This window comes from Canis aureus, chromosome 1 (assembly GCF_053574225.1).
Source record: "Canis aureus isolate CA01 chromosome 1, VMU_Caureus_v.1.0, whole genome shotgun sequence".
In the NCBI taxonomy this organism is placed as follows: Eukaryota; Metazoa; Chordata; class Mammalia; order Carnivora; family Canidae; genus Canis; species Canis aureus.
Window position 1 is genome coordinate 96,635,831 of NC_135611.1, and position 143,875 is coordinate 96,779,705.

At 48.3% G+C, this 143,875-nt stretch overlaps 1 protein-coding gene and 1 long non-coding RNA gene across 5 annotated transcripts; one reads left to right on the forward strand and one right to left on the reverse strand.

Annotated features, from left to right (window-relative positions):
* Positions 1-6,205: 6,205 nt before the first annotated feature.
* On the reverse strand, positions 6,206-89,824 carry SYK (spleen associated tyrosine kinase). 4 transcript variants are annotated; one of them, XM_077910134.1, is made up of 14 exons: positions 89,691-89,824; positions 57,779-58,238; positions 55,664-55,824; positions 42,760-42,898; positions 39,082-39,163; positions 38,705-38,754; positions 36,916-36,984; positions 31,055-31,136; positions 29,542-29,719; positions 26,697-26,906; positions 25,526-25,715; positions 14,725-14,865; positions 13,949-14,061; positions 6,206-8,412 (listed from the first exon to the last, which is right to left on the reverse strand). In XM_077910134.1, the coding sequence occupies exons 2-14, from the start codon at positions 58,190-58,192 to the stop codon at positions 8,340-8,342; spliced, it is 1,902 nt and encodes a 633-aa protein (XP_077766260.1). In that variant the 5' UTR covers positions 58,193-58,238; positions 89,691-89,824; the 3' UTR covers positions 6,206-8,339. The 4 variants fall into 4 exon arrangements, with proteins under 4 accessions (XP_077766260.1, XP_077766278.1, XP_077766270.1 ...); XM_077910152.1 differs by lacking the exon at positions 89,691-89,824 and adding an exon at positions 89,491-89,655 and having other exon boundaries at positions 57,779-58,234; XM_077910144.1 differs by lacking the exon at positions 89,691-89,824 and adding an exon at positions 89,491-89,655.
* On the forward strand, positions 56,369-57,108 carry LOC144320965 (uncharacterized). The gene is made up of 2 exons (XR_013386578.1): positions 56,369-56,594; positions 56,684-57,108. It is a non-coding gene; the product is annotated as an uncharacterized LOC144320965 (long non-coding RNA).
* Positions 89,825-143,875: the final 54,051 nt, after the last annotated feature.

A 143,875-nucleotide genomic window follows, 5' to 3' on the forward strand; every position in this document is an offset into this window, starting at 1 on the left:
AGATGGCTGTCTCCTTCCCCTCCATGGTTCCCGGGGCAGCACTGCTAAGATTCTGAAAAGGAAAGATGTGCTGGGGGTGTGGACCCCTAGGCCCTGGGGTACAGACTGCCCGGCCCTGGATGCAGAGCACCTGATCCCTGAGGTGCAGAGCACCTGAGCTCTAAGGTGCAGACCACCCGGCCCTGGGGTGCAGAGTGCCTGAGCCCTGAGGTGCAGAGTGCCTGGCCCTGGGGTGCGGATCACCTGGCCATGGGGTGCAGACCGTCCGGCCCTGGGGTGCAGGCTGCCTGAGCTCTAGGGTGCAGACTGCCCAGCCCTGGGGTGCTGAGTGCCTGAGTCCTGGGGTGCAGAGCACCTGGCCCTGGGGTACAGACCACTGGGACTTGGGGAGGAGACTGCCTGAGCCCTGGGGCCGCGTCTACCTGGCCTCCTGCATCTCCAGCTTCTGCCAGCTGCAGGGTGCAGCCAGACCACCGCCCACTTTCCTGAGCACCTGGCTCAGGATGGGCAGGTGGCACGCGTCCTTGTGGACGTGCAGGAGGAATGCGGTGGCCACGTGCAGAGCCGCCCTCGTGACTGTGGACATTCCCTCAGGGTGTGAGCAGGGACGTTCTCACCTGGCATCGAGAGCCCCCTGGAGGCCACACACCTGGCCCGACACAAGTTACACAATCATAGGTGCACCGTGTTCCTGCTTTTCTTTTCCCGTGGAAATTGCAAAGAATGGAATCTACCAGAATTCCCATTCTCATGAGCCAAACCTGCAGCCGTGCCACACTCAGGGCCGTCTGTCGGGGAGGCGCACACTGTCTGTCTCCGCAGGGGCCGGGCCCTGCCTTAGCTCCGCGCGTACCTGCAGCCGGCTCTGGTGGCTCCTGTGGAAGGGGCTTTCTCAGAGCTGGCTCTGCCATCCTGTGCGCGCTTCAGACTCCGCGGCCTGCCCCTGCCCCGGCCTCTGGGGAAGCCGTCGGAGATCCTCAGTCCCTGCTCAGGGGAGTCTTTCACATGAGGCTCCCAGGACTGGTGGAGGGCTCCGGGAGATGTTTGTGAGAGCATGGCTTCAGGTACAAATTACCGTGGCCTTTGTTCCCTGCCGGGCATCCCCACACCATCCAGGGGCACGGGTGCTGGTTGTGGCATTCGAGGCTGGTGTCTCCTGGATTCTTCTCCCGAGCAAGGCCCAGGTCCCAGAGGTTCCTTGATGTCATTTTGGGCTGAGCATAGTTATGATGCCTTCTCCCCTGAGGGTTTACCCCTCTTTGTCAGACTTTGAGCTTTCCATGCTATACCTTTCCCTGTTCTTCCACAAAATGTTGGAACCTAAGTCACCGACAGTGATGAGGTTTAACAGTGAAAACTAGCGATTTCTAGTCCAATTTCTATCAGTCAAGAGAACCCAAGACCCTTATTCATTGCTGACCTGTGGTGGAACTGCTGCGGGCCTCACTCGAGGACCCAGCATAAAAATGCTGGGTCAGCACCACTTGGCTTCCAACAGAGAAGCCAACCTGCTGGAACTCAGGTCTGGCTGTGACCCTCACCATCCTGCCCCATATCCCTGGTGGCTCTGTGTGCCCCAGGTCAGAGCCCCAAGAAGCAGGGTGGGGAGTCACCTACCTCTTGGTGCCTCTGTGTAGACCGTCAAGTCCTATGGCCTGGGCCCCACCTGGACCAGCAAGGCCATGCTCTAGGAATAGAGCCTGGGTGCCTGCACTCTTAAGATTCCATTTAAGATTCTACGGGGCAGTCAGGCCTAAGAGCCAGGGCTGTGAGATAAAAGATCTGGGTCAGCCTCTTTTCTGAATCATGGCCTCTTATTTGTAAAATGAGGAATTAATAATGACAGCTGTCTCAAAACTTGGTTGTTTTCAGACCTCAAATAAACCTGAAAACACTCTGCCAGCTGTGGAATGTACAAAGGAAAGATCTGTGACAGAGTCCACCACACGGCATCCATGGGTCCAGGGTCTCAAACCAGCTCACGGTCGGCATGTGTGGGCAATGCTCGGGCCTTCACACCCTGTGTGCTGTTTTGAGCACAAAGCCCCCTGCTTGCAGGTGTGCCGGTGGTCAGAACCTGGCCCACCTGCTGAAGGGCATCAGGTAGGCATCCCTGCTTCTGACCCCCGAGCGCTCCGCTGGGTGCTTTCCGGAAGCTGAGAGTGGAGAGAGTGTAGACTGTGGCATCCACAGATTCTAAGGCCACTCTCAAGTGCCGTGGACGAGGAGGGGGTGGCTGCTTTCTCTCCTGGTGAAGCTTCCAGGATCCACTGGAGGCCTAGGGCTCAGGTCCAGCCCTGGGAGGCATCCCTGCCTGTCAGCCAGCAGTGCAGGGAGTGCCTCTGGGACCCGGTGGCCTCAGGGGAGCATGTGGGGGATGCAGTATTTGTCGTAAAGCCTGCTCTTCCAGTTAAGCTGGTTTCTCTGGGCCAGGAGGGCTGGTCCTTGTAGGGAAAGTCCAATTCCTGCAGGTGTGCAGAGAACGGCCCCCTGTCTGGGCCTCTGCGTCCCACACCCACACCGTCCCTGGAGCCAGAGAGGGCGGTCAGCATCTGAGCGGCACAGGGGAGGCAGCCCTTTCATAGGAAGACCTGCCTGGGGGAGGGTTACCTCTGCAGGGTGGGGTGCATGCCCCGTTCTGCATGTGCTGGACTGACCTGGGGGCACAGGGACAAAGGGGGTTCACAGCAGAAAGTGATGGTCACGTTGAAAGGGGTCCTAATATGGACCACCATAGGCTTAGGAAGAGAAAGACAGTGCTTAACACAGTCTCATACACGCACGCACACACACACTCGTTTGTGTGCATGTACTCGCCCACGCACATGAGCACACACATGCTCGTACACACACGTCCACATACACACAGTCCTGAGGGAGCAGTGCAGAAGGACGGGGGCCCCACTGGCCAACTGGGGTTTGCAGACAGCGACCAGCAGAAGCAGGGAGTCTGAAGGGAAGGAGGCGGGATGCGGGTGCCCATCACAACAGCCACCTCCAGGGAGGACCTCACTGCAGAATGTGAAGGGATGGGTTGTGTTACCCCTTTTAATGGGAGACCGTCCCCGAGTGGACAAATGTGTAAATGCTTAGGAGGCAGACATAAGTCCATCGAAATGGCTACATGTTCACTGCTGCTGTTACCAGCAAGGCTTCCCTTTGGGGGAATCTTCCTAGTCTGAGTCGGTGTGGATGCTGTGTGTGTGTGTGTGTGTGTGTGTGAGTGTGTGTGTGAGTGTGTGTGCGTGTGTGGCTTTCTGCCTGGACTCTCCTGCCCTGTGTGTGCTCCACATGGTACCAACTTGAAGAGCGAGCATCTGGCTTCTTCTTTCTGCAGGGAGAAAGGTGGGGAGCCTGCTTATGGGGCGGTGCGGGTCCCGTGGCTGTGACGGCGGCCCGGATGACAGCGTGCGGCTTGGAGGCCTGCGCAGGTGGCAGCTGTGGGAGCACGGCCAGCGTCCAGAAGTCTGCCCCACCAGACCCTCCCGTACGTGGGCGCTGTCTGTGGATTTCCAGGGGTGCCATGTGATGGGAAATCAGGGCCTGGGTGCAGGTGGCTCGCCTCCTCTATGAAAATCACTGTCTTTCTGGCACAGCCACGTGGTAAAGGCCCCAACTTAGCCAAACGGTCCCCCACCCTGTCCCCTGTGTGCGAGGCTGCGGCCTCCTCCCCTCTGCCCTGTGTCCGGGAGGGAAGGTCCCCCTCCCCTGCAGCCAGGCCCGAGCGGGGAAGGTTTGCAGCCCCGGGTCGCCGGGTCCCAGCGTGCTCAGCGGCATCCTCAGTGGCTTACAGAAATATGTGATGTCGCCTGGAACCAGTACCACACACTAGCTCTTTATTTTTATGAACGAGGAAGAGCTGCTTATGAACAATATGCATTTTCCATTCATTGTTCCACAGTTTAATGACATGGAAAACTGAGTCATCTCGAGACCTCAAAGACTGCCAGGCATAGCATCTTGTGACTCATGGCTTTGGTCAAATAACGCCTAGCTAAACAAATAGCTCCTGGAACCGTCCCCGGCCGAGCGGCATGTGGGCAGAGAGCGTCACCTGGTCATCCGACGCCCTGCAAGGGGGCAGGGACCAGCAGCCTTCCCCACCCCCACCTGCCAGAGAGACAGACGGTCGTCAGACAAGCACAGACCTGTGGAATCCGCTCGGGGTGTGCAGGGCATCCGGGCGGATGTTACTGGATTGGGAGGCGGCTGTTCCAGAAAAGTGGTTTTTATTTTTTCCTCCTTTAGGCTAATTCTGCAAAACTCTAAAATCATAAGTGGCCCACGAAAGAGCTCTTAAGCAGTGAAACACCAAGTTATGTGCCCTGGGCAGCCCAGGTGTCTCGACATGCTACCATTTCTTCTTCTTCCTTTTTTTATTTGAAGACATGATTGATTGTTATGTGTCCTGGGGGGTGTGCATGTGTGTAGATGTGAGAGAGAGAGAGAGAGAGAGAGAGTGAATACGGTGTGTAAACAACCAACATTTGAGATCAGGACCGGGCTGGTTCTTCAGCAGCTAGGACAGCTAACTGCCTCCCCCACTGACACCCGGGACAGAATTACCTCCGTACCCACGGCCTGTGTCCCCCGATCTGTGCGGGGCTGTGGTCAGAGAAGCCGGGGAAACATTGAGCTGGCGAGAATGCATGAGGTGGTGTCTATTAGGTTACTCCTCCAGTCCGAGTGGGCTACGGGCTCCCGGGGCCCTTCCCGGGGCAGGAGTGACCCTGGCTGCCCAAACTGCTCCGTTGGGGCAAGTGCCGGCTGCACCACACAGACTCACAGGTGCGGGTCGGCCCCTCGGGGGCCACGCCAGGGGGAAGGGGCTGAAGTAGGGCTGGGGCGCCGCCTCTGTCTGGCTCACATCACCGGGGAAAATGCAGAGACTCCGGAGGGCCCGCTGTCCCTGGCCGCCCATGGCCACAAGCAGTGCCCAGGAGAAGCACGACGCAGGAGCCGCCAGCACCGTCCATCCCTACTAGGACAGCACACGCACAGCAGGACCCATTCCTACTTTTGAAAAGGCGTCTGCCTTCCCTGAACCGAGGGTGCGTTTACGGACCTGGGCATGACAGGTGCGAGCCCCAAGGCCCCCCTGGCCCGAGCTCACTCAGCCACACAGCTGCCTCGCATCCCGGCTGTGGCTCCTGCCCCTTCCCTGGTGTCGAAGGCTCAAGGTCAAGGTCCCTGGCTTCCTGAGCTCCCACCCCGCTGGCCTGCGGGTCCCCACGCGGTGAGGCCTCCCCCGACATTTTCAGAGCTGGGCCCCTGGTCTCTGCGTCTGCACTCACGAGTGTCGGCACAAGGTGGTGGGTGAGCCTCCCCCGCGTGCAGGGGACCCACCCCTGGCTGGTGCTGGGGATCAGCCGACTGTATTGCTCTGCAGCTTCCAGAGCAACAGGTGCGTTCTGTGTTGACCCCATCTCATGCTGTCCTGGTGTCAGCGTTGCTGAGGGAGTATGAGGTCAGCCCACTCCAAACCTCTGCCTGTGTTGGCAGGAGGCCCATCAGTGGGACCCCAAGGGAGGCTGGGGGCCTAGAGAGGCACCGACCCTTGACCTGTGGTCCCAGGCCTCAGGCGACGGCAGAGAAGTGAGAACAGCCAGCAGTGCATCCCCTGTCCCCCCCACCCCAGCAGGACTCCTGCCTCACACTGGCACTTAGGAGGTCCCTGGGGGTGAGGCCCAGCACATGTGGTGTGTGGGCTCCTGTGCTATGCGTGTCTGTGGCATGTGTGTGTGCACCTGTGACATGCAGGAACGTGTGTCGTGTGTATATTTCCATGCTGTGTGTCCGTGGTATGTGAGTGAGACTGGGTGACCCCCTTAAAACAGCTGGAGAGGGGGGTGTGATCTAGAACTCCTCCACTCCCCACAGAGCCCCGTAAGCTGTCCTCACAGAGAACAGGAAAGCCCACAACCCCCAGCCGGGCTTTGGCACTTGCCAGGATCTGTGGGATCATCATGCCCCCCCTTCCCTGGGGGTATGAGGCAGGTTGTGAGGTCCTCCTCGGGCAGACCCTCCCACCCCGCCCAGGAACAGGGGTGACGGCCAGCCAGGGCCCTCCTCGGCACGACTTTGCACAACAGAAGCTCACGGACCTGCTCCCAGGGATCTGTGTGCATCCAGCTTTTTAGGACTCACCTGGGCACCCAACACTAAAAATAAACAAAAAAAAAAAACCACACCTCGCATTTAATGATGCTGTTTAACACTGTTTATTTGACGGTGAGACCTACAGCATTCTAGTAACACCCATGAAAATCATCACAAAGCTACTTTAAAAACTTTTATTTAAAAAAAATCATAGTTAAAAAAAATGTGGTTCTTCGAAACGGTGGTGCGTGCTCTGTGGGAGGGAGTGGGGGAGCCCCAAGGACGCAGCGGTCACCCCCGTGCACGGACACCGAGGCAGAGCCGCGGTCGCTGGGCTGGGGTCAGTGGGAAGCCGCCGTCCAACAGGAAAGCCAAGGCCCGTGACAGCCCCTGAAACAGTCCCTGTGACTGTCACCACAGCAGGGATCACCGCTGTGTTCCGGGAGCCTCCAGGCCCACGGTGGGGACATGGTGTCTGTGGCATCGGCACTGATTGGTTCTGGCCTGAGTGGCGCATCCGTTGGCTGAACGAGGAGTGGGCAGTGGCCCGGGCGCCGGGGGGCGTGGGGGGCAGAGAACCGTCGGGTGGGCGGTGAGCGTGGGAGGTCCAGCCCTGGCCAGCGCCCCGTGAGGATCCTGACCTCGCAGACGTCGCCCGTTCACACCGCGGAGCCTCCCGTGGGCGGCCTCAGCCAGAGACACGGCCCGGCGGCAGCAGGAAGCCATTCAGAACACGGCCTCTTGCTCGGCTGTCACCGGTGCTTTGTCCCAACCCTTCCGCGGGGCACGACTCCAGCAAATCTACATACAGCCTGGCCGCAGAGATCCGGTCACTCACCTTTTTAGCTTCAGGGACTCCGAGTGTATGTTGCCACTGTTTTGAGTACGTGCTCGGCAGCCAGGGCTTCCTATTCAGCAAAACGATTAAACTGCCAGGGAGCATGACCCCGAAAGGTCTGGGTGGGTTCTAAACGCTTCTTCCCACCAGTTTGATGAGTGGCTCAGGTCCCCTTCTGGCTCAGCAAGGGTGCCAGCTTCTGCCTCTCCCCCCGCCGGCCCCCGGGGTGCGAGGAGGGACCAGGTGTCTCCCCACAGCATGGACGTGCACATTACGATGTCCAAGGACCGCCCAAGTTTGTGGGGTCAGGGACCTCAGGACGACGGCTGATTCTTTCAAACTGGCGTTCGTGGGCCAAGGGCACGTATGAGCTCACTCGCTACTCGAGGGCTCACGCCCCCTAGAAGACCAGCACAGGACTCCCAGGCATGTGGCTTTGCCCCAAAGTCCACTCGGGCATGCTCGTGGTGAGGCGCCGGGTCTGTGGCTCTATGATGGATAGAAACAAGCTTAGGAAACTCATCCATGGTGGCCGTGGCCACTGGGCTGTCCCCTTCACCCCCACACCATGAACACAGAGAGTCGGGGGGTTGGCGGCACTGTCTCTCCAGGACACGGAGCCGGGGCCTCCCCAAGGAGAGGACAGCCCGCTGCACGGTGCCATCTGTCCTTGCTCAGGCCTGAGGGGACAGACGGCCCCTCTCCACCACCTCCATGCAAGCCCTGACCGGGGAGGGTGGGCTGGGCGGAGGCCCTCAGCGGGGAGGCACACCAGGTCAGCTCACGCCGACGGCCCCATCTTCCACGTGGAGGGGCGTCTTGAGTCTCTGGAGGCACAGAGCGAAGGCGCGACCCGCACCTGTACTCCCCGTGAACTGGCCCCACGCTTAGAAATCCTGCTGGTCCAGCCTGAATTTTTTTTTTTCTTTTTCTTTTTCTTTTTTAAAACCTCAAAGCACTTTCATCGCCAGGAAAGCTGTCCTGTGGCAGGACTCCATCTTCAGACCTGCTGGAGCCACGTTCTGGAGGCAGCCGAGCCCCCGTCTGCTCCCCTCCCGTCCACTGCAGGCGGCGTGGGTGCCCGGGACACCTCCAGGCAGCGGGACGTCGGGAGGCAGACACACAGCCCGAAGGGAATCAACCTGCCAGGGCAACCGCACACACAGGGGACACAGAGCCGTCCACGGGTCCCTGGGGCCTGGGGTCTGTCTGTCTGCCCAGGCTGTCGGGGGAGGGCGAGTTCCAGGACAGGCTCTGGGGGCAACAGTCAAGGGGCATGCTGTGCGCAAGGCTGGCTCTCCTGTCGGCACAGAGAGGGGGCCGCTCTCAAAATCTGTATGCTGGGCGGGCTGTGCTGTGACGGCTCCCCTCACCCCTGGCAGCCACGGAGGGTGTGGGGCCGTTAGTTCACCACGTCGTAGTAATAATTGCGCAGCCGCAGCTCCACGGCTTCGAACCCCGGCCTGCGATCCACCCTGCAAAGGGAAGAGGTGCATTAGCGCTGGTGTTTGCGCTGCTCTGGGATCCAGCCCCCCAGCCCCTAAGAGGGCAGCGGGTGCCAACTGCCATGCCCCCTGCAGGCACCTGCTGGCCCTGCTCCCCACACCGGGCGACCAGAAGCCCCCGCAGAACAGAGTCAGGCCCACCCGACCTGCAGGGCCCAACCTGCACACAACGGGATCACCACGTGATGCACTTCGGTCTTCACCTTGGGAGATGTTTTGCTCTCAAAGCTAGGAGCTCTGACCCGCCCAGTTTGGAGACTCTCTCCTGCTGATCCAGCAAAATAGAAAGCACCTAAACATACCTACTGGGTCAGTGGGCCCCAGGCCCGTATTTCAAGTTGGACTCCGACTCTTGTTAAAAATGGATGGGCACAATTTGAACTCCCCCCTCACCTTGACAGGATAGCTCCGTATCTTCTGAAAACGTGCTGTTGATATGGGATTGTATTAAACTCAAAACCTGGGATGCCTAGGGGCTCAGTGGGTGAGCATCTGCCTTTGGCTCAGGTCATCATCCCGGGGTCCTGGGATCGAGTCCCACTTCGAGCTCCCCACAGGGAGCCTGCTTCTCCCTCTGCCTGTGTCTCTGCCTCTCTTTGTGAGTCTCTCATGAATAAATAAATAAAATCTTAAAAAAAAACCCCACAAATCTCAAAACTTGCCACGGCAGATGCAGAGGTGGGCCCCCTATTACAACACTCAGCACAGCAAGGCGGTACTTTATGTCACTGTTGGGGGCAGGTCACGACCTAAGCAATGATGTGCAAACATTTCTAACAATTCGTAACTTCTGAATGAGCTTGTATGGACTTCTCCGCTTGCTCCCCCATGACGGGACCGGCTGGAAGCAAGTATGTCTTAAAATTGTGAGAACCTACTCAGGCGTGGAAGCTATTTTGCTGACATTATGGGATTTGGGGCTTTCCTGCTAGTGGGTAGAGTTGCCCAGTAAGTGAAACAGAACTTGGGGTTCCACGAGGTGCCGCATGCACATTCAGACTGTGATTTCCAGAGGTGGAAGGCCCAGCACGGGTCTGGTAGGGCAGCCCAGGGGGCCAGGCTCACCGGGACCCAGAATCACTTACCACTGGGAGGAAGCTCTGTTTCTACAGAACCAAACTGGGTTTTGTCAAATGGCATCAAAATAAATGGTTTCACCTACAGCTTTCAGGAGCTCCCGAAATCCAGGATGAACTGCAGGACTTTGTCAGGGGTCTGTGGTCATGGCAGGGGACGCGGGCCACCCCAGGCTTCAGGGTGGGGGCTGTGACTCTGGCCACCAAGCTGTGATCAAGGAGGGTGGGGTGGTGGCCATGCCCTGTGCAGGAGCCTGGGTGGGACCCATGTCGACCCAGACGGACAGCCTCCCTCCTTTTACACAGAACACACCCCATCATCTTTGCAAAACCCAGGGTCCCTCTCCCACTCTGGGGACCAGATGTACAGAGCTCCCAAGTCTCTGGCCACTCAGCAACCAGGCACTGAGCACACAAACCAATATAGGGATACAGGCCAGCCCTCAGCAGAGACACCCTGTGAGGCTTCCTGAGGGTGGGGAGGACCCTCCTCGATGCCCCTGGGATGATACTGAGCATCAGTCAGTGTGGCCAAGTGCCCTGTATGTGTGCCCGCTTCCTGCCAGTCCCCACTTGTCTGTGTCACCTCCCCAGGCCTTGGGGGGCTTTCTTTGCTCGGGCCCTCGTGCCAGTGGCCCCTCTTTCCTCATTGCCTGCACCCCCGCCCCCAATCCTGGGGTCCTCAGGTGGAACACTGCTCCCTAACACAGGCCCATGTGGACCTCTAACGACAGTCCCCGTGATTCCTGACAGTGGCTCTATGGCCATCAAATATGTAATCATGGGCTTAAGTGGGGCTGAAGTGGGGTAATGTGTGGTATGTTTGCCCCACACACCCAATCCTCCAGCACAGCCAGCCTAGGGCTGTAACCTTCACCCAGAAAGTGTCAACGGGTGGGCTGGGTGGGTACGTGGAGGGTGGTCAATGGGACGTGTCAGTGATAAATCTCAAAGTGTGCACGTATATGTCTGTCTAAACAGCTCCCAATCTGCCCATCCATCATCTGTCTATGCAGCTATCATATGTTAACCAACTCATCTATCTAGTTGAATGTTTAGAACAAAAAAAAGCCTCAAAAAGCATGAAGAATACATAGGGTTTGTTTGTATTCATGTTGGTGACCCACCAGGTTCTGGAAGCTCACTGTGCTTCTGTGAGCCAGGCGGGTGCTGCATCTCTTTGTGTGAGAAAGTGCTTCCCCGCAGGAGGTGTCCTGGGACACCCCCACCCCCAGCCCATGTGAACCACACCCTCCAGGGCCCTGTCCTCAGCGCTGATATGCCATTGGACCCATCACCTTCTTAGAGCGCATGGATTCTTTAGCTCACTTATTGCCTGGCCGTCCCCCCCCCCCCCAACTGCAGGCTCTAGCGGGGCAGTTCCGTGAGGCTTGCTGACCCCCGCCCCAGGTGCAGGGATGGTGGCTTGCATGCATGAATGCTGGGCGCTCAGGGGAGGGGCTCTCAGGGATAGTGAATTCAAGACTGGGGCTCTTAGGGGAGGGGGCACTCGGGATGGGGCATTCAGGGATGGGGTGCTCAGAGGACAGGGTGCTCAGAGGACAGGATGCTCAGGGATGGGGTGCTCAGGGATGGGGATGCTCAGAGGATGGGGATGCTCAGGGATGGGGTGCTCAGGGATGAGGTACTCCGAGGATGAGGTGCTCAGAGGGAATGGACTTGGCACTGAGCAGAGCAGGGACGCAGGAGCAGGCCTCATGATGGTCCAGGCAATGTCACCCCGTTGCTCATGTTTACTGATCTTGAAGCAGCATGTTGGGCCCCATCTAGATCATTCCTGACCTCAGAGACACTCAGTGTCCATGCTTTTCTCCATTGGGCAGAAGTCCATTTTTCAGGGTAAAGAGACCCAACTTCTCCTGATTCACAGGGGCTTTCCCCCCCGGCATCCCTAATTACAGGGCAGGCGCTGACTCTGTAGAACATGACTGAAGCCCCCAGCCCTGCCACTCCCTGTTTTCGTGGGGGCCCCTCTTCCCTGCCTGGCTCTGTCCGTGCACCTTGCCCTCCGTGTGACCTCTGCAGGTGCTGCCTCGAGTGCCTTATTCTCCTCTGGAAGGGAGACGCCCGGAGGTGGGTTCTGTCCCCCACCCCGTCGCTCCAGGACACACCATAGAACCAAAGGGCAGGCTGGCTGGAACAGAGCTGCAGGCTGCCCGGGACGGGATGGGCATCCCCCCGAGATCCCCAGGGAGGGCCCTGCTGCCAGGCCATCTCCTGGGGTCTGAGGCTCCCTGGGGGCCGTGCCCAAGGAAGTGGAGCTTTGTCATCCAGGAGCACATCTAACTACGTACACTTAGACCCAGGCTCTGAGCACCCCATCCCCCCGCCATGTCGGGTCACGACCAGAAGAACCCGAACCTTCACAAGTACAGAGGTGCTGGAAACCAGTCAAACCCTGCCAAGGAGCCGTGGTGTCTAGTCCTGGGCACGGGCTGTCCTCATGCCCTCCACCTGCCCACACTCGAATCCCACGGCTGGTTCAGTGAGCAGGCCTGGGTGGAAGCCACCGGAAAGGCACCCCGGCCTGCAGCCTCGCTGATGTGACTGAGACCTCTTGGTGGGCACCTACCCCGGGAAAGAAAGACCTCTGAGGGCTCAGAGGCCTGCTGAGGACCCAGGAGACCTGTGTCGCTGGTGTGTCCACTCTCTGTGGACCACGCTGGGGTGACAGCTCAAGGGGCCGCATGTGTCCAGCAGGGATGGGCGGGCAGAGCGGGGCCTGGTCCCGATGCCCCAAGTCATAGCAGAGCGTGCAGAGCACTGAGGGTCTGGGGCAGGTCAGGGCCCCCCACCCCGGAGCCGAGCAGAGGTGCCCCCACTCCTGGCCGCCCCACCCCGTGGGGCCCGTCCCCTCCTCACTGGCAGACACAAAGGACGCCAGACAAACCGTGTCGGTATTAGCATTAAATGCCGAAGTGCTGATTTTAACCATCTCCCTGACAGTCCACTTTAATTTCGGGTTTTAAAAAATGTGTTTCAGGATGATTTCAAGCATCTTCTTCCCCAGGAAGTGAAACTTTCCATGGGAAGGCCCCAGGCAGGCAGGAGAACACATCCGTGAACGCTCACTTCTAGCAAGCGCCCTCCCTGGCTTACACCTGCCCCGCGGCCTTGCGCTGCTGTCGGGGGTCACTTGACCCCATGTCCTTGGGAAAGAGGGGTCGCTGAGGTCAGAGGCCGGCCCGCGCCCATGGAGGGAAGGCTCGTGAGCGTGTTCCCGACCTGGGGCTCGGCCCCCAGGGAATCCTCACAGCCCTGGGAGCATGTAGGGGGGTCTTTCCAAAGCCAAGCAGGGCACAAGGTGCCTGCTGGAGGCCTGGGTGAGCCTGCGCTGTCTCCGGTGGCTCTGACGGGGACCCCTTTCCCTGGACAGTGTCTGCAGCAGATGGAGGGACATGTGCCCTCTCCCTCTGGGGCTGACCTGGGGTCATCTCTAGATCATGATGGCATTCATGACCTCCACTCCCAACTGCGGAGGGGGGTGCTCCTTGGGGAGTCACAGAATCAATCCCAGGCCGCATCTGAAAGCACTTGGAACATTCTGGAACCTTCAGATGCTCCTGCTGCACTGGCCTGTGTATCTGACAGCACAGCTGACCCCGCGGCACTGAAGCCAGGACACAGCATGCACACAGGCTCCTCTAGATCACACTCCTGCCACATTTCAGAGTTATGGGTGGGCGGGGGGGGGGCTCACCGGCATACACCGGGGTCAGACGCACAAGGACCGGGGCCCAGGATTCCCTACGGTCTACTTGCAGGCTGCCCGTTAGGCAAGGTCAAGGCCACTTCCCTGATTGGCAGCCGGGACGAATCCCCGACTCTCGTGTGTGACGTGTTTCTCTGGCCTGCTGAGGTGCCCTGCACGACACCTGCCCACCCCAGGCCATGGGCGCCCCCCCCCGACCCCCCTGGCAGGATGTGTGACAGCACCCGGCAGACTGTGAGGACCACTTCCAAGGGCTGAGTCACCGCTGGGGCAGCGCTCCCTGGGCCGATCCCCCGTGACTTGGAAGACACCCAGGGTCTCACCTCGACAGCTGGTCAGGAATAGGGCAAGTATGACATCCCCTTGCTGAGGACCCCTGCCGTTCACGACCACCACAAGTGGGTCATGGACTGGCCCAGACTCCCATGGACACCTTTTGAGCTGACCACCCTCACCCCCCGGTGATAAAAATCCACATTTAAATGTTGATACACTGGATTAGAGTTAATTGTCTAAACATATTTTTTGGACCAAAGAATACGAGTGCATGGTCCAGGGAGCAGGCCCCCCCACCCCTCTTTGGTTAGAAGAGAGCACATCCCTGGTTCATGAAAAGGCAGAGGCGGAGCTGCTTTTCCATGCCTTCCCATCTGCCCCAGGGCCTTGGCGTGAACTGCAGGGCATGCTGGGTACTCACTCATATGTCCAGCACAGCTTCATCAGCTCGTACATCTCCCTTGGACACCCCGCGGGGCACCCCATCCTCTCTCCTTTCTCCAGCATAGCTGAAACTTCACTTCCTTTCATGCCCTAAAATGCAGAACACACCCGAGCTTGTTAAAGGCAGCGTTCAGCAACACAACATAACAACCACAACACAACACAACAGAGCAAAAGAACAGAGGGCATGATTTCACGTATAAAAAATACAAAAGCGGGAGCACCTAACCCATGACCTAGAGGTCAGATGGGGTTACCCTTGGGGGACAGGCCATAGGTGCCTGGGGTGCTGTTGTGTTTCATCACCTGGAGGCAGGTTTCATGGGGACACCTCGTTTGTGAAAATTCATCAAGCTGTATTCTAGCACATGTGCACTTTTTGGCATGCATGTTTTGATTTTTAAAAATCTAAAATATTTAACTAAACTATAAATTTAATCCTGGAACTAGCCAGGATGAAATATCTCTATTTCTACCCTAATGAATGTTGAGTTAGATCTATTTTATGCATATTTACAGGTGTAATGGACAATGAAAAGAAATACACTGTGCAATTAATATCAAATATATACATTTTTCCAGTCTATATTAAACTGAGGTCATATTAACCGCTCAGGGTCACCAGACAGAGAAAGGCTCCGACAGGGAGCCCAGATTTGACAATTTTATGATTTTTCAGCACCTCGTAACAACAATCGGGTGCTTCTCTGTCCCGATGGCCACACGGCTGGAAGTGAAAGAGCAGGGGCTCACCCGATAGGGCTTCTGCCCATAGGAGAACGCCTCCCACATCAACACCCCGAAGCTCCAGACGTCACTCTTGCTGGAGAACTTGTAGTAGTTGATGCACTCCGGGGCGTACCACTTCACGGGCCACTTCCCGTGGGTCTGGGCCTGAAAGCAAAGCAGACAGAGGCTCTCCATGACACCAGAATTGCGGACACCCATGCTCAAAGCAGCAACAGGTGTGTGCCACCGAGTGTCCATCGCCCGAGGAACCGATGAACAAAGTGTCAATATCCATGCGATAGGGTATCGTTGGGCCTTAAACAGGAAGGGGATGCTGTGCCTGACCCTGGAGGTCGCTCTGGGAGGACAGACACCAAGGCAGGTCTCTAAACGACACACACATTGTGCCGTGGATGGAGCTTGAGGACATCACGCTCAGTGAAACAAGCTGGTCAAGTCCCTACAGCACAAATAGTGCACGAAAGCAGGCACCTGAGGCCCCGACATGGGTCTGGTTCACAGAGACGACTGCCAAGGACCGGGATGAGGGGGCTCACAGGGGGAACGGGGAGTAGCTGTCTAATGAGGACACAGTGTCAGAGAATTCTGGAGACTGGTCGTACACACAGGGAATAACACTTAATCCAACTTAACTTACCACGAAGTTAACATTAGCCAACTGCACCCTTAAAAATAGTTAAGACGGTGTAATTGAGGTTAGCAAATGAAATTAATGTATATTAACCACAATTAAAAAAAAAACAGGAATAAAATGACTCACAGAATGCCCTGTGCACGTGTGCATGTATGTATTTGTTCTGAAGCTTAAAAATATGTATTTAAATCTTAAAAAAATTAAATTTTAAGTTTCAATTGTATTTTTAAAGATTCAGACTGTATTTCTTGTACTTTTTTGTCTTTTTCTCTTACCTCTTCTTTTGGCTACTCATAGCTTCATGGAGCCTGTTGTAACTACTGAAGAGTCAAGCCCGAATATTACCTTCATGGTTGTGCTCCGAGAAATACTAGACTATTCCTAAGTATATTTAACTATTACTATGTATTTGTCTATGATTTTAAGCTAATGTTAATTATTTTGTCACAGGCTGTTAGTATCGCTGGAAAAAATGTTTTAAACTTTTCTTTTTCTAAAAAGATTTTTAGAGATTTTATTTTTAAGTCATCTCTACACCCAATGTGGGGCTCAAACTCACCACCCTGAGATCAAGAGTGACAGGCTCCACCAATTGAGATAGCCAAGCACTCCAAGAATGTTTTAAACTTTCTACTTTAAAAAAGTAAGTGGTAGTAAAGACATTGAGGCTATGCCCAGCAAAAACCCTTTCCTCCGGGGTTTGGAGTTCGGTGCACGAAAGTCCTGCTCCGTCCTATGGACGACATTCTAACCAGCACCCTTTGGGCGGAGGAGAGATGGCCTGCCCTATGGTAAGTAAGTCAGTGGGGTGCAGCCCTGGGACGTTGCTCTGGGAGGACAGGCACCAAGGCAAGTCTCTAAATGACACACTGATTACACTTCTATCTCAATGATGTAATGCATCATTTTTAGATTCTGATTTTTCAAAAGTTATGAACAATATAGTCATGCGTGCTATTTCCATTTTAATTTGAATTTTGAGGTGATACACATCTTCAGCCATTGGGATGGCCGCATTTGATCATCTTTTCTGAATCCCTCCAGAAAAATCTATATCCAAGTATGGGGGGTAATATGTACCTTTTGGGACGTAGAAAAGCTAGGGATATACGTTGCCAACTTTTAGAAGCATTGATTGCATGCTTCCTATAAATCTACTACAACTTAACCAGCCTCCTACTGAGAGCACATTACGTAGTTTCCTGATTTTTGCTGGGATGAGTGTGACTGACAGTGTGTGTCTGTGCCGCATGCAGGGCAAAGACCTGTGGGATCAGAGGGCCTTTGTGTTTACGGTCATGGTGTGGTGCAAGGTCATGGGGCCACATACAGATCTGCTTCGATCAGTATCAGTATCCTTTCTCTTTAACACTCTTTACTCTGGATTCTGTGCCACTTCATGTTGTTTTCTTCAAGAAATCCCCCAAGTCCCCATCTTTTCAGTGATGTGCATTCTCTCTGCTCCTAACATATACGGTATGATGACTGAGACACATACCTATAGCAAAATGTTAGGATTACACACAATAAGGTTAGGTAGCACATCCTTCATCTGACAAAATGACCGTTGTTTGTCGTCATTCTGGTGAGAACATTTAAGATGTATTCTCTTAGCAGCTTCCACGTATATAACACAGTCAGTAGACTATGGTCACCATAGGACACAGAGACCCCCAGAATTTATTCCTCTGATAACTAGACGTTTATGTTCTGAGACCAACATCTTCTCATGTCTGTACCCCTTGGACCCCGACAACATAAATCTACTGTTTATAAGAGTTTGGCTTTTTAGTTTGCACATATAAGTGAGGTCATGCAGAAGTGATCCTTCTGTCTGACTTTTCACGGAGCCTAATGCCCTTGAGGTCCATCCATGTTGTCGCAAATGGCAGCATCTCCTTCCTTTTTTATGATTGGTATCCCATATATTTGCCTACATTTAAAAAAATTCTTTATTTAAATTCTATTCAGTTAACATATAATGTATTATTAGTTTCAGAGGTAGAGTTAGTGATTCATCAGTTGCGTATAACACCCCATGCTCATCACATCACACGTACTCCTTAATGCCCATCACCCATTACCCCATCCCCCCCAACCATCTCCCTGCCAGCAACCCTCAGTTTGTTTCCTAGAGCTCAGTCTCTTATGGTTTGTCTCCCTCTGTTTTCATCTGACTTTATTTTTCCCTTCCCTCCCCCTATGATTCTCTGTTTTGTTTCTTAAATTCCACATATGAGTGAGATAATATGGTATTTGTCTTTCTCTGACTTATTTCACTTAACATAATACCCTCTAGTTCCATCCATGTTGTTGTAAAAGAAAAGATCTCATCCTTTTTGATGGCTGTATATGTGTACACACACATCTTCCTTATCCATTCATCTCTCGATGAAACATCTGGGCTCTTTCCATATGTGCACTATTGTGGACATTGCAGCTATAAACATTGGGGTGCAGGTGCCCCTTCAGATCACTGTGTATGTATCCTTTGGGTAAATACCTACAAGTGCCATTGCTGGGTCACAGGGTAGCCGTATTTTTAACTTCTTGAGGACCCTCCATACTATTTTCCAGAGAGGCTGCACCAGCTTGCATTCCCCTCAACATGTAAGAGGCTCCCCTTTCTCTACATCCTCACCAACACCTGTTGTTTCCTGAGTTGTTTATTTTAGCCATTCTGACCAGTGTGAGGTGGTATCTAATTGTGGTTTTTGATTTGTATTTCCCTGGTGTCGGTGATATTGAGCATTTTTCCATGCCTACATTTTAAGCCAATATACATACACATACACTACCCCCCCATCCCATCTTTATCCATTCATCTGTTGCTTGGTATTTAGGTTGTTTCTATATCTTGGCTACTGTGCATAATGTTGCAATAAACATGAGAATGCAGATAGCTCTACCAGATAGCGATTTCATTTCCTTCAGATAAATATGCAGAAGTGACACTGCTGGATCATATGGTAGTTCTATTCTTAATTTTTTGAGGAACCTCCATACTGTTTTTCCACAGTGGCTGCACCAGTTTACATTCCCACCAACAGTTCATGAGGATTTTCTTTCCTCCACATCCTCATCAACACTTGTTATTTCTGGTCTTTTTGATACTAGCCATTCTGACAGGTGTGGTTCTGATTTGCATTTCCTGATGATTGGTGATGATTGCATTTCCTTTATATTGGCCTTTGGATATCCTGTTTGGTTACAGAAATATAGAAAGAGAATAGAAAATGTCTAGTCAAGTCCTTTATGACTTTTAAAATATGATGTTTTCTTTTTTGCCATTGTTTTACAAAATATATTTTGGATATTTATCCCTTATTTGCTGGTTTGCAATTTTTTTTCTCATTTCATAGCTTGCCTTTCCACTTCTGTTTCTTTTGCTGTACAAAAGCTCTTTAGTGTGACATAATCCCACTTACTGATTTTTGTTTTTGCTGCTTTTGCTTTTGGTGTCAAATTAAAAAAAAAATCATTGCCAAGACCAATGTCGAGGAGGCTTTTTTGTATGTTTTCTTCTCAGAGTTTCATGGCTTCAGGTCCTATGTTTAAGTCCTTAATCCATTTTGAGTTGATTTTTATGAGTGGAACAATATAGAGGTCCAATTTTATTCTTTTGCATGTAGACATCCAGTTTTACCAGCACCGTTTATTACTGAAGTGAGTGTCTTTTCTTCACTGAATATTCTTGGCTCTCCTATCAAATATTAGTTGGCCATGTATGCATAGGGTTATTTCTGGGCTCTTGGTTCTGTTCCATCAGCCCACGTTTCTTTCTTTCTTTTTTTCTTATTTTTAATTTTTTATTATTATTTTTCATTTCTTTCTTTACATTGGTACCATATTGCTTCGATCCCTATAGCTTTGTGGTGTAGTTTGAAGTTAGAAGGCATGATGCCTCCAGCTTTGTTCTTTCTCAAGAATGCTTTGGTTACTTGGTTACTTTGCATTAAAGTCTTTTATGGTTTCATATGCATTTCAGAATTTTTTTTCTATTTATGAGAAAAATGCCATTGGAATTCTGATAGGAATTTGCATTGAATGTACAGGTGGCTTTGAGTAGTATGGACACTTTAACAATATTAACTCTTTTGCTCTATGAACACAGGATATCTTTCCATTTTATTTGTCTTCTTCAATTTCTTTCACCAATGTCTTAAAGTTTTTGGTGTGTAGATCTTTCACTTCCTCATTTAAATTTATTCCTGAGTATTTTGTTGTTTTGATGCAATCATAAATGAGTTTTTCTTTATTTCTTTTCAGACAGTTCATTGTGGATACAAAGAAATATGGCAAATTTTTGCAAGTTGGTTTTGTATCTTGCTACTATACCGAATTTCTTGATGAGTTGTAATATTTTTTGGGTAGCGTCTTTAGTATTTTCTATACGTAAGATTATATCAACTACAAATAGAGACAATGTTATTTTATTTAAGCCATGGATGCCTTTTATTTATTTTTCTTGCCTAAATGCTCTGGCTAGAACTTCCAGTGAATACCATGTTGAATAGGAGTAGTAGGAGTGGACATCCTTGTCTTGCTCCTGATCTTAGAGCATGTTCCTTCTATACCCACTTTATTGAAAGTATTCATCATGAAAAGATACTGAATTTTGTCTAATGCTTTCCCTGCGTCTATTGAGATGATCATATGATTTTCATCTTTCATTCTTTTAATGCAGAGTACCATATTTGTTGTTTTGCAGATGTTGAACCATCCTCCTTTTTCCATTTTTTGGAAGAGTTTGTGAAGGACTGGCATTGATTCTCCTTTAAATGTTAGATAGAATTCACCTGTGAATTTTGTTAAGGTCCATTTGACCTAAAGTATAGTTCAAGTCTAATGTTTCCTTATTGATTTTCTGTCTGGATGACTTTTCTATAGTTAAAAAGTGGGGTCCTGAAAATCCCTACTATTCTTACATTATTGTCTATTTCTCTCTCATATATGTTAGTATTTGTTTATTCAGGTTATACTAAGAAAGTTCTCCAACGTTGGGCGCATATATATTTAAAATTGTTATATCCTCTTAATGAATTGACTCCATCATTATTATATAGTGAGTTTCTTTGTTTCTTGTTACAGTTTTTTACTTAAGTCTGTTTTGTCTATAAATACATCTACTTCTGTTACTTTTTGGTTTTCATTTTCATGGACTATCTTTCTTTATCCCTTTACCTAGAGTTTATGTGTGTCCTTAAAACTGAAGTGAGTCTCTTACAGGCAGCATGTAGTTTAGGTCTTTTTTTTTTTTGTAATTTATTCTGACACTCACTATTTTTGGTTGGAGAATTTAATCCATGTACAATTAAAGTAACTATTAATAGATAAAAACTTATAAATGTGTTTTCCAGCTGTTTTGTAGCTCCTTAGCTCTTCTATTCCTCTCTTGCGGTCTTCCTTTGTGGTCTGATGGTTTTCCATAGCAGTGTGCTTAGATTCTCTTCTATCTTGTGTGTATCTACTGCAGGTTTTTTGCTTTGTGATTACCCTAAGGCTTACATAAAACATCTTACGTATGTAACAGTCTGTTTCCAGGTGATAACAACTTCACTTTGATTGTATAAAAAACTCTACCTTTTCATTCCTTCCCACCATATTTTATATTTTTGATGTCACAATTTTTATCTTTTTATACTATGTATCAGTTACAAATTATTGTAGCTATAGTGATTTTTAATACTTCTGTCCTTTAATCTTTACACTAGTTAAGTGATTAACACAAAACTATATTACAGTATTGGGGTATTTTGAATTTGATTATATACTTACTTTTACCAGTGTGTTGTATATTTTCATATGTTTTCATGTTACTAATTAGCATTCTTTTATTTCAGCTTGAAATACTTCCAGCATTTCTTCTAAGGCAGGTCTAGTGGTGATGAACTCCTTCTGCTTTTGTCTAGGAAAGTCTTTATTTGGGTATCTCTGGGTGGCTCAGTGGTTTAGCGCCTGCCTTTGGCCCAGGGTGTGATCCTGGAGTCCCGGGATCGAGTCCCGCATCAGGCTCCTTGCATGGAGCCTGCTTTTCCCTCTGCCACCCTCCCCCATCTCTCCCTCCGTGTCTCTCATGAATAAATAAATAAAATCCTAAAAAAATATATATATCCTTTAAAAAAGAAGTCTTTATTTTACTCATTGCTAAAGGAGAGCTTTGGTGCATAAAAGTATTCTTGGTTGGCAATTCTTTTTTCAGCACTTGGAATACATCATCCCAATCCCTCTTGGCCTGTAAGGTTTCTGCATAATATTTGGAGAAGATCTATTTGAACTGAGTTTATTTGAGGACCAATGAACTTCATGAACTTGGATGTCCAAATTTCTCTCCAGATTTGGGAATTCTCAGCCACAGTTTTTTTCAAAATAAGCTTTTGGCCCCCTTCTCCCTCTCCTCTCCTCCAAGGACTCTAATAATATGTGACTTTATTCTCTTAATGGTGTCCTGTAAGTCCTGTAGACTTTCTTTCTCCCTTTCATTTTTTCTTGCTTTGTGTTCCTCTGACTGGATGATTTCAAATGACCTGTCTGTGAATTCACTGATGCTTTCTTTTGTTTGGTCCAGTCTGAAGTTGAAACTCTGCATTGAATTCTTCAGTTCAATCACTGTATTTTCTAGCTCCAAATTTTCATTTGGTTCTTTTTTATGCTATCTCTTTATTGAACTTCTCATTTTGTTCTTGTATCATTTTCCCAATTTTTGCTTTAAATTTTTAAACCTATGTTCTTTGCAGCACTCTGAATATTTTTAGGACTATTATGAATAATTTTTCAGACAATTTAGGCATCTCAATTTCTTTGGAGTCAGTTGGGGGTCAGTTACTGGAAGTTTACTGTGTTGCTTTCATGGTGTTGTGTTTCCCTGATTCTTCATGATTCTTGTAGTCTTGAGTAGGTATCTGCACATTTGAAGAAGCAGTCACCTCTTCCAGACTTTATGGGCTGACTTTAATAAAGACTTTCACCTAAAGGTGGGAACATACTAAAGTATGCTCTGACTCTGGGTCTCGTGGCGCAGGGGTGGCAAGTGCAGGTTGAGTGATAGGTCCAGTTGTGGTCCGTGTGAGATCTTATTGACTTAGGTCTCTGAGGTCCACAAAAATAATAATTGCATGATCCTTAATGATAGCTGTGGTTCTGCAGTGCCTGCACTGGTTGTTGGGGTCCCCAGCACCACCTTGAGACCCAGCAGGTAGGGACCAGGCTAGGTGGTGATGGTGGCCAGAGTCAGTTCTATGCACAAACTCACCTGTGGAGGCCACCTGCAGGTGCCCATGAAGTGATGGCAGCCAGCTGTGGACACATATGTAGTGGGGCTGGGCCAGCAGTATGGGCTGGGGCCAAATGTAGATGTACTAGCAGCTATGGGGTCTCTGGCTATTGGAAAGCTCTTACACAGCTGCAGGGGCTTGCCATTAGTACATGCATGGCTGTAGAGGTTGGTGATGGGAGCTGGGCTGCAGCATGCAGGTGCTAACTGCAGGTGAGCCCAGCACTGCAGCCCAGTGACAGGGAACAAGGCCAGATCTGAGCCCACAAAAGCCTTAAGGGTGTTGGCTGTCCATGTGCACTCCTGCAGCTGCACGGGTTCATTCCAAACACAAGCACAGCAGGGAGGCCAGTGAGTGGACGTGGGCTTGCAGCATGCATGTGCACAGATGCAGGTGATAGCAATGAATGTGTGCATGGAGGTGGAGGTCAGCTGTGGGGGTCTGGGTTGGTGTTTTGCACTCATGCAGCTGCAGCAGACAGAGCTGGCTGCTGATGTGGATTCCTTGATGGGCTGGGGAGCAGGGAGGGAATCAGGCATCTGCTCTCTGTGAATGTGAAAATATGTGGGGTAAAACTCTAAAAAAAGAAAAAGAAAAAAGAAATCTGCCAGGAGTCTGCAAATGCTGTGCTTGCTGTTAGTTTCTTTAGCACGGAAAGCATCTGGGGTCCTCTGTGGAACAGTCTGTTGGGGCCCATAACGGGATCCTCAGTGACAAAAGCTGGGGACATCCATGACAGCCACAAGTCCTCAGCAGTGAAGGCTGCCGGGGGCCTCTGCAGAGTAGGTTGCCAGGAATCATGGTTGTTCCCACTGTGTGGCCGACAGGGGTAGCCCGGGCATTCCTCTTGGCTCCCAGCTATCTCCAAAAGGCCTCAGCCTTGTTGGTGTCTGGGTGGGATGACAGGAAGCAAGTCCTTCAGGCCATGCCCCCAAAGGCTGGGGAGGCTGGTAGCTCACCCCACTCTCCCTTTCCCCATGGGAGGAATTCCTTCTAGCTGGCTGTTCTCACATGATACTGAGCGATGCCAGCCTGGAGGTGGTGTCGTGCAGGTAAAATGACACTCTTCTCCTTTCTCTTTGTGCAGCTATTCTGAGGTCTGTTGTTGCCCCGTGTTGCTGAAGCTTCTGAAGTGGATTCCCACACTCTCCTAGAGCTGTCTCCTTCAAGAAAGGCTGTCTAATTGTTGATCTTTCGGTGGGATGGAGGCCAAGGTCTCCTACCTCACTATCTTGATCCAGATCTTTTGGCTTGTTATTTTTTAGTGTCTTCAATATTCTCTTCCTCTTCTTCATTAGTTTTCAGAGATTTACTGGTTTAGTTTTCAACAGTGTGCTGCTGAATATCTATGGCAGTTCGAAATACTGGCCCTCATGTTAACCTTTGTCCTTACCAGGGGTGGGCCTGTCCTTTCCCCTCCCTTGCATCTTGGCTGGGCTGTGGATGCTCTGACCTGTGTAGCATGAGGTGGGTGTGACTCTGAACCAATTCATGGGTCCAGCCTTAGGAGCCTGGTGGCCTCACTTCCTGCCTCTTGAGTAACTGACTCTCAGGACCACCCACGGTCGCCGCCATGCTGGGAGGAAGCCAAGGCGGCATGGACAGGCCATGTGCTGGTGAGCTAGTAATGGATGGGTCCACCCCAGCGGAGGTCCCAGGCCTCAGCCCAGGTGAGATCAGGCTCTAGCTGTGTGAGTGAGCAGAGTGGCTATGAATCTTTCCACCCTCCTGGGACGGCCCCTGAGACACTGTGTGCAGCAGAGATGCGCCCTCCCACCAAGCCACGCCCAAACTGCAGAACTATGGATAAATTAACACTTGGTATTGTGTTCAGGCACTAAGTTTGGGGATGATTTGTTATCTCCACTTCTCTATGTCCTCTGTGAGTCTTTGTTTCAGTGCCTAGATTTTCTTCTCTCTTTAATTATCATGATGAAAGTTTCCAAAGTGCCCCCTGATGGAAAACCTACTTCTCTCTGGCATGTGCTTGTGGCTGTCACTCTGCTGGTTCCTTTGTTCCAGTTCCCAGCCGTCTCTGCAAATGGCTCACTCGGTGCTTTTTCTAACCCTGGCTCATCACTGAAGGGGCTGTGCTCTGGGACCAGCTTCTTTATGGACAATGGAGTACTTCCAGACAGCTCTGCTCCTGTCTGACCTTCATGCTGACCCCAAGCTGAGGTCTGCTGTCCTCATCTGCCGTATGCATGGTGGCCTCTCAGAGAGAAGCCAGTGGTTGGGGAGTGGGGGTACCAGGAACTCCACAATATGGAGCTCAGGTCAATCTCACCCCCCATCCTGCCATTCACAAGTGAGACTTCAAGGTGTGCCATCAATTCCTGAGGATGCTGGACATTCCCAGGGACCTAGAGAGCTGGAAATCTGTCCTTGGCTCCCTCTTCCACTTTCTAGGTTCCATTCCCATTACATTTTCCAGTTGATCCACATAGACTCACATACACTATAACTGAGTTCATATGGGGCTTTCTTAAGTTTTTGCCTTCCTTTAGTTACTATCAGTTCATTTATGGGGTCAGGGAGGAGCTCTGAGATATTCTACAAGAATCAACTTGTTCAACCCATTTTTCCAAAGTAATTTAAGGAAGGAATTCTATTCTTGTTTTTTTTTTAATGAATTATCAATTAATACCTTGATTTTTTTTGTTCCCAGAAATATAGTTTGAAAGCTAATATTCTGAGTGAACTCAGTTCATGATATTTTAGAGTATTACCATTTTTAAAAACAATATAATCAAAGCTTAACAAGAATATTTTTTACATATTTTTCATAGATAAATTGCTTCTTGAGACCCTTTCCATAATCAAATAAAGAACACAAACACTTGCATTTCAGATTCTCACCACCTGCTGCTTGGCATACTGGCTAAGTTATTCCTACCTTGTAGTAGTTTTCATCAGCACGGAGTGCTTTGGAAAGTCCGAAATCACTAATCTTGGCATAATGTTGAGTAACCAGCAATACATTTCTTGCAGCCAGATCTCTGTGCACAAAATTGCTCTCCTCCAGATATTTCATTCCCATAGAAACCTGATGAACCAGCTCTATAATGTTCTTATCCTTGACGTGCCTGAAAGTTACAGATGTGTCATTAGTGGTGGTGAACAGTACTCCATTTGGGACCAACCAATCATGCTCCTTGTGTAGGCAGAGGGATCCACTCATTTCCTATTCTTCTTAAGAGTAACAAGTGGTGACAAACAACCTCGTTGACTTACAGCTGCTCAAAACCAAGCACCATTAACCTGGTATTCAACTGGTACGATTTTCGAGGTGTGCTTTGAGTTACATGAAAAGTAGTGTAATGGAACGGACAGACCTGACTCACAGACAGCTAGGCTTTGGCTGGAATCCTCGTTTCAATATCGGACTGATAACAAAACCAGCTCTGAGTCTCAGTTTCTTATGTGTGAAGTGGGACTAATGGCACCTCTCTTCTGTGCAGATTAGATACACAATCTAAGTAGAGTACACACGTGATGTATCAAATTGGACAAAGTAACCAGTGGTTATTATTGTGACTTATTCCATGTGAGTTCCTTCATCTCAACAGTGGCCATAGATGAGCACAGCGTGAATATCCTACCAATGGTTGTAATCCATTAATAGCATCAGATTATTTTTGGAATTACTCATGGGAATGTAGAGGTAGAGGTCAGCCAGATGAGTAAGACGTCACTAGTTACCCCTTTCAAAATGTTTATTTTAATATTTCTCTCACTAAGGTGGGCATGATCTGCCTAGTGAGGGGAGACTGATTACCGAGATATTCTAAGGCTGATTCTATCACCAGGCAATACAGAGTGAGCAAGGGAGAATGAAGACTAAATTGTGGGATTAGAGTCTTCCTTAGCACAATAAGGGTTAAAAGAGTATCTGATCCAAAGACTACGACTCTCTTCCATCCACCCTTAAGGTCACTGAGTTTGGGCCAACAGAAGGAAGGCAAGGGGGGAGAGAGAGCCTCCCACAGAAATTAAAGCTATTACGTACACTGGGCAGGAGGGCTCTGCCCTATCACAGTATCAGCTTCTGGGGGACTTAAAGATACCTGTTCTGCTGTAAATATTTATTGAGTGGACCCAGTTCTGCCATTTCCATGACCAGCATCCAGGACTCGGCTTCACAGATCCCAATCATGCGCACGATGTAAGGGTTGTCAAGCTGCTGCATAACGTTCGCTTCTGCTAACAACTCATCTTTAAGAGCAGGGTCATTAGCCTCATTCTTCAGAATCTTCACAGCCACTGTTTTCACGACTCTGCATAAGAAATCATAACCCTCATAAGAAACTTTTCAAAGCAGCTAAGTTCCAGGTAATTACAAAGCATAAATGCTGTGGTAGAAATGATGTAATGGAGATACCTGCAACTGTGTTCTCTCTTCTTATAGACAAAGAGAGAATCCTGCATTGATTTACAAATAATGAGGGGGTGCTGAAGAATGTCCCAACCAAGCAGAGCCTCAATATTGCAAGATATGTAAATGACTTTCAAATAAACCTCACAAACTGTGACATGCATGGATTCCTGCAGCATCTTCAGATGTACCATCTCAGATTAACTGTAATGTAAGTGAATATAACATTCCTTTGATATATGTTAAAAATTAATTTCCAGATGCAGAGTTTAAAAAGCATATGTTGTTAGAGCTCAAAATTTACAAAACACTTTTTAAAACTGAGCATTGATAGATTTAAGGAAGCTTCAACAAGCGTGCAAAAAATTATCACTTTCTCATAAAAACATCACATAGGTCATGATGACCTCCTAAAAATATTCTGATATAGTGGGACTTAAATAAATGAATGGAACTTAACTGTGTATCATTTGAAAAAAAAAATGCATTTCTCTATGATAGAATTCCCACACATGCAGGAAGTACATCTCCTTTGTTGAACTCTGAAATGGGAGAATAAAAACAGAACTGTCAAAAAAAGAAAAACAGGTAAAATAAGAGAACAATGGAGTAAGTCTAACATACATTCACAAAAACACAGACCACTTTAGTGTAGAGTTTAACCAGTGTTTCCACACTGAGTGCAAGCTGTAACTCCTACATGAGCACCTCCGTCACCCTCCTTCAGTCATGGAACCACCTCCCTATGCTCCCTCTAGGCAGTGTTTCATTTTACCTTTCCATATTTCTGTCTATCATTCCACCTGGAACTGGTTCTGTATACCATGTGAGGTAGGAGTCAAAATGAATGAGAGAAACCTTTCAATTCTTCCCAATAGTTAAGGAAGAAGAAAACACCCATAATCTCTTCCAGAAAAGGAAAGAGGAAGGAAACCTCCCAAATCATTTTGAGGCCAGCATTATTACCCTGACACCAAGACCAAACAAAGAAACTTCCAAGAGAATAATTTACTGATGTCTCTTGTGAATATAAATGTAAATATTTAAAGAGAAATATTAGTAAATTCAATTCAGTAATTTATGAAAAAGAAAGAGTATCTAATTCACAAACTAGATGAGTTTATTCCAGGAATGCAAGGTGGCTTGAACATCTAAAAATCATTGACTTCACATAAACACAATAAAGGAGAAAAACCATAAGGTCATCTCAGCAGAGGAAAACGAGTACTCAATAAACTATAATACATATTCATGATTAAAAACATCTCCTTGGGGCACCTGGGTGGCTCAGTTGGTGAAACATCTGCCTTTGGCTCAGGTCATGATCCCAGGGTCCTGGGATCAAGCCCCGCATTGGGCTCCCTGCTCAATGGAGGGTCCGCTTCTCCTCTCTCTGTCCTTTCCCACAGCCCATTCTCTCTCTCTCAAATAAATAAATAAAATCTTTTTTAAAATAAAATTAAAAACATCTCCTCTCCTTTCCCCAAACACATAGTTGAAATTACATATCCATAGTTCTGTCTGTGTTAATATATGTATTTAATTAAGCAAGGAACTTAAGTGTCACAAGCTAATTGAAGAAATTTATGCCTTAATACAGAGTAATTTATATTCATTTCACAAATGACTGTGGGATGCATGCATAGATTTTCAAATGAGCATATCAGTCAATTACACGCACCCAGAAAAAATGGGATTGAAAGCAAGAGTTTCTGTGCATATTTTGCCTGCATTCTTGACACTTGAGTAATGTATATTTACCTAATCAAGAAAAAAAAACTGTATGTCTTAAATTCAAAATAGTATCAAACAACTAAACCCAATTGTATTCATATCAATAACATATTAACTCAAACATACATATTCAGGGTTAGTGTCTATTTCAGAGGACTGTATAGACCAGAACTTTTACTGAACGCTCTGTGCAGGACATCTTCTAAAGAGCAAATGAGGCACAGAGATTTCAGTGACACAGCAATTTTAATTATTGTGTGCTGTGTGTTATTTTCTGAAACCATAAGGAAAATCAAATAAATAATTACACTAATGATATCTGTGATCAGCAACTTTCTGGGTAAGAGAAATGAGACACAATTTAAAAAATAAAATAAAATAACCAAAAATGCCATGTGGTCGTCACCGAGTAATTGCATTTTACTTAAATAATACATGTGTGTCTGTGTGTTGGTGAAAAGACCTAAATAATATATATACGCTACTCGTAGTTAATGGTAGCAATATCTGGGTGGGATGAATACGATGTTCTCATTTTATTTTGCTTGTTTACACTTTCTAATGCTCAAAAAGGTACACTTACTAGACACAAACTAATATATATCATTGATTTACACAAAGTTGATACACACAATGGATGCTTTCATGGCAGTTGTACTGGACACGTCGACACAGAAGGACTCAGGCATATTGGGTTGATCCTGTGTCTCGGACTAAATGCATGGGAGGGGCACGTCATGTGCTGGTTTCTAGAACTGCAGCTGCAGGAGAATGTGCGGTGTGACAGCGCAGCCACGACTTACTTTTTCATCTGGTAGTAGCCCTTCTTCACGGTCCCGAAGTTCCCAGAGCCCAGTTCGTTGTCCTCCAGGGTCAGCAGTTTGCGGTCCAGGTAGACCTCCTTGGGCCTGATCTCCTCAGGGTCGGCATACGGGCTTTCATACACTTCTGTGTCCATGGGCAAGGCCTCTCTCTGGGCGTCTGCAGTGCGGTCAAGAAACACACGACCCTAGGGCTGGGTCCCTACTGAAAATCCCACCGTCTCCTGCTCCTGCCTCCTGCAGGCTACACCTCACCTTTGCAGACCTTGGTCGGCCCGGACGGTTCTGTGGTCAGTGAGCACTCAGGCACGGTCCCTCCCAGTTGTTAGGGGGGCAGCAAGAATCCCCGTCCCCACTGGATAGGACCCTGTTCTTGCACGAATGTGCATAGAGAAAGGGTCTTTCATGCCAGGGGCAAGAGGGAGGAAGCCTCCCTAATGGATGGCTTTCAACGGTCTGAACATTCCGACATTCTTTCTATTGGGGATGAAGCCTACGTCTCCATCCCCACCCACCCCCAGGGGCTTTTGTAACTGCATCAACCAATAGAATACATCGGAAGTGACACTCTTGACATACTCAGGCCAGGTTATAAAGGATCACGCCCCTCCCCACTGTCAGCTGGAAAGCTGGCTCTTGAGCTTCAGACACCATGCAAGGTGTCCAGCTGCCCCAACACTTCCTGTGCTGTGAGAAAGCCCACACCAGCCCTCCAGGGGAGACTGATGGAGACACCCCATCGAAGTGGAGTCGGGAATGTGGCTGGCCCTGTGCTCCGGCCTCACCATAGCCTCCTCTACCGCCCAGCCTGGCCCAAAGTCCTGACCTACAGAGACCACTGAATGGCTGCTGTCATTTTAAGCTACTGCATTTGGAGGTCATTTTTGTATCAATAGACAGACCAAGATCACCAAAAAAATGTAACCCGGAGTCACCCAGAGTCACTCAGAGAACCCAAGGAGGTCCTGCAGAGGCAAGTCGGCCTCTTCTAATGGCAAGCTCTATAGAGGGCGACAGGGTTCATGGAGGGTGGCTCTCCCTGAAATGCACCATCCCTGGCCCTAGAGTTGCTGAAATTCCCCCAGCCACCCAGACACTGCTCCAGTTCTGACCAGCCATGCACACCTGCCCATTTTGCTGGCATGTAGTGAACACACTCCCCCTCTGCAAGGACACAATCTTAGCGCTGTGCCTCCGGACACCATCGGCGGGATGAGATGAGCTACTGTGAAGCAGCAGCATGAAGCTCCCTTCCAGGGAGGCCGGTTCTCCAAGAGTGAGGCTCTGGAGAGCATGTTGGGCACCAGCAGGCCGCTGTGCACAGACGGGGGGCCTCCACTCCCTGCTGCCACACAGCAGCATCACCTTGGGGCTGCATCACCCCAGTGCAGCACCGATAAGTCATGGGGCCAGGGTGAGGTGGCCACCCACGTTGTGGCTCCTGGGACCGCTGGGGAGCTAGTGGCCAGGGACTCACTGACCGTGCATTTCTCACCTCTGTCCGTGGCCCAGGGCCCCCGGTCCGGCTCGTAAGGATTGAAGGAGCTCTCCGGCCGGCTCCCTGTAGACGAGGCAGCCTGCAGCACACAACGACACATCACAGTAATTCATCTGCACGATTACTCTCATTTTCAAATAACCACATTTCAACTTAGGTGCAGAAGACAAAGGAAAGAATCAGGAAAAAAGACAGAAAATAATGACCATGGCTTATCTCATTCTTCAGGCCACTGCCTGGACTCCATGGGGGTTATACGAGCCCCTGTTGTTCGAGGGGCTACAAGGTCTCAGAGTGTCCGTGCTCAGAGGTCCCTACCTACGAATGATTCCCTGGGATTCGTTTTCTTCCATCAACTCTTTGTGTTCAATTTTTTGTCCTATGAAGTTACATAAGGAGAAAACACTGAATATCTACCGGCTGCTTCCCCCGTCCACTTGCTGCCTCCAAAGCATCTATACAGTCCTGGTTTCAGCCTGAACTTTACGTCCCACAGAGACCCAGCTATGTGGGGAGGATGCCGGAGGGTGGCACCTGCTGTGAGCTAGGGGACCCCCACGGAAGTGGCTGCCACCAGCCCAAGCCCAGCGCTGCTCCTGCTGCTGCTGCTCATGATCCTAATCACAGACCCCGTGAAGGGGGAGAAAGTTTGTTTTGCTTCCCTGTGCCTGTATCTTCCCGTTATGCTCGCCCTGCCCCCGTTAGTCTACTCCTTACATCCCTATAAACGTTGCCCTTTGAAAGTCTCTATCTTGAGTCTTCTTGGGTGACCTTTTACCACCTCAACATAAAACAAGGGTAGTGCTGCTAAATTTGATTTGTGGAAAAAAAAAATCATAACTCAAAAAAGAAGGTGTTTTTTTTTTTTTTTTTTGGTATAATTGAGTAGAAGTTCCACAAACCCGATTACCTTATCTGGGCCCAAACACTGGCCATGAAGAAATGAGATACCACCAGGTTTTGGAGAAATTTAAAGAAACAGAGACATCAAGCTTGATCTCACACTTCCACTCATCTCGAGGCACACTTGGAGTCCTCGTCTGCCTTCCTGACATCACAGGCCCAGGAACCAGAAGTACAGTGACGGAGTCATGGGGCGCCACTGCCACCACCTGTCTCCGAAACCCTGGCCCCCCTTCTTCAGGCCATCGGCCGAGCGCCGCAGAGCCGCTGTGTATGGAACTAAGGCCCAGGGGCCCGGCCTACAGGCATCTGCTCTCCTGAGTTAAGGGACGTTGGCGCTTCCCCATTTTCTGCCTCTCTCGGTGTTCCCACCTTGCTCCTTCCACCCTCTTAGGAGCGAAAACAGTGTAAATCCCAGGGGCACGGTCACGCACTTGAGCTTTGCCTTGTCTGCCGTTGGAGCTCCATAAAAATGTTCCAAACACCCACCTCCATTCAATGAATGAATGAATGTGAATGAATGAATGGGTATAATGTCTTAAAACTGGGAGATGTGGATTATACGTCAGCATGATTTTAAAAAATGAGTCATCCCTCCAGTCTCCATCCTCCCAGAGGGAAACAGGCGTGAATGATCCCAAATGATGATCCGCCTCTTTTAAAAAACTGGCCTGTGATTATAGGGCAACTGTATGTCCTGTGAGTCTACTTTACATTTATAAGATCATTACCCCGTCTCGACAGGACCGTCCTCGGGGAGAATGGAGATCCCAAGGCTTCCCATCAACCCTCTGCTCAGCTGCAATCAAACTCCAAGAAGGTGGAAACAGTATTCATTTTTTTTTAAATAGCCTCTGTTAGGTTCACATATACAATCATTTCAAGGTCTCTGATCTCTGTAGGGAGGAAACTCTGAGATCCAAAGACGAGACTTCAGGACCCCAGGACCGGCTGTCATAGACAAGGAGAGGCCACCAGCACCCCTCCTCCTGGCCTTGAGGTCTGCCCCCTGCCCACCCAGGACAGGGTATCTGGGGGCTGCTGCTGCCCTGCCCTGCGTGAGTGTTCTCCAGAGCAGCAGGACTGCACAGATCAAGCCAGAATGCAATGACCTGACATGGGAAACCTGTGGGGAAGAACCTCAGCACAGAGGTGGGAGTGTGCAAAAGAGTGACAAGGATACCAGGGCATTAAGAGTGTGTGAGAACTGGTAGCAGTAGACACACTGAACCTGGAGCCCTAGACAGGGTCAAGCACACGCCAATGGGCAGCGTGGCGCTCACCCCTCTTCACCCTTGGCTCTGGATCAGGAAACTGGGTGAGGTCTCCCTTGGAAGGTCAGGCAAGCCCGTTGCCAGCCAAGGTGCCCACGCAGACCCTGTGCCATTACGAGCCCCCGCAGCCTGGCTGAGTCCTACAAGTCCCTCACTAACCACATCCACTCTCTGCCTCGGGCCCCCTGGATCCCCTCCCTGGGCAGCACTCTCAGGAGAATGTTCTTTGCAAGACATGGAAGATTTTCTGTTGTGCCTAATTACAGGGTGGCGGTGACGTTAAGATGAAGGTAAAGGTGCAAAACACAAGTTCCGTCTGCCATAACGTGTTGGATGGATGTGCCGCGTGGTCGGACGACACCAAACAGCCTCTGGGATCGAGTGCCCCGTTGAAAAGAATTCAAAGACTTGCAAAGAATGATGCTGAATTATAAGCGTACTGATGAGCGTTAACATTTAATGAAATTCTCGTTTAATGAAAAACACGTTGCTGGTCTATTATATCCTTTGTCGTTATTCTTTCTGCTTTATAGTTGATGATTTATTATGCCCCGGTCGATACCATGACCTTTTCCGTGGAGAGAATAAGGTGTGAATGTGATGGGAGCAGGTGCATTTTCCCATGTTCGCTGATGGTCAAACCCACAGGCCACCACTAGATGGCACTGGCTACCTTCGTGTTCTCCCTCCCAAAGAACAATTTATGATTTTTCTCAAGTTTTATAAATTGGGGTAAAATAAGTTATTACAGAGTAATAATAATAATAAAAGGACCAAGTTAGGTCCACAATTATGATCTCTGACCTCTTCCTGGCCAGGCTTAACTGCAAATGGAAATGTGTTCAACAAATATCCTTTGGGTGGCTATGTTTTGTTTTGTTTTTTTCTCCACCCTTCCCAGGTGCCTATGTTTTAAGTCGGGCTTCAGAAGTGAACCAGATGTTCCCCTGGAGCCAACAGGTAACTCAGCTTCCAGATCTTGGAGCATCGTGGTGTGTCCTAATATCCATCTCTAGACCTTCGCTCTTGGGCTTTTTGACAGACCTTTTGCAATCAGAGTAGCAGCAAAGATGACACATCCGACTCATAGCTGTAGCGACGGAGAGCCCGTGGGCTCAGAACACGGGTTGTCGTGCCATACACCACTCTGGTCTCTGCTGGAGTGGCCGTGGTCCCAAGGCAGGGGATAGGGGATGGGGACGAGGCCCCACAGTCCAGTGCAGACCCTCCTCGGCCAAGGGCACGGAATGATACCGAGTTTGCTTCAGGACCACAAAAACCACCACCCGACCTCCACCATCAATCTCCTAACCGGAGGAGCAGAGGGCAGCAGGTTATATATTCGCAAATTAATTAAGCGAATGATAATGACCTGGCGACACATTTTTCTCCAGGGTCTTCCCTACTGCTTGGGTGTTGACTTCACAACTCGGTTTTCCTCCTTTTGCTCTTCCAACTCGAACCCAGTGAACTGTGCATTTAAATACAAGCCTTAAAACAACCCAATCATCCATGTAGGTGTTGGACTAGAGCATGAAAATGGGCTTTAATTTGAAATTCTGGAACACATTTCCACCACTGAGCTATAGGTGAGTGCTGTGTTGCATCACAGGGAGCTCGCCTTCGAAATAGGAGGTTGATGTGTGGTCCATAAAGATGCTGTTATTCACACTCGGCCAATTTCCTTCACGAAGCAAGAAAGGACGCTCCCATCCTAGTATCGGGAAGGCCTTCACGCAGCTAAGGACGTCCAGTCTTTAGTGAGTGTTTGCAGGGAAGGGGAGCGGGTGAATCATACTTACATTCCTTAGTTAACTGCATTTATATTTTTTTAAGGACCAAAGTGTTCCTAATATCTAAGGAAAACTTTAAAATAGACCTGCCCTTAAGTTTTTATCATGAAGTCTCTAATATCTAATTAACAATCCTCTTCAAGTCAAAACATACTTTTCAGTAGCTACCCACACACTAGAATTAATTCAAGTCCTGGTGGGTCCTTTTTGGGCCTGAATTATTAAAAACAACTATGTATAGTGATCAAATTAACACACTCAAGAGAGTCATTTGCACCTTATCTGAACAGATGGGCTCTCGGACACAATTCCTGCAAGTCCTTTCTCGCGACTGCTTAATTAATTTGCGAAAACATAAACACCAGCTCCCCTAAAATATTTCTGATTGACAATTAAAATACATTAAATCCATCATGCAATCCTTCTTCGACCGATATTCTCAGCATCTATGAAAATTCAATGTATATTTCAAAGTTGTTATAAATTTAAAAATAGGCAACAACCTTTTTTTTGGCCAGAAAAGTATTTTTGTGGTATTTACCAGATTATTACTCTGTAATATTTCATTTTTTTTAAAAAAATTGATTAAATTCTAGAGGTACAAATTTAGAAAGGCACAGTGGGGTTTACAGGAATGTGAGTCTCCCTGACACCCCCGTTTTGTGCTCTCACAGCAACTACCGTTACCGTGTGTTTCTGTATTTCTTGCAGAATATTTCACGTTATATCAGCACATATCTGTTGTAATTAGCACTGGATTTTGGAAATAATTCCCCCAAAGCCCTGCCACATCCTAGCTGATGCTCCCTGAAAGCTGTCCACATCACCAGGCCACGTGATATTCAACTAGACAACTGTTCCGCTCTGGCTTATCAGAGACCTTGCCCTCCACTGTCAGGGTAAACCCTCTTGTCTGCTCTGTGGTCAAACTGGGAGGACCTTGAGTTTCGCCACGTGGAAAACTCTTCCTAAATAAAATCTCAGGGATGTTATTCTCAGCAAGTACTTTAGGCAACTGAGTTGATGCCAATTGTGCAATGGATATGTTTGGAAAAAATGCCAATTGGTATGAACATGCAAAGAATTATTAATAAGAGAATCGACTTTCTACCACCAATGATAAAAGCACAACAGGAAAGAAAGGCAATCCATGCATATTATCTATATATACACTCATATATGTGGAGATAATTCATTATAAATAAAAATAATTGAAAAAAAAAAGCCTTCATTTTCCCCTTACTGTTCAATCACCTGGCCAAACACAAAAATGCATCACAGATTAACCTAACTGCCTCGTTAAGAAACGAGGTGCTTCCAATCCTCGAATTCCACATTTGTCTTTATACATGTTCTACAGAAAGCTCCATGTTCTAAATCTACAGGCACAACGCAGGTGTCGTGGCCCCTGGTACCCACAAAATAAAATAAACAGCCTGCAGTGCCCCCCTGTGCAGCATCCACAAAACCCCAGCACCCCTCCCATTGTATGTAGTTTATGTAACCAGCTATATTGTGCACCGCAACTTGCGATGCTGGCAGCGAAAGTCACTTGGCCTGCTCTGGGGAGGATCTCCCACATGAAGCTCCCACCTCCCATGCAAACCCAAGTGACTTGCACGTGCACAGTTAGCAGAGAGAGCACACAGGCGGCGGCGGCGGATGGGCGGCAGGGACAAGGACCCACATGGAAAGCACAGCGAGTGCCTGGGCCAGGCTGCCTGGAGGGGCCACACATGGCAGATGCGGGAGCGTAGCAGCAGGACACACGGTCAGCGCAGCGCACATGGAGGGCAGCCGGGAGGGCAGCCAGGTTGGGGCGCAGGCGCCGTGCATGGGTCAGTCCTACCACTCAATCAGGGACAGCAAACAGGGGATGCTTTAGCACCTTTCTGTGGCCAGGCTTTGGGAAGGTGTAGGATTTGATCCTTGAGATTATTCCACCCGCCGACCATGTCTAGAAACCATAACGGCAAAGAGGAAGAGTAAGTGTTTCAGAAAAGCAAACAGGTGATACGCTACTTCATCTCGCTTTATGATCACATGGCCAACCCCCCTCTACACTCTGTTGGGGAGATTCACTGCCGGCCACACTTGATCCTTAGGGAAGCTTCAGGCAGGAGAAGCCTACCACCTGAGGAGAAGGATCTGGACACATAATTTGGTTTATGTTTTCCATAGAAAGCTATAAAATTAGGGCTGTCACATTGGACAGCCTGTTTCGTATAGATTACTAAGTCACAAACTCAAGCCTGAACATCATTTTGTGTCTGATGTTGTGACTCCTTATGGGTCCTGGTTCAATGGCATCTGGGGAAATTCATTGATTTGGACACACAGCGCATGCGCCTTTTTTTCCATATGTATTGATATATAGTCAATAACAAGATTTTCCAAAACATCTAACTTCTTGAAGCTACTGGGTGATGCATGGCTGCATATTGGGCTTGATACTCTGGTAAGAGTTCTCGACCCTGAGACGCCTGGGTGGCTCAGTGATTGAGCGTCTGCCTTTGGCTTAAGGTGTGATTCTGGAGTTCCAGGATCGAGTCTCACATAGGGCTCCTTGTATGGAGCCTGCTTCTCCTCCCTATGCCTCTCTCTCTGCCTTTCTCTGTATCTCTCATGAATAAATAAATAAAATCTTAAAAAAAAAAAAAGAGGTCCCGGCCCTAGGCCTTCAACCACCTTGGAGGAAAATAAATCTGTCTCATGGAGCTTATATGTGCCAGTAGACTTGCCCAGCCCAGAAGCCCCATAAAGGGTAAAATAAAATGATGACTCCACACAGGTGCTATAGTTTAGATGCTGGTGCCAAAGTTCACTGGTATTTTAGCAAATTCCAATTCCCCCCATCTGGGCATGGGTGCTGTCCCCCGGAGATCCTCTCTGCTTCCATGTGGGTGCAGCTTGTGCGCTGTCAATCGTCCTTCCTGAGGGCAGAATATATATCCCGCTTCTGCAGATTTTGTTTTTTAAGGGTTAGTTGGCAATTAGGGAGATGTGGAGCACACAGCTCACGACGGGGATTTTCATGCTTTATAGATGGCATTCAGGGACACCAACCGTCTACACTGAGGTCCCCAGGAAGGAGCAGGACCCAATTCCTCCTCCGAGTATAAATCTGTGTGTCAGCTTGTGGAAGCATAATTCTCTCCCTGGGGGCCTGTGTTGGGATAGGTCACATTCTGGCCTCCTACTGACACGGAGGGAGAGGTGAGTTTCAGCCTTCTTCAGAGGCTTCTCTCATCTGATGCTGCTCAGCATCCCAACCCCACCCCACACTTCTTACCCTAAACTACCATCAAACCCGTGCCACCCAAAAGATCAAGTCTCCTGCTGACAATGATTTAGCCAAGAGAGCCGGGCGGACAAGCTCAGTGGGACATCTGGCACAGCAGACTCACTCCAGCAACCAGGCGCACGGTCTCTTGGATCGTGCACATCATTTCCCAGACCCGCCAGGAGGCATAATACTGGGTAGTTGGGTCTAACCTACGAAGAAATGAACTTGGCTAGACTGGAACTGAGAGTAAGTTGATTCTAGCTGACGCTCCTCAGTCCCAGTTTATCAAGTGTGGCAGAAATAACGGTCACAGCTACCCTGTGCCCTAAACCGTGCTTTTCCTTGAGCTAGCATACAGCTGCACTGCGGGGCCAGCTCTAGTGACACTCACCGCAGGATGGGCACCAGGGAGGGGCGCACGGGCTCCGAAGTTGATGTTTCCTGGGTGGAAAGAACGTGGACAGTTATGGCTGAAGCCCCAAAACCCAGCAGCTCCCTCCCCGGCTGCAGATCACCTAGCCTGACCATCAGCTAGCCTCGCCCAAGAAGCCATTGCTCCTCATCCTCCTTCACTCCACGTCCTCACCTGCACCATGGAACTAAGTGCGATCAGCTCCAGCTTGATTAACTGGAGTGATCCAACATCATCTTTTATCAACCAATAAAAACCAGGTCTCATCCCACCTGGATCTGGGACAGGCTGAATGTAAAGCTAGGCTGGTTACTGTCAAGACCCCAGCGATTGAGGCACCAAGGTCAGGGACTCACCTGGCTGCCCGCCAATTTTCTGGCATGGAACTGTGAGAACTCTTAGAAGCCCATCTGGTTTATAAGAGTAATGCTCCACTAGCTGAAACAGAAGAGAGAAGAGCCATGAGCAGCAGAGGCAGAAGTGGGGAAATCCTACTTGGAGTAGCCAACTCTCCTTGAAGATCTTAAATGTGACTCAAGGACACCCTGAACAATACAACATGCTTCCTTGGGAGGTGGTCCTGGTCCCTCCTCATGCTTCTCCCTCCCTGGACTCACATCCTGGACCGGAGTCCTCATACCACCTCCCCTTTGGACTTTGCCCCACTCTCCCTACATCCCTCTTTCATCCACTCATCTCTCCATCCATCCCTCCATCCATCCATTCATCTCTCCATCCATCCCTCCATCCATCCATTCATCTCTCCATCTATGTCTCCATCCATCCCTGAATCCATGTCTCCATCCATCCTTCCATTCATTCCTCCATTCATCCATCCATCCATCTCTCTATCCATCCCTCCACCCATCCCTCCACCCATGTCTCCATCCGTCTCTCCATACATCTCTCCATCCATCTCTCCATCTATCTCTCCATCCCTCCATCCATGTCTTCATCCCTCCCTCTTTTCTTTTTTGGTAGCAAGTTCCATTTATTTGTTTATTTCTCTTATATCTGTGCGATGTTATCAAAACAAATTCTGCATGCTAACACTTACTCCTTTACATAGACATTCAACAAACATTCTAAGCCTCCAGACAGGACCGAAGGCAAAGGAAGGTGAATGAGACACATTGCCCACTCCTGAGGCACTCTGAGGGAGAAGACAGCAGAGCTGGGACCCAGGGGCAGAACGTGGCTGTTCTTGGCTGAAGGCTCCCAGAAAATTGACACATGATGTCCAACTGGTTCATTAAAAAATGAATGACTGGCAAGTAGGTATTTATACCTCCTCAAACTTACACAATAAAAACACAGTCTGGGTATTTCCCATTTTCTTAGACATTTCCTCTTCAGACAACCTGGAAGCTTCATATCTGGTATCTCTTCCTTATCTGCTTATTGGTTCCTTTTTCAGTTAAGGATCCTGCCCCTGAATCTTTTCTCCTCTTAAAACTTATGTGCTTGGGTGAATCTTTGTTGAATGAAAAAAAAAGTATGTATCTTTTTTTTTAAGGAGGTCCCATGCCCAAGGTGGGCTTGAACTCATGACCCCAAGACCAAGAGTCAGATGCTCTGTCGACTGAGCCAGCCAGGTTCCCCTGAGTGAATCTATCTCATCCTTCCAGGAAGCATTGTCTTTTTTTAAAGTTGTCTTTTAATGTGGTAGGATCTACTGTCTAAACAGCCACTGCAGTGTGACTGGCCCTAACACGCTTCTGAAGAAGACATGGAAGCCTTGCCTGCTCTGATGAGTGTAATCGCGTGTTCTCAGGCTGGAGGTATCAAGGTCCCTAGAGCCGTGAGGTGCCCCACCTGGCTCTCCAGTGTCATTCTAATATCTTCTGTTTTTGGGCACCTGGGTGGCTCCACGGTTGAGCGTTTGCCTGTGGCTCAGGTCATGATCCTGGGGTCCTGGGATTAAGTCCCACATCGGACTCCCCACAGGGAGCCTGCTTCTCCCTCTGCCTGTGTCTCTGCCTCTCTGTGTGTCTCTCAGGAATAAAGAAATAAAATATTTAAAAAGTATCTTCTGTTTTCTGACAATGTGCTGAATGGGGGTGCCTGGGAGGTGGGCATACATGTGAGGATTCCCTACTCGGGCAGACACCAGTGGAAGGGGCCGAATGCCGCTATTTTGGGTTTCTCCAGGCCTCATACCTGGTCGCACAGTCCTTTACTTATTTATTTTTAAAAAACCCATGGTTTGAAATTAAAAAAACAAAAACAAAACAAAAAAAAAAACACTTCTTCAGGAATTACACCAAAACAGGCCAGGCAGCCAGACTGAGTTCCTGGTTTGCTGACTCCTTCTCCAAAGTAAGGAATTCCACCAAGGGCAGCCAGGAGCCACTCGCAGGGGAATAGCCCCGGGCCCCTGGGGCAGGGCCGGGGACAAGCTGCCTCATGGTGCTCTCTAGAAAAAACAAAACAAGGAAGTCACGCTTATAAAAACAGAAGGTAGTGCTGGCATCTGGAAGCTCTTCCTTAAACCCTGGGGCTGGAACATGTACAACAGGAAGGATTTAGTTTTATGGCTGGACAATCATGACAGGCCAGAGGAATCAGTAAGTCTGGGAGAGGCTTGGGCAGGAAGTTTCCAACAATGAGAGACAGGTAACGCCGCAGGGAGCGTGCAGACGTTGGCACCGCGTGTGAATTCACACCAAGACAGGGTCATTCAGGAGACGCCCAGTGGCTGTCCTGGTTGCTGCGCCGGAGCTTGTAAGCACACGTGTGGCAGGTGGACCAGGGCCCGTGCGCGCACACCATCCATGACTCTTGGACCTGACAGACTTCGGGAGGACATTCATACCATGCAACGTCCCCTCCTCGTCTCTGACCTGCACGGAGCACTCGTACCGACAGGTCGCATACTCGCTCAAATTGATGCCACTATGGTAAAGCATGGCCTGCGGTCAGTAACGAGCCACACGCTAACGGGCCACACAGCACAAGTCAATGCCAGGGTTATGACTAACATGAACAAATGTTATAATACCCAGTGTGCAGAAAAGAGGTATTTTTTTTTTTCTGACTATAGCATCAAGAACCAAAATGCAGCAGGTGGTGGTCACTGTGTTTCAAGCGAATGAGAATCCCTGCTCTCGATGCTTAAACAGATGGATTTTGAGTGGGGCCCTTTTCTACCATGAGCACATGTGAGGTGCTGGGTGTGAACCTATGTACACAAGCCCGATCACGTTCCTCACCTGCAGAAGCTCTGTGTAGCTGTCGCTCAGGCCAGCTATTTATAGGGAGTGTGGCTGAGATGGTGCACACAGCACAGCCACGGCCAGCCACCACCATGGCCATGGCCACGGCCACCGTCAATAATGGCTGTGATGTAAGTGAAGATGAGCTGCATGTGCTCGCCTTGGCCCACGGGAAAGCGGGACAGTGTCAGTCTTCCACTCCTCTGTCCCTCTGTGCCTCCCCCTATTAGGAGCTGTTTTGGAGTTTGTTAATAGTTGGTTCAAGAACAAACCCTTTTCAGACCGGAGCTGAAAAATCTCTTAACAAGAGCAGAAAGTGGGGACGCCTGGGCGGCTTAACAGTTAAGCATCTGCCTGCAGCCCAGGGGTGATCCTGGAGACCCGGGATTGAGTCCCACATGGGGCTCCCTCCATGGAGCCTGCTTCTCCCTCTGCCGGTGTCTCTGCCTCTCTCTCTGTGTTTCTCATGAATAAATAAAATTAAAAAAAAAAAAAAGAGCAGAAAGTGCTGAGCCACTTTCTAAGTTGCGTTAATTTCGCAGAGGTTCCCTCTGCAGGTGGGTGAGGCTCCTGGACAGAGAGAGATGCTCCCAGCCCCCGAGCCAGGGCCCCTGGCTCACCTGGGAGCATGGCCCTCCATGGGCTCCTCCGGGGCTCAGTGGCCCTGGACCTCCCATAGCCTCGTCCCCCTGACACCCCCGCCCCCTGGCCCAAGGCCTCTAGTCACCTGCAGGTTGAGAGGATCTCAGCCTGGCTGGGTCCCTGCCTGGGACCCCCACCTCCCCGGTGGGCTTTCTCCTTTGTGAGGGTGGCTCCTACCTGCCAGAGTGTGTCGAACTTCTTCCCATCAGGGATGGACAGCTTCCCCGTTTTGTCCTTATCGATGCGGTAGTGCAACACCTTTCCCTCGTGCAGCAGGCACAGGGCGTAAGACCCGTTGTCATTTCTGTCCCTGATCCTGGAAGACAGGAGACCGTGCGTCACAGCTGGACCTGCCCCGCCAGCCGCAGCCCCCCTTCCCACCTGTGCTCAGGGGCTCTCCCGACGGGTGGGTCATCGCTTGTCTGGGCGGCTCTCAACCAAAAGGTGCTGTGGAGGTGGATGGCCTTCACCCATGGGTGGGCAGCAGGGGAGCCTGGGCTTGGCAGGTGAATCTCAGTTCCCCTGGAGCCACCGCACAGGAGACCCATAGGACACCGACTGTCTGTGCATTCACCTCCCTTCCCTGACGGCCACGTTCCCAGAAGCCGCAGCTCCCCACTGCTGGCCCAGGGGTGGCGTGTGGGTGCTTGGTCAGCCCTGCACCGTGAAGCTTCCAGACCATGGATGGAGGGGGTGTGGGCCCCCCACCCCAAGGCCCTTCATTCCCTCCCATTGTCCCACTGCACGCAGGGTGGGGTGGGGTTGGAATTAGAACATTGTCCCACAGGATGCTGCCACATGATGTCACAGGGAGAAGGTGCCATACACCGTGGGTGGGGACGAGCGAGCCGAGTCAGGGCTTTGGTGACCCCGAGGCTCTGCTCTCAGGTCCCCACAGGCTCTCTGGGGTGCCACCCCCTTGCCTGGGAACAGACCCGCCAGCCCGACCAGGAGCCCATGCTCGCCCGCTGCGGTGCATGGAGGGGACCTCCACGACCACAGGGAGGAGATGGCCCAGGAGGAGGCCTGAGAGTTTGGGGGGCCAGATCCAGGTGGGGGCTACAAAGGCAGGACTTGGCCATCAGCCCCTCCCCCAGTTCAGCTTCTTGGTCTCCTCTCCTCCCGCTCCCTGCAGCATCTCGAGCCCCCCAAGAATCATCAGCTCTGAGAGAGTGTGAGTCAGGACGCTTCCAGAAAGCCTTTCTGGCCCTGAGAACATGGAGACCCCAAAATGTGTAGCAGATGCTCCAATGCACTGCATTTTTAGGAAGGGTTCAACTCATCTGGGCTGCAAGAGGTCACAGCCCCGAGGCGGGCTTTGGAAACAGACGTGTTTGCACCGTCCTCGCCCATGGATTCATCTCCAAAGGTCACCTGAGCCAGAGGGCTGAGCCAGGCACTGTGGGGCTGGAGCTGTTTTAAGAATAACGGTCTCATAGAGTCATGCGTGGCTGTGCACCAGGGGACAGTTCCGTCCCCAGCTCACTGCTCGGGCAGCTGGAGCGGGTGGAGGGATGCTGCCCAGACTCTCCGTGTCCTCCGTGAGGCCACCTCTGAAACCTTCTGCACCTTGAGAAATGCTCCTTTCCTCCCAACCCAACCAGGCCACCAGCACCCCAGGTGTGAACCTGTCTTCACGAGTCCCACAGCTGGTGAGGCTGCTTGCTGTCAAAATAAAAAGCCACCACATAGAAAACGTAAGACCTGTTTTCATATGGGAGGAGAGCTAAGGCTATTCTGTAGGAAGCTATTTTATACTGGGAAGGGGGGATGACGGTTCATAGTTTGTGCATTTCATAAGCGTTAGTGCCCAATGCAGAGGACAGTTTGGAGGAACTACACAAAACAAACACTAAGCATTAAGAATTTCAGCCAACGTGTACGTCAGGTGACGGCGGGAAGATGATGCTCACGAAGATAACATTCTCCTTGATTTACAGACTTTCCCATCTTTGACCTCAGGGTCCTGGAAACAAGAAAAGGAAAGGAATCCAAACTCTGGTTTTCTGAATTCGTGCCCAATTTCCACCATTACACCTTGCCTTATGCCTTGATTGATCTTTTCAATCAAGAACTGAGACAGAGGATGGCAGGTTGTCAGGTGAGATCGTGCAATGACCTCATCAGAAATCTGGAAAAAAAAAAAAAGGCCAAGGAAGACCACAATGGAAAATACCTGGGCACACCCTTCACCCTGGCAATAATTAAAAAGGATGCTAATACTGAGTGTTGCCGGAGAGCAGGGCAATGAGTGCCCTCTGTGCTGCCGTGGGAGTGTGAATCTGACCATTTCGGGAGACAGTTTGGGATTCTCCATGAACATCATGCCTGTCGATCCTCGTGAGGCAGAAATCCCCTCTATATCTACACCCTTTTCCATATCTGTTAAATATATAAAAATTTATGCCCCCCATGCCCAGAAAGTAGGCTGGTGTGTTTACCAGCAGCTCTAACTGTGATTGCCAAAAACAAAACAAAAAACTGCACACATCCTAAATGTCCACCGACTGCAGAATGAGTGTGTCAATCCTGGGGTGTTCATGTGATGGAATGTCACAGAACAGTAAGAACAAATAGCTGTGACACAAAACCCAGGTGACTCCCATGCACACAAAACACAGGCCACGATTCTATATGCACAAGTTCCCAAACAGGCAAGAGCAAATGGTCTGTCTAGAGATGTACACCTAAGTCCTAGGTGATAAAACCAAAAAAGAAGCATTGAAAAAGGAAGGGTACGCCGGGCACGAGAATCCAGGAAGTGGTGGTGCCCTGGAGGTGTGAGTGGGGAGGGTGTCCTGTGATATTTGGTGCTTTATATCTCTTCTCTGCGGGTATTTGCTTTGTAAGTATTCATGAGCCTGCACCAAGGACTGATGCACTCCTTCGTGGTTTTTTTTTTTTTATTTTTTAGAAGATTTTATTTATTTATTTGGGAGAGAAATAGAACAAGCAGAGGGAGCGGCAGAGGGAGAAGGAGAAGCAGGCTCCCCACTGAGCAGAGAGCCAATGCGGGACTCAATCCTAGGACCCTGGGATCAGGGACCTGAGCCGAAAGCAGACTCCCAACCAACTGAGCTTCCCAAGTGCTCCCTTCGTGTGTTTTAGATTTCACGATAAAAACGGTATAAAAACAGATCTGCAGCAAGGCAGAAAGACAGCGTGTCCTGCTTCTGGACAAGTGGTGTTGGCAAAGGCCTCTTTCACGGCCCCCCAGGGCAGAGGTCCTGGAGGGGAGTCCGTCTCTCCGGGAGCTCCAGCCAGGCAGCCGTGTCAGCTCCCGTGTTGCCAGCAGCGACAGCTACCCGGTGAGCGCACTCCAGGGACAGCAGACCTGCTGCCTGGCAGCCCCGAGGCAGCTGACAGGAAACAGTCGCAGAGAAGGGAAACCCATAGGCCCTACCTCTGTAGGCGGCAAGGACCAGAGTCCTGGTGACAGTAACTGCCAGGAACTGTAAAGAGGCTGCTGGCTTCGGGCAGCTCCTGGGCTGGGCTATTTTCATCTAACACACTTGGAATACTCTGCTTTGGAAGCTGAAGTGGCCCCTCCTGCTGGCCGCCTCCTGCTCCTTGGAAAGCTCCCTCTGCCCCAGCATGCCCACCAGGTTTGTCACACAGACCCCCACAGAGGGAAGGGCAAAGGCTAATAATTTTCCAGCTCCTCTCTTCTTCCTCCTGCCCTTGGGGTCAGCTAACTTCAGGAAGGTTCACGGAGGCCCTAGTGTGTTTCCTCCCAGGGAGTCTCTTGGAAGAAGCAAGATCACAATGCATTTATGTTTTGCTATCACAGAATGTGGGGTTTCAGTGCTTTGAACCATAGCTATGCTTCGAAGTTGTCCTAACTGGTCTTAAGGCTGTCTCGATGTTGCATGGCTTGGTGACTGTCCTCAGTCAGGTGGGGCGGACACCCTGCTTTCTAGGGTGGATGTCTTAGGCTCTGTGATGAACCACCGTGCACCTCACAGATGGCAAAGCACAGGTGTGGTGTGGGGAGCAGCGTTAGTCGTGCTATCCACAGCCTGGAGGAGCAGAACCCCTTGTCCACCCTCCTATGGTCTCCTAGTTCAGAGAACGTGTACTGGTGATGCCCAGGCCCTGGCAGGGAGGTGAGGACTCTCAAGTCCCTCCCCCACTTCCAGGTCCTGGGTGCTGTGTCTGCTGCGGAGAGAACCCAACAGCAGGGCACAGCCCAGCCAACCCATCAGTCTCAATCTCCTGTGTGTTGTTAGCATGTGGCACAGAGCATGGCTGGCTGGAGGGGAAGGAGGGCTGGGATGACTCATGACAACCACTGTGGCTGGTGTGGGCTGTATGGATAGACCAGGAGGGTTCCCACAAGGCCTGTGCTCCTGTCCAGGGTGGACGCTGTCCTGGGTGGGGCCTCGGGCCAGTTCTCAGCCAACCATCCAGGGAACAGTGGCTTCTAGAGAGCAGAGCAGGAGAGCAGGGAGGGAGTTCTATGAGTGGCCTTCTGAGCCCAACACAGGAGCCCTACTGATGCACAAAAGACCAAAGAATACACACCTTCTGGGTACCGCAGCCTTGCACCATAGCAAGAGGAGGCACGTGTATGTTCCATGCAGAGCAGGATTGGCACAGAACATGGGTCCCCACCTGAGGCCCTTGTCTCTCTTTCTACTCTAGTTCATGAGGCACAACTAGGTCACACTCCCCTCGTTCAGCTACACGGGGACCTCGGTCAGATCAACGAGCTGCTACTGCCGTCAATGCACAACCCCCCTGAACTTTTACTGCAGACAGGCATTGTCTCGACGCTGACCTAGACCCACGGAACCACACATGCCAAACAGCCCGCTGCCTTCTGACCAGTGATGGGGGCACTGGAGAGTGTAGACAGTCCTGGGTGTTCATTGTGGCACGTGGGGCTTGGGCCAGCCACACACAGCCTCACTCATCAACGAATGAAGGTTAGGGCTTTTCTCAACCCACACTTTGCTTTTGGAATTTAAGTATATCACAAAAAGGAAGGTGAGACTTGAGCAGGAGAAAGTGAGTGGTAAATAAGAACAACAATAAAAATGTGAGTTTGGCATAAGGGCAAACAGCAGCATCTGTGCTGTGGTGGGTGGGGCCAGCAGGTGGGCCCTAGAACTTCAGTCCCTGAGGAGAAGGAGAAGGAGAAGGGGGAGGAGGAGGAGGAGGAGGAGGAGGAGGAGGAGGAGGAGAGGGAGGGGAAGGGGAAGGAGAAGGGGAAGAAGAAGAAGAGGAAGAAGAAGAAGAAAAGGAGAAGGAGAAGGAGAAGAAGAAGAAGAAGAAGAAGAAGAAGAAGAAGAAGAAGAAGAAGAAGAAGAAGAAAAAGAAAGAAGAAGAAGAAGAAAAAGAAAGAAGAAGAAGAAGAAGGAGGAGGAGGAGGAGGGGAGGAGGAGGGGAGGAGGAGGAAGGGGAGGAAGAAGGGGAGGAAGAAGGGGAGAGGGAGGGAGAGAAGAACAGGAAGAAGAAGAGGAAGAAGAAGAAGGAGGAGGAGGAGGAGGAGAAGCAGCCACTGCTGCCACTGCTGCAGCCCTCTTCGACTCTGGAAGACTCCTTCCCAACACAGGACACTCAGGATTCCCACAGGTGCATATCAATCAAACATGAGCTCACAAAGATCATGAAGACCTAAAGAAGCATGAGTTATGAAAACGAGGGGAGGGAGGGAAGAGCGGAGGAGACAGGTTTATGCCCCCAAGGACTTTTTGTAGGGTAATCATCAATCGCTGGAATATCAGCTGATGATGTAGGAAATGTTCAAGGAAACAGAAGATGGCATCAAGCAGGCATGAAGATACTCTAATGTGCCCAGGAATATCTGAGAAACCACCACCACCACAGACTGAATGGCTAGAAATTAAAAAGAAAATGCCATTGGTGGGGGAAAAATGGTGGTTGAGTTGAAAAGCAGATGAGATACAGATGGAGTGACATTTAGTGAACTAGAAGACAAATCCAAGCTATCACACAGTCCAGCACGCGGAGAAAAGACGGCAGAGAATAAGGGACTATATATGGGTTGAATATATATAGGATGAATTAAGGTCTACTACGTGTTTAATAGGAGCCTCTAAAGGAATGAATGGAAGAAAGAGATTAATGTTTGAGGAAAAATGGCTGAATATTTTCCAGAACTGACAAAAGAAAATAATCACAGTCGAAGGGAGCACAGACACGAGTGCCACTGGCTTAGCTTGACGCATGTTATCTGCTCTGTCTCCATAACAACTCAGGTAAAACGTCAACTTCCTTCTCCATCCTATTATTGAGTGATCTCAGCTCAGGGAGGTAAATTGAATAGTCTGAGTCACATTTGTTCCTTGTTCTCAGGACACACGAACGTGTACCCTTACACGCTATCCCGGTGTCTGACAAATGTACCATACTGTGAATACATGTTTCTCAAGTGGCAAAAAGTTGTCCTTGCGTTGAAAAACATTATTAATACCTACTTGCAAGGTGAGGTCTCCACCACCTGCCATGCAGGGTGGAGGCAGGGGAGGTGGGAGGGGGGCAGAGCACTGGTGAAAGGTACTAATATTCAAGGGTGACAGGTGCGCCGTCTGGTATCCCCAAGCTGGGTCTGGACGAGACAAAGGCCACAGGGCTCTGATCTGCACACCCTGCGTTCTGGCTGGATGCAGCTCTTTGCTCTAGACAGCCGCAGTCACTGAAACTTCTAGTCCCCAGAATGCTGTGCACCTTCACAGGGCCCTCCATGCATGTTGTTCACTGCTTCACTTGCAGCACCTCCCATGGAGCCACGAATGGGAGAGACATGAATGTGCATGTGTGCACATATGTGTAAGGGAGAGGGAGGCTGGGAAGGGTGTAGTATGATGGAGAAGGGCATGGGAGGGGAGGGAAGGGATAAGAGAAAGGGAGACATAATGGAAGCATCACGCTCTACCTGGAAATGGCTAAAGAGGTGGGGATGATTCTGATTAAAGTGTTTCTCCTTGGAAGGGACAGGGGAGGAACATCAGGGGGCACCTGGAATTCAGATGCAAGGCACGTAAAAGCATGCCACGTGGGGGGAAGCTGCTGTTCCAGGAGGGCTGGAAACGAGGTCTGGAGAGCAAGCTGCACTCCTACTTGGCACTTGCTCAGAGGCCGCCCTTCAGATGAGGAGGGGCTTCCTGTCCCGTGTGGCTGCCACACTCGGGTCATGCTGTTGGGCCCTGACTCTGCACGGACACCTCCTGCTGCCCCCCTCTGCACTTTTTTCCCTCCTGCACCAGCTCTCTTCTCCTCACTGCTCAGGGCACACGTAAATGTCCCTTTCCTCAGAACGAGGGCTTCCGGGGAGGCCCTGCAGTGAGCACTCGGGTTCCACCCGTGGAAATAGCAGCCACCATCCCTGCACTAGTGGCATTCAGAGGAAGTGGGGGCTGAAGAACAATGGACACGTGCACAGAAACACAAGAACGTACTGAGTGTCAACAGTGTGCGTAGGTTACACGGGGTGACCGTGGTGGATGGAGCACCACACACTCAGCAGTCTGTGTATCTTTCCGAGTCGGACATCAGCCCCCCGCCTGCAAGCGTGGTGAGCTGGGGGCCGGCGTCCGTCCTGTCTCTCGCGGTCTCCACTGCCCCTCTACAGAGCCTGGCACCTATCTGGCGGAATGCACGATCATTTTGTTGAATGAATGAATGACAACCTTCACAGCTTCTCTCTTTCAATAGCGCACATCTAAAATCAGGAAAGAGATGCCATGGTGAACGTGGTGTTGGAGACTGACTGGTGTGACAAGTCCTTTGACAAATCTGAAATACTATCTTTTCTTTGTAACATTAATTCAGGGAGCCACCTTCTGCGTACCGTAAAGGTCATCTGAAGTGGCTCTTGACTCTGTTAAGAACCGCAAGGACTCTAAGCCACAAACAATCAAATACTTACCTGGGGACCAAACCTGAGGAAGTGATGGTTCTACCTTTTTTTCTTTTCCAGAATATGGAACTTTGGGATTGTTTGCATCCTCAGACACTTTACATGATGAAGGAAGGGCACATGCACGTGGGCTGACACTGCCCAGCCTGCACCACGTGCTGAGAAGCACCTCTGCACGCCCGTCCCACCCAGGAGGGGCTCAGCACTGTGACCACGCAGCCTTGGGTTCCTTATGATTTGTAAAAGACACTTAATCACAACCAGAGAAGACCACTCTTTCCTCCATTTCGACTTCCTACCCTGAGGTTGACAATGATCTTGCAGATGTGCCTGCATTGCTACTAATGAGTTGTCCACTCAGAGGAAGGACTATGTTTTCTGCATATGTAGGAAATAACATTATTGCATTTTTGTCCATGGAAGAGGCAGTCAAATGTTACGCTGTCGAAAAATGTAGAAAATAAAAGGTACTACGGAGATGTGTTGGGTGGTTAGATCAAAAATTACATTAGTGTTTTCTAAATTCTGTATGTTTGCTATATTTCCCAGCTTAAAAAGATTGTCATTTATTGCATTTTTTCTAATTCTAAAAAATATACTTTGTACCTAATTTTCTTTCTTATTTTTTTTTTAAAGCAGGTCTCCAAACTGTGTATGCTTTGGACCCCACCAATCCTGGGTCCTTCCTTTGGGAGTGGGGGATACGTCATTTTTGGAAAGTAAGTTGTTTACATTTTTTCACAAATTCATTTTTCAGTCATACTCTAGCTGTGACTAATTTCTCAAAGCGGCAAACCATGTTGTTGTGGGGGGTTTCAGAGAGCCGAGGGCCTGCAGCCTCCTGGTCCCTGGTGTCACCAGGAAGGCAGAGCCCTGACCCCTATCTGCAGGCCCATGATGGGGAATGTGGGGCATCTCTGTCCGCACGTCTGGCCAGGCAGACCCCAGACACGCACAGGTGTCTTAGTCAGAACACCAGCTTAAGCACTGGCATCTCACAGCTCTGGAGGCCAGAAGTCTAAGGTCAAGGTGTGGTCGATTCAGTGTCTGGTGAGAGCGTGCTCCCTGGCTGGTTGGTGCTACTGTCTGGCTGTGCACTCATAGGGCCATGCCCTGGCATGTGTACACATCAGGCCCTCTATCCTCCTCTTCCTAAGAGGACACTAACCCTTCATGAGCCACCTCATGACCTCCTCTAACCCCACCCACCTTCAAAAGCCCACCTCCAAGCGCTGCTACACTGGCTCAGGTTTACCATTTGAATTTGGGGAGAATGTTCAGCCTATAGCAGCAGGTGATGCATAATCATCTCTAGAAACACCACAGATGACTTCACGAGAGGGTCAGTAGACCCACATGGCCCATCTCTACAGTAAAGAGCCTTCAAGCCTACACCTTTTATTCTTCGAGTATGGTGCAAAGACCCCAACACCTATTTTCCCAAAGTAACCCCTGAGTGGTCCCAGCAGGCTGTGTGGACAGGAGACAGGACACAGGAAAGTTGACATTTCCTGTAGACATGCCCTGGTGCCATGCTTTTCATGGGGACTGGGGGTGGGGAGGGAGCTGCTGGTAGTTTGGGCATTTGTCTCAGTCCAGACCCATCTGTCAGAGCCCTTGGTTGGGCTCTCATCTCCTACTTCCCTGACAACCCTAGGCAAACTCCCTTGTGTCTAAGCTCCTCTTCAGAAAATCAAGGACTTATACCCATGAGCAGTAAGGTGCCTTCCGACTCAAGTCTTCTGCCATTGCACCAATTCATGAGGAGAAAAGACTGGTCCTGAGGTGGCCAGCATCCCCCAGATATGCCCCAGCCTGGAGGTGAGGAGTTTCTGGGATTTATATCCTGTGTCTTGAGCTGTTCCCATGAAGATTCACTGCCTCATGCAGGCCTCACACTTTTTTTAAAACATGCTAACTTTTCATCCGTGTCTTCTATGGGTCACAGGTATGTGTGTTTTCCCAAGAGAGGGGTCTTGTCACATTGAACCATAATGTAAAATAGAAGTTCTAGGACGAACTCTTGCACTCCCTCATTTGACTGTCCATGTTGTTATCTAAGTGGAAACTGCAAACATTCAGTGTTGCCCAAGGGTGTCCTTTGGCCTCAACAGTCTGTGTTCGTTCAAGACCCCAAACCAGCCTGTAAACACAGTCCCCAAATCAAGACGGTTCGATTTGTGATTCTTCAGCTTTATGGCGATGGAGAGAAAGTGATAGGAATTCAGGAGAAACCATACTTCGGATTTTGAACGTGGATCTTTTCCTGGGCTGGTGGTATGCGGTACGGTCCTCTGTGTGACCTTGGGATGGATAGCCATAGCTGCCAGGCAACAACCAACACACTGATAACCATTCTGTGCATCATTTTCCACACAGCATTTCATAAATTGCATGAGACAGTCCACACTTGACTATCAGATTTGCTTTGTATGATGATTTAGCCCAACTCCATGCTCCTGTGAAGGGTTCTGAGCACATTTACGGCAGGCTCGGCTCAGCTGTGGTGTTTGTTCAGTAGGGTAGGAGTATTAAATGCATTTTGGACTTATGATATTTTCCACCTACAAAGGGTTTATCGGGACATAACCCCAACATATGTTGAGGAAGATCTGCATTTATTAGCATTCTGCAAAGAGCTAGACATGATACACCACACGCTGACATGCATTAAATCAAGTTTGTGGATGTCCAGTATTAAGAGTCACAAAAATTAGATTTTGTTTCTGGATCTGAGAGCCTCCTTGGTTCTTCTCATTTTGCCAGGTGCTCTGGGAGGCCCCAGGGAGGGCAGGCTGGCTGTGGCAAGTCTCAGACAGGGTCATGCTGGAAACAAGTGCCCTGAGCGAGGCAGTGGGGAGCATGCAGCAGGCCTCCAACTGCAGCCAGACTATGCCCTAGAAGGGCTGGGAATAGACCAGTGTAGGAAACCAACAATGCAGAGTGAGGTCAGCCTCATGTGGGGAAAATCAAGCCACAAGACGAGGTCAAAAAAGGAACCGTAAACATGGGGAAACAGGGTAGACGCGAGGCCCGTTCATCAAGTACAGCATCCCACATGGCCATCCCCACCTGAAATCTTGCCTTCCTTCTCATTGAAACTCATGCCAGGAACACCAGAGGACACAGGGGAGCCGTGCTCACACCAAGGGCACGTCTACAGGGAAGAGCTCTGGCTCTGACCACAGCCAGGTGCACAGAGCACTGTGCAGAGCCATGAAGCAGGGCCTCGCAGCCACAGCACCACTGTCTTCCAACAAGCCCTACACACAGTGCCTGTGCTCAGATATGAGGAGGCAGAGAGGCCCTGAAATCTGCAGAAAAACTCACATCGCACTTGGGTTCAAGCATGAACATGCACCATGTGGCCTCTAGGCGTGCTTACTCCTGCACGTCTGCACTGGCCAGCCAGACAGGTCCCACTGGCCAGCCAGACGGGTTCAGCTGACTGCCCTAACTCTTTCCCAAAGATGCACCGACTGATGCTTCTAGTGCCCACCGGCCCTCTGAGGCCCGGCCCCGCCCAGGGCACATGCTGCTTCCTTGACGGCAGCTCCCCACTGCCTTCAGGTCTCTGCTCGAAGCAAGGCCCCTTGTCTCAGCATAAAACAGAACCCTATATGCCCATCCCAGAGTGCTCTATCCCTCTACTTCTGTGCTCTAACCTACTATACGGTTTCTGTTCAATTGTTCAGTGTCCATTTCTCCCAAGATGCTGGGCTCAGGAGGTGGACGGTTGTGTGGCTCCATCTCTAACATGCAGAATGGTGCTGGCAGTCACCGCAATGTGGATTCTAGAGGATGCTGGGTCACAGACGGGGAAGCCAGCTCCAATGACTGGAAAGTAGGCAGGAAAGACCTTCTGCAGGGAAGCATGGATGAGGCGTGAGAACACTGCCGGGGAAGGAACCAGCAGCTGGCTGAGCCCTCGGCTGTCCTAGGGCCCCCCATGTGAGTGGGGAGCGGGCAGGCTTCTCTGAGCACAGCAGTTCCCCAGCAAGCCTGGGAGCAGGTGTCTGAACCAGCTCACTTTTTGGATTACACCGCTTGGGGCTGACATCACACATCGGGATGCTAAGTGGACAGTTTCATGACATTTGTGCTGGAAATTATTCCTTAGAAGATGATAAAAGTCCGAACCTCAGGGGAAAATAAGCGAACAGGTGCCACACAAGGAAAAAAGCCTCCCCTGCAGGATTTCTGCTGGAGCCTGCCACTGCACCCACTAAATCGCCATCCCCGCTCCCACTGTGTGCCAACCCAGGCCACTCTGTTCTTGTTTTACTCTTAAGAGTATTGTGTTTAAGATAATTTTTTTCGAATAAAAGATATTACAGTAGAGCCTGATAGACATTCTTTTCGTGGATGGTACTCAGCAAAAAACACTCCTGTTTTTAGAAGAGTTTACAGTCTACTTGGTGTGACTCCACATGCCTGACCATGGAGCTAAGTGTTGTTTATAAGTGTCCAAGACAAGAATGTGATGACCATCCCCTGGGGCACCCAGCTAGCACCTGTGGAATTCACCAGGTGAATGTGCCCCTGCCAGCCGTACCCCCGTGCTGGCTTACCACCGCACCTGCCTAAGACAGTCGCAAACCGTCCTCCACTGCTGGCCCCGCCCCGAGGTGGCCTGTGTCCCCAGGACCTCGAGCACCGAGGTCCATCAGTCACTAGGGTAATAACGAACACAGCTAGGGATGCACACCTCATTTCTGAATTTGTAAGGCCGAAGTCCACAAACCTGCCTGTGATCAAAGCCATCACAGGAAACCACTCAAACCCTCAGCAAATTTTCTTTGGTATCCACCTGACTGGCATTTAGTTCAAGTGACACCAGAGAAGTCAGGTCTGAGATCTCGGGGTGGGGGTCTGTGAGTGAACGAGCCACCACAGTGCTTTTACTTCAGAGGGACAGCCACAGATATCATTACACATCCTCTATTTGCCACGAAAAGCAAAATATGTGGCGGAGTAACATTTCTTTCCATGTTTTGTCCCTCAGGACCCAAGAAGAGTGTTTCCTTTAGGGTAGGATTGGGCAAAACGGATGCCAAGTTATAAGGGATGGCTTTGGGAATGTCTTTTCAGTGGGCCCGCGTCTTCCCCAGGCTCCAGCAATGGGGAAGCTGAGATGCCCCAGCTGTCCGAGCGGGCCCGGCCACAGGAGCTGAATGGAAAACACACCATACTTACAAAAATTTTCCATTTGTCTTGGAGCCTATCATGACAATTTGCTCAGATTCAACTCGTGAGATCTTCCCGTGGAACCAGGGCATTTTTTCGTGGGCCGTGGTGGCGATCAGCTTCTCCAGCTGAGGTTTCTGGCTGATAATGGCCTGCTCCAGAGCCTGACCCTGCCACGAGAAGGAAGCAGAGTGGTACTAGGTAAAAATGAAAAAAAGAAAGACACAGAAATCATTTCAAATCTGTCCCAAATCCTGACAGTGGTAATTCATTCATTTTCTGAATAAAACCAGTAAGATTCTTAGATGTGATTTAAGTACCTTCGAGTGTATAAGTCACAATGTAGATTTTGGGAGGTTGGCCTTGTTTTTTTTTTTTTTTTAAGATTTTATTATTCATTCATGAGACACACACACACACACAGAGGCAGAGACACAGGCAGAGGGACAAGCAGGCTCCATGCAGGGAGCCCGACGCGGGACTCAATCCCGGGACTCCAGGATCACGCCCTGGGCCAAAGGCAGGCGCTAAACCGCTGAGCCACCCAGGCATCCCTGGAGGTTGGCCTTTTTAAGCCAAACAGGGTTTTAGAAACCATCTGACACCATCCCCGAGGTCCAGAGGGATGTCAGTCCTGCATGAATTGATGGCTCTGCATCAGAGCCCCACCCCTCTGACCACTCAGAAGCCCCAGGACATGTGCCACAAAGGACACATGGCTTTCCTGGCTGCCCGCCAAGGCCTCCTCCAAGCCCTCACACTGCAGGAGATGTCGCCACAGGACATGGATGATGTGGAAAACACATGGGGAGGGGGCTGACAGCTGGGTGACCTCCCTTCCCAACCGTGCTTAGGGAGTGGAGAGAGTGAGGTACCCCCCGCAGCTGTGAATGAAGACCTCACGTTGGATCATTGGAAGTTACGATGAGGACAAGAGGAGGTAAACATTATAATGAACCCAATCTAGGGGCGGGAAGGGAGGAGGGAGGACAGGAAGGAGCTGGAGATGGAAAATCTGTCCTGCTACAGGTGGCTCGAGACACAGAAATCGTGACAGGTGCGACCCAGAGCAGCAGCCAGAACAAAGCCAGTCAAAGGGAAAGGAGCAGGATGCTACTTGGCTCTGAGTCGCAAATGCATCATCGTTCGGAGGGGAAGAAGGCAGCCCAAAATGCTACAGGCCTGTGAGTCCCTTCCTATAGAACGTTCTGGAAAAGACAATCACTGTGGGATCAAAGGGAGGCTGCTGGGAGCTGGGCTGGGAGCAGCTCATCTTGATTGCGGTGGGACCTACATGGGGCTCTGTGTTGGTCAAAAATCATAGAACTGTACCCCTAAAAGCTTAACATCACTGTGCATAGGTTACAACTCCATAAATCAGATCTGTCTGACTTCGAAAAACGTAAAAAAGATGGTCTCAGGCATATCTAATAAATGCTAATGACAACTCCTGACCAGAGTCCTGCTAACCTGCCTGCAAGCATGAATTCGTGTCGACCCCACTCACGGAGGGAAAGCAGTCACTGTGTAGAACCCTCCAAGCACCTATCTCATCTCACACCCGCGTGCATTAGCACCACCAACACAGGGAAGCACGAGAGAAATATGTGCACACACAGGTCCAAGCGGTGAGCCGAGCTGCCTCACCATCCGGGGCCCTTCCAGGGGACGACTTGTCAGTCTGTGCTAATTCAATACCTGTGCCTTCCCTGAGGCTGGCCGCCGTGCTGAGGGTCATCGTGCCCGGGGGCTGCAAATGACGGGCTGAGGGAAGTTCCTGGAGGCACTAAGTGCCAGTCACTGGGTGCCAGGGAGGTGCGCTCCAGGGCGTGGGAGGGAACACCAGGCGGTCAGCCAGCCACAGGCTGCTGCAGCCACGTGCACGCTCACCCAGAATGTTCTAACGGAGATGTGGTAGGAAGAAGCTACAGAATCAGGAGCCCATCAGCACGTACTGTGCGCCCCCCTTCAGGTACATAAAAGCAGCCGACACCTGGGATGCCTGTCAGGAGGTCCCCCCGTGTGAGCTGGGTGACTGGGTGACCCGCATCACCACCGGCCAGGCTGCCCTCTCTGAAGTGACCCCCCCGGAGGGGGGACCGTCTCTCGCAGCCCCAGGCGCACCTGCAGGTTCCAGGTCTGCTTCACGTACTCCCTGATGAGGCTCTCCTTCAGATCCTCGAACGGGCCGGTCTTGGGCTGCACCCCGGGCGGCCGGTGGAAGGGCTGCTTGAGGAGGCAGACGAGGCCGTCGGACTCCTGGGAGTGGTAGTGGCACAGCTCGGCCGGGCTGCCGTGCGTCCTGCCGCCCGCGATGGCGTAGGTGCCGTTCATCTCGCGCTCGATGGTGTAGTGGTGCGCCTTCCTCCCGTGCGCCACCGACAGCGCGAAGCCGCCCAGGTAGTTGCGGCTCTGGCGCAGCAGGTACAGCCCGTCGCTCATGCCGCCCTGGACCAGGTAGTCCTCCGCTTCCTCCCGGGTGATGTTGCCGAAGAAGAACGGCAGGTGGTTGGCGCTGTCGGCCGTGCTTCCCGCCATGCCTTCACCTCCCCGTCAGGGGCCGAGGGCACACGTGGAGGTCTTCCTGGCAAAAAAAAAAAAAAAGAGAGAAAAGAAAAGAAAAGAAAAGAAAAGAAAGGAAGAGGAAGAGGAAGAGGAAGAGGAAGAGGAAGAGGAAGAGAAGAGAAGATGGGACATTGGTCAGGACCTGAGCAGCAAGGTCAGGTTGCTCAACTGCTGACCCAGGCCAGGTCCTCCCGACAGGAAGCTCTTCTCTCTTGGGACCTGGCGGTGGAACCAGGTCCTTCCCATCCTTCCATCTTTTGCACAGAATCAATTTCCAAACACGCCCTCTTAGTATCAAGCCCCAATACAGAGCAGTAGACAAATGTGACCAGGTTAACCTCTTTTTTTTTCTTGGTAGGGACAGAGAATTCTAAGAGACACATCACAAAGGGAAGTCCCATGGGAAGACGGCCTGTGCGCTGGCCCGCTGGCCGGCAGGTGCGTAGCGCAGACCCCAGGAGAGCCTGGCCCAGCGGCCTTGGGAGATGGAGACAGCCGTCACAGACACGCATGGCTGGTCATGGGCAGCGAAGATGTTCCCCAACTGTTGTACCTGGACGCTGGCCTTCGAGTGGGTCTCGTCTGGTAGGCCCTCGCCAGACAGCCCAGGCACTAGCCGTGTTCACATACTGTGTAAGACTGGGATGGCTGGCAGCGCAGCCCATGCATGTCCGTCTGGGCGGGTTGGGGGGTGGGGGGTTTCAGGGGCAGGACTGCAAGGCCCACACCCCGAGGATGAAGAGGCACAGCCTCTCCGCAGGTGCCTCTGGCCTTGGGCGACCGGCTGTCCCTTCCCTGTCCTTCTGCAGACCACTTCCTGGCACCCACCATGCACCATGTGTGTAGCTGATATTATAGAACCAGCGCGGGTTCTGCATCTCATGAGGACACCTGTCCCAGAGAAGCTGCTCCTCGCACGACAAGGACGTGTGCTCTTCAGAAGAGTGGCATGGAGGAAGCGGCTGCATCTGTAACCGGGAGGGCATGTTCCCTCAGTTGTGCTTGTAGATGAGAACGGAATATGCCATTATCCAAAAAATATCCAAAGAAGCCTACATTTTAACCGAAAGGGGCTGGTCACCAATGGAATATTACCTGGGTAACCCCGTCTGTACACCTAGGGAGGAAAGCGCACACCCCTCTGTGTTACACTTGGACGTGCACAGAACACACACCACAGACATGCACACAGCCATGTGGAAACAGCGTCTCCACAACACAGATTTCCCGACAAGCAGTGATCAAACACGAGAATACCTGCCAGACACAGGTAATGACTTTCTCCAGCCAATACTGCAAATCCGTTCTCCTGAGTGAGCCCCACCCAAAAAAAATCAGGTTTATTATAATGTAATGATATAAACAATTTTCTGGTTTTCTTTCTTTCTTTCTTTCTTTCTTTCTTTCTTTCTTTCTTTCTTTCTTTCTTTCTTTTCTTTCTTTCTTTCCATTTGACTAAAATCATAAGTTTTTTCTCGTCAGGGTTCTAGTAGTTCCTGTCTCAGCCAGGTTTGCTTTGCTATATCCTGTCTACACAGTCTACACTCGCATGTACGTCCGAGGGTGCCATTAACAACAAGACCTCTCTGGGAAGGAGCAGTATTTCTCTTCCAGTGTTTTTTCGCTCGAGGCACCCCCATCTATGGCACTGGTCTCCCCTCTTGGGCCACTGCCCCCTGTCAGAGAGGCCCCTGGGCACACCATCCCTGCACTTGGCTCCGCCCATGCCGTGGAGCTCTCAGGGCCCCACTCCCCGCATGCACATCCAGCTTATCTGCCTGCAGACCCGACCCGTGCTGCACGTCATGTGGGCTCGGTCAAAACGCAGAATGCATTGTGCTATCAGAATGTGGCCCCCAACAAGGGATCAACAAGGTGGCTGCCATGCCCCTTGCTGGACCTGCATCCAAGACCCCCCGCGCTGCCTGTTGACTCGCCTCACCTGGCTCGACCTCCGGAAGCTCTGGAAGGAGCCCAGCCCCTGCGCTTCCCTGGTACTGTCTCTCTCCTTTGCAGACCCCCCCTTCCGTGGCTCCTTCCTTCACTTACTCTGCACCCATTGGGTACTGGGGCTGGGTCTCCGGCCTCATCTTCCCCCTGCACATGCCCCCCCACCACCACCCCTGCTACTGGCAGGCCCAGCACTTGCACACTCACCTGCGCCCACTGAGCTCCTGACCTGAACACCACGCCCCTGATATTTCCACCTGCACGTCCAACACACAACTCAGCTTTCAAGGGCCCCTGAGGGGGCTTTGGTTGCTCAGGCCCATCTGTCCCTCGGCCGGCCCTAACCGGGGAAATGACAACCGACCTTAAATAGTAGCTGAGAACAAGACCCTGGAGTCTCCAGAGCCCTCCCTGTAACAGCGCACAGCTCCACGGAGGCGGGGGCCAGCCTGCTCACTCCCCGGGGTGTCCATTCCTTTAGGAAGCAGTGAGCTCTGTGCTGGAGGCTGGACCAGGGACCTCCGGGGATCTCTCCTCAGTTCTCCTCTAAATACGTCCCACAGCCACGGCTTCTCAGCATCTCCCATCATCACCCTGGTAGCACATGTTGCAGGATCTTACCAGTTCCTCCTGCCACCTGCCCTCCAAATGGTCTGCTCCCTACACAGCAGGTGGGGGAATGTGGGCAGGTCACCTCCCTGTGCCATCCCAAACCCTATTTGGTTCGGCCCGAGCTGCTTCTCACCTTGCCCGTGTTGGCCATCCACCCTTCCTTCCTGTCCTCACGGGGAGAGACCTTCCCTGTTGCCGGCCACTGCTCATCCCTCCTCAGGCCTGTGGTCTCCGCTCAGGCCACCTCCCAGAGAGGTGTAAGCTGACGACATGCCCCCATTCATCTTTATCTCATAAAACAGTTTATTTCCATCATCGCCCTCCCCAGGAGCCAGCTCTTCCCACTCTAAGACGGGAGGTCCCCAGGTCCCCCAGCACTCCGGGGCTTCCTAGGTGCTCTCAGAATGCCTGTTAGAGGGAAGCATGCCCATCTCTCTTTCTTTTAGAGTTTCTGCAGTGAACGCATGACCCCCACCATGCAGCCACTTAACCAGGCAGACAGCACCGAGCCAGGGCCAGAGAACCCAGAGGACAGGCCAGCCTCCTCCTGGATCACTGCTCCCGCGTGGGGGGGACCTGTGTGCCCGACCTCCGGCCTCTCTTCCTCCTGCCCAGCCCCCCATCTGCTGACAGGACATGCAGGTCCTTCTGCCTCCCCAGATGATCTTCCCTCTGCTGGCACTCCAGTGTCCTCCCCCTGCCCCCCGATGTTGCTTCCAGAGCGTTCACCATTCTGGGCACTTCGCCCACACAGTTCCATGTCACTCTTCTGAGACCCTCTTCAAAGTGCAGCCAGAGTTGATGCCACCACCGCGGAGACCTCAACAAGCAGGGGCGCAGGCCACCCCTGGGTCTGCTCCTGGCGTCCACAGTCGTGACCGTGGGTGGCCTCGGCACCCCAGAATTCCCGCTGGGCTTCTAGCTAATGCATGATGCCCTTGCACAGCAGCCAAAGCATGTCCCCACACTCCTTCTGTTGGTTCCTTGCATCCGTCACCCGACATGACCTTGGCCCAGGGTTTCCCGATGTTCCGTCTAGGTCATTCTGATGTGGGAGCTGTCTTGTCCTGACAGCCTGGCCTCCACTGATTAATGCCAGTAGCACTCCCCCGAGTCCCCCACAGTGACAACCTCAAACTGTCTCCAGATGTCTCCAAATGTTCCCTGGGGCAATGCCCTCCTCCACCATGCGCCCTGATTGGAAACCACTGTGCTCTCGGTTTTGGCCTGACACGTCCCTTCCACTGCATTAGCATCCTCAGCGGTGAATTGGAGGTTCCAATGTCCCCTGGTGTAATTCACTGCCATCATCACTGTGAACGAAGGACAGGGAAGGACCGGGAAGAGCAGAGTCCCATGGCGGTCAAGGTGCCAGAAGAGAAATCTGGAGTAATCCTTCAGTAATCCTCTTCCTCCTCCTCCTCCTCACAGTAGTAACATTTTTGAGAATTTATTATGTAGCAGGTCCTGGTCCCCATCTGAAACCTGAAGATGCAGGTGGTATCATGTCCATTTAATTAACAGAAAACAAAGCACTGGTTTCTTAACTGCATCAGGTCTCCAGGCCAGGTGGCAAAAGCAGGGTTTGAATTTTGAATCCAGACACTCTGGTTCCATTATCTTTACTCTTGACCACTTGACTGCTCAATGTCATGGCTTACTTGACTCACCCAGAATGAAACTGACCCTTGGGTCACTTAGGAACACGGCATGGCGCACAGCATGAAGCCTGGGGCCATCCTCAACAAAATCACCAACCAAAAGCGCCAAGAAGTGCAAAAAAAAAAAAAAAAGAAAGAAAGAAAGAAAAATCAATCCATCAATCAATCAACCAATCATGGTAGTAAATCGACCACGAGGAGGACACTTGTGTACAGCCTGAGCCCGAACAAGGAGGCAGGGGCTTGCCTCGCCGGACCTCAGCTGGGAGCCGGTGTGTCAGGAGGCTTGCATTCCGCTGCTCGGCTCGTGTCCACAAACCACGCAGACGAGGGGAGTACTGGCTGGAAGTTGTGAAAACAGCTCAGCGAGAAGGCGAAGTCCTAACTGTGGAATCTGTGAATAATGAAGGGTAGTGGAAGGGGAGGTGGGCGGGGGGGTTGGGGTGACTGGGTGACGGGCACTGAGGGGGGCACTTGACGGGATGAGCACTGGGTGTTACACTATATGTTGGCAAATCAAACTCCAATTAAAAAATAATTAAAAAGAAAATAATGAGGCCTGACTGCCCGAGTTTGCTCGCTTGCCCCTGCAAGGACCCATCGCTGCGGAGGGAGATGCGCTCGCTGCCTGGGCCGAGACCACGGTCCTACACCCGTTCCCCGAATCCGTGTTTGTTTCAGGCCGTGAACCTTCGCACGGGTCTCCGTGCTTTCATTCCTCTTCAGCCCTATCCGTCCGGGTTTTCAGGGGGCCCAGACCAGGGCTTCTTAAGACCCACTGAAGCGTGGCTCCTGCCCAAGCTGTGCTCTCTACCACACAGGCGCGGCTCCTTTTACTTCCTGCAGAGAACGTTTCCCACGGCGCTCAGCATGCTAACGAGGCCGATCCACATCCCCCAGCCCCACAGCCTCCTATAATGCGCAGAGGTGACCGTGGCAGAAGCGAATGGCAGTCTGGGGAAATATCTGGAGACAATTTCTGCCAGAGTCCTGCCGGGCAGGCGGGGGAACAGAATCAGGAAGGGGCGACGAGGTACCTCGGCTTAGGACACTCAGAGCCACACAGCCTGCCCTCCTCAATGCAAAGCAACCCCGATAAAAATTTGCCTGGGAATTCCCTCCACTGCTTGCAGCTGAGAAAATTAAGTGTGGGACGCATATAAAAATACCCTCATCTGAGGGTTTGATTCATTTACATAAAAAAGAGGAAAGAGCCCAGCCTGCAGGGGCAATAGGGCTGCCGAGCGGGCGGGGCAGGGGCTGGCTGATTACTGGACGCGTGAGCAGGCCCGAGCAGGCCCAGCAGGTGCAGTGTGCCCCCCCCCCCCCCCCCGCCCCAGGAGGCCCCAGAGGAGGACCACCCTGGGCCGGTCCGCAGAGGGCGGGCGGTGGGAGCTGCCTCCTGCAGCAGGATCTCCGGGGGGCGGGGTGCGGGGGAGATAACACGTGGACACAGACGCTGTGGCCACACATGGAGAAACAGAACCCACGGCGCCCCGCCTGAGTCAGTCCCGTGTCCACCGGCTTCCTGAGCGATAGGGGCTCGCCCTCCCTCCGGGGGGCCGCGCCCCAGCGTCCCGAGGCCTGCCCGCTGGCCGCTGCTGCAGACGCCGCCTCCCAGGCCGAGCCCTGCAATGCCGTCTCCGCCCCGCGCCCCACTTCTGCATTGGTGGGAAAGCACGGCTTCCCAGAGTACAAAGACACACATTTCAGAAACAAAAGGTAAATCTAAGGCTGGAGAAAGTGCTTTTTTTGTTTTTGTTTGTGTGTGTGTGTGTATGTGTGTTTTACTAAATTTAAAAAGAGAGGGAGAAGTTTCAACACCTGAAAATACCGCCCAAACCTTCCAACCTGCGTTCTTTTTTGATGCTTCCAAACTTCAGTTCCTAATGACGCATGGAGGAAAGATTGACGCATCTTAGCCAACACCTAGATTTTCAGGCTCCACAGAGAACCTTGCTTCCAAGCCGAAGCGATGCTTCCTCCTCGACCCAGTAGCACAAATCACAGATACTATGTGCTGACGTCAACATAAATGTTAACTCTCAACATGTTTGGTTGCATGCAAGAGACCAGCCCACCCTAAGTGAATTTAACGTTAAAATATAAATCATTTATTCACTCTTTATGTTTGTTGAGCATCTACTATGTGCAAGTGATTTTTTTTCTAGGTGCCATGTGGGAAAGAGAGACTCTTTGCACCCCAGAAGTGGCTCCGGGGAGCAGGAGTCTGCTCCAGGGGCCCAGCGTTAACCCCAAGACTGTGAGAACCTCTATACCTCTCCTGCCTTCTGGTGTTACTGGAAGTCGTTGCAGGTTCAGCTTCTCAGTGGGAGCTCCTACTCACCTACACCCTGAACTGGCCATATGTGGTCCTGAGGCCTGGCCCAGACTCAACCCTGGAAGTGGGGGTCTCGCCCCAGCTCAGGCCCAGCAGGCTTAGCACGGAGAGGGTGGGGTTGCAGCCAGCAGGTCTCCGGACACCCAGCCACTGTGTCCCGAAAGCAGGAAAAATAAAAACAATGAAATAATAGGCAGGAGAGCACACTGATCACGACTGACAGCTGTCAGCGGCCTCTTCACGTGGCAAACCACACAGGGAAGCCAGACAGACAGTGAAACAGCCACACTCTCCTTGGTTCTGCTCCATGTGACCCTCCTGGTGACCCTCTGGGGAAGCCCCGGTCATCCCACAGAGACTTAGCTTCTCCTGTCCCATCCAGAGGTCCCTGGCTGAGGTTTTCAGCTTCTGGACACTACTTTTGGGGTTCCCATCCCTGCACCTCGTTCACATAAACACAGGGACCCTGAGGCAGCGGGAGAAACCCAATCACCCGATGTAAACACGCAAGGATGCACTAAACTGGGTTAACACCTCCACAGAAAGAGTCACTTGATATATATTAGAAGTCACTATCACCTTTTTCTAGTCTGTGGAAGGATATTTGTGGGGGACTCATGCTTGCCCCACATCACAGCAGCCTTGGCCGGTGCTCTTGGATGTCATAAACCCGTGACACCTTAAGTATACCCTGTGCTTGAGTAGGTGGCAAAGGTTATGTGATGGGAAGAAGCATGGTTTGGCCACCTGACAACTGCGGGAAAGGACTGGAATGGCACAGGCATGCACTCGGTGGGAGAGCTCAGGCTGCCTCGGGGAGCAACTCAGGTGCAGCTGTGGACCTGCTGAAACCTGCGAGTGGCCCCCTTCCTGCAGACACCCCAGGAGGGTGGGAGGCTGGGGCTCTGGGTGTGCTTGACTCCCACATGTGCAACCTACATTCCTTTGCTGGATTCAAACGCAGGTCTGGAATCAGATGTCCAGGCCAGCGGGGAGTGTATGTGTGTGGGAGGGTGTGTGGCAGGGGGAACCCACGAAAATGGAGAGGAGCATTCAAAGGGAAAAGAGCGGAAACGAGACAGAGCAGAAGACACGGCCTCTTACAAGCCAGAGGCCTTCACACCACTGCTGCACAGTGTCTGTAATTAGGGAAGTGGGCCTCCACCTCCAGCCTCGACACAAAACCAACCGGAAAACAGAAGTGCAGATCCCCCATGCCACAGGCTTCCTTTAACAGTGCATTCAGATGCAGCCAACCCCCAGGACCCGGGTCCCACTGGAACAGACTCACCTCTGAGGGTGCCAGTGGACACTGCTGGGCCTGTTGCACTGCGTGCCTGGGGACAAGCAGCGCCCCGGGAGTTCTTACTCAACGACCCCTGTGTTACTATAGGAACCTAAGTGCCAAGCAGGGTACACCAAAATTTTCGTGGGTACTTTAAATGTTTTTGAAAAAGCCCAAAGACATTATAAGTATCCAATTCCCCTGTAAGGCCGGATCAAATAGAAGAAGAATTCTAGAGAAATCTCATCAGGATGCCCATTCCCGGCAGGGGGCCGGCGAGGCTGAGCAGATGTGGTCTTCGAGTCAGGAGAGCCCATGTGTGGAGTCAGAGCTCTCTCAGGCCCCGTCGCAGATCCCCTGGGGGCAGCCGCTCACAGTACCAGTGGGAGACACAACTTTACAAGGGTCGCCGTTTGAGATGGGAGGTACTTTCCAAACATCTGTACACACATGCTCCGTGCAAAGAGCATGGCTTTAAATGTCACACTCCAGGCTGTGCCATCTCCCACACTTGGAACGAGAGCTGGGGGAGGCCGGACTCCACTCCGAAGCATCACCAGAGGTGCAACACTGAGAGACCCCCCCTGGTGGGGGTTTACTTTGGTGCGGCCAGGAGACGCACAAGGATGTGCTTGGAAAAGTAACAGAAGCCAACCTGCACCCCAGGCCTACGGAAGCCACAGCTCTACACAAGAAGCATTGCCATCTTACAGACGACAAACTCGAGCCACCGAAAGGCCAGGTATGCACCTTTAGTGCTGGCCTGGCCGGTGAGAGCCGTGAGAGTGACAGTGGATGATGACCCAGATGGCAGGATGGCAACAGGAAGCTCACCAGCACTGGGTCACAGGGCACCAGCTGGCTTGGCTGCATCCCTAAAGGCGGTGGTGCCCGGGTTCATCGGGCCTGGCATCAGGCTCAGGAGGCCTGTTACCTCACAGGTAACAGGACCATAGGAGTCGTGGTGGAGCCAGCGCTTGAGGCCAGCCCTTCCTTAGCCTCAGCCTTCCGAGGCCCTCAGGGGAGTGCGAGCAGGACCTCCGCGAGGCCTTCTGGCCAAACAGAGTCCCTTTTCTGTCACCTCACAGCAGAGGTTCTCCACATGCAGGGAAGGTATGTTCCACCTTCTTGAGTATCTACATAAATTGTTCAGGATTCTTCTGCAGAGTAGATGTATCTATTCTTCCCTTCCTGTTTTATTTATTCAATCATTTATTTATGTAGGTGTGGACTCAAGGGTATTTATTTTATACTTTAGGTTTTAAGCCAATACTACTTTATTCTGTTGCGCTGACTGTCCCAGTACGCCCACTAGGAACCCTCCTAGCTGGTTCCTGGGCCCTTTTTTAAAATGGCTCTATCACTGTGGTTTTTGTTTTGGTTTGGTTTTGGGGGGCACTTCATTATTTCTGGCACTAAAGATACAGCAAGTGTCTCAAGTATGTTTCTTACTCCACTTCTACACTCTCTCATTTCTCTGTCCCTTGTGATTGACAGTGGTATCAGAGACCAAGATCTGGGCACAAGGTGTGCTCACTGCTCTGGGATGTCATTGCCTCCAGACGTTCTCAGATGACAGAGAAAGAAAGTCAACATACAAATACACTTAAGCCGTCCATGTGCACTATCTGAAGAATTTCTCTCTCTCTTTCTCCATCTGGATCTGTATCAACCTAAACATCAAGTCATATCGAGGTCTCTGTCCCTCTGCTTCTATTTTCTGGAAGAGAAAATTGTTGAAAATTGGTATAATTTCCTCCTTCAATGTATGGTATAATTCATCAAGGAAATCATATGAACACAGTTTTTTTTTTTTTTTTCAGGCAGGGAGGAGGTTATTAAATTATTGACTTAAACTGAAAAGTCAGGACTCTTCAGGCTATTTTCCCTTCTATGAGTCCTGGTAGTTTCTGTCATTCAGGAATTAGTCACGTGTGTCATTACATTGATGAGGACAGACTCTTCCACACTAGTGGGTCATTATTTCTTTTTGATGTCCATGTAATCAATCTGTAGTGATATCTCCTATTTCTGATACTAGTGAATCTGTCTCTTCTCTTTTGTTTACCATCTTTAATTTTAAGGATTTCTGCTCTCATTTTAATTATTGCTTTTTTTTCCTTACTTTTAGTCTTTATTTGCACTTTTGTTTCACAGTTTTCTAAGATAGAAGTATAGGTTGTGGGTTATATATATTCCTCTTTATCTAATTTTTGCACTTCGTAAATTTCCTTCTAAGCACTATTTTTGCTAAATTTCACAAATTTTAGGTTGAATTTTTATTTTTATTCTGTTCAAAAATGCTTCCACATTTCTCATCACACTTCTTCTTTGACCCACAAAGTAATTAAAAGTCTGTTGTATAATTTAAAAATATTTGGAGATTTTACAGCTATCTTTCTATTACTGATTTCTAGGCTAATTCCACCATATTCTGAGAACATAATTTATATTATTTTTTATTCATTTAAGAATGTTTACATATGTTTTCCAAGCACATGCTCTGTGTTGATAAATGTTCCATGTCAGTTTGAGAAGAATGTGTATTTTTCTGCTGTTGGATTGAATACTTTGTGAGTGTCAAGTCAATGTCAATGGGATTAAAGGTGCTACTCAGGTCATCTGTACCCTGTTGATTATCTACTTAGTCTATCAATTATTGATAGAAGGGGATGGAGATCTTCAATTACAATAGTAGATTGGCCCATTTTCCTTTGAGTTTTTTCAGTGTTTGCCTTCTGCATTTTGATATTCTTTGTTATGTGCATACATGTTGAAGATTGCTACATCTTCTTGGATAACTGATCCCTTTATGGTTATGTAACACTCCTCTTTATCCCTGATAGCCCTCCATTTTCTTAAGTCTGTTTTAGCTAAAATTAATACAGCTATTCTATCTTTATTTTGACTGGTGTTAGCAGGGACTATCTTTCTTTAGCACTAATCCATATGTGTCTTCACATTTAAGATAGGTTTTTTTTTGCAGACAACATATGGTTGGGTCATGTTTTTTTTTTTTAAGTTTTTATTTATTAATTCATGAGAGACAGAGAGAGAGAGCGAGAGAGAGAGAGAGAGAGGCAGAGACACAGGCAGAAGGAGAAGCAGCCTCCATGCAGGGAGCCCAACGTGGGACTTGATCCTGGGACCCCAGGATCACAGTGAGCTGAAGATGGTGCTAAACCACTGAGCCACCCAGGCTGCCCTGGGTCATGTTTTTGGTTCGCTCCTATAAACTCTGTACTTTAAACTGGCGTAGTTAGACCATCTGTGTTGAAAGTGATTGTTGATTTAGTTGGATTGATATCTAACACATTTGTAACTTTTTTATCCATTGCATTTGTTGTCTCTTTGTTCTCCTCTTTTTCTCTTTTCTCTTATGTTAATCATTTTAGGAGATTCCACTGCAGATCTTCCCAGCATAAATTTTAAAAATTTTTAGTGGTTGCCCTGGAGTTAAAAGTTTACATTTAAAATCTGACTTTTAAACCTAACTTTCAAATAACACTATCCACTTCATATATGGTACAGTTACCTCCCATTCAGGATGCCTGGGTGGCTCAGTGGTTGAACATGTGCCTTCAGCTCAGGTCGTGATCCCGTGGTCCTGGGATTGAGTCCCATATTGGGCTCCCCACAGGGAGCCTGCTTCTCCCTCTGCCTGTGTCTCTGCCTGTCTCTCATGAATAAATAGATAAAAACTTTAAAAAAATGAAAATAAAAGCATTCCCATTCTTCCCTCCCAACAACTGTGACAATGCTTCCACTCCTTCCACTTATTCACCTGTGTGAATCACTAGTATACTGTTGGTTTTATTGCTTTAAATGAATGGTCTGACTTTTAGGTCAGTTTCAAATAAGAAAAGTAAAATATTTTAATTGACTTTTTCCTCCTTTGATGCTCCTCCTGTCTTCAGGCAGACCTAAATTTTGGATCTATATCCTCTCCCTTCTATCTGAAAAACTTCTTGTAATATTTTTCGTAGGACCAGTCAACTAGTGGGGAATCTTCTAAGTGTGTGTTTGTTCAAGAAAGTCTTGATTTCTCTTTCACATTTGAAGGATACTTGAGCTAGATATAAGATTCTAGGTTGGTGCTTGTGTTTTCTTCTCCCTCAACACTTAAAATATTTCACAGCACCAGTTCTGGTTTCCACAGTTTAAAATGAGAAGTCTTCCATAAATAACTCTGATCCTTGTTCCACTGTGCATAGGGTCTCCATCCCTCTCTGGATTTTTTCAAGATTTTCTCTTCTTTCTGTGAGTTTTCTGGATCCTTGTGATGACTGTATTTTCACTTCCCTTTTAGCATGCCTTGTAATGTTTTTTGAAACCTGGACGTGTTTGGCTTTTTGTTGTTGTTGTTGCTGTTGAAGCCCTGGCAGTGTTGAATCAGATAATAGGAAGTGGTGAACAGGCCCTTCATGTGAGGATTTACCTTACGATCCACTAGGATTTCATGTTTTCTCACGTTGCATTTGTGAGACTTCACATTCTTCGGTCTTATTTTTGTGTCTTCACTTGTCTTTGGGTTTCCCCAACTACTCCTTCTCAGAGGAGTGTATGCTCTATCCAGTGTTATGCCATGCCCTACTGGTGGGGAGGTGAGGCCTGCAGGACCCTGCCATTAACTCTCAGGCTCTCAGTGAGCCAGGCCAGGAGGCTGTGACCTGTCCAAGTGTTTCTCCGGTGGTGTAGCTGCTCCTCCTCCAAACCCCCTACTCCCTTTCCTGCCCGCTATGTTCCAATCAATTTACCTAAAGCCTTACCCTCATTAATTATAGGTGTGTGGGGTTTTGTCCTTCAGGTGACACAAGGTGGAGTACAAGGAATCCCTTTGCTTCAGCTGAACACAGTGGTGACAAGATCTTCTCCTTGGAGAGGAGCCTCTTGTGGAGAAGGCTCTGGGTGCATTTCACAATGATTCTTCTCCTCCCCCTACCAGTCACGAGGGGTGCTTTCTCCGTTGTCACCATGACAACCTCATGACCTCATGAGGCGTGTATATATCATTTTCTTCTCGTTTTCTTATTCTTTTTGTTATTTTCTGTATTTCTGATGTTTTGATGCCTGGGTCTTGCTGATCTCAGAGAGAGACTGCCCTTGCATGGTTGGACAATTTCTGCACACAGTGTGGCCTCTCCTACAAATGAGGAGCCAACCCATCCCCCATCCCCTGCTTGACTGGGCCCACACACCCTAGGGCCAGGTGCCAGGCCACAGTGGACAGCCCTCACACTTGAGAACCCAATGAAATTGTTCAGAGGAGCCTGTTTCAAGCCTGCTTGCCTCACCTCACCTTTCCTGCAGAAACCACAACAAGGGCTCTTGCCCACCTTCTCCCTTTCCCTCTGCCTCCCTACAACCCTGATATTTCCCCATGTGGCCATGCACACGGTACCTCCTGTTTCTACGGATCTGTGAGCATAAAAACGTCCTCCTCCAATCGTGTCGGTGTGTCTTACCATACCCGTGTAAAACATTTTCCAGGTATCTTTAAAATAAGACTTTTAGAGATAAAAACCAAGCAAGCGGAGGCCTTCCTAAGGCTGCAACCCGGAGGAGTTTCTCTCTCTCAAATTAGTCCACGTTCAGCCTCCAGAAAGTCACCAAAATGGCCATTTACGAGCTCCTGTCCTATCCCCTAGTTTATAAATTGCGCGTGCACTGGAGGAACTCAAAAGGAGCTCTGGGTCGCGGGTGGTGGGGACCTGGGCACGCTCTAGGTATGGACGTGTTTCCTCGCACCTGAGCTGTATGAGGCAGGACAGAGGCACTGAAGGAAAAAGCCCATTGCTGTCCTTATGTGCCCCCAAGATTTCTGCCTCGCACCTGAGTTAGCCTGGGACAAACATAACCTCCGATGACCTGCAGGTCTGAACAATATGAGCCACAGCCCCTCCCCACCCCCAGCCCCACCACAGGTGCAATTTACTATATCATCGCCAGTTGCCAGCTTGTGGAGTTGGAAGTAAACCAGCATAAAATCACTCCCCGGTTATTAGAAAAATATTTACTTGGAAATACTGGCTATGAGGGCGCCTGGGTGGCTCAGTCTGTTAAGCATTTGCCTTCTGCTCAGGCCATGATCTCAGGGTCCTTGAATCGTCAGGGGCTCCTCTGCTCAGTGGGGAGCCTGCTTCTCGTTCTCCCTTCACTCCTCCCTATCCTGTTTGTACTCTGTCTCTCAAATAAATAAGTAAAATCCTTTTAAAAAATCCTGGCTATGAAAAACTATTCTTTCATAAGAAAAACATTTGTGTGAGAATTTGAATATTCTTGTTTGGGGAACTCATTGGGCTTGTTACAAATTTAAACAGAAATACCAAGTTGTCTACACTGCTTTTAATCCTGATGTTTGTGATCTGACCTCTGCACCTGTTCACTGATATCCCAGGTACGAGCCTGGTGCCAGGCATGTTGTGGGAGCTCAGGAGAAATCTGTCAATTAATGAACAAGAAATGCATGACTAAGGGATTTTCACTGTATTTGTAAAACAGTTCATTTGTTTCAAAATCATGTCTCTTATAAAACCCATCTAATCCAGCTTGGTTTTGAAAATTATTTCCCAGGGCACCTGGGTAGCTCAGTGGTTGAATATCTGCCTTTGGCTCAGGGCGTGATCCCAGGGTCCAGGGGTCTAGTCCCACATTGGGGGGCGCTGCAGGGAGCCTACTTCTCCCTCTGCCTGTGTCTCTGCCTCTCCCTGTGTGTCTCATGAATAAATTAATAAAATCTTTAAAAAATATATAAAAATTAAAATCATTTCCCTGCTGTATATAAAAAATAAAATAAAATACAGTCAATTCTCATTACGTGTGCTAATTATGTCCTAAAACGTTTCCCTGAACACTGAGTTAGTGAATAAGGAACCACTGATTCTAGGGGAAACACAGGCTTGTTCCTGGGAGTCTGTGGTCACATATTGCCATCAGCCAATCAATGCACGGGTTTGTTCTAAGTGTGTTTCTGTTCAAAGACACGTGATTTAACATCTATCGTTGCTTAACTAACACTGAACCCATGACCAGCAACACCACAACGCCTGCCCAGAGGAAGCCCATCTCACATGTATTTTCTCCAGAAGGCATATCGAAGCCCTATGCACCACACAGCACATTAGCACTATGGTTACGGGTGGTTTTAAACTGCAAAGTCACCAGCAAAAAGCAGAAAAGTTTTAAAAACGTGGGACGCGATGGACACAAAAATGACACATAGGCAGAGTGCGCCTCATCTACCTCAGGGGCGAATCAACGCTCTGACGCTCTGTGCGTTTCCACAAAGGGCCGCGGAAGTGCCCAGAGCTCTGGCTACGCAGTCGCAAGACCATTTCAGCAAGTAGGTGAATTTGCAAACGGTACCTGCGGATAATGAGGATCGAGTGTACACTACCTTATATCAGATGCTAAATGTGTTAGACTCATCCTTCACCCATTTTGAGTGATTTCTAGAATGTTCACAAGAGCATCCATGGTCACTTGTACACAAAAGAGATGTGAAAGTATAGTTATTGCAAAATTCATATGATGGTAAATAGATGCTATTATGTGCGAAACTTCTATCTTATTAGTGTTAGCTCTTGACAACCCCATCCCACTGTATTTGTTGGCTCTACACAATTTCCTGGCATCCTCAAAAACAGAGCTTTTATATGCATATACCAAAAAATAGTCATGAAGCACGTCTGTCTGGTCCTCTGTTACAGGTGTTGATATTTGCTGCAGGCGAGCCACACAGTGAACAGGGCATCACCAATGTGTATTTAAAAGGACACCTGTTGGGATCCCTGGGTGGCGCAGCGGTTTAGCACCTGCCTTTGGCCCAGGGCGCGATCCTGGAGATCCGGGATCGAATCCCACGTCGGGCTCCCGGTGCATGGAGCCTGCTTCTCCCTCTGCCTATGTCTCTGCCTCTCTCTCTCTCTCTCTGACTATCATAAATAAAATAAAAATTTAAAAAAAAAAAATAAAAGGACACCTGTTAAAGTAAACAAGAGAATGCACAGCCTTTGCCCCCGGGGAGGACCTGAGCTTGAAACATCAGTCCTGCTGCTCACCAGCTCTCTGGCCTCGGGCAAATTACTCACCATAAAAAGGAAGTAGCCTTCACTTTATTTGTAATGTCCTTTTAGGAGAAATAAGGGCAAAAAAAAGGGGGGGGGGAATGTCAATATTTGTTTACTGTGAGTGTGGTTGCACTTTTCTGTACTTTTAAAATTTCCCCCAAAAGATGGTTGCCATGAGGAACAAATGAGGTCATGTCTGCTCAAGGCCTGGGGCTGGGCTCCTGCTCTTTCTTTCAGTCTGACCAGAAACAGGATGAGAGCACAGGGAAGGATCTTGGCTACTGCCATGGTCCCAGCACCTAGCACTATTCCTGGCTGGCAGGAGGTGACCAATAAATCAACGTGCTGAATGGATCACACAGCCAGGCAAGGAAACAGCCCTGGCTGGCCACTCAGAGCAGAGAGGCTGACAGAGGCAGAGGGTGCCACATGAACGTCTGTGGTCATTCTGATCATGTCTTCTATTCATTCTTCCCTGTTCCTGCAGAAACTTAGTTGTTCAATGAAAATGACAAATGCTTTAAGGTGCTCTGTAACACAAAGACCAAAACATCAGATAACTTTGCCGTTGCAGAGTAGAGAGGCCATGGCTGCCTCCTCTCTGAAACAAACTCACAACAAGAACAGGAGAGAGAAATGCCAGAAAATTAGTGGACTCCTCTAACCCCAAACAACAGTGTGCAGGGAGCAGGACCCACTGCAGCCGAGGCTCACCCTGGGAGCATGAAGACCCTCAGGGAAGATGAGTACGGCTCAGGGCAGACCTCAGGCAAAGCCCACGGAGCGGTGGGGTACCAACCAGTTTTTGAGGGTGGAGAGGAGATTCTGAATGGCTGGCAGCCTCCTTGGGAAGAAGTAAATGTGAAGCCAATTGTCTCCCTCCTCCTCCTCCTCCCCCTTCCCCCCTTCCTCCTCCTCCTCTCTCTCTTTCCCTCCCTCCCTCTCTCTCTCTCTCAGCATTACTGAGAATGAGGAAAACACTCTGTGGGCCTGGCACACATCCTGGGCCACTTCCAAACATGACTCATTTTTCCAAGAGGAGGAACCTACCCCTGGTCGACATAGTGACACGGACAGAATCAAAGGAGAGAAGCCATAGGAGAGACACGTGGGAGGCCCATAAAGTCATGGCCGCACATACAGCCATGGAAGCCAAGGGCCTACTGGGATCATCGCTTGGTTAAAACAGTAGCTCAAACCGGAGACACAAGTGAGTGGTGGTGGTGGGGCGGGGAGGAGGCAAGAGTCAGAGAAGTCAGAGGTCGGGGCAGGCGGGAAAGGCGACAATTTCAAACAGCGGAGGGGGGACAGGTGCGCAGTCACAGAGAGCAAGGGGAATAGGGTGGCGTAGGCTGCGAAGGATGGAAAGGAAATCCACACGGAGCTCCGCACAGAAGTACTAGAGGGACAGAGGAGACGCCAAATATGTAAGATCAACATTCCTGAGGCAGAGAAGTTCCATGAAGGAGTGGAACAGATGTCTAGAGCTTTAATTAAAGCCACTTCAGGGACACCTGGGTGGCTCAGTGGTTGAGCGTCTGCCTTCAGCTCAGGGCATGACCCCGGGGTCCTGGAATCGAGTCCCACATGGGGCTCCCCACAGGGAGCCTGCTTCTCTCTCTCTCTCTGCCTGTGTCTCTGCCTCTTTCTCTGTGTCTCTCATGAATAAATACATAAAATCTTTAAAAGGAATAAAGTTACTTTTCAGAAACCAGAGGACTTTCCCCCTGGACTCTGTAGTTGGGGAGGAGCCCGTTAGGGAGCCTGTTAGTTGAGCAAACTCAACTTCTCCCTGGCCACCCTCGAGGCCGGAGGAGGATGGGAGCCTGTTCCAGATGGTCCAGGGGCCTCGGGGCTGGGGGGCTGGGGGTGATTCCAGCATCAGGATGACAGTGCTGTGGAAGGTGGGGACGCTCTGATGGCCTACCGAGGGTCGGAAGGCTGGAGCAGGGCTGTCCCCCCCACCGAAGACACGGGCTTCAGACCCATTCCAGATGCATGTCAGCAGTGTAGACATCCCAGGATTCCTCATCCAGAAATCCAAAGAGGTCTGCTTTCCTGAGCTCCCAACAAAACAAAGAAAGTTCTAGATGGCAACAGTGCTTCTCCACCCTGACTACAGCTCAGGATAGCGGGGTGAGTCACTGTGTAAGGTGCCTGGCGATGGAGCTTCAGCCCCAAATTGCTCAGAGCTTGGGGGGGGTGCGGAAGGGAGAAGGGGGTTCTGGAAGCTCTCCAGGTGACCTACCTGGCCAGGTGGGGGCACTGCTGCTCTAGGTGGAAGGTTCTGGGGCTCCCGGCCAACCCAGACAGAACTGCCCTGGGGGATGAGCAGTAACCAGGCTGGGGAAGCAGTGGCGATGATGTGCAGGCAGCTTTAAGGAACCCTCTGCCCACGCAATCGATCCTCGCCCACATCCTCAGCCACAGTAGCCCAGCGAGTGCAGGCCCTCAGGTGAGGGCACCTGGCCCTGCAGGCCTCAGAGGCGGTGGCCCGGGCAGGTGCACAGGAGGCGGGGTGCGTGTGCTCCGCATCCTGACAACAGGCTGACGCATGAAAGAAAGTTCTAGAATTCCCAAGCTTTTCAGAGCTGCTGTTCCTCTGCTGCTTTATCTCCCTTCCCAATGAGCAGCACAGGAAATCCAGAAACAGGCAAGCTGCCCGGAGGGAGGCGGGGGCACAGGGGACGGGGACAAGCTGGCCCAGCGGGTCGGGAGCACCTGGCGGAGGGTCATGCACCTGGTGGACGGTCACCTGTGCCCTCATGGGCTCCTGCAGGCCCCGTCCCCCAGGACGCCCGCCTCTCGGCTCACACGTGAGCACACTGTCCACACTCCCGGAGACAAAGACCCAGCTTTCTTGCATGGCAGGGTACAACGTGTCATGAGATCTACACGCATTTCCTTCATCCTGCCTCAGTACATGTTCCCTCTCCAGACAAGCATCCCTTGGATCCCAAATATTTTGAGAAAATTGAGTTGGATTTTTTTTTTTTTTTTAGAGAAATGAACAAGTACTAAGGTTTTCTCCATTACCTCAAAATCCTCTTGAATAAGAAACTAGGTTATTTTTCCAGAAACTACACTGAACCAAGTGTGTTTAACCCAAGGACGTGTTGGCTAGAACTGTCCTCCAAGGCTGTGTTCCCACTGGATGGCTCCAGGGCAACCACTGGAAACCAGTCTCTGTGTGACTCATTACTGACCCGTCGCTAAGCTAGACTAAATGGGTGTATGTGTCTGAGTGTGCGCCTGCATGTGTGACAGATGTGCTGTGTGTATGTAGACGTGTGTGTATGCACACGTGCATGTGTTCTGCTTGTGTGATGTGTGTATGTGTGTATGCCCCTGTGTGATGTGTGCATGCATGGTAATGTGCACACATACGGTGTGTGCACTATACATGTGTGTGATGTGTGTGTGCATGTGTGTGTCAGGTAATATTGAGTAGGAAATGTCACTACGGCAGATGAAAGGGCCAGGCCAGATCCTGTGGACGAGACTCGGGGTCTCATGTGAAGGATGTGGGCGCCTTGTGGTCAGAGCCCTTTAAGGAAATGGGAGGCGTCCAGGTCCAAATGTGAACAAGTGGCAAGAGTTACAATCCACTCTCCGCAGGCAGCTCTGGGGGGGGCTGGGGGTCGAACATGTGTCCCTGACCTGGGGAAGGAACAGTGTGGGGCTTGACCGTGCTGTCATGATGGAAAGACTGTTCTACTCTGTTCTGCATGGAGTGATGAGTCACGTGTGGCTACTGCCCTTGAATGTATGGCCTGAAGTGTGGCAAAGACTGATTTTAAAATTTTATTTCCAGGCACCTGGCTGGCTCAGTGGTTGAGAGTCTGCCTTCAGCTCAGGGCATGACCCCGGGGTCCTGGGATCCAGTCCCACATCGGGCTCCCCAACAGGGAGCCTGCTTCTCCCTCTGCCTGTGTCTCTGCCCCTCTCTCTAGGTCTCTCATGAATAAATAAAATATTTAAAAACATATAAATAGAAATAAAAATTTATTTCCCTTTAAGTACTTGAAATGTAAACGACCGCATGTGGCTGGTGACGATGTACAGAATTACAGGATTCTAGATCCTTGGTGGGGACACTGGAGAAAGGCCTCTGTCCCCACCGGGTCAGGTGTCAGCAGCGGAACAGTGCGCACACCCCTGGGACCAGTGTGATGGGACTGTTGGGATCATCTTACAATTTCATACCTGGAGGAATGGGCTGTGTGGCCCAGACACCTCTCCCCTCCAGACATCTCTTCTCCTTCTGAAGCCAAACGTGGGCTCTAGGTTTCTTTTTATGAAGGAGAGACATATTTTAGATCAAATACCTACTCCAAATATCAAATATTCACTGGATCAAAATCATACGTGATACATTGAAATATAAGGGGGGCAGTGAGAGCGCCAGGTGCCGGCCATGCTGGGAGCACAGAACACACAAAAATGTCTGTCTACAGTCTCCAAATGGACGCTTTAAAAGTGCATGACAAGGACCAAAATAATGTCACAAAGTGCTTTAGTGCTTCAGGGGAGGAGGGAGGCCATGAGCTGGTGAAGAGGGGGGTCCCTGTCCACTGACATTCCCTACATGCCGCCTGGTAAAACCCAGCAGGCTTTCCAAATGCATCCCCAGAGAACAGCTGGATTGCTTCAGAGTCAAAGTGAAACTGTTGGGTAAAGGCCACCCTGTTTCTGTGACCCTCCCACTGTCTTCAAAAATCATTTTGCCCCTAAAAGACCCCCCCTTTTTTTTACTCCCCAGGTGAACAGAGGCTATGTAGCTCCTGCATTTCCCGTTACACCGAGCCACCACCATTCTGCAGGCGGCTTCTTTGCAAGCCAGACCGCAGGTGCTCTGCACGGTGCATCTGCAAGTCCCAGAATTCTGCAGCCAGAGCAGGCGTTTCCAGCTTTGCTGTGGAGATGAGCTGTCAAGAGCTGAAGAAGAAGTTTCAGTGGATGATGGCATCCAGCCCCATGTGCCTGGTCTGCCTCTACCAAGTGTGCCGCCCCCAGAGAGGGGCTTTAGGACCACTTGTGGGAACTGGGCATTTATGGGTGAAAGTTGTATTACAAAGCATAAACTTGGACATGTGGGATGAGGCCTGGGGGCTCCCGGCGGGAGTCTAGTGCTGTGCCTCACAGGGGTACGTGGATGGGCAGAGTCAGGACCGGGTAGGCCACGGTCACAGACTGTCCCCAGATGGCCCACTGCGATAGCAGTCCCCTTGTCATCATCCGCTGCAGACGGTGAGGCCCTAAAGCCAAGCCACAGACACCAAGAAACCATGGCCCCAGCTCCCCCGGAGTGAAACTGCTTCTGTCCTTGTGAGAACAAAGCATCTCAAGTAAGTAAGGGGACCTGGAGTCATGCTAAGGAGTCATCTTGGAGATGGAAATCGTTCCATGCCCTGGTGTAGAAAATGCTACAGGCCAGTTTCTCTGTCAGCCCAGGGCGCACATTCTTTCTCAGGGAATCGTTCTGTCCGCTTGTACCTCCTACAAGTCTGATGGCTTATGCAGAGATCGCACTGACGGGGCTCACATCCCTTCTTCCCCAGGTCCCGACATCCAGGCCTTGTGATACAAGTGCAAAGGAAGGAAGTGTCCACGGTGTGAAGATGGGTGAGCTCTTTCTCTTCTTCACGCACACGCACACGCAGGGGTGGACCAGGGTCTTTGCTGTCCTAGGTGCACACGGCTGCTGTTATACCCAGCACACCCCTAAATTCAAACTCGATGGCAATTCTGTTAGGCTTTAAGAGGTGCCTGTGTGCTCTAAAGTCCTGCTAACCTGGTCTCGACCTAGGCTGCTGCACCTGGCAGGGGAAGGGGCAGGAGCCCTCACGAATGTCCGAAGGCAGGCCACCTGCCTGACCATGTTCGAATGTGCAGGGTGGGCAGCCTGAGCAGCCGCGGGCAGGCCGAGCCTGGGCAGCACCTCCCGAAGCCGGCCAACCCCTGGAGGCTCACTTACATCGTGGGGAGACCCATGTCCAGTCACAGCTGATGCTCTGTTTTGCTCTAGCTCTCCTCCAGCCTCATCCCACTCAGACCTTCTTTTATCATGATCACCCTAAATAGCAAAGAGTAAAGAGTCTGCAGAGTAAAGAGGTGACTTGGACATCTTTATGTGTCGGTCTATGAAGATTGCACATTTTCAAGAAGACCACCACACGGGATCACAAAGCACGGACAGACCAGTTTATTCAGACAGTCCCCTTCTGATACGTATTGCTTTTTGCCTTTCCTTTCCTTTCCTGTTCTTTTTTTTTTTTTTTTTTTGCTATTACAAAATGAACTGTTGCAACGAATTACTGTACGCATATATATTGCTTCATTTTCGTGAATTTATATGTGTAAGAAGTTCCAAAAAGTAAACTGCATAGTCAAAGGACATGTGGGTTTTAAATTTCAGAAGACGATGCCTGACGGCCCTGCCAGTGCCTATGTGAGTGTCTCTCTTCCCCACACCTTGTCGCAGAGCAGACCCTTAAATCAACGCTCATTTTGGAGGGGAAGGGCACATCCATGCACTTTGGGCTCATTTGTCCTTTTTAACGGCTTGTGTGTATCCTTGGCAGAGGTTTCTATTGGGCTGTGCTCATTTTTCTCATTGATTTGAAAGAACTCACTACATGTCAAAGCTACTGGTCTTTCAGCACTGGCACTGAAAACAAATACCTTTCATATGGTTTTTGCCACTTGTGTACGAATTTTTTTTTCCATCTGTATAGAGATTTGCTAAAAATTTTAGGAAATAATACTCATCAATCCTTTTCTTGGTTTCACATTTTCTATCATATTTAGAAAGGCCTTCTTCACACCATAATTGTTTAAAAACCTGCCCCAGTTTTTCTTATAGCCCTTTTAGGCTCTTGCTGTTATATTTTAATTTTTATTTTTTGCTCAGCCTGAAACGTATTCTGGTATAAGAAGTAAAGCTTTTCCAAGACCCCTAATTAACACCCCATACTCCCTTTCCTGACTAATGGCAGGTGCCCTGCCTGCCCTGCCTGCCTTGCACTAACATTCCACACTTGATTCTCCACAATCCACTACACCTATGTCTTAAGACCCTGGGGATCCTGTTTCCCCTTACCCACCCTTTGTTTCATTGTGTCCCTTGGTCTTCTCATGGTGAGGCCTGGAGAGTTCCCTTGTGCTCCTAATGGCAGCAGAGCAAGGCCACCGTGAGGAGGGGCCAGGCTTCATGTCACCACCTGTGATGGCCGACCCATCACGTCCCACAGATTCGTGTGCTGAAGTCCTAAGCCGCCAGGACCTCAGAATGCAATTATGTTTGAAAGCAGAGTTTTTACAGAGGTGATTAAGTTCACATGAGGCCATTACCGTAGGCCCTAATCTAATAGGACTGCTGTCTGCATAAAATGGGGGGAGTTAACACACAGAGGCAAGGTGTGAGGACACAGGGAGGAGACGTCATCCACAAGCCAAAGAGAAAGGCCTCGAGAAAACCAACCCCGCTGACACCTGATCTCAGACCTTCTGCCTCCAAAACTGTTATTTAAACCCCCTGGTCTTGGTCCTTTGTCCAGCAACCCTAGCAAACTAATACCATTCCTCTATCAACAGGTACCCACACGGTTTCCAGAGTTCTCTCAGTAGAGACAAGCTGGAAGGATGCGCTGGCTTTTCAGCTAATGCGTCTTTGCAGACACCGGTGGTTCCTTGGCCATAGCTTTCTGTCTTCCTTCTAGAGCGCATCCTTTCCTGCTAGCTCTCAACCTGCCTTCCTCTGGCTGAATCCCAGAGTCCCGCTTGCATCACAAATGTTTCCACAATGGGACACAACACGACTGAGTTGGAATATTTTCCTTCTCCCCTGCTCTATTCCACGAGCAGCCCCTCCCAGCCCCAGCGACACTAACACGTGTGGGGAACAGGACTTACCCCTGACGGGGCAGCCTGCCCTGTGGACATGCAGACGGCAGCTCGGTGCATCCTTCCGAGCCTGCTTCCCCGGAGCTCCAGTTCACTCTGATGGAGACCTGGGAAGTAGGCTTAACGTGTGTGGAAAGGACATAAAATGTATAAAAGCATCTGATGTTCTCCTACTAGCCTCTCACCAATTCAAGACTTTTTGCCCAGTTCCTATTGAATGAACTTAATGTCCCAACACAAAGCTATGACAATAGTAAGGACACGGCACAAAGAGCTCCTGTCCTCGCTCTGCCTTCTTGGGCTTCCTTGTGTCCCCTTGCAGGACGCGCCACCTTCCACACGGCACGACGGCAGATCCATCTACACTCCTTATCAGGGCAGTAGGTAGGAATCACTGCTCTGGAGGAGCGGCACACAAGTCTGAGGCTCTGAAACCCAGCAACACCCCTTAGCATTTGGAAAAGTCACTTCACCTTCTCAACAGGTGAATTAGATGCTCTGCAAGGTCCCTTCCACCCTAACACCCTGGGCATCCTGAGGGGTGCCTCTGAGCAAGTCCTGCTTCGGGTCCGCCCCGCCCTAACCATCTGCGTGGACAGGATCCCGCGGCCCTCTCTGTGGACACACTTGCTGCTCAAGTGCCAGGGTGGCTGGCACAGTGCCCAGGGCAACAGGGGACGCCAAAGCCACCCCCAGCCTGCCACCCAGCCAGTTCTCGCGAGCTCCACCCATCCCCTCCCACCGTCCGCTGTCACATCCTCACGCAGCTATGACCATCAGCTGATTGGGGTTACTCAGAGAAGGAAGTGGTGGAGTTCCTCTCCCAGCCTGGGCAGCAGCCATAAACACAGAGGAAGGAAAGAGCGTGAAAACAGGAATGCAGGCTAAGAGTCCATGAGCATGATGGGAAGTGAAGAAGGCAGGGTGCCAGGGGACTGCACACTACTGCCCACGCCAGGGGATGAAGCAAGGTGGGCTCAGCGTGAAGAGGGAAATCACGGTCCATGTGCAGGCAGGTGGCAGGGGTGGGCTGCGAGGTGGAAGCGGGCCCTTAGGTGCAGTGCCCTGGGGGTGCCAGCGCCCTGGGAAGGGTAGCAGAGCAGCTGGGCAGCCCACAGCTCCCCAGCTCCTCGGCAGGCCCTGTGCAGGAAGGACATGTGTCTGGAGAGGCAGGGCATGGCCACATCTGCAAAGGGCAGACAGCCTCTGTGCCAGCCACCTGATTCCTGGATCCTGGCTCCCCCTGCCCGTGCACACCCCACCCCTCCAAGCTCATGGGGGACAGCTTAGGAGAGAGCCACAGAACAAATGCAGACTCAGGAAATGAACTCCTAGGGCTGCTTGAAAATAAAAAGACCAGGATTCACCCTAGAAACACCAAGCATAGCATGAAAGCTCACCCCATAAAGGAAAGGCAACCAGATGAGCTAATGCCAAGGGAAGACAGAGGCCATGGAGCAAGTGGGGGTCATGGTCCCCCCACTGGGACCAGTAAGAAAAACCACAAAAGCCCAAGGTATCACTAAAAAAAATAAAGGATTAACTACATTCCCTGTAAATGAAGCCCCTGCTTGCTGGAATATAACAGCCCTTGTAGATGGACTTGGTAACAGGATGGACAGGGCTAAGATCTTTCTGGAGATGAGGAGTAACATGCTGGTCTTGTGAAACGATGTAAAGGGCAAAAAGAGGGAAAAAAGTGAAAGAAAAAGTGCATTCACTGCAACTTTCTTTATAAAAATTAGGTAGCCAGTCAGCTTGCTTGGTTAGAGGCGTGGTATTAATATCAAAAATTTGGTGAGGGCGACCCTAAATGTCTGTCGGTAAATGATTGTATTTTCTAGTCTGTGGAATAAAACACAATGATCAGTGATAGGAAGACCTCCTCAGCCCCAGAGATGTGGTTGATTAGAAAAAGAAAGTTGCAAAACAATATTGGTGTTAAGAACATGCAAACACACACACACACACACACACACATGCTCACGCACAGCAGCAAAGGCTAGAATAAAAGACACCTCCCCTCCCCCTACCCAGAGGGTGGGCTGGGGCAGAGAGAGCGGTCAAGGAGAGTGTTAGTGGTGTTCATCACATCTGAATTCTTCCCCAGTGGGGACGCCTGGGTGGCTCAGTGGTTGAGCACCTGCCTTCAGCTCAGGTTGTGACCCCGGGGTCCTGGGATCCAGCCCTGCATTGGACTCCCTGCATGGAGCCTGCTTCTCCCTCTGCCTGTGTCTTTGCCTCTCCCTCTGTGTTTCTCATGAATAAATAAATAAAATCTTTTAAAATGAATGAATGAATGAATGAATTCTTACCTGTACTGGTGCATTCACAGAGACCAAAGCTTAAAACAGAACAGGACTTGAACCCAAAGGAACTTCAGGCCCTTACTCTCAAACACCATTGATAAAGATACTCAGTAAGACATGTTGCAATCAACCGATTCAAATATTCTTAGCATCAAGATGAAAATAACCACAGCATTGTGCCTCCACCCAGGCTGCACCCGAGGCTCTTGTACAGAGGCAGCAGGAGGCTGCCAACCACTTCACTAGAGTGGACTCCAGAAGCCCCGGTCCCCCAGATGCCCCAAGGACAATGCAACCCATGGCCATGGAGGTGTGAGTGTGCTGACAGGTGCTCTCCCCTGCAAGTCACCTGCAAGGGACTCCCTGCACCTCCACACCCACAGCCACTATCTGCTCATGAAACCTCATCTGGTCCAGCATTTTGTGACTGGGGCAAGGAAAGCTTCTCTGGGGATAGCATTTAAAATCAAACAGCACCTGCTCCAGGACCAAGGGATCCAGGCCAGAGCATCTGAAAAAAAAAGCACTGCGGGCTCCCTCCCCGTGCCCGGGGAAATTATACATTCCCATCGATTGGATAAGAAAACACCCATGTCAGAGCAAATACAGAAGCGGGGCTGAGATTGATTTAAAATTCCCACGCTGGAATTCCTATGTATGATCTAGAACATACAGATCATCCGTACATACACATCCTAGAAATATAAAGTTTTGAGGAAATATTTTCGACAATTATTACTGCGGATTTCTAATGGCTCAACTGCACGTGAATGCGGTTGGTGAGCGGTATGTGAAGACGCCACAGGGTGGAGCAGAGGTCTGACAGGCACTTTGCAAACAATGTGGACAGTCAGCCGTCTCCCCGGGACAGGACAGGTTTCCCTCATGAACGTGTGTGTAGTGAAGACCAGAGCAGTGATCAGACTCCAGTGGGGAGGTTAGTTTTGTGTCGCAGAGCTGGGGAGACCATTGTCGCAGGCAGAGAGTCACCAAGAAGACACAAAAGTAAGAGTTTACCCGGGAAAAGTGACAGAGGGCTCCAGGAAACGCACTGAAACTATATTGCACACGTTGCCTTCGCAGTGACTACGATCACCATAAACACCAAATGGGCTTCTCATCCCCGGGGGTTACAGCAGGACTGTGGTGGGTGGAGGCGGTGGCCTGGCACTGCCACCGGCTCCCTTCTCACAGCAGGAAGTTGACAGACACTGTCTAAAACCGATACATCAAAAACAAGAACAAATGAGCCTATCATCAGGAAATAAGGTGGAGAATTCTAGAAGAAATAGCTATAAGGGTCAAAAGATCACTTTGGGGAACAGCTGTAGAGGGTGGGAAGGTATTGGCATAAATTAGAATTTCGCAAAAGTAAAATTTAACTCTGGCCACAGCAAAACATCCCCATGACAAGTCAGCAGAAACAGTCTTTTTCTTTTTAAGATTTTATTTCTTTATTCATGAGACATACACAGAGAGAGAGGTGGAGACACAGGCAGAGGGAGAAGCAGGCTCCATGCGGGGAGCCCGATGTGGGACTCGATCCCAGGACCTTGGGATCATGACCTGAGCTGAAGGTGGGTGCTCAACCACTGAGCCACCCAGGCATCCCAGAAACAGCCCACCCTAAGAAATTATCAGACTGACCAAATTGGAATGATGATTTATCAATTAAGGCAAACAACTGTAGTGGGAAAGCAGATGGTCACATGCTGGAAATTCCAAAGCTTTCTGTAGCCACACAGAGCATAGATAAACAGGCCATATCTAAGTTGTGGCTTTTCCCAAAACTGGGCCCTCAGCCATCCTTCCTCACTCCCCCCGACTCATCGTCCTCACCGTCCCTGGGCCTGCGCCTCCATTACCCTGCCGCTGGCCTTGTGACCCTCCTGCCAGCTCAGCCTGCACTGGGATCAACGCCTCCCATACCGTGGGCCAATCGGGGAGAAGCCCAGAACCCTCTGGCCCTGGGCCCCCTACAGTGCTCCAGCACAGCCTTGGGAGGTGGTGACCCTTCCAGGGCCCCTCAGCTCCAGGGTCCAAGCACCCCCTGTGTCAGAGGGAGGCACCCCGGGACAGGGGATACTACTCACCAGATACCAGCCATCATAAAAGCTGTCAGGGCCCCCTCTCCTGAGTAATCAGGGTGTTAACTGATACTCCCTCAATACTCACTTCCTCCTCCTACCATCAGCCTCTGGCAGCCTCCAAAAAACATTTCTGGTGGTTTCCAGAAATGGACAGATGCAGAGCGAGCCACTTCTGATTCGTTAGCCCTAATACTCTTCCCTGGACTGGTCTCGTTGGCCTCAACTAGATGTGACTGCACTTACGATGCCAATTCAACTTTTCAAGATCCAAAGGGCAAAACTTAACATAATTCATTTATAAAGACAAACAGGTTTCAAAGAATGCAAGCTAATTTGTTTTTTGTCAGATGAAACTATAAGCTCATAGGAAACGTGCCTGCTAATGGAACACCAGAATGAATGAATGAACTTCTCCTTTCAAATCCGCTCTGTCTCCTTGTGTACTCATCTTTGCCTAGTCAAAAGCAAAACAAAAACCTGTTTTTTTTCCAAGTGAAAAAGAACCAACTTATTGAAACGCAAGGTGGAAGAGCAAGAGATGAGACACAGTTAATTCAGACAATTTAATTCCAGGCTCTTCTAAGGACTTTGCCTTTTGATTTCAGTTGCTTTAAAAGAAAAAAAAAAAAAAAGTTCAGTGTATGAACATTAAAAAAAAGTCCTCTCCCAAGGGCTAATTGTTTCTCTACTCATTTGCACCCAAAATGATCCAGCAATAGAAGATGTTAAAACTTTGCAAATGGGGAGCAAGGGGGCAGGGTGAGGATAAAGGAAGAATTAGCTCGGATTGTAAAAAAGTGCTCTTCCATTCCTTAGGAACAGATAACATAGAGACGGCGAGCCTGCCGTGGGGGGAACAGGAAATACTACTTCTTCCAAAAACATACTGTGGGCACAAAGGATGGCAGTAACCTCCCTGCATTCTTGCTCTAAAATCATCCATCTTGGGGCCCCTGGTGGCTCAGGGGTGGAGCGTCTGCCTTTGGCCCAGGGCATGACCCTGGGGTCCTGGGATGGAGTCCCACATGCCCCTCTCTCTGTCTCTGGTGAATAAATAAATAAAATCTTAAAAAATAACATCATTTATTCTCACTTGGATCTGTATTGTGATGGTTATCATTGAAATTTCAATGAGGTCTTGCTCCCTGAAAAGGGGCAATTTGCCCATTTAATCACAGAAGGTATAGTTACTGGACAGGAGAAATGCGATTTATTTCCAAAAGTAAACAAAAGGCCCTAGGAGTCTCATATGGTTCCAAACGTCCTGATGCGTAAAACCCCTGAGAAATAAGGTTTTGAGGTAAGTTTTAGGGAACTCACTCAGTGACATCTGCCCTAAACGGACACACAGCTATTTATAGTGTGTTTATTCCACTAAATGCGACAAGTCACAGTGTCCGTGCAGACATATGAACGGGTGGGAGTATGGGAGGCCGCCCAGCGTGTACCAGAGTCTCTAATACACGGCGACAGTGTGGACACGTACCTCTCTAAATTCTGAGAAATGTTTTTCTCAATGCTGAAATTTAGCTTCCCAATTTGAACTCTAAATTGTGAAAAATCCAGGATTCCAAAACATATCTTAGCACATGGGTTTTGGAAAATAATTGTGGACGTGCTATGTGCTGCATAAAGTAGATACTGTACTAGGGAGTCTTTGGTTTAAAAGCAGAGAAATTTTTTTAAAAAGGAAAATAAATAAAACTGAGAGGTCAGACTTGCGCTTAGGATATTAAATTAAATATGAGCCTAAAGAAGGTGAAAGTGAGTTATTTCTTAAATACAGATCTAACAATAAGATTATTTGTCAAGTTCTTCCCTTAGCAGAGGTTAAGACCTAAAGTATACGCCTCATTTTTTTATCCTAGCTTAAAACATTAAAAACATTCTAGTTACTAAGCCTATTTATAAAATCCTACCTATGAAAGCGCTCCACATACAGAGACTAGAAATCCATTTCTATTTTACTACAAAATCTCCTCTAAACGTAACAAAACAAAAGTATAATGGAGATGGAACAAAATGACTTGATAAAAAATTTTAATGGAGAAGATTTCTCGTTTAAAACCCCTAGTACTCTACACCTTTCTAAAGGTGTTAGCTCAAGGATAAATATATTCATGCACAATAGGGACTTTTTTTGGGGGGGGCGGGGGGGGGGGAGAGAGCAGATCAATGAATTTAGTTCCGTGAAATTAAAATGCTGCCTTCCTAGTGGCAATGAATTTCTTCTTACTGAAAAAAAAAAAAAAAAAAAAAAAGGCTTCAGATGCTAGAATCATTTCCATTCCTTCCAAGAATTCCAAGTCATCACAAGATGAACTCTTTTTTAACTAGAAAATTCCGATGTGGGGCATCTCCAACCTTTAAACTACCCACTGACATCGCTTCCAGGGCTTAAGGAAAGAACACCTGCTGCTCAAGGGTTGCTAGGGATCAACGGAATCTTTGGTCATTCAGTCAAACGGATGAAAATAACCTGCAACACTGTCTCCAACATCAAAAGCCTCAAACCGTGACTTCTCCAGACTAGGTCTTCCTAGTTCTGGAACATTCGAATAAACCCAAAGCTGAATCGCCTCTGTACAGCTAGGTAGGCGGGCTGATGCTTTGGGAGCTATGCTGCCCAACTCCAACTGACCCGGCATCGGCATCGCACCACACTGGGCTCTCGGCGGCACTTACTAAGTCACTGTACCGTGAAAACGTGTCTCAACGAGCGATCCTGCTCCATTTTAGGGGTGGCCCGGGAAGTTTCTTGTTTCTACACAACTGCTCTTTCTGTAGGAAAAGGCGTGCACGCGCTGAACCCTCCGCAGGCCCAGGAGCACTGGCACCTGGAGTCACCCACATCAACAAGGTGGAATTTCCCAGGGCAGCGATAAAATGGCCAAAGGACAAGGTGAGCCTCCTGCGCCCCGGATCCGCGCCCGCCGCCGGCACCTGCGGCTTCCGCACCCCCCCCCCCGCCCGCCCCACTGGCGCCCCGCCCCGCGTGCCCGGCCGGCCCGACCCCACCGACCCCGGGAGTGCTCGGTGGAGGACCTACCCGTCCTGATTCCAGAGACTCGATCAGCCTGTCCCTCCCGAGGCCCTGAGCGCACCTGCCCCGCCGAGGGCCCCGCACAGACCCGGACTCGGGGCGGGCAGGGGGGCGACAGGCGCGTCGCCCCGCCCGCCTTCCCCTGCTCCCGGCTGCCCGGGGCTCCGCGTCCCGGCTGCCCGGCCCAGGGCGCGCGCCACACCTACCTGTGCCAGGTGAGCCGAGGGCGGGGCGCGGGGCGCGGGGCGCGGGCGCGGACGGCTCGGGGCGCAGCACGGGACCGCCCGCTGCTCCTCGCTCCTTCCGCCGCTGGAGTCTTCTCAGCCGGCCAGCGCGAGGCGCTTCCTCATTTTGGGCAACTTCCTTAACGCGCCCGGGCAGGCCCCGCACTTCCTCCCGGCCGCCGCGCCCCAGCGCCGGGGGCCCGCCCCCCCCCCGCCTCCCCCCGCCCGCCCGTGCGCCCCAGCGACCCCGCGCCCCGCGCCCGCCCCAGTGCCCCCAGCGACCCCGCGCCCCGCGCCCGCCCCAGTGCCCCCAGCGCCCCCGCGCCCCGGACCCGCCTACCCCACCCGCCGGTGCGCCCCAGTGACCCCGCGCCCGCCCGAGTGCCCCCAGCGCCCCCGCGCCCGGGGCCCACCCACCCGCCCGCCAGCCTGCGGTGCGCCCCCGTGCCCCTGTGCTCCCAGCGCCCCGGGCCCACCCGGAGTGCCTGCAGGGACCCCACGCCGTGCCTGCTGCCCGTGCGCCCAGGACAGGCTCCGAGCGCCCCTAGCCCCCTGCGCCCTGCCTCCCAGGCCCAGAAGGCCCACCCCAGGGGTCTTCATCCACACACAAGGGGCCCTGACAGCAACAGGAACCTCTGGCCGCCTTGCCAACCTGCCACCTGGTCCTTTGAACCACTGGCAGCGCTAAAAGGGCGCGCCCATCGCGCAGGGCCCTGGCGTGGGAAGAGACTCTTGCTCACTGAGGGCCGGACTCCCTCCTGGTCACCAACCCAAGCCGCTCCTGCTGACCTGTGACCCCAAGGCCCTCTGCACCCTGCCTTTAGAGTTAGGCTCTAGGTGCACATCGGACTTCACTGCGCTCTGCTGGAAGGGCCCGGCTTGTCCCACGCCGTGTTTTCTGAGGGCTCTGGTGATTTCAAGGTTCTTGACAGTGAGCTCAACTTGCTCCCTTCAGCCCACAACCGGTTCTTATGCCTGGACCTAAATAAATTAAGTTTAATATTTACCGTAGTATTGGGACACCTGGGTGGCTCAGTGTGGAATGTCTGCCTTTGGCTCAGGTCCTGATCCCGTATTCCTGGGATCATGTCCCCCGGGGAGCCTGCTTCTCCCTCTCTTTGCCTGTGTCTCTGCCTCTCTCATGAATAAATAAATAACATCTTTAAAAAATATATTTACTGTAGTTTTTTTTTTAAATTTATTGTAGTTTTAAAAAATATTTCTAAAATGCCCTATCCCCTCTCCTCGTTTTTCTATCAGGGAGCCCTCTTTAAAATTTTCCCATAAAACAGTGCCCAGATCCTCAGATTCTTGGTAACAGGTAGCAGTAAGTGTTTTAAAAGGCTGTGCCCTGAGCCCCAAAAATCAAAGTGAAATATATAGCGTGTTAGATTATAATTGCCATGGAGAAATACGAGGTGATAGGGAGTATGGACACTCATCGCGGCCCCTCAGTCTTTCCCACCTGGACATTCTCTTCTATTCATTTTTAAGTCAAGTGAGGGATTTTTATTATGGCTCTATTTGATAAGCATTGGACTTAAATTTTGCTTCAAACAGCCAATGAAATAGCCAGCATTCTCTAAACAGAAGCTGCAAAACATGTACACAGGAGGTTTCCAGAGTGGGTAATATCATTGGAAATGGACAAATGGGATTTGTTTTGAATCTGCATGAGAAGAACAAACCTGGTGTTAATGAAGATGATGAAGATGACGTGTTTCCCTAGGGGCGGCCAATGGCGATGAGGTTCTAGATCAGTCCCTACACAATGCCTTCCTGCACTGCTGTGTGGTCCCTCTCACCTTTGGGGCATTTAAGTGACTGAGCATGCTTATGATGATTTTGGAAAAAAAACATAATGTTAAAGTCATTACACAAATACCTAGAAAAAAAAAACTTTCAAAAAGACAACTTCAAAATAAAAATTAAAAAAAAAAAAGTCAATACATTTCTGCCAGCGTTTCTTCCTTCTCCCAATGGTCTTCTCCCTCCAATGGCTTTGCTGTTCACCCTTCACTCAGTAAATCTTAGCTGTCATTATTGTCTGAGTCCTGGAGCCCCCCCCCCCCCCCCCGCCATGAAACCCTGTACTCTGATGGTCTCTGGGACTCCCCACACTGCTACTTTTTAAAGTCTCCTGTTCCTTGCAGATTCTTTTTTTTTTTTTTTCTTTAAGAATAGTAACTCTAAGGGTGCCTGGGTGCCTCAGTGGTGAAGCGTCTACCTTCGGCCCACGGTGTGATCTTGGAGTCCCAGGATCAAGTCCCACATCGGGCTCCCCACAGGGAGCCTGCTTATCCCCCTGCCTGTGTCTCTGCCTCTCTCCCTGTGTCTCTCATGAATAAATAAAGAAAATCTTAAAAAAAAAAAAAAAAAAGAACAGTAACTCTATTTCCTGGGGTTGCTGTGTTCATTGACATCTGAAACCTCCTGTCTGTTGGCCTTGTTTATTTCTACTGGTTCTGGCTCATGGTGTCAGACTTCCTTGTAAACTTGGCTGCACTCACTGTGAGCCTCTCGCCACTTCGGAAAAACCATTCATGGACCTTCATTGAGGTCTAGGAAGAGACGTTTTCTTTCGGAGACAATTTGCCTTTGCTTTGGTCAGAAGCCTAGGGTAAAACTAATGTTTGGACAATTAAAAGTAAATTCTCAGCTTATGGTTTCTTTGGACCACCTAGGTGATAGGAATTTGGGCTGGAAATTTGGGCACAATTTTGGTCAACTTGTGGTTGCATGGTTGCAGTCTTTCAAGGATTCATCTCTTCCATTCCCTCTCTGTGCTTCCTCTCATTTTCCTTGTATCTTGGAGTCTGTGTTTCTTGTGTTCCGTGTCTTCCTCTTCCTTGGGAGTTCACTGCAACACTTTGGAGGAACACGCTCTCCCTTTTCCTGAAACTTTGAAAAGTTTCATATCTATCCAGAAGGTTCTACCCTCAAGTTCAATGGTTTGGATGGTAAAGAATTCTAGCTCAGAAACCATTTCTCTTTACAACTTTTAAGTCAAGATTCTCTGGGTTTCTTGCTTTAAGTGTTGATGTCAAGAAATCCAAACCATTCTGATTCTTTGTCTTTTCATTCTGATTCTTCATCCTTGTGAGCATAGTGACTGCTTCGCTCCTTTCACCTCCCTGGCTTGGCAGTTTTTCCAGAACTTCTTTTTGTTCTCCTCCTCTGAGGGTGATGGTTCCTTGATCCTCACGGCAGATCCTTTCTCTTTCAGGACCACAGTTTGAAGGTTTCATTTTCCTTTCATGCCTAATTTTCTGTAACTTTTGAGCATAGGGGGATGGGCTTAGCTGAAGGTGAGGTGCATCAGTGAGAGGTCCCCCTACCTCCCTACCCCCACCCACAGGACACTGGGTTGGATGCAGAAAGTCTGCTTCTCGCTGGCAGAAGGAAAGGGAAGAAGAGCCTAGTCCTTTGGAGGCACCATTGGGCATCAGGTCAGTTCCCCAATTCTGTGGGCCGTGGCATCTTCACACTTGTGACAAAGCTGGGCTGGAGCGCTAACACTTCTCTTTCTCACCTCATCCGCACCACGGCCATTTTCGCTACCCCGTAGTCAACAACTCCAAAAACTAAGAATATGTAATGACTCCTTTCAATCCTATCAAGATTTGAGTGAGAGCTGTCAGGATTTTGTAGACTGATGAGATGTGGTTTCAGAGAGGTGGGAGTGTGACCTCACCATGATACTCTCCAACTTCCGTTTTTCATATGAGCCTAGTTCGTCTCACAGAGTGGTTCTCCTTTTCTTGTTTGGTGACTCTTGGTAACTTTTACACTTTTGTGTTCTACCCCTCCCTTTTTTCTTGGGGAGCCATGGGAGGGGGAGGGAGGGTTCTTTTTTCTTTTTTCTAGGTAGTTGGGCAGTGAAGATTTCAGTGCCTTTATCCAGAATTTAATGACACACACATAGTTTTTAAAGATTGTATTTCTTTATTTGACAGAGAAGGAGTATAAGCAGGGGGAGCTTGAGAGGGAGAAGTAGACTCCCTGTTGAGCAGGGATCCCAATGTGGGACTCAATCCCAGGACCCTGAGATCATGACCTGAGCCGAAGGCAGACATGTAACCGACTGAGCCCCCCAGGTGCCCTGACCCACATTTTTAAACCATAGATGTATAGAATGTGCAGGGTATACATCATACATTTTCATATTTAGAATGCAAGGTCCACATTTTTCATCTCTTTCAAATTCAGAAACGCAAGTTGCGTGTGATCTGTTAAGATGGTTTAGGTTGCAAATAAAAGACTCTTCAGCTCTAGCTCTTGAAATCATAAAATTTTATTGGCTCACAAAAGAGTAAACTCCAGAGTTAGGATAGTATTAGGTGGATGGGTGAACTTTAATACAGATTATTTTAAATTAAAAGAAAATACACAACACAGCATTTCACCATTTTAACTGTTTCAAGGAGGAAGGATACCTTTTTAAAATGAAATAATTTACTATCTTGTCTTATGAAGTAAGTTAATTTTGAGAAGTCAACGCTGCTGAATCTCAGCAATTTCCCACCAAGGGTCACATCTACCCATCAGCAGAACCGCTTTTACAGAACATGGCAGGAGAAACATCATTCCTCTGGATCTCCTTCACCAATTCAATTGGGATTTAAAAGTGACCTTTGAGCTGCAAATGGTGGGCTTCCTTCATTTTCTGCTGTCAGTGAGGTTTTGAGAAAAAAAAAGAAAAAGATAAAAAGTCACTTAATGACTAAGGATAGCACTTGAACACAGATCACATGGGTTTAAACCTAGTGCTGATGACACTGGCCAGGGCAAGAAAGCAGGGGCTCCTGTCCTGATATTTCCCTAGATGTGTGTGGCTCCTCTGTGTGCCTCTAATTTCTTGTTTTCAGTGAAATTCAAATCAGCAAACAGTTGCTGTGTGTCTATTCTTGCTAGGCATGATCTAAGCACTGGAGATCAATAAGGATCAACTATCCCGACAGGTGACCATGTATTTGCCTAAAAGATTACTCTTCAAAAATATAATTACTTAATTGTAATTCAACTGCAATTAAGTGTACTTAAATATAAAGCAATGAACTTGATATATTGATAAAGCAATGAACTTGATATGCTGATTCCTCAATATATCGCTGTTTTAGGGTAGTCTCCCAATGTAAAACATTAAGTGAATTGGTGTGTAGTCCTATTAAATAGTGCTACCCTGTGAGTCATAATCTGTTTTAAGTGTACCCAGAAAAAATATGCTTAGAGACAAAGAACAGAAATGATGTTTTCTGATTCACAATATGTTTCATTTCCACGAATGGACATTTCCCACTTGTCCATGCAACTACTCTATCGATAATGCTTGCAACTTGGTTGATTTTAATGTTCAGGTTTGATCCAAGGTTGAGGTTGCCACCTTGAAACTCAGTTAAGAATGAAAAATCTTCATTGTTTTCATTCGTACAGTTGGTTGACATGTACGTGAAAAGATGCCCCACATTATCATCGTGAGGGAATTGCAAACCAAAACCACAATGAGATGTCACTTCATTCCTGTTAGAATGGCCATCATCAAACGGACGAGGAACAACAAGTGTTGGTGAGGATATGGAGAAAAAGGAACCCTCATGCACTGCTGGTGGGAATGTACCCTGTGGGAAACAGTATGGAGGTTCCTCAAAAAGTTAAAAATAGAGCTGCCCTGGGAGTTTGCAATTGCCCTTTTGGGTATTTATCCAAAGAACATGGAAACGCTAACCTGAAAAGATTTATGGACCACTGTGTTTTTTGCAGCATTATTTACTGTACACAAGATAGAGATACAACCTATGTGTGCTTCGATGAATGATTGGATAAAGAACACGTGAGATCTATATACAATGGAGCATTATTAAGCCATAAAAAAGTCACAAAATCTTGCCATTTGTGACAACATGGATGCACCTCAGATGGAGAAAGACAAATACCATATTTATCAAATTCCAAATTGCATAAACACTTGGGTCTATTTCTAGCCTTTCTGTTCTGTTTCCATCATCTGTCTAATATGCTAGGACAGTACTGCTTTAATTGATTAGCTCTGTAATTTTGCTTCATGATACATAATGCGTCCTCAGGATTTGAAAAACTCTTCTTCAGTAGCCGCAGGCCTCCCTCAAGATGATGGGATTTTCACTCCTATTAGCAGTAGATTCTGAGCAAACACACATGTGTGTGGATTCTCCAAGCACAGATTCTCCAATTCTGTTGGAATCTGAGGAGATAGAGGAGGGAGATGAAGGGGCATTGTTGTCCAGTTCGTGGCTTTCAGGTAGTCTGGAGACACATCATAATTCTCTACTGGTGATCTACTTTGAGCATTAAATCTTCCCAATGTTTCTGTTTAGGATGAGCAGCTAAAAAAACAAGCAGAGACCACTCTATACCCTGTTGTCTTTGTACAGATCCAGCTGGACACGTGTATATTTATTATAAGTTTGTTACACTATAATTTGTGATAGAGAATGTGTTTATGTTAGTTGACTTTGTTATCCAGAGGCCAATGGTTGTCTTTTTGACTAACTTATTTTTTTTTAAGATTTTGTATTATTTATTTATTCATGAGAGACACACAGAGAGAGGCAGAGACACAGGCAGAGGGAGAAGCAGGCTCCCTGTGGGGAGCCAGATGCAGGACTCAATCCCAGGACCCCAGGATCACACCCTGAGCTGAAGGCAGAAGCTCAACCACTGAGTCACCCAGGCGTCCCTTCAAGTAACTTATTTAACTAACTTTCCCCCTCTCAGTGTTTGACATGATAGAGACTCCTTGATAGGAAGTGAGACCAAAGCAACCTTTCTGTTAAATAAAACAAACGTACCTGCCACATAGAACCCAAGCACTGAAAGTTCACTGCTGTGGATCTTCTTCAGTCAAGAGGACCACAGCCTGCAAGGTGACATGTAAACACGAGATCTACTCTTAGCTTCTGGGTTAGAGAAAGTGCATTTTGGAGTGAAGTTAGACCCTTGAGGACTTAGAAGGGATAGTGCCTGAAGTCACAGTCAGAAGATGGGCAGCTTGGAGCAGCAGGAGGCAGGGGGTGCGTCCCTGTCCTGCATCTTTGCCCCATTCCTGGGGAGGGCATCAGCTTTGGTGCCCTGTAAGGTGTGGGTTGGGACATCCCAAACACAGCCCTCACCCTGCCCTCTTCCTACTCATCCCAAGCACCCTGAGCTTTGGAATAACTCACCATCAGTGATCAGGGACAAGGGATGATGGTTCTGTTGGGAGGGGATGGTCCCCTGCTGTCAACCTGGTCTCAGCATCCCCCATGTTCAGGAGCTTCTCTGTGGAGAAGCAACAACAAGAGCTCTGAAGGTCTTTCCTAGTGTGCTGCTGCCCGAACGGGTCAGAGAGGGCATGGGGAGGACAGGGGAGAGCAGGGGAGGGCAGGCAGGGAGGCGGCTGGCTACTAGGCTCAGGTGAGTGCCAGCAGGTGAATACCTTCAGAATCATAGCACCACGTGTGATGGGAGATGGCAGGCCCTCCAACCTCAAAGCCTGGCGAGCCCCCGGTCCCTCTAGGCCTGGATGAAGGTCCTTGACCAGTGGTGGTGTGAGCCTCTTGCTGTCTGCACAAACCCCACAAGCTCACAGCCTTCCTGCCCTGAAACTCAGAGGCCCAGGGTCAGAAGAAGCCCTGCCCCAAGAAAGGAGATTCCTGTAGATCTAGGGATCTTTTGTCAGCTCACTGAAAGGTGGTTTTTTTTTTTTTTTTTTTTTTTTTTTAACAAGGTCTTGTCATTTTGTTTTTTCTTTGAGATATTTTTATAAATTGTAAAAATGAAAGATGTTGTCGGTAGCCATCAGGGAATTGGCAATCCACAGCTACGGGCCGAGTCTGGCCAGTGGCCTCCTGTGGCAAGAACAGCTCTCCCCATGGCAAGAATGGTTTTTACATTTTTAAATTGTTGTTAAAAATACACACAAAGCCTGAATGAAGGAGACCGTGGACCAGAGATTCTAAGTGGCCCTCAAAACCTCATATTTTTATTGTCTGGTTGCCTGCAGAGCTGGGGTGCTGACCTCTGAGGTATATTAAGATTTTTAAATGTTTCGAACCTTTTTTTTTTTTTTTTCTCACGGACAACAATGAGAAAGACATTTGTTTGTTTAACCTTTGGAAATCTTGACTGAGGATACGGATTTACATATACACTCAAGGATGAAAAATGTGTTATTACTCAGTACAGACAACAAATTTGACTCAGAAATCTATAAATACATGGCAATCTGTCCTTTATTTTTTTTAAGGTTTTCTTTTTAAGTCATCTCTTCACCAATGTGGGGCTTGAACCCACAACCCCAAGATCAAGAGTCACATGTTCTATGGATTGAGCCAGCCAGATAGGCGACCCATCTGTCCTTTGTTTTTAGTAAATGTTTAGTTTGGGAATAATTTCTTTTTTCTTTTAAAGATTTTATTTATTTATTATGAGAGACACACAGAGAGAGAGAGGCAGAGACACAGGCAGAGGGAGAAGCAGGCTCCCTGCGGGGGGGCCCGATGCAGGACTCGATTCCAGGACCCCAGGATCTTGCCCTGAGCTGAAGGCAGAGCTGAAGGCTGAGCCACCCAGGCGTCCCAACTTTTGGAATAATTCCATTCATAGAGAAGTCGCACAGATGTGGCTCAGACCATGGTCAGGTCTCCCTCCGCAGGTTCCTTGACCTTCGCCAGCATCTCACGATCCTTCATCAACATTCACCCACCTTCATGGTCCTTGAAGGCTGTCACCAGCCCAGCGCCGGGACCTGCCCCGCGAGCTTGGCTGGATGTCACTGGCTTTTCCACACACCTTCTCCTGTCTCGTCGCCCGCGCAGGGGCCCATGCCCACTCGGCGTCCCTCCGTGTTCACCACTGACACTATCGCCTTCGTACTCGGGTTTTGAAGCAGGAAGGCTGACCTCCTGTGTTGGAAGCTCTCTTCCGGATCTGATTTTCTTTGATTCTAATACAGAAAAACCACATGAGAGAAAGAGATGAAACGTTGCCCTGCTTACGTTTAAGCGCGATTAAGCAACCCGGGATCCTTGCACAGGCGTCCTGCTCATTACGATAGAAGGAAACCCTTCCTTGTCTCTCTTAGAGACGCCAAAGCCCTGTAACTCGAGAGTTCTTCCTGAATTCCAAATGAAATCCCTTCTGCGGGCATCTAATGGAGCAGCAACAGCACAGAGTTTATCTTTACAATACTTAAAAGTGTGTCGTGGGAGGATGAACCCTGGCTGATACCCAAGATGTTGGAAAATCAAATTTAAATAAAGTATTTTAAAAGATGGATCACAGGTTTTGTATGACCCTTCCTGAGGATCGGGGACCTGGTGGCGCGCTTGGTGGCCATCGGAGGGGAGAGCGAGGACCACAAGCAGGTGGTCCCCAGGCTGTGGCAGGAGGCAGACAGGCGTGGGCTCGCGGGGTTCTTCTCGCCCTGAGAGTAGGGCCGAGGCCCTGCAGCTGGTGGTGTCCCTGCCTCAGGTCAGCCTCAGGCAGTGACAGAAGCAGCCCAGCTTGTTTGGTTGCAGATGCCTGGAAATGGAAGCCAGACGTCTGCAACCTAAACACATGCTGAAAATCCCCCCCAAAAAGACTTCTTAGAAACGGCGGCCGTTACACCACACACCAGCTTCCTTGTGCCCGCTGAGCCTTCAGGGCGAGCACGTGCTCTTATATTTGAAATTGTTTCCCGTTTTTCTATCAGTGCAGGAAACTGGGCTTGAAGAAAGCAGATTCCGGGCAGCTGCCACTCTGTCCGTGACCTTGGGGACAGCCAGCAGGGATGCATTCACAGCCCATCACCGAATCGCCAGTGTGCCAGGCCTGGAGGGGGCGCCTGGAGCCCTGTCTCTGCCTTCAGAATGCTCCCCCTACCCCGGGGGAGGGGGGCGGGCCTGGGCTTAGCTGGGGACACCCCTTCCTGACTCTGCCCCAGGGGTTTGCTCCCTGCAGGGGGCACAGGTGCATCTAACACTTTCCTTCCAAGGGGCTGTGCCTAGAACCCAAGAAGCCCTAGGGTTTCTGTGCCACTTTTGGGGGGAACTCCAATTTTTGCAGAGTTCCTTCCTGTGCTGATTGACACTTCCACTTCCTGAGACTTCTGTCCGTAGTGTCCTCCTGGGGCTCAGACTTAACCCTCCACTGTCACGATGCCACAGTGTGGAGACTGCTGTCACCCTCTTCCAACCTTTTCATTCCTTTGACATCAGTTGTCACATCTCCTCTTTCAAATGAAAGACCTTATTTACTTGTTTTCTGTCTTTTGTTCTTAGTCCAGCTAGAGGTTGATCACTGGCTCTGATTTCCCCCACTTTCCATGCTGTCTGCCCTGCTGTTCCGTGTATCTGTTCTCTGCTAACTTTGGGCTTTGCTTGTTCTTTGTCCAGGGCTCATCAGGACCTCCACTGGGACGGGCACATGGAGGCCTGTAGCTCAGGTCCCGCCCAGATGCCTCCTCCACAGCGAGGGCCTCTCCTCTCCTCCTGTGGGGCTGTGCCCTCAAGGATGCAGCCACCCCCCCCACCCCCTCATCCTGGCTCACAGAGATAGTGTGCCTGAAGTAGGGGGGAAGGGGGCTGGCAGATGGGAGGGAGGGAGAACACAGCTGGGAGAACCGGCGAGGAAGGGGTATCTAAGGGGTATCTCTCAGGGTATCTAACCTGGGGGGCTGACAGCTGTGTCAGAGCCTACCTACCTGCTGTTCCAGCTGTGGAAGCCACGGTCCTTCTTCCGCCCTCCCTCCCCCTCCCCCTTCCCTCTCCCTCTCCCTCTCCCCCTCTATCTCACCTTCCCTCCCCCCTGCTCCCTCCTTCACTTTCTGCGTACCCTGCTCTTCTTCTTCTTTTCATCTTAAGCCATTTTGAGTTACGGTTATTATCTATCAAAATTGAAAGTGTCCTGAACAATATACTGCTACATTTTGCTGTTGTGGAAGCTGAATGAGACAACGTGGGTAAGGCTCCCTGACATCAATGAACACTGAGTTTGTTTCATTCACACCCCTCTAGACTTCAGTTTCTTATTCTCTGACAGATGTACCGACTTCTGCAGCTTCTTTGACTTGAGACAGGGCATTTCTCCCTTTTCATTCAACTTAGAGCACCTACCACAGCCCTCAGCTTTTAAGAGACACTAAACTGACATTTATAAAAGGTCTGGGTGCTTTGCTGGAGTCTTTACAGGTACTACGCACTGTTTCCTTCAGCCTGGCCTGTGAAGTGAGTATATCTGCTTCATAGATGAGGACACTGAGGAGGAAGAGGAGTCATGCCCAAGGTCATGCAGGCAGGAGGTCGCAGAACCAGGATTCAAACTCAGGTCTCTCTGCTCCTAGAGCCCTGCTCTCACTTTTGTTATTCGATGTCCTGGGGACCAGAAAGTGTGTCCATGGCAACCCAGAGAACAGTTTTCAGAAATAAGCAGACGATGCTTTCAGAACATCTGTAATATATTTTTACAGCTCAAAACAAAGCCTCATCACTATGAATTAATTCACCAAGTAAGAGGGACAGCGTGGGGCAAGCGTGTGCTGAGTGGAGGGGGGTGATGTGCAGGGACATTGAGCCAGGGTGTCTGGGATAGCGTGGGCATGAGGGTGAGTGGCTGGGGATGAGTGTGCACAGGCCAGATGCCAGATCAGGCCCATCGTGTAAATCACAGCAAATGCTTTGGTTTTGTCTTAAAGTCAAGGACAAACCATAGGAAGGTTTTGACAAGGAGGGGGAGCTTCATCTGATTATTTTTTAAACTATTGGACCCGGGAAACTGAGGCCTTATAAAATTCTAATCTCACTGGGTTGGCCTTGACCTGTTTATAAAATCAGTGTCTTAGAAGGAGAGGCAAGAGGACAGGGCAGGAGGACTGTGAGCTCACCTGTCCCACAGACACACAGTCTGAAGTCTGGCAGATCTGAGCTTCCGTAGCTAGGGCTAGAGAGGACGCCTCACCCGAAGGGTGGGAGGGCAGAGACCTGGCCAGGAACCAAAACCCCAGCCCAAGATGAATCCCAAGCAGGGAACATCATGAACACGGAATAACAGAAGGGTCCTGCCCCCTACCAGGCACCCCCAGCCCTGGGGACCTGCACTGGGAAGAACAATCCTCAGAATGTCTGGATTTGAAAACCCATGAAGTTTAACTCTGGGAGCTGTAAAAACCAGCTGGGCTTAGCTTTGAGGAGAGCCAGAGAGTTATGGGAAACTGAGTCCCTGCCCTTGGAAAGTGGGCACGCTACATACCTGGGCCTGAGACACAGCACAAGAGCAACAGTCTGAAAAGCACCCGGGGAACATGTGAAGCAGGTTCCTTGACCGATCTCCGCATGTGTGCTGGAGGGGCAAAGGTCTGCAGATTTCTCCAGGACAAAAGCGCTGGTGGGCGGCATGTTTCCTGCCCTCCCCCAGCCTGGAGAGCTGGACACTTGCAGGAGCCAGCACTGACACTCTCCATCTACCTCACCAGTATGATGTGCCCACCCCAGGTTCCCCTGCAGTCCCCCATGATCTCCCATCCAACCTGCCTGGTTCTCAGACTTCCTCCAAAGCATCTCCTTCCCCACCACACCCATCAGGCAGCTCCAGCCTGGACCACTGCGTTTCCAAAGGGAGTCTTGCCCTGGGGAGTGAGGGTGTGCCCCACACACCAGTACCTGTGCCTCTGTAGCCAGGCCTTTTAGATGGATGCACAAGGAGCAAGCCCTGCCCTTCAGTGTGCCTGCAGGGGTCACACAGGCTAGCTGATGCAGGCAGCTAGGTTGAGCTCACCCATCAGTGAGCCCATGATGGCTGCAACCAGGCCTTTCAACAGTGGAGGTGGCAAATCCTGCCCAGTGCACCCAAGCAAGTGAATCAGTTCATTGAAACCAGGCCAGCTGAAGGCCAGCCTTACCCAGCAGCATGCTCACATCAATGATAGCCTGAGGGTGCATGCATTTCCCATGGGGTAAGTTCTGGTGACCATGTGTGTGCGCACTACTGGGAACCACAGGATCCCTGCTCCACAAGACCATTACTTTTAGGATCGGGAGATGTAACTGACATATATCTAATACATAGAAACAAACACAGAGAGTGAGACAAAATGAAGAGACAGAAAAATATGTCCTCAATGAGAGAAAAAGACAAAAATCACAGAAAAAAAAGAGCTATTTTGAGGAATCAGCAAAGGCAGTTCTAAGACAAAAGTTCATAGTGATACAGGCCTGCCTCAAGGACGAAGAAAAATGTCCAATACATAACCTAACCTTATACCTAAAGGAGTTAGGAAAATATGAAAAAAGCCCAAAACTAGAAGGAGAAAGGAAATCATAAAGATTAGAGCAGAAATAAATGAAATAGAGACTAAAAAAGCCAATGGAACACAACAATGAAGCCAAGAGTTAGTTCTTTAAAAAAAAATTGATGAGCCTTCATCTAGACTCACCAGGAAAGAAAGAGAATCCAAATAAATAAAATTTAAAAAATGAAAGAGAACAAATAACAATGAGCACCATGGAAATATGAAGGATTATATGAGAATACTAGGAAAAACTATATGCCAACAAGTTGGACAACATAGAAGAAATGGATAAATTCCTAGAAACATACAGTCTTCTAAAACTGAGTGAGAAAAAAATAAAAAATAAAATGGAATGAGGTAAAAGTAAAAATCTGAACAGATGGATTATTAGTAACAAAATTAAATTGGTAATCAACAAATTCCCAACACACAAAAGTCCAGGACCAGATGGCTTCACAAGTAAATTCTGCCAAATAGTTAAAGAAGAATTAATATTTATCCTTCTCAAACTATTCCAAAAAATAGTGGTAGAAGGAAAACCTCTGCTTCATTCTGCAAAGGCAGCATTACCCTGATACTAAAAACAGGCATAGAACTGCAAAGAAAACAAAAACCAAACTAAACAAACAAAAAAGTACAGGCCACTCTCCATGATGACTATTGATGCAAAAATCCTCAACAAAATATTAGCAAACTGAATTGAAAATTAAAAAGATTTTTCATCACAATCAAGTCAGATTTATTAGAGAGATGTTAAGGATGGTTCAGTATTCACAAATCAATCAATGTGATATATCAACATTAACAAGAGAAAGGATAAAATCATATGATCATCTCAATAGATGCAGAAAAAGCATTGAGAAATATGACATCTATTCATGTAAAAAACTCAGCAAATTTGAGTTAGAGGGAACATATCTTAAGATGATAAAGGCCGTATATGAAAAGCCAAACAGCTAACATCATATTCAAAGTTGAAAAACTAAGAGCTTTTTTAAGATGAGGAACAAAAGGATGTCCACTCTCTCCATTCTTATTCAACATAGTACTAGAAGTCCTAGTCATAGCAATTAGACAAGAAAAAGAAAAGACATACAAATTGGTAAGGAAGAAGTAAAATTGTCATTATCTGCAGATGATGTGATGCTCTATATAGAAAACCCTAAAGACTCCACCAAAAAGTATTAGAACTAAAGATGAATTTAATAAAGCTGTACGATGCAAAATTAATATACAGAAATCTTTTGCATTTCTATACACTAAGTAGCAGAATGAGATGTTAAGAAAAAGAAAATCCCATTCACAACTGCACCAAGAAAGAATAAAATACCTAGGAAAAAGTTTAACCAAGGAGGTGAAGATCTATACTTTGAAAAGCATAAGACATTGATGAAAAAAAATTGAAGATTACACAAACAAATTGAAAGATATCCCATTGTCATGGATTGGAAGAATTAGCTTTATTAAAAACGGACATACTACCTAAACAAATCTACAGATTCCATGCAATCCCTACCAAACTACCAATAGCATTTTTTACAGTAGTAGAAAAAAAAATCATACTAAAATTTGTATGGAATCATGAAAGACCCCAAGTAGGTGAAGGTAATGAAGAGGTATAAACTCTGTTATAAAATAAATAAGTCACAGAGATAAGTACAGCATAGAGACTATAATCAATATCATAATAATGTATGGTGATAAATGATGACTACACTTACTGTGGTGAGCCTTGAGTAATGTGTAGAATTATCAAATCCCTATACTGTGCACCTGAGATGAATATAACATTCTATGTCAATTTTTATTTATTTTAGTAATATTTATTTCAATAATAAAAATTTTTAAAAATCAAGGGATCATTCACATATAATAAATACACAAACCACATGTGCCTGTTTTGATTCGTTTTGACAAACACATATAAATGTACATAGACAACCACCACCACAGTGAGGATATAGAGAATTTCCGTCACCAAGAAATTGCCACATCGCAGCAAGTCTTTCCTCGCCCAGAGTCAATTATAATTCTGATTTCTGTCACCTCAAATAGTTATCCTTGTTCTTGAGCTTTATTTAAATAAAATCATACATTTATATACTCATGTATATCTGGCCTCATTTCTCCAATGTCAAGTTCTAAAATTCACCCATGTTGGCTTTCCATTTTTTAAAATTAAATATATATTTATTTGTCCAATTTTTTATTGATGGATATTTGAGTTGTGTGTCCAATTTTTGGCTATTCTGAATAAAGGTGCTACAAACATTCTTGTATCAGTCTTTTTTGTGGACTTCCATTTATATTTATTTTGAGTAAATTTTCTAGGATCTAGAGGAAACTGCCAAATCATAGCGTCTGTTGAACTTTAAAGGAAACTTCCAATGAAGTTTCAAAGTTGTTTCATTTCATGTATAAGATTTATGCAGAGTTCCAATTGCTTCCCATCCTTGCCAACAGTTGATATTACCTGACTTTCTTTAAACCATTCCTGTGGGGGTGTAATGGAATCTTGCTGTGATTTTAGTCACTTTGATTACCAATGATTATTGAACATACTTTTAGGTGCTTTATAACCTTTCTTTTATTTTTTTATAAGGTGCTTGTCCAATGTTTAGCCCATTAAAAATATTAACACACTCATCTTTAGATGATTGATTTGTGAGACTTTTTAAAATATATTCTGGATTGAAGTCCTTTGTCAGACATACATGTGACAAATTTTTTTTCTTTTTCTTTTCTTATTGTTGTCTTTTAAAAGAGCAGACTTTGTTAATGTTAAGTCAAATTAATCAGTTTTTTATTCTAAGATTGGTGCTGGCTTTGGTCTAAGAAATCTGTAACCTCATGAGATATTCTCCTAGATTTTTTTGAAACTTTATAGCTTTAGGTTTAATCAAATTCTGATCCATCTGGAAATACTTCTTGTGTATGCTGTAAGATAGAAGTTCAGGTGGGTTTTTTTTTTTTTTTTTTTTTTTCCTATACAAAGATCCAGTTGTTTCAGCATCAGTTCTTGAAAGGGCTTTCTTTTTCCCCTTTCAATTGCTTTGATATCTTTGCCAAAAATCCCTTAACCATATATATCTAGACTTTTTATTTGATTTTAATGATCTATTTATCCTTAAATACTATACTACATGTTTACTGTACAATAGTAAGAGAAAGCATAGACTGCAACTTCTTCATTTTGATTTTCTTCTTTTTCTGAGATTGTCTGAGTTATTCTAGGTCATTTTCATTTCCATATAAATGTAAACATTTGGGGCACCTGGGTGGCTCAGTTGGTTAAACATCTGCCTTTGGCTCAGATCATGATGCCAGGGTCCTGAGATCAAGTCCCACATTGGGCTCCCTTCTCATCTGGGATCCGGCTTCTCTCTCTTCCTCTGCCTGCTGCTCTGCCTGCTTGTGCTCTCTCTCTCTCTCATTCTCTGGCAAATATATAAATGCATAAATACACAAATAAATAAAATCTTTAAAACAAATGAATATAAACATTTAGCTTACTTTTTCCTCTATGGATTTTGATTGGTAATGAATTGACTCTATGGATCAATGTGGGAAGAAATGACAATTTAACAATATTGAATCTCCCAATTCATGAACATAGTATATATCTCTCTATTAGTTGAGGCCTCTTTAATTTCAGCAGTGTTTTATAGTTTTCAGTGAATGGGTCCTGAACAGCTTTGTGTATTTCAAAACATTTAGTAGTAGTATAAAAATATATAGGTTCTTGTGAGTTTTATTGCCCAATTTTTGTTAATGGTATATAGGTATACAATTGCAAGTTGTACATTTACTCTGTGTCCTGAAACCTTAGTAAATTCACCTGTGTGTTATGGTAATTGCTTTGTAGATTCCTTAAGATTTTTGGCGTAAACAATTACATCACATGCAAGCAGAGGCAGTTATATTTTTTCCTTTCCTATCTTTATGCTTTTTAGAAATATGTTTTATTCCCTTTTTTTCTTTCTCATTGCAATACTTACAACCTCTAATACAACAGTGTGTAGAATTGGTGAGTATGAACATTCTTATCTCCTTCCCAGAGTTAGGGGAAAGCATTCCTTATGTCAGCATTAAGCATGATGTCAGCTACATGTTTTCTGTGTTCTTGATTGAGAGAGTTATTGTATTGTCAAGAATAACTTCTCCACGAGGCATTGGCATCTACTTTGAGTTAAAGGGGCTTTAAAATATCAGTAAAATCAAGAGCATTATTTCAAAAACAATGGCAATGATGTGCTAGGTCTTAACTGATTTAATCTTGAAATAAGGTTGGGGTGTTATCATCTCCATTTTACAGTAGAGGAAACTGAGGCACCATCATCTGAGGTTGATGGGGGAACTTGCCCAAGGTCAGACAGCTGAGAAGTGCTAGAACCATACAGTCTGGCCCCTGAAATCATAGGCTGGCTGCCCCTGTGACCTCATGCATGAGGTTGCAGTCATCATAACTCCCTTCTGCCTTCACTTGTCCATCCGAAAGTAGCAGGTGCTTCTGCACAACACCTTCTTTTGGGGGTGGTGAGGCAATGACTTCTAAGTGTGTCAGGAGCAATGGATTTCTACAGCGCGCTTATAAGGTCCTACGCTGCAAACAATGTAAGTCAGCCAACCTAAAATATATCCCCATAGATGAGATCTCTCTTTTATTTCCTCAGGATACCAAAGAAGACAAATGAGGGGAAACATTGATTTTATTCCTTAAAACAAGTTTAAATCTCATTTTTACATAGTGGTTATCCCTACACCTTTCCATAAAATATATTTCCCTTGCCTCAAGAGATGAGAAAGCCACTGTCTTCATGCCCCAACAGCAGTGTCTTTTCAATTTTTCATTTGGTTAAGTAAACATATTTACCCTTTAAAATCTCAAGAGTGCATATTCTCTCCTCTTCTCCAGTGTCAGTAAAACTTTTATTAAAAAAAAATTAGAAATTCTCATGGATGTTTTTATCTGCACCAGTGTATATGTGTATGAGCTTATGCTACACAGTCCATGTGTCTATTTTGTGTGGGTGAGAAATGATAGCAGGTGGCTACCACTTATTTAGTGCCCATTCTAGGTGGGCAACCAGGGGCTTGACACTCATGGTCTCTATTTCTTACCACTATTTTGCAAGGTAAAAATTATCATTCTCATGGCCTGATGAGAAGTTGGAGACAAGAAAAATTAAACTTGGCTGAAGGTGGCCCACCTGGGATTATTTCTGGAATTCCAAACCAAACCACGAGTAGTGATGATTTAGATCCATCCTTGTGCAATGCCCAGGTGCCGGGGGGGGGGGGGGGGGGCTTGAGGCGCTGGGCTCACTGTGCCTATGGGATCTATTGAAAGCACAACCCTGCCTGGATGGTCCATGCTAGCACGTATGTGGCTTGGGTGGCATATGGTTTAAGTCAACACGAACTCTCAGCTGCTTCACTTGTTTACAGAGGGACTGTTCACTTTACAGATCTTCTGGTCAGGCCTTGGGGGGTTTCAGACAGTCCTGAGGCTGTGACAAACCACATGAAAGGGGAACCAGTCCACCCAGCAGGTGTGCGAGGGCGTAGCAGAAGCCATCTGGAGCCCCATCAACATGAGCGCCAAGAAGATTTGCTTGGCAAGTGCTGTTAATAAATATTGTGAATAAATGAATATAAAGTAAACGAGTGAACATTTGTATGGTTCAGTAAGTTCCATCAGCTGATGGGCCCTGCTCTTGGACCCCTCTGCTCCAAACCAACTGTGCAGGGTGCATGGGAATGTCTCCCCACCCTAAGAATTGGGCTAGCTTCACATGGGTCGCTGTAGAACAGAGCCTGTGGCACCCACTGGCCCACTGCCCTGCCCAGGAGAGGTAACATCTCCTTGCTGGGGCGACACGGCTGCTCAGGCAGACGGTCAAGGCCAAGTGTCTGTGGAGGCAGCAATAGAGAGCCCAGGGAGCTCACTGGAGCCCAAGACGGGAGATTGGGGGAGGGTGGAAGGTTCTGGCCTGGACTTTCCCCTTCTCTGTCCCTAAGCAGATAGATGACCTTGGGACCCTTGGCCAAGTGCTCCAAGTTTCTGCCTTTTTAAGGAGGTTGAAGTAATGATAACCAACGCTTATTAAACACTCTAATAAACCACTTTGCACACATTTTCCTCTGTAATCCTGGGATGTTCTTATGGATTATCCCATTTCTAAGATTAGGAGGCTGAAGCTTAGAGCAGTCGACCAACATGCCCAAGATGGCACCACTAGGACAGGCCCAGCTGAAACCGAGCTGTCCTTGAAAGTCTTATGGTCCCTCCAGCTCCAAATGCACCGCTGAGCTCCTCTGTTTGCCTCTCAAGGTGAGAGACTGTGCAACTGTAACAGCCTCCCTCTACTCTCCACCCAAAGTTCCTGAATGATTTTCATCAACAGGGACAATGACTTTCCCTGCCTGACCTTGGCCCGAGCGTCCAGCAGAGGGCAGGGCAGGCTCATACCTGCACTCTGCCTTCCCTGGGTGGAACTGCCAAAATCTAGCCGCTTCCAGCAAAAACCAGTCTCCACTGAAAAAAGGCTGAATCTGGAGAGGATTTGCAAGAGGGCTCAGCTAGCAGACTCGGATGAGATCTTGTCTTATTAGGAGACACAGTTTGAACATCGTTCCTTGGAAGGCCTTAGAAAAATACTTAAAAAAAAAGAGAGAGACCTCTTGTTCTATTTCATGCATGAAAAGAAGTGATGAAGGTTTTGTGCTTTCCCTCACTGCTATTTATAGATCTTATTAACATGCCTGTGATTGAAGCAGTGTCGCCTTCACTGGAGTGGACGGTAGTCGGATGACAGAGCACACTGGCACCCTATTGCCAAGCATTAGATATGGCTAATGTCTCGAAATCCAATTTAAAGAATTTATGCACATCATAGGCTGTTGTGTAAAACCTTTTTTTTTTTTTAAGATTTTATTTATTTATTAATGAGAGACACAGAGGGAGAGGCAGAGACATAGGCAGAGGGAGAACAGACCCCCCGCAAGGAGCCCGATGCAGGACTCGATCCCACGACCCGGGGATCATGCAGAAGCTTTTGGTGACTCACCAACACAGAGTCTGGCCTGTGAGCTTCGTCCCAATTCTACCTGCATTTCCTCTTTGCCCAGCATCCCCTCCTGAGCCTCAGGAGGCCTCTGTCCACATCCATGTGGTCTGGTACTAAATTCACAGCCTGGCAGTGCCTCCCAGCTGACCCGCTGCCAGTTGGTGAACAAATGCCCGTGTCCCCGGCCGGGCTGAGGTGGGGGCTCCATATGTGGGTCGGGTGGAGCTCCAGGGACCTACATGATGCCAACCTGGTCATGCCCTTCACCTGCTGCCTTCCGGTCTCTTCCCTTCCCTGTTGCACCCCTGCTGGGTGCCCTGTACCTGCCAGAAACCACCTGCCCTGGGAAGGAGGGTGGCAAGCAGTGGGTCTCCACATCCAACAGGTGTCTGGGACCTTTCTGAAGATGTCAGAAGATTTATGGGCACTGACTTACAGTCTGGGAGGAGAGCTACAGTCAGTTAAAGAAACACTAATAAAAATCACAATCCAAGGAAGAGAAACAAGATCTCTGGATCTCTCTGCTGGAAGCCAGTGTTTTCCCCCTGTTGAGTGGTTAGGGTGTGGGGTCCAAGTCACTTCACTCAGGACCCCTCCCTCTCCATCCCGCCCCAAGGACCCTGTGGTTAGTGCCAGACGGTGGATCCAGGAAGCACTTTTGTGTGCTTGTAGCGCAGGGCCTGGCTGCTGCGGGCCCGGCTGCCGCACCTGCTCCCCATTCTCGGCTGGGCGGCCCACCTTCCGGGCGGGGCACACATCACAGGTGTATCTGGAGGGAAGAGTCTCTCCTGCTTGGATTCAGAGCTGACAAGCCTGTTCCCTCTTATGCCCACTCTTCGGCCCTGGGCTGGGCACGTGGTTGATGGTGATGGTAGTTAACAGGTCGGTTCTGAACCGTGGTCCCCCTGATAATAAGGGTCGGGGTCTGCGATGTGCATCACTGAGGTTGGTGAGCGGGGCCGCCCGGCTGCGCACACGGGCTGCTGTGCCAGGGCCCCCGCGGCACCTGCCCCCCCCCACCATGTCCGGTGACGTGAACACCCCGGAAGGCGGAAGAGCTTCCTGAGCTCCCCTTGTTCACGCTCCACCCTTTCCAGGAGCACCCCGGGCAGCGTTCCCCTATATGTCCTTCTCTGGGAAGACACCTGCACCTCACTGGTTTTAAAAGAGCAAATCAATGCAGACGATGCTAAAGAGAATGTTTTTGAAGGACGGCCTCCGGGGCTGCTTCCCCGAGCCGGTGCTCCGGGCCACCCCAGAGCAGGAGGCTCGCAGGTGCCAGCACCAGCTGCCCCCCGGGGCTCGCGCCTCCGATTTCAGGAAAGTGCACCGGACGCCCCCCATCTCCGGGTCCCGGACGATGGTCGGAGCATGTGCACCTTCCCGGCCAGGTAGCCCCCACCTGGACCACCTGTCGTGCAGGGACCACACCCCCCACCCCCAAGGGCGTCCTGGGCCCGCCCACTAGGGCTCCTGGATTTCCAAGAGATGCAGCCTTGCTTCCTGCTGGCCAAAGAAGGGGGATTTGCAAGGAACAGGGTGGGGTGGGGGGTGGATGGAGGGGTGGCCCAAAAGGTGCTTCTCGAAAGGAAAGCACAAACCAGCAGACAGACAGACACCACCAGGGCAAGGGAGGCGGGGAGGGGATTTCATGAGAAGAGAGAGAATCATTAATTCCGCCCCGGGGTGGGGGGGGGGGTGGGGGTGGGTGGGGGGCGGTTATTTCCGCAGGTCTGCCCCGTGTCCTGGGCTCTCCATCCTGTTCCTTCCCACTTCATACATCCACTCAACCCCAGTCCTGAGCTGTCTTAGCTCCTCTTTCTTTTCTTTCTTTTCTTTTCTTTTCTTTTCTTTTCTTTTCTTTTCTTTTCTTTTCTTTTCTTTTCTTTTCTTTTCTTTTCTTTTCTTTTTTTTCTTTTTTCTTTCTTTCTTTTTTTTTCTTTTCTTTTCTTTTCTTTCTTTCTTTTCTTCCTTTCCTTTCCTTTTCTTTTCTTTCTTTCTTTCCTTCCTTTCCTTTCCTTTTCTTTCCTTTTCTTTTCTTTTCTTTTCTTTTCTTTTCTTTTTTTTCTCTTTTCTTTTCTTTTTTCTTCTCTTTTCTTCTTCTCTTCTTTCTTTCTTTCTTTCTTTCTTTCTTTCTTTCTTTCTTTCTTTCTTTCTTCTTTCTCTTTCATCTGCTACTTGCTTGCTTCATTTCCTTCCACGTTTGGCAGAAATTCTTGTTTCTCTACTGGTTTTCCAGTCACTGTTTCAGACCATATTTCTTTTTGGTCCATTTTGATGTCACCCCAGATGCCCCCATGGGCCCCCCACTGCCCCCCATGTAGGACCAGAGGCTTGCCCCTTCCACCCCATGTCAGTTCTTCCCACCCAGGCCTGTGCTTCTGCTGTCTCAAGCCTCAGGATGCTTGCACTTTGTTTGCATACCCGTTGAAGACAGAATAATGGCCCCGACAATGTCCCCATGAATTCTTGGAAGCAGTGTGGGATTATGACAGGCCCAGAATCAGCCCAGAGGCTGAGGAAGGTCCTCTTAAGGGAAGGAAGAGGCAGGAGCAGAGGTCCCTGATGTGGGACCAGGAGCCAGGACGCAGGCAGCCTGCAGAATCCAGAAAGGCTTGGAAACAGGTTCCCCCTTCGGGCCTCAGAAGGGCACAGCCCTGCCAATACCTTGATTTTGACTAGGGAGACCCATGTCTGACTTCTAACCTCCAGAACTATAAGATGAGACATTTCATGTGGTTTTAAGTCACTAGATATGTGACAGTCTGTTGCAGCAACTATAGGAAACTCATTATGGTGCCATAGCTAAGCCTCTTGGAGCTTGGTCTACAGGTCACACATTATTATGTCCTGGAGGGGGGGTTAAGTGTGTCCCTCATTTAGACCACCTCTAAATCACCATGACTCCCATTCTATAGGGGAAAACCATGAAAGCAAGCTTTTACTTCCTCGGTAAATGTCCCACAAATGACAAGTGGGTCCAGAGCTCACCCATGGCCGATTGGGGGCCAAGTCCCAATGCTGTTTGTCCACTGCTCCCAATGGGAGATGCTGTCGGGTTTACAGAATAATGGCCCCCATAAGAAGGGAATTTGGGAGAGTAGAAAAAAAAATTCCCAAGTCTCCAAGGGAAGGATGCTGTTTGTGGGTGCTCTGTGACCACCCTGTCCCTTGAGGTGACCCCAGGCTTGTCCCTCTGATGCACACAAGTGCTGAGGAGACAGGGATCAGCTGGGGTCACCCTGGCTTCTCCACACACGGGTGAGCTGAGCACTGGGCATGCAGGCCACACTCTCAGAGGCTGCAGGAGTGCTGGTGTAAGGTCTCCTCTCTCTGCTGCTTTACTGGTTCTGGGCAACCAGGACCTCCCAGACCCTGGCTGTGCCCTAACCCCACATGTGAGGCCCCTCCTAGTGCCATCAGACTGCCCTTCTCTGGTCCGTCCTGCTGGGAGAGGGCCAGCACTCGACGTGGGGGACAGTTTCTTGTTTTCTTCCTCCTTCTGCATCTCATCCCCTCTCCCTTTGTCTTTCTTCTTGTTTTGCTCTGATTCAATATTTGCCTTCATCTCCTGACTATGTATCTGGACTCCCAGCCCTCCAAACATTTCTCTCTGACTGAGATACCCTTTCTTCCTGACTTTTCCTCCCTCTGGGTCATCCCCTGAAATAACTGGGCTCTACCTGTACCGATGGAGCAGCACTCCTACACCCCTCATGGATCACCCTCTGCTCAGCCTAAATATCCCAATAAAACAATGACAATCCCCCCCGAGGACATCTAGGGATGCCCCCCCGCCACCAATTTTTCCCTTATATTCCCCCACATTTTGCTCCAAACTCAGGTAGGGGCTCATTGCTGTCCATTGTGCTTCTATATTCAAAACATTGGAAAAAAGCCCCTTAATTTCTCAGGTAAACTGATGTAGGATGTAAGTTAGGGTTTGAAGCTGACAGCCAAGAAAGAATCCTTGAGGGGTTTTTGGTGTGAAAAGGTGGTTTTATTAAAGCAGGGGGACAGGACCTGTGAGCAGAGAGGGCTGCCCTGGGGTCACGAGGAGTGGTCAAGTTGGGAGGGGGGTTAAGGGAGAGTGTGAGTCTCTAAGGAATTTGGAAGCAAGGTCTCCAGGACCCTGAGAGGACCAGCTATTGTTGGGAAAAGTCATTTGTTCCATCTAATAAAACCCGAGTCAGGAGACCCTTAGGTGTACATCGGTGGGTCCTGTGCTTGGGGGATGATCGCCAACATGTATCTTGGGGGGTTTAGAGATAAAGGGAATTTCTAAAGGAATTTTTGTGTTAGAGCAGACTCACAGGGTCCTGGGGGTCAGGCTAAGGTTCCCTTCGCCCTCAGCAGAGTGTCCACATTGAGGCAGCTGAGTCCCTGGAGGAGGGTCCCCCTGCCTGTGTCCAGGGCAGTCAGTGGCGGTAGGGAGGAAGGGATTCTAATAATCCCTCTCCTGCCTTTGCTTCCCATATCAAACTATGCTTCTTGTAAGAGGCTGCGTCTTGATTTCCTGCCTCCTCAAAGTCTGAGGAGATTCCACATTAAGTGAGTGTAGAAAGCAGCCCTTTCAGACTGAGGGCACCGCTTACTCCACCACCCCACTGGTATTTGTAGAACCATCCACATTGTCATGGCAATAGCAAGGCTGCCTGCCACCCCCTAGGATGCAGCACTTCCCCATTTCAGCTGAGCAAACGCTTCTTCTGTGTCCACTGGAATATGTGAATAACAAAGACGAGGGCGGAAGAAGGGAGCAGATTGGCTGAAGACTTCTCCCCGAGATATTCTCAGAACAAGGTGGTAGCCCTCCCTGGGGGCTCAGCCGTCATGATGGGTGGTGGGGCCAGATCCAGCAGGAGCGCAGGAGCCCTTGAAGCAAATACCAGTTCTGGCTTTTGATAAGAAGTTGAAACCTGTGATCTTGGGACCTCACCTCTAAACCCATTCTATTGTTTTCAAGACTTAGTTAAAAAAAAAAAAAAGAACAAAAAGATACTGCAAACACCTCAATGTAAGCATGGGTGCGCGTGTTGGAAACCAGAAGCCGTGGGCGCTGATGACGATGGTCACTTGACTTCAGAGCATCCTCCACTCTGCAAACAGCCCCTCCGTGGCCTCTTGATCATGTGAAGATGAGAGCTATTTGTCTCCTCCAGCTGCTGCAGCAAATTCCCACAAACCTAGTGGCTCACAGGAGCACAGTTCTGAGGTTTAAGGGATCCCACATAGGTCTCACTAAGCTAAAACCAAAGTGTGGGCAAGAGGCATTACTTTCCGGAGTGTCCAGGGGAGAATCTGTTTCATTCTAGAAGTTGCCTGTGGGCTTGTGACCACTGCCCTCCTCCCTAAGAGCCGCAGTGGCTGGTCGCACCCTCCTCACGTGGCTTCATGGACCTGGTGACGCGCTCAGGGCCGTGAGTGGAGAGAGCACCCCGAGTGGACCTCTGGAGACAGACGCATGTGCAGTGATTGTCGGGGTCCCAGGCACCGGACCCCGAGGGGCGTGCACCTGCCCGCACTGTGTGGATGACTAACACTGGCCACGAATGCCCTGTCATGCGTTAGTGGGACGCCCACCACACAGACGTGGCCCAGGAGAGTTATAACCGCTGACACACAGAATTCATCCAAGTAAACCTGAGCATCCAAGTGGCTTGAATGATTCGGGCAGCGCCCATCTCGGCAGGGAGGGGAGCTCCAGCAGGCTGCGCAGGAATGAAGTTTGTAAAGGCAGAGAGGGGGCAGGAAGAAGGAAATAATTAGTACAGAACAGATTGTTTTGGGCAAGGTTCCCCCCGAACTGGTCCTGCCAAGGGGACTAGAAGGGATCTATCAGTGGGTCACCTCCCAGTGCTGTCCAGGTAATTCCAGATTGGCTGGCTAAAGGTCACATTGCTGGGGGGGAGGTTAAACTGACCCTGGCATGAGCGACTATATATATATATATATATATATATATATATATATATATATATATATATATATATATATAAATTTTATTTATTTATTTGAGAGAGAGAGAATGAGCAGAGGGGAACAGCAGAGGGAGAAGCAGCCTCCCCGCTGAGCAGGGAGCCCGATGCAGGACTCCATCCCAGGACTGTGAGATCATGACCTGAGCAGAAGGAGGATGTTTCACCCACTGAGTCCCCCAGGTGCCCCCATGAGTGACTCTATTCTGGTCTCAGGGTTGGCTTTTTACGAATCCCCCCTTTGAATCAGACTGTCAGCTAACCCGAGATGTGACCAATGTGAAGGCATCAGCGCCACTGTCCGCTTTGCTCCGCAGTCCTTGCCACTTCTGCTGCTCCTGGCATGCGGGGTGTTCACAGGATGCAATGTTTTGTTCCTTCTCTGTGATAATCCCAGCTCTGGACTTCAGGTTCACTACTGTTGGGTCGGTTGTCCTCTCTGTTCTTTTCCCGATGTTGCCGTCTCGGGGGGTAGGGGGGATCATGTGCTTGGTGGCTAGAAGTCCTGAACATGCACTTAAAGCTTTTGAGAGACTATAAGGCACCAGGGAGATTATTGTGATTATTACAAGTAGGAACATTCTCAACGTCTGGGGTTGCTTTGGAGCCCTGGTCCCCAAGACCCAAACTGATCACAATCACATCAAAGAAAGACCTTGCTGAAGGAGCTACTTTCTAAAGTCCAGTGGCTTGCTCGGTGGCTTGCTCAGTGATCTTACATAACCGAGATTCAGCTTTCCCAGGAGTGTTAATCCAGGCACAGCAGGCAGTGTTGGCTACAGCACAGATACCTCCTTGCTGGTGGAAAGATAACCAGGAGCTGTTTTATTATCGAGGACAGTTCTGGCCAGGGTCAGAGGGTCTTTATTGGGCATGTAGTCCTGCCAATCTGGACTATGCATCTTACAATCTGTTTGAGAGGTTTCTGGTCACAGTCTTATTTCTAACCAGGGGAGTAGGGCCAAAGGAAGTGAATCCTGAGTCATGCATGCCTTCTGGTAGGTTTTTTTCTAACTCGGTGCTGCAAACCCAGGGGAATGGACCAGTGAGATGTCACGCTGCACTTGTGCAGTTGGGGGCACCGCTTGACAGTGCAAGAGGCATTGCCTGGCCATGTGCCAGCCGTGTAGACAGTGGAATGTGCAAGAGAGGATGGCCACCTGCAGACAGACAGACCCCACAGACCACATCCCCTAGGGACAGAGGGGTTCTAGACACCTCCGGTAGTCTGAAAGGTGAAGTTGGGGGGAGGCAGACAATGGCATCATCTGAGTAAAGGGAGGAAAGAGAAGAGGAAAGCCTGTCATTGTGACCTAGTGTCGTGGGAGGAAGCCATCTACCTCCATGTTGCTACTCCTCTTCCTTGTCAATTTGCCTTGAGGACCTCTGGCATTTGTAGAAGCAGGTGGAGCCTTGTCCCAGTGCTGTCAGATTCAAGGCCGAAGTCCCTGAATTCCAGCAGCTGTCTGGTGAGTGGGGTGCAGAGGACCTGGTACAGTCCCTTCAAGGACCCTCAGAGCAGTTTTGGCTCCTCCAAGCTCAGTTATTTGGCTGGACGGTTGTCAGATATCTGTATTCTAGACTATGTGCCAGATTTCCTCCCATGAATTTCTCTGAAGATTAGACACATTTGCAGGGAGCTTCTGAGAAAGCTTCAGAGGACAGCAATGCAAATGACTAAAGATGTCAAGACGGCCATGGTTCAAGATCTGTTGAAGTTCATTGTGAGGCCAATGATGAGGAAATTCGGCTATTTTGGGGGGGACGCACATTTTAAGATACTAACTAGAATTACAAGCTATTATTATATTAGAACATAACAGATTTCCAGAAATTTTGCATGGTTCCTGGAACATTTATACAGGCATAGTATAAAGAAGGCTTAGTATTTCTTCTTATTTGACTATGCTTTCCATGTAATTTAGCCTATCAAGTAAGCGGATCTCATTGAATAGCTTCCTTTTTCTAAGGAGCCAAAACAAATCTTTGAGATGTTGCAGGAAATCCCTAGAAAAACTCAAAGCTAAAGGTCAAAAAAGACTTTATTCAGAATTTGGGTTTTTGAAAGTTTGTCAAAAATATCAATAAGGTTTTAAAACACTTGGTCACGTAGGGTCATAGGTCACTGTGACACGTTACTTGGTTACCCATCTAACCAAAGGTGACCGTTAAAGACTTTTCAGACAAAGGCAGAAAGTTAAATAGCCATAAAAAGGAATCTTTGTTTTTCAAGGTGGATTAAGTTAGGTAAAGAAAAACTTTTGTTTACAATTTCTTACCAAGACCTAACAAGTAATCTAAGAGAACTTTATTCTTTTAACAGAGAAAACCAAATTCTAATTTTGTACCAATATTCTTTTGATATTAAAATTAATTTTTAAATAAATTCATTAAAAATAGATTTATGTTAATCTTAGCTAACTTGATCACACATTAAGATGTCCTTTCAAAGATTCCTTTTGCACAAACCTTCTACAACTTATTATTATTATTTTTTGCATTCAATTTTCTCCCATATCTTCTCTCTTTAAATAACCAGCAGTGCTTTAGGACAAAATTATTTTCTTTTTTAATAAAAATTCTCATATCTCTTATTACCCAAAACCTATCCTACTTTCCTTATATACAGAGTTGTTTCCTTTATTATTTCTAGTAGCTATAGCCACATAAAGAAATTAGAATTCTTAATCCTCAGAAATGAATTCTAGTGAAAATGAAGTAGTAAGCCATTGTGAAATGTCTGCACCCAGAATTCTTTAGATTGGGAACTGTATAAATACACTTCATAATTTCTAGAAACATATACTTGTTTATAGCACAATCCTTCAATAAAGCACGAAAAATGTTTACTAATAGACCTGAGTTTATTTTTAGGTTCTGTATAATAAGGAACCCCAAAGTAGAGAATCCTAGCTCAAGGAATTGACATTTCATTATTTTATTCTACTTGGAAATGATCTAGTCACTCAATGAATTCCCATCATTTAACTTAGCAAAGCTGTACAGTTTCAGATTACGGAAAAGATCCCAGAGACTATCTTCAAGTACACATGCCACAAAACATAATTACTGCTAAAAAAGTTCACTTAAAAACTCATTACATCCACGTAGATTTTTTTGCTTCCAAAAATTATGTTTGAATTACTCATGAAAATTTCAGAAGACATCAGACAAAATCAGCCATCACTCCAAGGTAATTTTTGGCTGACAAATTTTGCAACACAGATAACATAAGCCCATTTGGCTAATAAACCAGGTAGACCAAAAAGGGGTGTGTCTGCATTAGATCCAAAACTGATGACTCTCGATGCCTATTTTAATGAAACCAGGGACCATAACTTAGCTTTAATACCAAATATTTCTTAGATCATATGAACCTGAAATTCATTGGGATTAAATTCCTATTTTATTTTTGAGGATTTTTATGAAAACCAAACTTGTATAAGCACAGGATTTTCTTTAAGCCTGTGAAATAGAGCTCTTTTACACATTAATTTTGGTAATAACCATCTGGAGGTAGAAAATGTCACACATTACAATAAACACACAAAAAACCATAGACTGATTGTTTTAAAAATGTTAGCATTAAGAAGACTGTGACGATGCAAAACTCTCCAGTTTATAAAAGAACAGTTGGATCCCAGCTAGTTTTCTGGCAAGTGGAGTAAGTGAAGGTCACCTGCTGAGGTGGCTAAATTTTTTCTATTAATATTTGCGGAGAAGCCATGGGGTCTTTCGTTTGTCTAAATTTCAAATAACCTTTCCTCCTTTTGTTCTACTTCTGATAAGGATTACCTCCCTGGGGTTCGTACTTTTCATATTTTTATCTCAAAGTCACAGGGAAAGAACGCAAGCTCCTTAGAGAAGGACTTTGGTTTCCTAAGGCCCATAATTTACAAGTGTTCTGAGTTAAATGGGGGAGGTTTCGGGGGTAATGGACTCCCAGGGGCCTTTCTGGCTGCATTTCTAGTCTTATAATAATTCGTAAGACACTAAGTTTTCAGTTCCTCCAAGAATTAGCTTCTGGTCTAAACATTAAAGGACTGATATGACCCACCAACTGTGTTGGAATATATAAATATATTTTAATTTTAGGTTTGTCTTGGCTGTCTAAGGGAATAAATAGAAGTTTACTAGAGAATCTTCCGGAGTCCCATCCACTCCAGGTGGGGTTCATGGGGGCCTCCTTTAAAGGTAGACTGGGGTGGGGGGGTGAGCAAGGTCATTAACTCATTGGACCGTTGTTTATGTTTGTTAAAAGCAGTTTAGACAGAGGTAAGTACATGAGCGTTCAAATGTAGAGGATGGGGGATGCCTGAGTGGCTCAGCGGTTGAGCGTCTGCCTTCAGCTCAGGTCGTGATCCTGGGGTCCTGAGATCGAGTCGTACATTGGGCTCCCCACAGGGAGCCTGCTTCTTCCTCTGCTTGTGTCTCTCCTGATTAAATAAATAAAAGCTTAAAAAAAATGTAGAGGATGGGGAAGCATTGACAATGACATTGGTTTTACTTTCTTCCCTATCAGGGATCTGTTGTGCCTCTTTAATTTTTTTTTTTTTTAAACCAGCTTTTGGAAGAGAAACTTTCCATGAAGCTGTTTTTGGAATTTTGAAAATTTTGCTTTCCGGTACACTTCTTAAAGAATCTTAGCTCATCCAGAATGCTCCTTATAATGGCCATCGGAATTCTGCATTGTCATTCCCCTGAGAAGTGGCGATCACAAATGGAATAAACCCATATATCTGTCCAGACACACCTAGTGGCAAATGGGGTGCAGCTCAGACTGTCTGGCCTCAGCTTTGGAGGCCCCAAACCTGACAGTTACCAGGCCAAGTTATTTAGGACAAAACACAAATTTAGTAAGATTGTGCCATTTTTTGCAGATATTCACACATTGCTTCCAGAACCAGAGTTCTGAGATGTAAAATAAGCAGCTGTGCCAGAAGGAGGCATGCCTCACTCTTTGTGTTTTAAGGATCTTACTTATGTATTTCTTTATTCATTCATTAATTCCTCTATCCAATCATTTATTTATTATTTTTCTTTTAGCTAAGCTTTGAGTTTCTTGAAGCCAGATGAATCCCCTAAGAGGGACGTGCCCCAGGCATGGGATTGGGTGGTGTTTCACAGGGTACCTTGCCACACAGAAGTTTCCTGAAGGTTGGTGGGTAACCTAGTGCCAATTCAAACCATTCCATGGCCAACACAGGAGTCTCTGAGCTGGGTGTGGAGCGCTTTGACAGCTCTTGAAGGCTTGACTCTTGCCCATCAATTTCTGCAGCCTTTTGGCCTCTGAGATCTCCATTAGCCATCAGGCTCTACCCCTCATGCTCACCAGCAGAAACTCACAGTAACGCAGGAAGTAAACTGTGGATAGCAGCAGCGACCAGGATAGACCTGAACCAGCGGACCCCACAGAGGAGGGACTGTGGACCAATTCCAAATAGATGGAGAGCAAGAGTCTCCCCGTGGGGTTTGACACAGACCCAGGCCTGGGGTTCAGAAGTCAACTTGGGCTGGTGCCTAACAGGCCCTGTGTGTACCAGTGGTGGTCCCAGCAATTCTGTGCACAAAATCAGCAGACCCCATTGCTGGGGTGAGCACAGACTGGGAATAGAAGAGGGATTCCAACATCTGACGGTCCAACTGAGGACCGAACCCAGAGCTCCTGTCAGTCCAGACTGTCCCAGCAACCCTAGATTGGGAGAACAACACCAGCTCTGGAAGTGGTGAGAACCACAGCCGACTCCAAGGGTGCATGGAGCACCACGCCTGCATTTCTCCTGGCCCCGAATGCTCTCAGCAGTTTGCTTCCCATCCTAAATTCAATCAAGCAAATTAGAAGATCTAATTAGGTCTATGACACAATTCATGAATCAGGCAGTATGCCATCCAGCAAGCAGAGGGGAGCTCTGTGGGGCTGCAGAAAAGGAGAGGTTTTGAAAGGCACAGAGGGAGAGAGATTACCAGCAAGGAACACATTGTTTTAGTGGGAGGTGAACCCTCCAAGGGAGAACAGAAGGGATTGCCCTTTGTGCTGACCAGGCCACTCCACTTGGGCTGGTTGAAAGTCACAGTTCTGGAGGCTCCAAACTGCAGGCTGGTCAAACATCAACTCTCGGTTTACTGACCTGGGACTAACACGAATGACTCGATTTTGAGTCTGTGGTTTTCTTTTCTTTTTTAAAAAGTTTTTATTTACTTATTCATGAAAGACACAGAGAGAGAGTCAGAGACACAGGCAGAGGGGGAAGTAGGCTTCCTGCGGGGAGCCCGATGCGGGACTCGATCCCAAGACCCTGGGGATCTTGGGCCAGAGGCAGAGGCTCAACCACCCTGATGTCCCTGTGCTTTTCTTTTTAGCATAACCTTGAGGTCTAAGCATGGGAAGCCACAAGGACCCCACAGCAATGAGCAAGTGTGGCAGGTCTGTACACAGCCAGCCATTTGCAGGGACAGAAGCTGTGGAGACGGTGGGTGGGGTGCACGTTTAGTTCTTCCCCTCAGACTTGGAATTGGAGGTGGACTCCTCTGCCCTTTGGACTGAGAATGTGCAAACCCAATCTCACCTTGGGATTTTGGACAAAGGGAGAAGGTGCAGGGACGGAGGCCCAAAAGGGAACTACTAAATTCCTCGCTAATAGCAAAGTATGGATGCTACACACGTGATTGAAAACATCACTGAGAAATGTTTCTATTTGTACCCAAGCTTGTGAAGTGGACCATACCAGTTGTGCACGGGTATGATACCCATCTCCAAGAAACCTGTTATCACACCAAAGGTAGCTTAGATCAGATCCCAAGAATTAGATTAGTTCAGCTACTTACCGCTAATACCCTTTGGATATCATTGAGCATTTTCTGCGAAAAGAATTCATTCTTGGTTTCCATGATTCTTGTGGATCATGACCTTTCTCCTATTGCCACTATTATAATGCTAAAGGCGAGGGTGATTCAGAATCCAGACCTCAGTCGATGCTCCCTCTCCTCAGCAGAGCTCGTTCACCCCATGACTTCAACTGGGGCATGTCAGTTTTGACTTCTAAGTGTGGCCTTCAGCCCTAACCTCTCTCCTGAGCACCTCTTCTGTACCCCCAGATCCTGCTTGAAATTTCCCTCAGGAAATCCTATGACCTCTCAAACACAAGAAGTCTGAAAGACCCAACTCCACAAAGACAAGCTGAGCTAGCTGCTGGCCGGCTGCAGTGAAGTCAGAGCTCTGAGGCATAGCTTCTTGGTGACTTTGGGATGGAGATTTGTCCCTGGAGAATGAGAAGATTGTCATGAATTCATGGCTGTCAAGTGCTGTAGAAGCTTAGGTGTTCTGTGAGAGACCACTGGGGCCATCAGGGGAAAGTACCACACAAAATTTGTCTTTCTCTGTCTGACTTATTTCACTTCACACAATACCCTCTGAGGTCCATCCACGTTATCGTAAATGGCAAGATCTCATTCTTGTGGTTGAATAATATTCCATTGTGTATATATATACATATATACCACCTTTTCTTTATCTATTTATGCAGTGTTGAACACTTAAGTTTTTTTTTTTTTGAACACTTAAGTTTTTTCCACATCTTGGCTGTTGCAAATAACGCTGCAAAAAACATGGAGTACATGTATCTCTTGAGTTAGTATTTTCATTTTCTTTGAGTAAATATCCAGCAGTAAAATTGCTAGATTATACAGTAGTTCTATTTTTACATTTTTGAGGAGGCTCCATATATTTTTCCATAGTGGCTGCCCCAGTTACATTCTCACCAACAGTACACGAGGGTTCCCTTTTCTCCGACATTCTTGCCAACACGTGTTATTTCTTGTCTTTTTGATAATAGCCATTCTGACAGATGTGATTTGCATGTCCCTGACGATGAGTGATGTTGAGCACCTTTTCATGTACCTGTTGGCCACCTGGATGTCTTCTCTGGAATAATGTCTATTCAGATCATCTACCCATATTTTCAATGGATTTTTTTTTTTTTTGCTACTGAATTGTAGGAGTTCTTTATATATTTGGATATAAACCCCTCATTAGTTACATGATTGGCAAATATTTTCTCTTTTCATTTTGTTGATTATTTATTTCCTTTGCTGAGCAGACAGCTTCTAGTTTTATGCAGTCCACTTATTTACTTTTGCTCTTGTTGCCCTTACTTTTGGTGTCAAATCACAAATTTGTCACCAAGACCGATGTCAAGGAGCTTACCCCCTATATTTTCTTCCAAGTTTTCTAGTTTGAGGTCTTACATTCAAGTCTTTAATCCATTTCGTGCATGGTGTAAGACAAGGGTACAATTTCATTCTTTTGCATATAGCTGCCCAATTTTCTCTGCACCTTTTATTGATGAGAATTTCGTTTCTCCATTGTATACTCTTGGCTTCTTTTAATAAATTAATTGATCTTATATGCATGTATTATCTGTGGATGGCTCTCGATTCTGTTCCATTGACATGTGTGTCTGTTTTTTTATGTCAGTACATATTGGTTTGCTTATTATGGCTTTGTAATATAATTCAATATTAGGGAGCTTGGTGCCTCCAGTTTTGCTCTTCTTTCCAGGTGCTGTGTTTTAAATTTCTAATTCCTATTGTTCATTGATGATATAAAAGAAAGCAATTAACATTTGTACCTTAACCTTATATTCTGTAAACGTTCGATAATTGCTTATTAGTTCTGGGAGTTTTTAAAAGATTTTCTACATAGACGCTCATGTCACCTGTGAACAAAGACAATTTTATTCCTACCTTCCAGATCAATATGCCTTTTATTTCCTTTTCTTGTCATATTGCATTAGCTAGAACTGTTAGCAGAGTGTTGAAAAGGGGTGATGAGAGAGAATATCCTTGCCTGACACCTGATCTTAGGGGGAAAACTTTTAAGTACTAAGTATGACATTTGCTGTAAGTATTTTGTAAATGTTCTTTACCAGGTTGAGGAAATTCCCTTAACTTTTTAACATTAAGGACTTTTGAAAAAACCAGTTAAGCAGATAAGTAAGTACAGAAGCAAATAAGCAGAGTCAGAAACATAGAGGAGGCTGGGAGTAAGGATCTGATTCTGGTGGCTGGGGAGGGAAGGTACCTAAGAGCTCTCCCTGATGTCATCTGTCCTCCAAGTGGTCAGCCCTGCCAAGATTGTATGGCACTGGTGTGACAGCAAAACTGAACATAAGTAGCTACTTATTTAAGGCTATTGGAGATCAAGAGTAGTTTTCCCTACAAAATGGTCTGAATATATTTTTCTTGAATAACCTTTTAGAGATTGTGAAGAGGAATCTCAGACATTGTGACAGGGTTCAAACCTATCATGTAGTAAATTTAGCATCAACTTTAAAAAGAGTTCTAGAATTCAAGTGCTTGAAAACATGGGAATGTCAGCCTGAACTACCAGTTCTATGTTGTGTGACTCCAGTGCCAGTATCAGTTACTGAAATCAACGTTCAAGGATTTTCTAAATATCTGGAGACCCAAGTTGTATCCATCATCTGACGAGGCTGCCAAAGTATATTCCTAAGTTTGTGATGTGATGCCCCAGTCCAACTCTTCAGTATGCACCTGAACAATAGCCTGAACAGTTTAATGTATTTTACATAATGAGCTAACATAAGAATAACAATGCTTATCAGGCTATTTCTAAGGGTAGTAATATATCCAGAGTTCTAGTGTAGGATGCCACAGGAAGGGTGCTTTGAAAAACCAAACATGATTAAATAAGTTGATTTTTGTGCTATTGTTGGAATCGTCTTCCTCAACTTTGGGAAGAAGGAGCCCTGTGAGAAAAATAGAGGGTCTCCCTTCCATTCGGTCCTCATTTATGGTGAACTTGAGAACACAGTGGGCTGTGCAGGTGCATACTGGGGAGGGTACAGAGGGAGGCTCTGCCTCCACAGGATCAGCCCATTCCCAACCTAAGAATTTCCCCTTTCTGGATTTATCTTCTCCTGCCACTGACAGCTCTGCTCTGCACCACAGAAAACCATGGAAAACAGCACTGGATCTGCTACTATAGGAGAAAAGAAGGAGGAGCAGGGACACAGTGGTGACTGTGATTGGGAGAAGATTGCTTATAACGCTTTGGGGCAACTGTGTGTGTTCTTGTGCATATTCACTTTCTGTTTGTTTTATTTTTCTTGCCAATGAAAGCATGCCCATCAATGTAGGCAGAAAAGTGTTAAGTATGAAGGACAAAGGGACACCAGTGTGTGTGTGTAACAGATGCCGCAGGAGAATTACACGGAAACCAACACCCATTAAAGATGTCATGAAAGCAATCTTCTCTGACACAGAGTCTAAAGCCATACAGTGTGTCCTAGGAAAGCTAGACACAGAATGACTAGGGCAGATCATAATTGTTCATATTAATAGCCTTTTAAATATGAGGAAAGAATGTGATGACCTGATTAGCGCCCAGCCCTCCTTCCTCCTGGGAGAACAGCATTGCCTGGTGTAAAGAGGTTCAGCAGGCCAGAGAGTCACATTCAATAAGGAGATGGAAACGTTGTTGGAATATTTCAGGAAAAGAAAAATTTGACCCAGAATATACCCCAGATTCCCTGTCATTAACACACACACGCGCACAAATGACCCAAACCAACTTTTTATGTAGAGTGCAATTCAAATACTAGCTAGCATGAAATCTTGAGGTGCAGGGTGGGTGGGGAGGCAAGAAGGGGATCTCCAGAAAACGAGGGAATAAACGGGAAAGCTTGGTGTGAAGCCTGGGTCGACAGACTCAACCTACACTGTGCAGAAACTATGGTTACAGAATGAAAAGTCAATGTTACCAAAGAGCCAAGTGTACACATCATCACATAATTAAGGAAAACCAGAAGCGATGAGGAGGGGAAAGGCAGGGTTCTCAGAAACTTTCATCTCTCCCAGAGTCAGGAGACATTTCAGACACATCCTGTGTGAACACTCAAGAGACCAAGACGTCGATTTTGTGAAAAGAGGTAACCAAGAGAAAGATTGTCAGCAGAGAGACGACTCCCCAGTTCTCAGAAAAATCAGACCCCAGCAAGTGTTTACATAAAAAAAACACCAAACACAGATCAAACAGCAAAAACATAAACGTGGAAGCTTTAGGATGAAAATCATATCATGAAATGGTGGCGGTAAGGCAAAGCATACGTGTCATGTCAATAAATATAAATGAAAAAAAAATAAAAAAATAAAAAAATATAAATGGATGTAACACAATATAAAGGTAGAAAACGAACCAAGCTCTGTTTAAAACTTGTTCATACTGAATAAAAAAGGCAAACCACCCATGTGTTGTCCACAGCCTGGCTAGAGCCCCAGGTGAGCCCAGGTGCGCGAGCCAGCTGTGCTCCAGGTCGCAGGTGGGCCCCAGAAAGTCAGCAAGGTGGTCACCAAGGCAGGACAGTAAAGAATACAAAGCGGGGGCAGCCCGGGTGGCTCAGCGGTTTAGCGCCGCCTTCAGCCCAAGGCCTGATCCTGGAGACTTGGGATCGAGTCCCACGTCGGGCTCCCTGCATGGAGCCTGCTTCTCCTTCTACCTGTGTCTCTGCCTCTGTGTGTGTGTGTGTGTCTTGTGAATAAATAAATAAAATCTTAAAAAAAAAAAAAAAAGAATACAAAGTGGGAGGGCCCATCACTCAGCGGATCTCTGTGCACAAAACAGAGCATGGGATCTGTGACGGGACACGCTGAGTGCAACACCAAGGCTGGTGTGGAGACTGGAGGCCCCTCTTCATGCCTCCTTGTCGGAGGCTGGGCTGGCGCCAGGGGGTCGCGATGGAAGACAGCAAGCAGGTGATTTGATGGAAAACATTGGTGTGCGGGGAGCCCGGGTGGGATTTCCTCATCTGTCCTGGACTCGGCATCTCCGGGGAGGGCTCCTGCCCTCTCTCCACTAGCCTGTCCGGCGGCCGAAGGGCTGACTTATCAGGTGTCGGTGGTCTTGTATCAGGTGAGCAAGACTTTACTGATGGATGTCCCGCCAACCGCAAAGCATGCGTGGTCCCCAGGCCACAGTCTGTTCCAGAGCAGAGACGCCCAGGGGACTGACCCATGTCAAGAGAACCTGACCTACACTTTTCCCAGGGGACAGACTGGGGCCAGGGGCAGGGTGCCAGCCAAGCCTTAAGCCTGCCACATTCCCGTAAATGTGAATTATGGTGATTAGTGTAGGAATAAGTTAGGGGCAGACAGGGCTAGGCAGGGAAAGATAAAGTGATGGCCCAAAGTCAGGCTCCCAGAAATCTGTGGGCTCCCATAAACCCCAAGGACATGAAGAGGCCCCAGGATCAGACTCCTACCTATCCCAAGAAAGCAGAGATAAGACAGGAAAAACAGGAAAAAAAATATGTATATATAAACCTGGCTCCCTAGCTCCAAAATGTTAGGGAGCATCTTCCTTTAATGGCTCCCAAGTAATCACAGAAACTCAGTGACCACGAGGGCGTGAGTCACTGAGGGTGCTATCAGCAGTCCCTGCTCAGACCAAGGTGGCTCAAGAATCTCAAGGCCGGGGGCTCTCTGGCTAGGTTCTCAGAAAGCCCCCAGCGGCAGGGGCCCCTCTCACTTCCGAGAGCTTTCTCTGTATCTCTGATTCCTCTGCAGCTTTGTTCGCTCTCCGTCGCCCGAGATTCATCCTTCGAGTCTGTGGGACGAGAACCGAGCTCTCCTGCGCCAGGGGGACGCTCCATGCTCCGGGCTCTCGCTTCTCCCACGTGTGCTTGCCACTTTCTCTCCTGGAGACCTCCGTGCTGGGATCCTTTGTTAAATGGTACAAACACCAATTTCAGCTCGGGTGGAAGATGCGTTAAGGAAGATACAGAAACCCTAAGGAAGGGACGCCTGGGTGGCTCAGTGGTTGAGCGTCTGCCTCCGGCTCTGGGACCCCATGGGCCTCAGAATCCACCTGGTCCTGATCCTGCAAAGGGGGAACTGAGGCCAGGGGAGGAGAAGCAGCTTGCCCCTGAAGGCTGGAGCAGGTCCTGCAGTCCGGGCGTGCAAGGACCCACATCTGGTAGAGAAGCGTGTTATAGGTAGACACACTCACCCACACCAGCACTGGTGCTGCAAGGGCATATAGATGACCGTGTGCACATGTGCAAAGTAGCTCGCTTTTGCCTCATTTATTTTTAATGGTCCGCGACACACGTGACCGTTTCCTCCCCAGATTTCTTCACGGAGAACACACAGAGCAATCGCATGGCTCTCGGAGGCAATAATGTCACTTGGACTTACACAATTACTACGATTACAGCTACAATTCCCACTGAAAAAAGGAAAATAAATGTAAGTAACACCTCGTTTGTCACGGGCAGACCCAACTTGGTGGGCGAGCAGCAGTCCTGGCGATCTTTGCTGCTGCTTTAGAGATCAAAGGTCTGCAGCAAAGGAATGTCACCTGGCGGATGCAGCGGGGACAGGATCTGTGGCTCTGAGGGTGTGACACGCTTGAACCTGGCTCCCATTCGCTTGCACCCATCCCAGTCACCACCCACCTGGGTTCGCTGTCAGGCTGGTCCCCTCGGCTGTGAGCCACCCCCACCCCCTGTTTTATTTCTCTGTTGAAATTTTGTCAATGGTTTTGCATAAGTGAGGCATGCTTCATCCCCATCCTAATAATAACCCAGATTTCACACTTTTTTTTTTCAGCTCTGCTTTGAAAAACAACATTTTTTTTTAAGGCTGCTTAGCATTGAGACTCTACCTTCATGGAAAGAACGTGCATGACAGCACCAGCAGCCATCTGGGAGCTGCTCCGGCCCACAGGGGTGCTGGTCGGTCGCCTTGGCAGAGGGCAGGTGGCTGGTTCATGGCACCAGCGGGCAGTCCCAAGATGGAAAGATGACCAAACACCCGGTGTCTTTCACATTTTCCTGTTTATGTGGTTTGCTTGTGAATACGAGCATGTGGCATTTCCCTGGAGTTAACATTTTGTGTTCTGAAGCTTTTTATATCATGGTATGTCTCCCTTGTACAGGTGGCTTTGAGAGCCTGCGCTGACGTAAGTGAGGCTCAAATCGTGACACACCACCGATGCTCTCAGCAGTGTTCAGAGGAGGGGAGGCTGGCACCCCCACGGCTTCCCTCCCTCCCTGCACCTCAGCGACATCTGGCTGCCTCATCTGTGATCCACCTAAGAGCACTGCACCTTGGTCAGGAGGTGAGGAACCCAGAGAAAGGGCTCCTTCTAGTTGCTCCTGCTTCAGAAAACCCTTCTTGGCAGCCGCTGAGCAGGATGGAGAGAGTAGAGAGATCTTTCTAGCTCGTTCTGTGCAAGTGTATTGGTCTAAGCATTGTGCTACCTTATTTAAATTTCACGCGGCTCTGTGAGGAAGCCACTATCACCATCCCATCTTCCTGGTTAGGGAAGCAGGTACAGAGAGGTTAGGTAAGTTGCCCAGAGCCACCCAGTTCTCAAGATGCAGAGTCTAACCGCCCTGAGGAAATGCCCTGGATTGCACATTGCATCTTTACTTTGGCATGACGCGTCCAACAACATTGATTTCTTGAAATCTCCTCTGTCACCTACTGGGGAGCTGCAAGGCAGGTGAAGAGACCTGGAAAAATGCATGCAGTTCAAAGGGTCGAGAAGCAGAATTGAGAATCTTAGGGAGGCCTGTTAAGATTAACACGAGGATCTAGAAATATCTAGAAAACTCCAGAAATACAGGGAGTTATCTCTTAGATTTTTTTTTTTTAGAGATTTTATTTGTTTATTCACTAGAGACACGGAGAGAGGCAGAGACACAGGCAGAGGGAGAAGCAGGCTCCATGCAGGGAGCTCGATGTGGGACTCGATCCCAGGACCCTGGGATCACACCCTGAGCTGCCCAGGTGCCCCTATCTCAGTTTTTATGACTTTCTTATTAGGTCCACTTCCCCCAGGTAGGGTTTTAGAGAGAAGAAATGCACAGCATTATAGAACAGTCACCTGTGTAAAGCAGAAGCTATTTTTGTTCATTAATTGGTCTCAGTCTTATCCCTTTAGGAGAAGGAGCCTCCTAGACACACCATAAATAAGCTTAAATGTCCCTAATGTTGGAAAGCCCAGACCACAATTCCCTATTTCTGTTTCCCTCTCTTTGCAGAGCAAATCTATCTACTAGAAGGTAGGACAATTGTTATTGCTGAAAATGAAAATGTGACTTGATGTTTAAAGCCGTGAAGTGCCTTAAATCCAGGGCCCAGGCTCAGCCCCTCCTCCAGGGCTGCGGTGTCAGCTGGACCTCAGGGCAGGCACAGACCCTTTCTACTACCTGGAACTGCAAACCAATAAGGGATACAGAACACCTGCTTGCTGGTTTCCCTCATCTAACAACTAGGAAAACACAATTTTTAAAAAAGATATCATGAAAGCTTTCAATTAAGGATGAAAGGAGGCCAATCTCAGGTATAAAACCATTGTTGGAATGGAAATAGATTGTCCAGATCTGCTTAGCCAGTAAAAATATTTTTTTTAGTGAATCAAAATACCTACAAAATACCTACATTTTGGTTTCTTTGGGTTCTCGCACAGATATTTTTTTTTTACCAGCCTCCAAACTACTAGTAAAATTAACCATTTTCATACTGAAACACCCAATTTGGTGAAAGTAAGAATTAAATCAACTAATCTACATCATTCGAGTACTTTTGAATCAAACGATGATGCTAAAAAAATTAAAGTAAGGATGTGTGGGGGGCTTAGGCGGTGAAGAGCCTGCCTTCAGCTCAGGTCATGATCTCAGGGTTCTGGGATCGAGTTCCTGGTTGGGATCCCCACTCAGTGAGGTGTCTGCTTCTCCCTTTCCCTCTGCTGCTCCCCCTGCTTGTGCTTTCTCGCTCTCTTTCAAATAAATAAATAAAATCATTTTTAAAAAATTAAAATAAGCAGTCACCTGGGGTGATACTGTTTTTGGGATATGTGTGTGTGCGCACATTTCATTCTAGGAGAATCCTACACGTGCACACAATGCATGGTCTTTCCTTGGAAAATATTTTTTTTGTGTCTCCTTTAGAAGTTACCAGTTAATTATTTTACATGAGGAATGCAAAAAAACCTTTGCAAAAAAATAGCTTATTCCTTTGAGTTACACTGCTACACTAAGATTTATAACCTAACTCAGTTTAAGTATTTATTATATTAAACCCCTCCACTTCAACTTCATACCAGTAGTTACTATTCTTTAAATAAAAGAAAATTCTCCCTCTGTTCAAGGTAATGTGAGAGGGTGTAACACTGCTATCTGGGCAGTGAAGCCTCTCCCAAAGTCTGTGATTCCATGATTTTTCCAGAATAATGAGATGACAGCCGTCACTCAGGTGATTTTTGTTAAGGAAGCAAAGTCGGTCCATTTCTTCGGACTCCACTGGCAACTCAGAACTCCCATGACATGAATTGGGAAGTTTTACAAATTCCCTCAACTCTCAAGACTCATTTCCTCTATCGTGGAGCATCTACGGGTAGGGCAGACGAAAATGTGGTTCTTCCACACAAATGTTTCTCAAAATGTGATAACTGAGTATAGTTTATACAGATCTAGTTTATCAACTAGATATGCCGTGTGTGTGTGTGTGTGTGTGTGTGTGTGTGTGTGTTGCCTTTGTCTCCAAGTGCAGACACAGACAGACGTGGGTGGAGGAAAGAAGACAATTTACAACAATCTTCCCACAAGAGAAGCGTACCAACAGCGCCCAGAATCCCCCCAAACCGGGCAGGTTCTCAGACTCCCCCAGGATGGCAGCCGACCTGTGAGGGACGGCCCTGGGCATCTGGCCCTTTGACAGACGTGGACGTCACAGGGAAGGAAGGGGAGGGAACCTGCCCCTGGTCACCCCATGGACACTGGCAGGGCCAGGATTTCAACCCGAAGCCATCGATCAGGATAGAACCTCATGTGACCTTCACCAAGCGACCGAACCACTCCCGGCCTGGGTGTCCTCACCTAAAAAGGAGAGTAATAATGTCACCAATTAGGGTCGTGATATATTTGCATGATTAAAAGTGGGTGTCTACCGGCAAAACACCAGGCCTGGTGTGCGGCACCTGCCAGGCCAACGGAGCCCCGTGCTGCGGCCTCTGGAGGCACAGAGGGCCTGGGGGACAGGACGGCGGGGGGCCCGTGGTGACGGGGAATCCACTCTAACCCTTCTGTCTTCTGATCAAATGCTAACCTCTTGACTCTGTGCAGCATCTTCTGGAGACGCATGCAGGTATGGTTGGCCCAGCGGCCCAGGGGGCGCACAGAAACGCTCTTAGGTTTTGCCCTGTGAGCATCCCTCAGCCCGGCCGGTGCTCCCAGTGTGGCACTGGCACCAGTCCCCTGGGGCACCTGCTCTAACCCCAGGAGAGCCACAAGTTTCTGATTTGGGAGGAGTGCGCAGGGCCCGAGCACGGGCACTCCTCCCAGGAACCAGCATTGTCCATTTTAATTCGCTGCTTCTTGGAAACGCTTGACACGCCCTCTGAGTTTAGGGCAGAGCGTTGGACACGTGAAGTGTGTTTGCAGCCAGGCCGTTGGAGTTTGTATTGTAACCTGACCACTTGCTGTCCTGTGACCTTGGGCGGGCTTCTTTGTGCCTGTGACCTTTAGTTTTCTCATCTGTGTTAAAGAGATAGGACTTGTTCCCTGTTTCACAAAACCAAATGGCACGTGGCTGTACCAAGGTTTACCTCTCCTTTTGCTGCTGACAACATTTAGACTTATTCCAGATTTTGGCTTTCACAGGAAGTGCCTCTTATAGGGACGCCTGGGGGGTTCAAGGGTTGAACGTCTGCCTTTGACTCAGGGTGTGATCCCAGGGTCCTGGGATCTAGTCCCACATCGGGCTTCCCACTGGGAGCCTGCTTCTCCCTCTGCCTATGTCTCTGCCTCTCTGTGTCTATCATGAATAAATAAAATCTTTTTTATTATCTTTCCAGGAGGATCATTTCTCTCTCTCAGTGATTATTTCTTTGCTTTCATCTTGGGGTTCAGCTTGCTGCTCCATCTTAACGCAGGGTAAGCTATCCCTTCCATCTTTCTGCAAAGAGCATGTTTTGCTTTTTTAATGAATCGTTTTGGCTTGTGCTTCTCTGCACACCCACTCTCCCTCCATACCACTGGAGCCTGGGTGTCAGCACTGGGAGAGCCTCTTCCTACTGCCACTGCCTGGCTGGGGACTCTTTCTGCCCCGGGTCACCCAAGCCTGACTCCCCGTCCTTCAGCCAGCACTCCTACGACTCTGGTCTCCCCCCACCCCTTTTGTCTCTCACTGTGGATAATTTTTGGTGCCCCAATATTTGGTCAAGCATTACTCTGGGTGTTTCTGTCAGGCTATTTCTAGACGGGGTTAACATTCAAATCACTAGACCAAGTAAAGCACATTGTCCTCCCTGGCGTGGCTGGGCCTCATACCCTTCGACCCTTCCCCAAGAAAAAGGCAATTCCTCCTGCCTGACTGCCCTCCTATGAGGGCATTGGCTTTTTCCTGCCTTTAGACTCCAACAGTAACCGTGAGTCTTTTTGGGTCTGGAGCCCGCTGGCATTCAGATTGTAACCCTGCCCGGTGCCCTGGCTGTCCCGGGCCGGCTACCTGCCCAGCACAAACCTTAGGCTCATCCACCTCGATAATTATACGAATCAGTTCCTTACAATAAACACACACCCCTATTGGCTCTAGTTCTCTGGGGAGCCCTGGCTAATGCAGTAAGATTTTTGGAGAAAAAAATATTTGGGTAAAAAGCAGTCTCTTCCATCATGTTGAACACAAAGGAAGCCTTAGCTGTTACATCACCCCCAACCCTTATGTTTGGAACTAATTGAGGACCTAGCACAACTCTTCAGAGAAGGTTAAAGGCTCACTGTGGTGGCTGGATGGGCAGAGTGTCGGCAGTGATGGGACCCTCAACCAGCAGAGAGGGGTCTCACCCAAGGATCACTTGTGTTCCTGTATCCTCAGGAAAACATGATAGGAAGGGACTATTCTTGCAGCTGAACTTGGCATTCGTTTGTTTCTGTCCCAAGGTTTGCAGGGTGGCGATGGGGCAGGAGGCAGGCGTAGGTACAGAAGCCTGGTTCCAGTGGTCCGGGGACCAAGAGCCTGGCTCCAGGAGCAGATGGCACCAGGCGTCTTCTATGTGGCCAGTTGCAGCAGGCCTGATGTCTCCAGGGAACGGTGGTGGGTTTCTGGTCTGAGGAGGTACTTCCAGATGTTTCTTGTTCAAACAGCCGAGGGTGAATGTGGTCTGGGCAAATGAAACGCAGGAGAAATCCTTGCCCTTGAATAATTAATTACTTCATCTTCCTTCCCCCAGATTGGTTTACAAGCTCAAATGGAACTCTTTCGACACCCATTACCCCATGCCTAAGTGACATTTAAATAAATGTCTTGTGGCATTCTGCTTCACTTCTTTGTTCTGTGGGAGCCTCTCCTGCATTCAGGATTGGGAAATTTGTAGAAACCATCATTTTGCAAAGGATGCAGCTGGGTAGTAAGTCATTTATCATTTCTTCGTCTTTTCATCTCCAGGTTAATGGCAGCCTGAACCTCTTTGTTTCAGCAAAAATGACTGGCGAGCTGAAAATATCTTTTTATATAAATATAAAAAATATTTTGCTATATCCAGACAAGTTAGATTTTTTAAATTTATTTATTTGTTTGTTTGTTTATTTATTTATTTATTTATTTATTTATTTATTTATTTTATGGTGGGAGACACAGTCACTGAGAGGGAGCACCAATCCTGCCTGTGCCTCTCTTGCCACATTATTGAAGCTCAGTATTTTTAATACAGCTATTTCTTTTTGCAAGTCATGGATTACATGGCATTAAACCTCATATGATATTGCCATCAACATATTTTTTCAAGTTACATAGAATGTTGGGATTGGCAGTTTATTTCCCTTAACTTACAGACGATGGGGTTAAAAAAATACAGAATATAGTCTTAAAAAGTAAGAATGCTTTTGAGAAAGGAGGAAGTGAAGGGAATATAGAAACAGGGCTATTTTGGGGGGAAAAACAGAGAAGATAATTTTAAATCTGAGCCTTACTTGAGTCAAATAGGTGGCCACTGCCCAGGTGTGCAAATATAAACCTATAGGAAACTTAAGAATCTCTGTATTTCATGTGTCTTCTGGAAGTATTTTGAATTCTCTGCCCTTGAGGCAATCCCTGTGGCCCCACTTGTCCAAGTGGCTCTTTGTCATGTGCTCTTTGGATATGATCTGCAGAAGCTTTCAGGAGTGAGATTTGTACTTAAAACTAAGCTTAGAAAATTATAAATCAAGGCAAATGGGTGAGTGTCCCTCAAATGCAGGGATCCAAGTACATGAGCTCCTGCAGGTGTCTCTGATTCTAGCAAACAGGACCCTCCCTCGTGGGTCCCTCATGATGCACAGGGACTTGCAAACAGGAACCCACAGTTGTGCAAAGAACTGAAGTTCCACAAAGACCAGAAAGCAATAAAAGGAAGACTTTTTTTTTTACATCAAAATCTGTGGAAACTACACTCCAGGAAAAATGCATCATCTTAGATGCCTCCACTACTAAAAAAAGAAAGGTTAAAAATAAAGGAACTCGTCAGTACTTACCTAAGGAATATAGAAATATGGGAATGAAACTTTAGAGGCAAAATACGACTAGGGAGAGAGATTTCACAAATATAAATGCTGAAATTAATAAATTGGAACTAAAATATGGTACCTGTAGAGCTGAAAGTGAGGTGTTTGTTTTTCCCTCCTACAGCATGCTGGTGGTGTTCCTTCAAATGTTTCTAATGACACCCAGTTTCTTTAAAACAACAACAACATAGATGAAATTTTCATGAGCCTTGATGGGTGAAAAGAAGGCAAACCAATGTTGTATGAGATTAGAAAAGGAAGAAGACACACATACAAGGCGATCAGAAGAACGACGAGAGAATGATCAGTACAATTCCACAACGATGCAAGGACAACGTCCTATCAAAATGTCAATCGGAAGAAGAAAATATAGTTAAGTTTCATAGAAGGATCAGAAATAGGATGGAAGCTCATCACGTTTTTAAAAAAACGTGATGCACACATGGCTCCAAGCATAATTCTACCCATCTTTAAATACTCGATCGTTCCGGTGATATTGAAAGTATTCCAGAGCACGATAAAAAAACGAAGGTGTAAAGTCACTAGATTTATTTGAGAAGCATTGTCAGATATTTTACAATTATACGATTTCAAGGGGATCCATGGGTGGCTCAGTGGCCGAGCGTCTGCCTTTGGCTCAAGTCGTGATCCTGGAGTCCAGGGATCGAGTCCCATGTCCGGCTCCCTGCATGGAGCCTGCTTCTCCCTCTGCCTGTGTCTCTGCCCCTCTCTGTGTGTGTCTCTCATGAATAAATAAACAAAATCTTAAAGAAATAATACTATTTCAAAAAGAAATGCTTCACTCCCAGTTTCGAATAAAATGTTGAAAAATAGGACCTAGCAACGTCTTTAAAACCTATTCAAAATAACTTCAAGAATAATCAATTACAGAAGGATGATTCAAAAACAATAAAGTGTTGACGATTCAATTAAGACAGGAAAATCATGTGATTCTGTCAATGCTGAAAGGTAAAATTTAGCAATCATTTGTAATAAAAGTTATAGGCAAATGGGAATAACAATCCAGTGGCAAACACTACTAGATCTGATGGAATGTTTCATGTTTCCTTTGAAAGTCACCACATCAGTCCAAGCAAGACACCTTCCCTTTCAAAATAGTGACCACAACAGCTGCAGGATGGGTGTCCTTGGCGTCATGGTGTGTGCTTTTCCCACTGGCCAGGGTGGCCTCTTAAAGCTGGAGATCACATCACACACCCACTCTGTTCAAAACTCTCCCAACAAAGACCAGTGGGAGGAGGATGGAGACACAGGCTGACAGGGCCTTCAGGGCACAGCACACCCCATGCACGACCCACAGGCCTTGGAAGGATGCTTGGCTTCACCAGGAGGTAAAATCAAAGCACCGAGGACAGGTCGCCACCCCTCAGATTGGCAGAACTAAAGTGTTCAGTGCAGCTTTGGTGAAGGGCAGGAGGGTGCTCCTTTTTGCTGGGGAACCAGCGCTGGGGAGATCTCAGTAGAAAGCTCAATGGTTTCCATAATATACCATTGGATTAAAGAGACAATTTCAGAGAAGTGTTTTTCTTTTATTTTTAAATGATTTCATTTGTAAAATATTTTTTTAAAGATTTTATTTATTTATTCATTACAGACAGAGAGAGAGAGGCAGAGACATAGGCAGAGGGAGAAGCAGGCTCCCTGTGGGGAGTCTGTTGTGGGACTCAATTCCAGGACCCCAGGCTCATGACCTGAGCCAAAGGGAGATGCTCAACCACTGAGCCACCCAGGTGCTCCTTGTAAAATAATTTAAAAAAAAATATGTCTGCCCTATATATGCCTGCATATATCTACATATACGTGTTTGTGTGTAATTAGAGCAAAGAGAAAAGTATGAAAAGATATTCATCAGGTGATTAATTTAGCAATTCATACAAAGCACCTAACTGGTAGTTGCTGGGCTGGGCGAGTGGAAATAGGTGAAATAGGCAAAGGAGATTAAGAGGCATGAACTCCCAGTTATAAAATAAAGAATGGAGATGAAAATTTGTATGGAATACAATCAATATAATCAATAATGTTGTAATAACTTTGTATGGTGACAGATGACAACTACTGTTATCATGATAGCATTTTGTAATGTATGTAATGGTCAAATCGCTATGTTGTGCACTTGAAACCAATATAATATTAAAATAATTTTGTGTGTCCACATACCTCAATTAAAAATAAAAGGAAACAGGGCTCCTTGGAGAAATGACTATTTCTAAGATTTCTAAGAAGTATAAGAAGCCAAAGCTGAAGCATCTTTTTTTGTAAGAAAGTAGTGAAATGGTACCCAAGGAAGGTCAGGATGATGAAGGTATGCCAAAGGGGTCCTGGAGCTAGATGCAGGAGCTCTCCACTGCCAAAGCCAGAACAATTTGAGCAACAGAATCAAGTAGTATTGGATTGTGACCCAAAGTACATAATGAATATCGGTGAGCGTGCACCAAAGTAGATAATATGATAAATAAACGAGAAGACACAACTGTCCTGTGTAGAAGAATACCGATGACTTGCGTAGATGGAGTGGGTTGCCCAGAAAGACATCCCTAGGACGCGTACAGAATGGGAAGTGGGAGCAAGAGTAACTTTACAGCAGCGGGGAGGTTTGACAATGTCTCCGCAGGTTGATCAGCATCACCGTGGGTGAGAGCAAGGCATGTGGATAGTGCGTACCCTTTATGCAACAGAATGACAATCCACCTCTGTTCTTTTGTCCAAAATCCATAATCCTAGCCTATTCATTAAAAAAAGACAAATCCAAATAGAAGAATATTTGACAAAATACCAACCAGGGGTCCTCAAAATTGTCAAGTCCTTCAAAACCAGCAAACGCTGGAGAATCCATCCCAGCCTGTGGAGGAGAAGCAGTGGGAAGGACTGGGCGTCTGGTACCGCGACAGGCCGCATGTGTTAGCAAAGCAAAGGGTGGGAACGGGGCCTGTGGGAACTCTTTGAGGCTTCACAGCAAGTTTTTTTTTAAGTTTTTAAAATAAATGTACAATTGTTCAAAAAATAAAGATCATTAAAAAATGTTTAAGATGATATATGTTTATATGCATGTGCATATATCTATGTATACTTGTTAGCATATGATTATGTGAGCAGAGAAAGTTAGGGAAGGATACTTAGCAGGTTGTTAACTTAGTTGGGTCTTGAGGGAGGAGCAGTAAGGGAGTAGAGGTCTGCGGCCGTGCCTTCCACAGGATGGGAACAGCGTGCTCCCTCCTTAGCCAGGCACATTCGGGAAGCAGAAGGTCCAAGTGTGGCAGGAGCCTGGCACCCAGGAGCAAAGTGCAGGGAGGGGGTGAGAGGGAGGGAAGATGGTGTGATAAGCAAGTAAAAAATGTTTTAACCTGTGTGTTTCCAAACAATATAAGTGACATGTTATTTAGAAGCATAGACTTTTTTTCATTTATTATTAGGTTAACACAACTGATATTGTGGGAATATATATATATATATATATATATACACACACACACACTATATATATATATAGTATAAATGTATGGTATATGTGTATATGTGTAAACATATAGTATAAAAACAGTATAAATATATAGTATATATAGTATAAATATATATGCCATTTATAAATATGTAAATACATAGTATAGAGTATAAACATATAGCAGAAATATATATAGTATGTATAGTATTAATATATAGCATATATATGCTGTGTATAAATATAAATATATAGTATATATACTATGTATAAATAAATATGTAGTATAAACACAGCATAAATATAGAGAGTATTTATAATATAAATATATAGTGTATATACACTATACAAATATGTAAATATATAGTATAAAAACAATATAATATATTGCATAAGTATATATACTATGTATAAATACATAGTGTAAATAGAGTATAAATGTATGGCATAAATATATATAAATATATAGACTATATGGTATAAATTTATATATACATATATAAGAACGCACATATAGGATATAAATTATGTGCATGCCATTTGTCCTGGGGCAGAGAAATTCCAGAAAAATATAACTTTCTTCCTTATGCTTCATTGCTCACACTTTTAGATACTGATCCCTTGGTGATTTCTGACTGTATCATGAAAGAAAGGATGAGGGTATGAGGGTGCTCTGCCTTTGGGTCTGGGGCAGGAACCCTCCGGGGCCGGAGTCCAGTAGCTACACCAGGACTGTTAGGTCAGAAGCTGGGACTTGGACCCCAACACACCTGGCTAGGTCAGAGGCAGAACCAGAAAGCAGTTCCCTTGGAGGTTTCCATCATACTCATGCCTTTGAATCTGCCTCGGTTACGTATCTTCCTCCGAGATACTGAGGTGTGTGCACAAAACAACCCCCGTCTGACAGAGTGGGTGGGGCTAACATCCGGTCCTTCCTTCCAGGACATTCCTGCTGCACGTCCTGTTCTATGTCCCCATTTGTAGGTTGTCACTGGTGAATAAGCAAAGTTCAAAGCAGGTGAACTTTATCACGAATATTATTTTTATGGTGGCTCCCTATGGGTGACCCCCTATCTTACGGAGCCTGTCTCCCATGATTGCACATTAGAGGGTGTGATGGTTGGTTTTCTGTGTCAAGATGACCGAGCTAGGGGGTGCCAGGTCAATGTGCATTACCTGACTCCTGGGTGTGTCTGGGGGGGATGTTTCAGAAGAGATGACCTTTGGATCAGTAGCCTGAAGAAGGTCACCTGCATCAAGGTGGGTGGTGTCATCCATCCTCAAGAGCTTGACTAGAACAAAAAGGCAGACAGGAAAAAAAGGCAAATTTGCTCCCTGCTTGAGCAGAAGCCTCTCTCTTCTCCTGCCCTTAGGCATGTGCATTCTGGGTTTCTGAACTTTCCCATCCAGTGTGAGACTTATAGCACCACCCTCCCTTGGGGTTAGCACTGGACGTGACCCCTCTGCCTGGAACGTCCAGCCCCAGCCTCCTCAGGTCTGCCCTGGAGTCCCTCTTTCACAGCACATCACAGCACCCCTGCATAGGTGAGGGCTCTGGGACACCTATGTGTCCTCGAGGAGCTTCCATTCTATCTGGGGAAGCCAGGCAAGACCCTGAGGAGATGTGCGTGCGACAACCCCAGGTACGATAAAGGGATTTGGAGGAGAGCAGAAGTATGAGGAGGTGACGCCGAGTTGGGTCTTGAGGGAGGAGCGGGAAGGGAGTGGAGGTCTGGGGCCGTGCCTTCGACAAGATGGGAACAGCATGTTCCCTCCTTAGCCAGGCTCACTTGGGAGGCAGAAGGGACAAGTGTCGCAGGAGCCTGGCACCCAGGAGCAGGGCAAAGGGAGTGGGTTCCAGGCCGCAGGCGGAGGAAGATACAGGCTGTGGTGGGATGTGTGCAGGGTCTCCGTGTAAGCAGGGACCAACCGCCCTCACTTACGCCTTTGAAAGGCCACCACTGGGCGATGGACAGTGAAGGGTGAGGAGAGGTAACATAAATTCAATGAGCCCACATCAAGTACATACTTAGTTTCAGCTGTAGTGTGCAATGACTTATCAGTTGTGTATAACACCCAGAGCTCATCCCATCCGGTGCCCTCCTCAGTGCCCATCACACAGTTACCCCATCCCCCCATAACCCCTCAGTGTGTTTCTTAGAGTCAGGAGTCTCTCATGATTTGTCTTCCTAATTTTACCCCACTAAGTTTCCTTCCTTCCCTTATGGTCCCCTTCATTATTATAGTCCACATATGAGTGAGACCATATGAGAATTGTCTTTCTTTGATTGACTTACTTCACTCAGCATCATACCCTCCAGTTCCATCCACCTTAAAGCAAATGGTGGGTATTTGTCCTTTCTGATGGCTGAATCATATTCCATTGTATACATAGACCACATCTTCTTTATACATTAATCTGTCAAAGGACATAGGGGCTCTTTCCACAGTTTGGCAATTCTGGACATTGCTACTGTGAACATTGGGGTGCAAGTGTCCCATCAGATCGCTACATCTGTATCTTTGGGGTAAATACCCAGTAGTTCAATCACTGAGTCATAGGGCAGCTCTATTTTTAACTCCTTGAGGAACCTCCACACAGTTTTCCAGAGTGGCTGCACCAGCTTGCATTCCTATCAACAGTGTAAGAGGCTTCCCCTTTCTCCACAATCTCACCAAAGCCTGTTATTTCCTGAGTTGCCAACTTTACCCATTCTGACTGGTGGGAGGTGGTATCTCGTTGCGGTTTTGATTTGTATTTCCCTGAGGGCAAGTGATGTGGAGCATTTTTTCATGTGATTCTTGGCCATGTGTATGTCTTCTTTGGAGAAATGTCTGTTCATGTCTTCTGCCCATTTCTTGGCTGGATTGTTTGTTTTTTGGGTGTTGAGTTTGATAAGTTCTCTGGATCTTGGATACTCACCCTTTATCTGATGTGTCATGTGCAAATATCTTCTCCCATTCTGTAGGATACCTCTAAAAAAGGTTTAAAAAGTATATGGAAGTTCTTCACCTGCTCCCACAGAGAGGTGGGGCTGTGTCCCCACACTTTGAATCAGGTAGGCTTGGGGTCCCTTCTACCAGTAGAATCTGGTGCAAGTGACACAGTGTGACTCCTGAAGCCAGGCCATAGAAGGCCATGAAGCCTCTGCCTGGCTATGTTAGAAAACTCACCCTTAAGCAGCTTCCTCCTTGGGATGCCCTCTCTGGGAGTGAGCCAGTGTGCTCTGAGAAGCCTGAGTCACATGGAGAGACCCCCAGTGTCCACAGTCCTGGTGGGGCCAGGCTGTGAGTCATCCCAACCCAGACTCCAGATCCATGAGCCACTGAAGCTCAAGGTGTGCAGCATAGACAAGTCCATCTTCGGGTTTGTGCAGAGGCTGACCCCCAGGGTCCATGCCATGCTACTGTGGTGGATGTTTGATGCCACTGAGTGTGGACTGGCTTGTTTCAGTATGATAACGACAGAGTGTCATATCAAAGGCACAAATAGGGATGATTGTAACCCAGATTAGGCCTGATGTGGGCGAAGCTCGTCACAGATTTGGGGATTGGGCAAAACATCCAGAACCAGGTTTTTAACAAGAGGAATGAAGGATTCCCTGTTCTCTGGCCTGAACAGTAGGGTAAGTGACATGTCATTTCCTGAGGATGGGAAGGCCCTGGAGTGGGGGGTGAGGGTCTACAGAGGGGGAGCCTGATACTCTTGGCCTGTGCTCGCGGCCATGGTAAGTTTGAGATGCATCCATAAAAGGTGGAATCGGAGATGACATGGACAATGAGTGTGGGAGTCTAAGGCCCAGGAGGTGGTCAGGA

What these genes read in the sequence shown, in the direction of transcription:
- SYK (XM_077910134.1), bottom strand. Translation starts at nt 58,192, where the DNA reads ATGGCGGGAAGCACGGCCGACAGCGCCAACCACCTGCCGTTCTTCTTC. An exon ending in AGCAGACCTGGAACCTGCAG is followed by an intron (nt 55,825 to 57,778) that starts GTGCGCCTGGGG and finishes TTCTCGTGGCAG; the next exon opens with GGTCAGGCTCTGGAGCAGGC. An exon ending in AAGACAAATGGAAAATTTTT is followed by an intron (nt 42,899 to 55,663) that starts GTAAGTATGGTG and finishes CCTGTCTTCCAG; the next exon opens with GATCAGGGACAGAAATGACA.